The sequence below is a fragment of the Pecten maximus genome, chromosome 13 (assembly GCF_902652985.1).
Source record: "Pecten maximus chromosome 13, xPecMax1.1, whole genome shotgun sequence".
NCBI lineage: Eukaryota > Metazoa > Mollusca > Bivalvia > Pectinida > Pectinidae > Pecten > Pecten maximus.
Window position 1 is genome coordinate 14,136,230 of NC_047027.1, and position 144,179 is coordinate 14,280,408.

Here is a 144,179-nt window from a genome sequence, read left to right on the forward strand (position 1 = left end):
AAATTATAAACGACCACATATAGACATAGAACATGGAACAGAATAAATAAATAAATAAATAATATAACTTAAAGGTTTAACAAAATAACATTGCGGGTTGATTCGATGTGATGGCAGCGCGTGTTATGTCGTGAATGTTTTTGTTATTGTTTTTTTACGCGATATGTACATTTCGTCCCGCAAATCTTGCCCCAAACAGCGGGTAGCAGTTACTATATCGGGTGGCAAATCTCAAATTAAAATTAGTTCGTTGTAACGAAATTGAACAAATATTAAAATCATATAAAAGTAATTGTGTAGAAAGGTATAATTTAGGCATAAGAAACCAAACAAATGGTGGTCGAAAGATCCTATTAGCGTAACGAAAAAGGTACATGTATCAAGACGACTCGTCACAAACCGACAACATGTACTCACACAACTTATTCGGCCAATCAGCTGCTGTTTCATGTGAACCAAGTCCCTAAGGAAAGTGTGTTTGTGGGACCTGTAGGGGTTGGTCTGATTAATAAACATACATATATACGTGTATATATATTTACATTTTAATTGTTGATTCTATATATGAGCATACCAAGTGAACACAACAACCATTTGACCATGAAAACACTATGAAAACTGTATGAAAACATCGTTTCACGTGCTGATTTTCTATACATTACATCAGAAAAATATTAATACGCTTGAAAAATAGTCCCAATTTTATTTCCGTATATTATGTTTTCTTTGTCATCTATTCCCATAAAATCAATCTAATTTAACACGAATTATTGTATGAGATGTTATTTAATGTCATTTGGTTTTGAATAACAAGCAAATTAAAAAATAAATAAATAAACGACTGGAAACTGCGGAGCGGAAGGACACGGTAAACGATGGTGCATTGGCGGGATCACCGGCTGTTCCATTAATTTAGCATCTTTTCGTTTATAGTTATCAAACGGTTTTTTAAATGAATCTGTTGTTTATGTTATTCTAAATCAGCCTTATTTAAATATAGAAATTGAATGGATTTATTTCATTTTCATGGCGGCTATGAATAGCAGTAGCTACATTTATCTACATATCTTCTGAGTTGCGCTGACGAGCAGATAGTTACTGCTATTCATAGCCGCCATGACAATGAAATAAATCCATTCAATTCCGATGTAGTTGCTTAACCAAAAAGAGGCGCCCCACTAGGGAGATATAGACACAATACGTTTCAGTCAGGGTTAGGATCCTACTGTTTACTCCATACCTGGACATAATAGAATGAGGACTTTGAGGACTTTGTGGACCCTTGATTTATCTTAAACGTCTGCTCCTAAATAACGTCTCTATCCTTTACAAAACGTTTGATTGCTCCACTCTTTACACTACCAGTCCCTATTTCAAACAGAAGGAACGCCTTCTTACTCTGATGATGAAAAAGCCGAACCGCGTTATGACACATATTGATAACATCTGTGTTGAGTTTTGTGACCAGATCTACCAACAGGTCATTGGTATAGCCATGATAGCAAACAGCACCTCTCTGTTGACCTACTTGTATTTCTTTAAATACAATGCTGATTATATTCAAGACCTAATCGGAACAACTAACAGGGACCCTGAGAAGTCCTTAAATTTCACTTGTAAATATTTGACGATGTGGTATCAAAAAGCTTTTGAATATTTCTGACTACGCTAGTCTAGGTATTCTCATTGTACACTGACTACGCTAATCTAGGTATTCTCATTGTATGTTTTCAAAGTTCTCAATGAAAATCTGACTTTGTTCTCATTTTGTCCTTGTTGTATCGAGGTTGAGCTAGAATCACGGTTTCGTTATCATGTCAGTGTTCTTTGATCTTTGACGGGCTTTTGTGTTCTTTGTTACAATGTGTTAAGTAGATGACGTCTTTTCCCGCAAAGCGTTTTATGAATGACTTCTACGGATCTTCGTCAAAAAGTCAATACAGTTTATTTTACAAATGGTCAGAAGCAGCGTTATGATATACATGAATTGAAATAAGAAAGCGCAGGCCTAACAAAATAAAATCATGTCTGCTCCCTATAGTAACGATGCCTGGTCAGTATTTCGAAGGCTTATACGTTCGAAAGTCCGATAGTCCGAAGGCCCATAAGTTCGAAAGCCCGATAGTCCGAATGTCAGATAATCCGAAGGTCCATACGTTCAAAAGCCAAATATTCAAAATACCCATACATTCGAAAGCCCGATATTCTGAAGGCAAAAAAGATCGACAGCCAGATATTCCGAAGCCCCATAAGATCGAAAGCCCGATAGTCCGAAGGCCCATAAGATCGAAAGCCCGATATTCCGAAGGCCAATAAGATCGAAAGCCCTATATTCCGAAGGCCAATAAGATCGAAAGCCCGATATTCCGAAGGCCAATATGTCGAAAGCCCTATATTCCGAAGGCCAATATGTCGAAAGCCCGATATTCCGAAGGCCAGTGATATAGAAAGCCCGATATTCCGAAGGCCAATATGATGTAGAAAGACCGATAGTTCGACAACCCAGTATATAAATCAATTAGTAAATGGATAAAGAATGAAAAATTAGAGGCACGTGGACCAGGAACGGTTTACCCTGAAGTTTTAATGAAGGTATATATATGTGCCAACTTTGTTGTTTGTTGATTGTTCATATTACGATTTTTGTTGGTAGCTATAATAATAAATTCCTGATATTATTAACACAGAATACGACAATTAAAAACTTTATAAACTTTTATTTTTACACCATGCTACAATCTTCCTAAATAATATCCTCCAACAAACTCTAGAATAACCTAACATACGATGTTCCATCTAACTCATCATCACCCAAAATATCATCATCCAAATAATCATCTAATATATCATCATCTTATTCATCGTCACCTTAAAAGATCATCATCTAACTCATTATAATCCAACATGCCGTCATCTAACTATTCGTCATCTAAAATATCATCCAACTCATCACAATACAACATACCATCATCTAACTCGTCATCATCTAACATATAATCTAAACCATCACAATAGAAAATATAATACTATTGGGCCGTCGGACTATCAGACCTTTGGAATACTGGGCGGACACCGTACTAACACAGAACCAGTGATTCAGGAAATTACTATCAATTAAGGGTCATTTATGTAGCAGAATAATGTTGAACTTCAAACACGAATAAATATCGAAAGATTTGCACAGAAATAGTCAGGCAATATACCACAATGTTTGTTAGGACTTAAGATACTTACAACCACCAATAACTTGCTGTAGATACTATCAGTTTCGTATATAGAGTTACTTACTTTGCGGTAAGATGTAGCATGGAATAATTATATGTCACGCAAATAACCAAACCTGAAAAATAGCCAAGATGCTATGCTCACAAGTGTCTATAGGACAGGGTAGGAACATTTGTTTGACCGGATTTTAATTTAGGTAGGTATAGGCATTTCAATCAATAAAAATGCTCTTTTATCATTCATTTAAGACATGTAATCATGGTAAGAAGGACCTTTTAAGTCAAACTGTTAAAATGGTGAGTTTAAGTGTATTTTTGATGTTTGAAATACCTCCTTATATGTCATATTTGTAAGATAGACATTCTTTGTAATTCACGACCTCCATTTGTATTTCAAGGTCAAAATAAAAACAGTGTTTATAGATATAATAAAGTCAAACCTGGTCAAACCAATGCTCCTATTTGTGCTTTAGACACTTGTGAGCAAAACGACATGGCTATTTTGTGCAATATATGCGATACAAATGAGCTAATTATGTCCCCCTGAAACATGCATTTTCGTACGTTTTGTTGAAATTTACAAACACGTTAATAAATAACATTTCAACAACAAGTTTCACGGTTTGTAATGATACATACTAAAAGTTCATCAAGTTATTTCTGTTAAATTTTACCATAGTAGGAATTCATAGACTTGTGAAGTATCACTGTTTTGACTGGATTTGCTGTTATGCCCCTTGACAGTATCACACAAACAAGGTCATAAGATATTATCCAGATAACCTTAAAATGATAGTACACGTATATATATGACACAGAAAAGACTTTTAGACGTTTGATTGTCGATATCACAGACGAACTAAAAAACACACCATACCAAATCTGGTAGTGTACATGCCACGCTTACCAAAGGCCGCGTTCCCCAAAATAAAATAAACGGTAGTGAAGATATCGATAATTGTCGTGACAGAAACCTGGATCAATATCGATTGTATAGCGGTTGTGTTTGTTCAGATTATCCTCAAGTGTGTGTCCAGTCGATCACGTGATGGGAGCGAATTGTCGTCGGTCTTAGATGACCGTGTTAACTGTTAAATGACTTTTAACTCAAGTACTGTCAGTAAACAAGTCTGCCTCGGTTGGAAAGGCTGACATTAATATTTTGTCACTGATACGTGATATTCATTAGAATCTGACAAGCTACACACTTGAGATGTCTCGTTTTCTTTTCTTTTCTTATAATTCGTCTCCTCACGTACGTAAAGTGTAATTGATTAAATACACATATGACCGCATTTAAAATAAAACAATGATGATGACATTTTTTTCTGTGTAAAATGTATGTTCATATGCAATAGTGTTATATATACATTGTATTGTATAATTAGAATGAAATTCAGTTTAATATGTAACAGGGAGATTTAGAAATATGCATGTGTTCAGTCATAATATATTATTACATAAATAACACGTTCATCATACTGAACACGTTGGGCCCCATAACGATGTTTAACTATGTACGATAATATAGTATAAATTGTGATACTGGTATCGTGCTTAATATCAAAACAATAATGGAAATGTGTACCTTTTATAAGAGCAATTAACATTATTTGTTCTCCGTGATACAAATGTAAATGTAATACATTGTATTATGAAACAGTACTGTGTAGCGACTAGAATTATTTTGTACAAACGCTACAATAATTGTATTATCAAAGTGTAAGTATGTTTTCTCTACACGTAATGTGAAAAGAGATATAAAAATAAATTTAAATTTTTAAGTTTTTCAATGTCTATATGTATTTTGTTATTTTTAAGCTTGAGGAACATAAAATATATTCAAATTTTGAATGCGCCTTTATTAGTTTATTTTGTTCATGTTTTTGCAAGTATAGCCATCAGACTACTACTTTTATTATGGATGAGCTAATGAATTGAATAGCTTGCTGTGATTTTTTATGTGCTAATAAGTATCCTTGAGCCCGGTGACTGTTCATTTCTGTCGACAATTAAAGATTTGATTTGCGTGTGTGGTGTGGTGTGTACTTTATCCATAGGGTTCTAGCTAAAAGATTAAGTGACATATACTTAAGCCACTACTATCCTATTTTAGAATTGGAAATAGGTCAGACTGACTCAGGACTGTATGATATGTTGGGGATTAACTTGGCGGTATTGTTTTGTTTCCGGTCTATTGCCTTCTGATATTGCCGTGAAAAATAATATGAAAATTAAGGTGATCCACGAGAGAGAATGAGTCATGATAACAACAAATAACAATTTTAGGCTTCCGCTGGAGATTAATGGAATTAATATAATGAAGGCTGACGAGGTCATAACACGAATGTATGTATGTATGTATCTCACGAGTCAGAGAATTTTTTTCGCCAAGTATAACACATGCATTCTTCTTTTGTCGGTATAGCCGTATAATTTTCTTTTTGACCCGGATATGACGCATCAGGTGGCGTTACTGGTCAAGATGAAGTATGTGATTGGTCAATGTAGCGGTAAATGAAAAATGTAATAGCGTTAAAAACGAAACAAAGTTAAGATTGAATGCAAGCTGAATAAGTGGATGAATCTTTTCAAATGTCACATTAATACAATTATATTCCTGATTCAAATGCAGTCTTAATATCACAAAAAATTATTCAAACTGATATAATTTTGTTATCCGTGCTGAAACGCATTAGATCGTTAATTTTGTTCACCATATGCAGCAGTTTACATTATAATACATGTACCAGCATTAAAACTATGCCGTTTATCTTTTTTTTTAAAGATATCTCTTGTTTAAAAATATCTTGATTTATACCATCATTAATTCGATTGTACTTTTTCTGAGAGGAGAAGGTCATAGCAGTGAAAGCAGAACAAATATCTCTTAGAACTGTACGGAATCAGAACAAATATCAATACACCTAAATCATATACAAATATCAATACACCTAAATCATATACAAATCAAATGTCGGTAAACCGAACATAAAAACAAATAAAGCACATTTAACAAAACACACATATAAATCATACGCATACGTCCGCTTATAAAATGCACATGAAAAACATATACGTCCACGAACAAACGTGATACTCCTATTTCTGCTTCAAATCTAATATACTCATTATAGTATGTATGAATAAACAAACCGCGGCATTTCGAAGTCAGGGAAGGGGTATTGGTTATGTAAGGGATGGTCTTAAAAATGTATGCTGGTTAGGGTTGGTCATAAACTTATGTTGGTTAGGGGTGGTCATAAACTTATGTTGGTTAGGGGTGGTCATAACAACTTATGTTGGTTAGGGGTGGTCATAAACTTATGTTGGTTAGGGGTGGTCATAAACTTATGTTGGTTAGGGGTGGTCATAAACCTATGTTGGTTAGGGGTGGTTATAACAACTTATGTTGGTTAGGGGTGGTCATAACAACTTATGTTGGTTAGGGGTGGTCATAACAACTTATGTTGGTTAGGGGTGGTCATTAACTTATGTTGGTTAGGGGTGGTTATAACAACCTATGTTGGTTAGGGGTGGTCATAACAACTTATGTTGGTTAGGGGTGGTTATAACAACTTATGTTGGTTAGGGGTGGTCATAACAACTTATGTTGGTTAGGGGTGGTCATTAACTTATGTTGGTTAGGGGTGGTTATAACAACTTATGTTGGTTAGGGGTGGTCATAACAACTTATGTTGGTTAGGGGTGGTCATAAACTTATGTTGGTTAGGGGTGGTCATCAACTTATGTTGGTTAGGGGTGGTCATAAACCTATGTTGTTTAGGGGTGGTCATAACTTATGTTGGTTAGGGGTGGTCATAAACCTATGTTGGTTAGGGGTGGTCATAACAACTTATGTTGGTTAGGGGTTGTCTGACAACTTATGTTGGTTAGGGGTGGTCATAACAACTTTTGTTGGTTAGGGGTGGTCATAAACTTATGTTGGTTAGGGGTGGTCATTAACTTATGTTGGTTAGGGGTGGTCATAAACCTATGTTGGTTAGGGGTGGTTATAACAACTTATGTTGGTTAGGGGTGGTCATAACAACTTATGTTGGTTAGGGGTGGTCATAATAACCTATGTTGGTTAGGGGTGGCCAACAACTTATGTTGGTTAGGGGTGGTCATTAACGTATGTTGGTTAGGGGTGGTCATAACAACTTATGTTGGTTAGGGGTGGTCATAACAACTTATGTTGGTAAGGGGTGGTCATAAACCTATGTTGGTTAGGGGTGGTCATAACAACTTATGTTGGTTAGGGGTTGTCATAACAACCTATGTTGGTTAGGGGTGGTCATAACAACTTATGTTGGTTAGGGGTGATCATAACAACTGATGTTGGTTAGGGGTGATCATCAACTTATGTTGGTTAGGGGTGGTCATAACAACTTATGTTGGTAAGGAGGTTGTCATAACAACTTATGTTGGTTAGGGGTGGTCATAAACGTATGTTGGTTAGGGGTGGTCATAACAACTTATGTTGGTTAGGGGTGGTCATAACAACTTATGTTGGTTAGGGGTGGTCATAACAACCTATGTTGGTTAGGGGTGGTCATAAACTTATGTTGGTTAGGGGTGGTCATAAACTTATGTTGGTTAGGGGTGGTCATAACAACTTATGTTGGTTAGGGGTGGTCATAAACTTATGTTGGTTAGGGGTGGTCATAAACTTATGTTGGTTAGGGGTGGTCATAACAACTTATGTTGGTTAGGGGTGGTCATAAACTTATGTTGGTTAGGGGTGGTCATAACAACTTATGTTGGTTAGGGGTGGTCATTAACTTATGTTGGTTAGGGGTGGTCATAAACTTATGTTGGTTAGGGGTGGTCATAACAACTTATGTTGGTTAGGGGTGGTCATAACAACTTATGTTGGTTAGGGGTGGTGATAACAACTTATGTTGGTTAGGGGTGGTCATAAACCTATGTTGGTTAGGGTGGTCATAACAACTTATGTTGGTTAGGGGTGATCATCAACTTATGTTGGTTAGGGGTGGTCATAACAACTTATGTTGGTAAGGAGGTTGTCATAACAACTTATGTTGGTTAGGGGTGGTCATAAACGTATGTTGGTTAGGGGTGGTCATAACAACTTATGTTGGTTAGGGGTGGTCATAACAACTTATGTTGGTTAGGGGTGGTCATAACAACTTATGTTGGTTAGGGGTGGTCATAACAACTTTATCTTTGTTAGGGGTGATCATCAACTTATGTTGGTTAGGGTTGATCATAAACTTATCACACAGGTTCTGGGTGTGTGTCTCTGTGCGTGACACGTGTTTAGGAGGGTAAACAAAGATACAATGATATATCCAAAGCTATTGTAGATATCAGACAGTGTAATAAAGATACAATGATTATACAAAATACTGAAAATTAAATACATTGTAGATATCAGACAGGTAATAAAGATACAATGTTATAATCAAAATACAGAAAACTAAATACATTGTAGTTATCAGACAGGGTAATAAAGAATCAGTGAAACTTACTAAATAGAGAAAACTAAATACATTGTAGATATCTGACAAAGAAACAGAGTAAAGATACAAGGATATATCCAAAATACAGAAAACTAAATATAGTGTAGCTTATCAACAACCATAGTCGGTAGCATCTCGCTGTCGATATTAATCTGAAGATTGGTATTTAAACGTATACAGCTAATGGAGTAGAAATACGATATTGTATAGTATAGACTGTCTTGATAGACAGCTTCACCGTTAGGTTATCGATTACCTCATATGTACACCGTATACAGAACAGAGAGATGGGTAAATATAGGTAATTATATATTAAATCAACATATCTTATATATCATTGTAATTCCCATTATCATGTTGAATCGGCGTGTGTTGTATGTGTTCTATATTTAGAAATCGCCATGGATCATGTGATCCTTTAAATATTGGGGTTTTCACGAAGTACGCACCAGTATATATAAATACACTTACAAGCGTTATACTTCAACAATCACAGTCAGTGAGACAAACATGCAGGCTTTATCAAAGATCAGACATCTACAAAGGATGACAAGCTTATGTCGTGAGGGGCCGGTGGTGAGTTGATATATGTACTTAGAACTGCATTACAAAATGTCTATATAGGTTTACAAACACAGCTCTATAACTTACCACGTTCGTCTGCTGTAGACGACGAGACATACATGTATATCAGTATTTATATTATTCTCAAATATAATTTTATGTCATAAAACAATTAAAATTTAAATATTTTTTTGTGGAAATTCTGGAGGATATCAACAGGAGGATAATGTTTTGTTTATATATCTATTACTGTAGTAAACACACATATTTACAATGTTAAGATATGATCGCTATACGAGGTTTATAACGCGTGTTCTCGTGGATCTTTTAAATATAAAAAAATTTCCGTTTAAATGTAGAAATATTACCGTAGAAATTTCATTTTAAGATTTTGAGCTATCATTTTGATATTCTTACCTTCCATTGTAAGGCTTTCATCATTTTAAGGTTTTTACCTATCATCTTATATTTTTTACTTATAATTTTAAGATTTTTACATATCATTGTGAGCTTTTTACCTTCCATCGTAAGATTATTACCTATAATTTTAAGTTTTTTACCTATCATTTTAAGATTTTTCTGATCATTTTAAGTTTTTGTTATCATTTTAAGATTTTTACCTATCATCTTAAGGTTTTTACCTTTCATTGTAAGGGTTTTATATACCTGTAATTTTAATGTGTTTACCTATCATTTTAAGGTTTTTCTGATCATTTTAAGTTTTTGTTATCATTTTAAGATTTTTACCTATCATCTTAAGGTTTTTACCTTTCATTGTAAGGGTTTTATATACCTGTAATTTTAATGTGTTTACCTATCATTTTAAGGTTTTTATCCTTCGTTGTAAAATTTTTACCTATCATTATAATTTGTTTTAAAGATTTTCTCTCTCATTGTAAAATGTTCATCTATCATTTTTACATCATGTTGTAAGCCTCAACTTGAAAACGTATTTCACTTCACAAGACTGTTTCATTAGATTTTTAAAAAATCATCTATTATTCAAAATTAATATATTATTCAAAATTCAATATCAGAAAGTAACTAATTGATATTTGACAGGTTATCAACTAAATCCGGTACTACCTTCTTTGTGAGGGACATGGAAAGTAGAGACACACCAGTAGTGAAAAAACTACTAGATAATATAAATTGGCGGATGGAGAAGTCGTACCTCGACTGTGCCTTAAAGACAGACAGTCGAGGATTTGTGGTAGCGGAGACTCCCTCAAATGGAATCATTGGTGAGTAGACATATGTATATATACGTATAGTTAGGTTTTGTATTATTAAAAGAGGACGGCCTTCTCTATGTGAGGGATGCATGTTCGTGGTGTATGTGTGTACCGGGAGGGTGCTGTATGTTATAGTGTTTGTTTCCTTGTGATAGTCCGAAACTGATACCGACTTTATAGTGTTACCTCACTGAATCATACTGCTGAAGACACCCAGCATAATGACATATTGCTGTAAACAAAAACAGGAGGTATTAATGCCTGAATGCTCACATAACTAGTTGATTTAATAACATATTGTTTTCACCTAAAACACGAAAAGTTAAAACATGACAATATTTACGTATGTTGTAGTATAGATATGTCGTCAGTTAGACTTCAACCTGTCTGTAGTATCTAAATAATCACACCCATGAAGGTCGCAGAGAAATCAAATCCTTGATGCGTCATAGAGAAATCGCACCCTTATCTAAATTCGTCAGAATTGCCTCGTTTGAATACATTATAAGCCGTGTCCTGGGTCATGCACCACAAACTATCAAGTACAGAATTCGGTTTTTGTACTGAACATTTGAAGTATTCCTCTCTATAAAGCAGTGTGTGTATCATATATGACGTCATCATTTTATTATGTCCTGTTGTATTCAATCCAGTCAAGTCAGTGTTCTCTTATATTCTATTTAAATTTCATAGCTTTAGTTTATATGGATAATGTTTTTATTATCATTATTTAGGTTTTCATGGATTCGTCGCGCACGATCCGTCATTGGTCAACATGGGAATGTGGGTAGTGGACAAAGATTACCAGAATGACCAGGTTGGTCACCAAATGTTTGAACAACTCAGCTACAAATTTCCCGTTGGTTCAAACATAGGTACATTTGTGTGGCCAGACGCCGTGAACAAAATCCAGGAGCAATACGGTATACGTGTAAAAACGTCCTATAAGACATGGTACAATTATGGACGAATTAATACAGATACTTTAAAACCATGTACTGACGAAGATTTCAGGATATTGCCCGTGACAGATGTTGATAGAGCGGACCTTTTATCATACGATTCAAAAATCCACCAAATCCCACGAGAAGAATACATACAGAATTGGATTCATCATGAAAAGTCAAGGACTTGTATTGCTGTGCGGAATAGCAAAGTTTGTGGGTATGGTGTGCTTCGGTCACAAGACTCGTTCAACCAGATCGCTCCGCTATATGCTGATGATAAACACGTCGCCAAGGCAATCTTTCGATACCTAGTCAAGCAGAAACAAGGCCAGGTTATAGGGTTTTCTAGTCCGCTCCAAAATATCCCGGCCATAGAGTTCGCAGCGGCCAATAATATGCTGTCTAAGAATGGAAAGCCCTTACAGAATATTTATCTAAAAGACGCCATCAATGTCGACACGAACCGAGTTTATGCTGTAGCCTCCAATTCGTTCGGAAATTGTTGACGTAATTTGGAACAGTTGAACGATACCAATGACACGATCATATACGTCACGTGACCTTACGATCTCGCATGAGAATGAAGATGAAGATATTGGCAGGTTTGAATTTAAACTGTTGATATTTTGTACATCCGGTTAGCTTACTTACCAATGAACTACCACGTCATAGACATGGTCACTCTGACGTCATAGATGTCTTTCTCTCACGGAATCATCAAATATGGATCGTCAGGTTTGTCAGCATTGTTCCAAATCAAATTTGATTATATTCTCATTAAAAGATTGTTTTCATTAAGGATCGATTGTCAATCTCAAAAATTGATTGAACTGCAAAGGAGGGAGGGAGGGGGGGATACCGAAGTAGGATTCAGGTGACATTTCCATATAAACTAAGGTGTGATTATTAACATAGCTACCTCATTGTGATGTCACACTGGTAACTCTTGTGAACACAATATGTAAACTGAATATTTATTTTAATATGATATGTAAACTGTATATATATGATAATTTAATATGTAAACTGAATATATATGATAATATATTATTTAATCTGTATATATGTGATAATATGATATGTAATCTGTATATATATATGATAATTTAATATGTAATATGTGTATATGTGATCATATGATATGTAATATGTATATACATAATAATTTTGTATGTAATCTGTATATATATGATAATTTAATATGTAAATTGTTTATAGATGATATGTTAACTGTATATATATGATAATGTTTATATGTAAACTGTATATTTATGATAACTTAATATGTAATCTGTATATATATCTGATAGTATAATATGTAAAATGTATATATATATATGTTAATATAATTTTGTTGAAATAAAAATGACATTAATATGTTGTCCACTTGTTGATAATAAATAAAGAACTACATACTACCCAAAACATGACACGCGTTATAGTTCCCGACTGTAATATTATACAGCTATTTGTGTGGGTGTGAGGGAAATAGCACTTTTATTGTCCCTCGAGACATGAACTATTTCCCGACGCGAAGCCGAGGAAAATAATTATTGTTAAGAGAGACAATAAAAGTGCTACATTGTATTTTCAGAAATACCCAGACAACAAATGTTTTATTATACCAGCATTTAGATCATTCCAATGTTTTCTCGAACCAGTGTTCATGCTAACTGCCGTTTTTTATCACTTGTTGTGTGTTAGTGCTGTCTTTTTTTTAGAAAAAAAAATCCTTTCCATCTCTTCTTCATCCAGATTATCGAAACTTGTAGATGAAGCCATTTTCCGAAATGTCGCGTGTTGTAGTTCCTAGGTGTAATATCGTGTGATATAGTTTCCAAGTGTAATGTCGTGTGATATAGTTCCCGAGTGTAATGTCATGTGTTATAGTTCCCGAGTGTAATGTCGTGTGTTATAGTTCCCGAGTGTAATGTCGCGTGTTATAGTTCCCGAGTGTAATGTCGTGTGTTATAGTTCCGAGTCTAATGTCATGTGTATATTCCCTGAGTGTAATGTCGTGTGTTATAGTTTCCGAGTGTAATGTCATGTGTTATATTTCCCGAGTATAATGTCATGTGTTATAGTTCCCGAGTGTAATGTCGTGTGTTATAGTTTCCGGGTATAATATCATGTGTTATAGTTCCCAAGTGTAATGTCACGTGTTATAGTTCCCGGTGTAATGTCATGTGTTACAGTTCCCGAGTGTAATATCATGTGTTACAGTTCCCGAGTGTAATATCGTGTGTTATAGTTCCCGAGTGTAATGTCGCGTGTTATAGTTCCCGAGTGTAATATCATGTGTTACAGATCCCGAGTGTAATATCGTGTGTTATAGTTCCCGAGTGTAATGTCATGTGTTATAGTTCCCGAGTGTAATATCATGTGTTACAGTTCCCGAGTGTAATATCGTGTGTTATAGTTCCCGAGTGTAATGTCATGTGTTACAGTTCCCGAGTGTAATATCGTGTGTTATAGTTCCCGGGTGTAATAGTCATGTTTTACTTTCCCTGTAAACGGTGTTTTAAGCCCGGGAAGCATGTTTATACCAAGGTATTCCCTGGTTTTATTTCCCCGATGAAAGTTTTTTACCAGTCCCCGGGAAAGCGGGTTTTTTACCCGTTAATACCCTTTATGTTCCCGGGTAAGCATTTTTTAACCCGGGTAAGCTGGGGAAACCGGTGTAATTTGGGTTTATGTTCCCGAGGAAGCATGGAAATTTTCCCCTTTGCTGTGAAAATTTCCCAGAAGTATGTTTTATGTCTCCAGTGGTTTTTGGGTTTTATAGTTCCCGGATTTTAAACGGGTTACGTTTTGGGGGCAAAAGTCCGATTGTTCCTGAGGAACGGGTTTAAAAAAGAGGGGGGAATGGAAGGGGAAGGGGGGAAGACCCGGGGGGTTTAATACAAAAAGGGTTGGGGGTTTTAAGAGAATCAAAAGGGCAAATTGAAAAAAAAAAGGGTTTGGGGGGAGCCCAAAAAGGGGCCCGGGGAGGGGTCTTAAAAAAAGGGTTAAAAATGTTTTCCCGGGGTGCGGGGGAGGAATGAGGTCCGGGGGGGAAAAAAAAAATTGGGAAAAAAGAAAAAGACGGGGGAAAAGGGACCCCCGCCCCTTTTGGGGGGTTAAAATTTGGGAAAAAATTTTGGAAAAAATTTTTCCTTCCCTTTTTTTAGGAGAATTTCCGATTGATTTTCCTTTTTTTCTTTTAAAAAATTCCAAACGTCTTAAAAGACTAATAAAGACCCCAAACATTTAAAAAGGGCCTCGGAAAAACGGCTAACCTGAGGGGCCCCAGGGGGAAATTTTCGGGTTTTGGGGTAAGGTGGGAAATTTAAAACCTTTTTCCGTTTCAAAAATTTTTTAATTTTTTTGTAAAAGGAAAGTTTTTTTTAGGAAATTGAAACCCCTTTTTTTAAAAAATTTTTATTTCAAATAACAAAGGATTTCATCTTTTTAAAATTGTGCAACCCCCGGGAACCTTTTATTGGGTTTAAATTTTCCCCCAGTTTTTAAAATTTTTATTCCCGAAATTCAGTTAATTTTTTTGCCCCAAAAGGCCGGGGAATGTATTGGTTTTAACTGAAATACTTTTTGTTTTCCTGCAATTTTATTTTTCCTAAACAAAAAAATATTTAATTCATGAAATTTTCCCCCGCCCTAAACAAATTTAATGTTTTAAATAAATTAGAGGGGAAAAACCCAAAAACTTTGTTAAGTACTATTTTTTAAACAAATTAAATTAATTGATTTTTGATCAATGGTGTGTTTGGTAATGAAAAAAAAAGAATTTTAAAAGAAACCGGGAAAAGGGTTAATAGCGGCGAAATACACAAAATTAGAAATTTTGAGACAATAAGGGAAGTTTTAAAAAACTTTGTGTAGGAACCTTTTCCGTGTTTGTGACTCTCCTTTCCTTTCGCTTTTTTTATATGTCCACAACTTTAAAGGGGCACTACCGTAAGTACCAACGTGTGGTTTAAAAGCTTTTAATTTAAAGATTTTCAATAAATTTTGATGTGGGAATTTTTGAATACCCTAAAACTTTATGGAGACCTTTGATTTTTTTTTTAATTTTCGGAAAAACCCTTTTTTTGAGTCGTAAAACAGCCGCTCATTGAAAAGTACTTTTGGGAAATTCTTTTTAAATTTTTTTTACAAAAAACCCCAACGTTTTTGTAAACTTTTGTAGACATTTCAATTTTTCCTGCCTTTTATATACACCTGCAAAAATTTTTACGTTAATGTTTTTTGAGTTTCTTTTTAAAGGAACTTCTTAAAAAAAATCTTAATCGAAATTTTCTCATGCCCCTGAATAAAGTAATAGCGAAAAAATTTTTAAAAAAACCCAAAAGTAATAGACAATCAACTAATGAAATATTCTTTTTCAACTTGTTTAAAGGAAAGCCCTTTTCCTGTTTTTTCAAAAAATGTTTGGCATATCGGAAATTTAAAGCGTATAAGTTTTGAAATTTATATATATTTTTTTGGATTTTTTTAACTCCTAAAATTTCGTAGGGCATTTGGGGGTCCCGTCCCATGATTGGGGGGGAGTCTTGTTTTTTTTACCTTTCGAAAAAACTCTTGGTCCCCGGGAACTTTTTCCCCTTTATAGTTTTTTTCCAAAAAGGGCTTTTAAATTTCAAAATGACTACCCACGGTCCTTATATCAATTTCAAAGTTGAAAAATTTTTGTAGGAATTTCTGATATCAAAAAGGGTTTTAAAATTTAAAATTTGTTTTTCGAAAAAAGAGAAAATGTGGCCTGTTTGGTGGTAAAAATTTTTTTTTAAATCAGGGCATAAATTTCACCACTTTTAAAATTTTTAATCAACGCATTTTTTAAAAGGGGATTTCCCCTTTTGAAAGGGGACTTCCCCTCCAACCAAAAAATACAAGAAGAACTTTTAAGTTGGATTGGTAATTATTATAATTTTTTATTTTTAAGCTAACAAACTGGTAAATTTTAAAGTGTTACATGATTTTGGGGAATGCAGGGGTTGTCTTCATTTTTTCCCCTTAATCTCCTTTTATAGGGGAAAAATTCCCATTTTAGTTTTTCTTCCCTTTAAATTTTTCTTAAAATAAAAGAGGGGTTTGAGGATGTTTTTGCATTTTAAAATAAAAATTTTGTAATTTTTTTAAATCAAATTAAAAAATAAGTTTCAAAAAGAGAATGCGGGGGTGAAAAAGGGGGGTTTTTTTTTTAATTCCCTGATAAAACCATTTTTAAAATTATTATAATTAATATTTTTGAAATTTTTTCTTTTTGAATGGGGTTATCCCCGTCTATTTTCCCAAAAAGGATTGAACCGTTGGATTATTATTTAAACTTTGGGAAAAAAAGTGGATTTAAAGTCTAATGTCATTTTCAGGGACTGAGGGGAAAATGGAAATTTAATTACCTTTAAATTTCAGGAATTTCTCAATAGTTAAAAAAAAAGCTTTGCTTTTAAAAGGGTTATTTTAAAAATTTTTTTGAACCAAATTTATTAAATTCAAATCGTTAAATTTTATGGAAAAATTAAAAAAATTATAATTAATCTCTAAAAAAGGGGATTTGTATTTTTTTTAATGTCTTTTAACAAAAAATAGACATTTATAGAAAAGGTTTGCCCAAAAATTATTACTTTTGGTCGTGTCCAAAAATCTGATAAAAAATAAATTTAAAATAAAAAACCATTAATTTTTTTGTAAATTAAATATAGAAGCGGGAAATGGTGGTTTCCCAAAAAAGAATTTTTATTGAAAAGGTTTTGGGATGGTGCAAGAATCAAATTTAAAATTTTGCAATACATACCAAAGTTTTTTTTTTTTAAGGAAATATTCGTTAAATTGTTATTCCGAAACTAAAAACCATACCAACCTGGTATTAATTTTTAAATGTTTAAAAAAATCTGTTTTAAAAAAAGGATTGAAATCTATTTATCCTTGGGTTACAATCTAAAAAATTTAATTCAAAAATTTTAAAAGTCGTAAAATCGGAAAGAATGTACATACCCTCTTTGATGTAAAAAATTTTTTACTAATAAAAACCAAATAGGGAATCTAAACAAATCTTTTTTTAAAAACTTTTATTGCAGAATCATACAAGATCTGATCATTTAATATGTGCGACCCCTGGGAACGCTTCGATTGGGATTGTACTGTACAAACATGGACCGTACTTTCATTGAAAATTGTTACTATGGCGCGGGAAGGATGTCATAATTAAATATTTTTGCCTAGGCAGAAATCGAATTTTGCCTAGGCAAAAATAGAATATTGCCTAGGCAAAAATAATATTGCCTAGGCAAAATTCGATTTCTGCCTAGGCAGAAATAATTTTGCCTAAGCATAAATCGAATATTGCCTAAGCTGAAATACTTTTTGCCTTAGCAATCTTCTATTTTTGCCTAGGCAAAAATATTTAATTATGACATCCTTCCCGCGCCATATGTTACGACGAAATTAATGATTTAAATAAATTAGAGGAGAAATCCAATTATGCTTTGTCTAAAGCTGACTACCTTCTTAAATCGAAGATTAAACTTATATCGATGTTCTGACTCAGATGAGAATAGAATGTATATGGTAGATGAAAGAAAAGATTTTAAGAGAGAAACCAGGGAATGGTTAAAATATGACGGCGAAAATACATCAAAATTAGTAAATGTAGGAGACAATAGAGAGGTTTCTAAAGCAACATTACGTGTAGAGAGGGAATTCCCTATTTCCGTGTTTGTGACGTCATCACTTTCCGTGTTCGTGTACTTTCTATATGTCAGCACAACTTGTAAAGCGGCGACTACACGTAAGTACCAACGTGTGGATTATATAGCTTAATTTATAGATTTACTCACATGAAACTTATGATGTACGTAATTTTGAGAATACCCGTCAACACTTGATAAGTGGAGATCTTTGATTTTTTTATACATTTCAGGAAAAATATCTCTTTGAGGTCGAAGATATCACAGCTCGTCAGTCTATTCCCGAAACCAAGTAGATTTTCTACTTATGCAAGTGCAAGTGTACTTTTAACCACCGTTACTTCTTAATATAACAAAATACCACACGTTGTGTAAAACATTGTAGTAGTACACTGTTGCAATTTAAGCTTCCGTGTCGGTTTATATCACAGGGGCCTGCAAATATGTTACAGTGTATGTGTATTTTCGAGTGTATCTCGATGTAAAGAGAACTATCGTTAGACAACTAGATCTAGGCTAGATCTGCAACAATTTCTCATGTCCCCATGAACTGAACAGTAACTAGCGACGAATTCAATGTTCCACAAAACCTCTATGTCAGATAGATTTCTAATGCAACATATCATGAAATCAGCTTCTGTATTTCAACTTTGTTGCAATCAGCGAAACTGTCCCGTTAAAACCATGCATTTTTTCCAAAAAAATGTTTAGGCATATCGGAGAATTGGTAAAGCGTATATAGTTTGTGAAATATGATATACTGTATATGATAGGTTGGTTTGGTTTATTTAGTTTAACGTCCTATTAACAGCTAAGGTCATTTAAGGACGGCCTCCCGTGCGTGCGACATGCATGCGTGTGGTGAGTGCGTATGTGTGTTTTGGGAGGCTGCGGTATGTTCGTATTAAGTCTCCTTGTGATAGGCCGGAACTTTCGCCGATTTATAGTTCCTTCACAAAATAGGACTTTTAACATTGAACTAGCATGCACGATACCCGACAGGATCCGTTATATGGCATACTTTCAAAGTTTGAATAGATTTTGTGAGGATTTCTGATAAATCAACAATGTTGCAGAAATGTTAAGTTAAGTTTTTACGAAAAACGAGAAAAGTGCTGGTCCTGTTTTTGTGGTAAACGAGTTTTTTTTAAATCATGGACATAATATCTTCTTACCACATTTATATAAATTACATGTATTATTCAACGCTATTTTTAGAAAGAGGGATTTCCCCGTTTTAGAAAGGGGACTTCCCCGTCATATCCATAAAAATACAGAGAAGTAACATTATTAAGTACTGTGCAGTTGGTAAATTATTACCTAATATTTTAAATACGTTGTAGGAGGCTAACAAACTAGGCCTGATATTACAAAGTGTATACATGTATATTTAGAGACGGACATAGCACGGGCGATAATGTCTTCATTTTACACCGTCTAATCTCACATTTTATCAGTAGTAGGAAAACATTCAACTATTTGTAGCTTTTTCTTCGTGATAACTTGTGGCTTAAACTAATTAAGTTAGGGATTAGAGGTAGGGTGTTTGACATTGTTAAATAATAAATATATGCATAATTCGGTTAAAGCTCGAGTGAAAATTAAAAATGAAGTTTCATAACATTTTGAATGTACATGACGGGGGTGAAACAGGGTGAGTTTGTCCCCATGTTTATGTACCATGTATGTAACCTATCTTGAGGACGAGCTTATTATGAATTGATATGAGGGTGTTTGAAATTATTTATACTTTTGTATGCTGATGATATCACTCTGATAGCTATTTCCAAAATGGATTGAACACGTTGGATGATTATTGTAAACGGTGGAAACTGAAAAGTGGATGTTGAAAGCTCTAAGGTGATGCAATGGTGTTCAGGGACTGAGGAGGAATACTTGAGAGTTGAAGGTTACCTTGGTGAGAAGGTGGTGCAGGAGATACTCAGATACAAAAATGTAGTTTTAAAAAAGTTTTGCATTTTACGGGTTGATTTAACACCAGAATGCTCTTTTTCTGAAGCGCAATTGACTTTAAGCTGGTCAAAGTTCAAAGTCGTTATTTCAGCAGGAAAAATATCTACAAAAATTATCAATTATCTCTAAAGCATGTGTATATTGATATTGTTATAAATATAATGTTCTTTTTATACAAACAATAGACATTTATATGAAAAAGGCATTTGCACAATCACCATCATCATTAGCGTCGTCGTCGTCGTCATAAGCATCATGCATAAAGAATAATTATAATAATAAAATACTTCAGTTACATGTTTTTTGTCATAGATTAAATATAGAAGCGGGAAGATGGCATCGCCCTATTCCAATACCTCAAGTAATTCGTTATTGTAGTGTTTGTACTGAGATAGACAACGAATATCATTTAATAATGTAATGTCAATAATATACTCAGAAGTTTGGTCGTATTTTTTAAGGAAATATTACGTTAAATATGTATATATCAGAGAACTGAACCATCATCCAAAACCTGGCTATGTATATTTATAAAGGTAGTGAATTAAGAAATGGAATACTGTTTAACTAAGAGATATGTTAAATGACGTGTATAGTATCCTTGGCTAACTAAATCGTAATATTGTAATTCATATTTTAAAAGTCTGTCAGAAATACTGTGAAGAAATGTATCATACCCGTCTTTTGTCATTTTAACAATTGTTTCTACTATATTTATCATGCAAGATACCGGGAATCTAAACAAAATACAATAATTTTAAATCAGTATATTTGTTTAAATCTGGAAATTAATACACATTGTGTATTGATAACAATAACAACAGAAAGCTATTTTCAAGCTTTTGTCGGGTGTGACAGGATTGACATAAATGTAACTGACGGTGCGGCTTAACAGAAGTGAGAGTTATTTCCCCTGAGACAGATCCCGTACGGTAATACGTAGCCCGAGTTTTCTCTGGCCCTGTCACCATGTCTGGTGTAGGGCCAGAGCGCACTACTATATGAAAACGTGGAATTATCCGACACCGTTTGGTGTCGCTAAGAATTTGATGCAAAAACAATAAAATCGGGTGTGACATAACACCTACCTTACATATATGGATAAATGAGATATTTATGTACCCCAAAACACCCATTTAGTCTCATATAGGTGTTTTATTCCGTCCGTATAGACCCTCGCTTTACGCTAGTCAAAATTTCATACTTGACTCGACGCCATATTGCTAACTATGTAGGTCGCGGTCCGCCTAATTACCCTAATCTGTGCGCGATGGAGCGAAAAGAAAAAAAAATACAACATTTATTTTTATATATTTTACCGCTTATAATTTATAAATAATGATTTTTTTAATGGAATATAACATCTTTTGGGAAATAATCAACTTAGTTTTCATAATTTAAACTTTGTAAGAAGAAAAACACAATAAATCATATGTGGTCTTTTCGGTCCATTGCGTTCCGATTTGGGTGGTTAGTCGTACTGTCACTTACAAAATGGCGGGTCAACAGTATGAAATTTTGACTAGCGTAAAGCGAGGGCCTGTACGGACGGAATAAAACACCTATATGAGACTAAATGGGTGTTTTGGGGTACATAAATATCTCATTTATCCATATATGTAAGGTAGGTGTTATGTCACACCCGATTTTATTGTTTTTGCATCAAATTCTTAGCGACACCAAACGGTGTCGGATAATTCCACGTTTTCATATAGTAGTGCGCTCTGGCCCTACACCAGACATGGTGACAGGGCCAGAGAAAACTCGGGCTAGGTAATACGTTTCTGTAAATATGCATAAAAGTAGCACACAGCAAAAAGTTTAAGCATTTTACTGCAGACAAATTTCTGCCGACTGCAGACAAAATTCGCCCTCTCTTTCACAATAAATAAATAAATAAATGAATAGATAAATAAATAAATAAATAAATAAATAAATAAAAACAGGAACTGACGTTCGGCATGACTTATCATAAATCTGGCTGTTTATTGTTCAAAGCAGGAAACTGCGTCGAGTGTTTTATCCGAGATATCATTGATATCTACCCAGTACAATAGCCTGGTCCGGGATCTATTAACATCTTTTGAAGTAACCCGGGAGTTCTTGAAATTGTTAATGAAATACACAATAGATTTCAATTGTCCAAACTTAAACAGTACTTTGAATCTGATTTTCAATCTTTTATTAATCCAATAAAGCATTAATTTAGGACTCGACGGACATTAAATTAAGTGTAAATCTTTTGTATATGAAACCGTCCGTTTACCTTCAGCATCAAAGTTTTATAATTCGGGCCTAGCTTGTCCACGTGTACATGTTTATGTCACCTGAGAGAGTGGAATGTATGAGCATCAATCACCTCGATAACCTCGAAAGCGCAGCCACATGCCCTGACACGTGTACCTCAGCCCCTCACACTCTCTCTTGAAGCTAGGGGGAACGAGTTGACCAGTCCATCAGTGATCTATGTACATGTATGGCTATTATATAATAATCTAATAAACATAATTGATATTATGATTTTGATATAACAGTAGCTTTATCTATTAATATCTCAAAAGTATCCTCCCCAATGGAATTTCCTATTCATTGTAATTGTAGGCTTCTAAAGATCCTGCAATAAACATCTGGAACAGACTGAAAGCTGTCCTTTACTAAGACAGAATGCTGTCATTTACTAAGACAGAATGTGGTTCTTTACTAAGACAGAATGCTGTCATTTACTAAGATAGAATGTGGTCCTTTACTAAGACAGAATGCTGTCATTTACTAAGACAGAATGTGGTCATTTACTAAGACAGAATGCTGTCATTTACTTAGATAGAATGTGGTCCTTTACTAAGACAGAATACTGTCATTTACTAAGACAGAATGTGGTCATTTACTAAGATAGAATGTGGTCCTTTACTAAGATAGAATGTGGTCCTTTACTAAGACAGAATACTGTCATTTACTATGACAGAATGTGGTCATTAACTAAGATAGAATGTGGTCCTTTACTAAGACAGAATGCTGTCATTTACTAAGACAGAATGTGGTCCTTTACTAAGACAGAATGCTGTCCTTTACCAAGACAGAATACTGTCCTTTACTAAGACAGAATGCTGTCATTTACTAAGACAGAATGCTGTCATTTACTAAGACAGAATGCTGTCATTTACTAAGACAGAATGTGGTCATTTACTAAGATAGAATGTGGTCCTTTACTAAGACAGAATGCTGTCATTTACTAAGACAGAATGTGGTCATTTACTAAGACAGAATGCTGTCATTTACTTAGATAGAATGTGGTCCTTTACTAAGACAGAATACTGTCATTTACTAAGACAGAATGTGGTCCTTTACTAAGACAGAATACTGTCATTTACTTAGATAGAATGTGGTCCTTTACTAAGATAGAATGTGGTCCTTTACTAAGACAGAATACTGTCATTTACTAAGACAGAATGTGGTCATTTACTAAGATAGAATGTGGTCCTTTACTAAGACATAATGCTGTCATTAACTAAGACAGAATGTGGTCCTTTACTAAGATAGAATGTGGTCCTTTACCAAGATAGAATGTGGTCCTTTACTAAGACAGAATGTGGTCATTTACTAAGATAGAATGTGGTCATTTACTAAGATAGAATGTGGTCCTTTACTAAGACAGAATGCTGTCATTTACTAAGACAGCGTGTGGTCCTTTACTAAGATAGAATGTGGTCCTTTACTAAGATAGAATGTGGTCCTTTACTAAGATAGAATGTGGTCCTTTACTAAGACAGAATACTGTCATTTACTAAGACAGAATGTGGTCATTTACTAAGATAGAATGTGGTCCTTTACTAAGACAGAATGTGGTCATTTACTAAGATAGAATGTGGTCCTTTACTAAGACAGAATGCTGTCATTTACTAAGACAGAATGTGGTCCTTTATTTAGACAGAATGCTGTCCTCTACCAAGACTAAAAACTGTCCCTTACCAAGATTGAAATATGTCCTTTGCCCATACTGAAAGCTTTCCTTTACCCAGACTGAAAGCTGTCCTTTACCTACACTGATCGTAAAGGGTATACAACGCCGACCGGCGTTGTCTTCCGCTGTGATAAGTACGGCTGATGTTGATACATGTTGTTATCTCTCAGATAGGTGGTTAGTATATTCGGCTTCCGTAGGTTTGTAATCTAACTCGGACATATTTTTTGATCCTCGACCGTCTTTACCCTTGAGATAGGAGTATATACCCTCTATATATAAAATGTAACAATAACAAGACGGATACCTACCCGGGCATGTAAACGTTGACAAAGATGGTCGTCACAGCATTCTATGTATACCCTCACCTTGTGGATGATGTATCGCGAAAATATGCAGGAGAGCTTTTGTATGTTTGTCATTGGGAGATTACATGGTTTCATGTTACTGGTTTATGTAGATTAACTGGCACAAACAGTACTTATACATCCAACTGACTGGATATCATCTCATAGAGTATACCTCGGTGAGTAGGCCAGTTTGATATATTTTTCAGAAATACAAAAGTTGAAGCTCGATATATATTTATACTACATGTATATTGTACTACAATATCATAATATCTATAACTGACTTGATAGATTTTGAAAAAAACAATTAAGATTTATTTGACTTAAAAACCGTCGAAATATATAAAATCAAAAGCAAGGGAATAGTTAACTGTCACCCAGATTACATTCGTATTGGTCGAGTAATGAATACATTAAACCGGCAATCATTGAATGGCTGGTTATATATATTTATGTAAAATGTCATTTGTGATATGGTATAAAAGATATTTTATATAACCATTCATTTTGGTTTTTGTAAATTTAGTCTTGTTAAGGCTAATTTAGAAATGCAGTGATATTTTACACGACTATAAATCACTCTGGTGCCATAGACGTACCTTGATCAAATGTTAATATGTATCATGGCTAATCATTGGTTTTGCTGTTGACATGTAATTTGTTTAGTTGCCTGATTATTTCGGCATGAAGCATAAATTACGCGTAAAAATGTTTCAGGAGAACAAAGTAAGTTCATTAGGATCACAAAATAGTAATACTGCTATGCCCACAAGTGTCTATAGTAGGCATTCGGGACATTTGTTTGACTTTATAAAAAAAAACATAACCATGTTTATCTTTTGACCTTGAAATATAAATAGCAGCTATGAATTATATTGCACACATATGGCATGTAGATATAAACATTTCTGTATAAACTTTTCAGATTGGTATCTGATATACAGATGGACGAAGTTGGGGGACCTATTAACGATTGACAACGCCAGACAGGTAAGCTGACTATATATAGGTGTGTATATTATCACGGACATTGGTGATTGAGCGAGAGCCATCACCTCGTTTGGTCATTATTTTGTGATATTGACCTCACGTGCAGTTAGTAATGATTACTGTGATGTCAAATGTTCAGTTATGACACCAGTGCCAAGGCGAATCAAATAATGACGCTCTAGATGTTTGATACGTTTTTGATGACGTCAGAACTTCCACACCTCGATTGATTGACGAATCCAAAATTATACAAAACATACATTTAGAAAACGAAAATGCATGAAATGTTTCAACCAAAATTATATCAGTGCTAAAATTTATCCTTCCGTACGGTAGTATTTGTGATAGTAAGTCTATATTTCACAAACACATCTTTGTTAATATCTTAGAAGAAGATACCATCTGCCTGTCTCCGATATGACCTTTGTGGACCTCATATCTATGGTTGAACTGATATGGGAACATAAATGTGTTATCAATAGCGGATGATATAGAGGAAGACATATATTAAAGGTTCGTGTGATTTTTCAAATTGACCACACTATCGTTTTATTGTCATTTATATCAAATATATTGTTGCAATAAAATACGCGCCATTAGAGATACGAAATAAGTTAAGGTCGTCTGCGAGTGACGCTGATCTGACCTAACAGACATCTGTTTAAAACGAAATGTCATTGGAATCGCTATTGGATAATGACAGGGCTACCTCCAGTAAGAATAGCCGTATGGACATGAATCATCATCTTCTGAAAATGACGTTAGGTGCCTCCTAGATATCCGTCCTCATATGACCCTCCTCATATTACCATGGCTGTTGTTGTCTTCTTGACATCCGTCCTCATATGAACTTGGCTGTTGGTACAGTATATCTTCTTGATACTCGTCCTCAAATGACCCTGTCTGTTGGTACCTCTTGACAACCGTCCTCATATGAACTTGGCTGTTGATACCTCTTTGACAACCGTCCTCATATGACCATGACTGTTGGTACAGTGTATCTTCCTGATACTCGTCCTCAAATGACCCTGTCTGTTGGTATCACCTTGACACCCGTCCTCATATGACCCTTTTTGACACCCGTCCTCCTCAGAAATGACCAATGGACATACTTTGAATGAACCTTGCACCATTCACGAAACATTGGATTCCTTGAATGAAGGAAATGTTCATTTAAATAGAAATGGTAGTGACGTATTTATTTATGAATGTCATTAAAATCAAAGAAGAATTTATAAAGGAAAAAAACTTCAGCAAGTTTTTGTTGCTTCTGTGCTACTCGCAACACGCCCACTTACATTTTAACTTACACTTTAGAACTGGTAACTCGCTTTTATCAACTCGCAACTCACATCTCTTTGTACATTCTCATCATTTGCATTTCGTCACGTCAACAATACCATGGCGTCACGTCAACAATACCATGGCGCCACGTCAACAATACCATGGCGTCACGGCGACAATACCATGGCGTCACGGCGACAATACCATGGCGTCACGTCAACAATACCATGGCGTCACGGCGACATTTGCCTGCATTGATGTAACGTCGATATTAGATACTATACATAAGAGGGTAAACAGGTTAAGAATAAAATAATCATTCACCCCCATGGACGTTAGACAGCCAATCTCAACCCTCTGGGAAAGATACATACACTGCCAAACAATCGGTAAACCTCGTGTTTGGCAACTTAAGAATATTTCCCCTCGGGTTGAGTCTTATTCTCAAGGAGTGAAATATTCTATTAACTCTAGAAGTGAGACCCAATTTAAAAAAAAAAAAAAAACTCAGTAAATGTAGGTTGTATAAATATATCGTATATCATTACGCCAGTTCTACTTTACCAAGTCACTAACTTAAAGTGTAAACATGTCCTCATTCAGCTAATACATTAACTATAGAAATAGCCAGGTATGATATAGTTTACCTAGAGCTCAACGGAGGTGTCCAGTTTGCACTAGAAATTACGTCGAGGATGAAACCCAATTGATTTTGTTGTGTCCTGTCTACTTAGTATTCAGTTGATAGAGCCAAATACTAATTAAGTTAGTACATTAAATCCTATTATTACTGTCGTCCGTCTATTAAAAATAGAATTATTCGCTTACAAAAATGTAAAACAATTGAGAAACCTCTTTTTATACAAATATTTCATATTTTATAAATTGTTGAGAAACCTTATTAAGTATTTAATTCAGACTATTTCTAAAAGAAAGCCTATACTTAATATCTGGTTATATATTTGTTTATGTTGACCTCATTGTCATCTGGTATTTTACTCGATCTTCTCCGCAATCTTACATAAATCGTTGTAAAATTTACTTTTTATATTGTATTTCCTATACTGCTATCTGTGGCATTTGAAAATAAACAAATTGAATTAGAATTGTTAAAAATATTCGTTTTAAACGGCCATGTTCTAGTATGGAATTAATAACGGACAGCGTCCCGTTTACTGCATCATGCTTACTACATAATGTAGCTAAATACAGCGAGCAGTAAGCTGGCCGCTGTCCTGTCTACAACCACAAGGCGATATTTACATTACGTGTAATCAACATCAGGTATGGTACCCTTGATTAGCCCTACACATAATCTAGACGAGGAAGTATGATACCGATCCCTCACAGTTCATAACACGATACCTGTTTGGTGGCTGAAAGCTTAGGCTTTATCAGCATTCTGCGGAAAAACCAGATTTGAACAGGCTAAATAAAACACTCCCGATGACATCTTACGTATATGTCGATTTGTTGGAGTAGATTATATCGATATAATGTTGATTATTAGTGTTTTGAAAGTATGTACAACACGTATTTCTTACTGCCTTCAACTTACTATCATCTATTGTTATCATCGGCTAAAGCTGACCAGCCGTAGAGAAATTTTGTCCGGTCGATATCTACCTGTACTGACCTTGCAGTGGCCACTGGTCAATACCGAACGGCACTCTGTTTAACCTGGCTTTTAATCAATAATAGAGTGAGGGATTTACCTGGGGTGGTCAGATTCCGAGAGATAGCTACAGTAATAATATCAACGCTCGTGTAACCAACAGGTAATTATACAATTTAGACACGCGCTCGCACACGCACCTATATATAACTCATTCTTATAAATATACACTATGTTTATAAATGTATACATATAAACAGCTTAATATTTAAACCAGAATAGATGAACATTTGCACAAGAATTAATTACAAAAGAGGAGACATTTTGGTTACGAAAATAGATAAACCTATCAGAACTTGTTGGTTGCATATTGATAAAAAACCCTTTAACTTATCGATATTTGGGTTTGTATAATAATAGCGAGGTATATATTTGTTTCTTAGGGAAGATAAAGCAGTATTGTTGCATACAAACAAGTAATGAAATTCGTCGCCAATACTTTCCGCGCATAAATTACATAAACGATTCTCTCTAGAGATATTATACCATCTACCCGTTTCTATTGGGAATTTAACATTCGAAGTGCGCAGTTTTGTTATTTGTATTCTGGCATGTTCTGGCAGATTTAGTAAATATTTTTCTATACAAAATTCTGTTTTGAAAACAGAGTAGAATTGTCCACGAGATGAGTTAGCACAGTCGGAAAACCATCTTTGTATAAACTGATCAGTCAAACGTTGTTTCAAAACATCTTTGTAGAAATTATCAGGCATCTGTATTTTATTATCAAATATAAAAGAAAATCCAGTTTCGTTAAAAATATTTTGTAAACATTTAATCCATTTAAAGGAAAAACTAGCGTCATTTTGCAATTGTAGGGCTAATTGTAATAGAATGCTACTTAATTTATTATCATTGCTTAACAGTCTATTCCAAAAACATACCAATCTTAATTTAACATTTATTTCTAACGGCACACGACCTAGCTCACCATAAATCATAAAATTTGGGGTAGTAGACCTCACTTTCAGAATCCTTTTGCAAAACTTAAGGTGAAACTGCTCGGTCATTTTCAAATTTTCGAATCCCCATACCTCTGACCCATACAATAGGATCGGCTCTACTAAAGAATCAAAAAGTTTTAGTTGTATATCTATCGGAAGAGAAAGATTCCTGATTTTTTTATATATAGAAAATATTGACTTTTGTGCCTGATCGATCAGTCTACGTCTCGCGTTGACAAAATTGCCATTGTAATTAAACGTAATTCCTAAGTAAGTGAAATTATCTACATTTTCTAAAGTTTCATTTTGCAATAAAAATACATGATGTTGTTTGCTTTTTTTCTTACAAAATACCATAACTTTTGTTTTATTTATATTAATTTTAAGCTTCCAAGTTTCACAATAAATCTGAAATACATTTAACGCACTTTGCAAACCTTCTGGACTTTCTGAGAATAACACAGTATCATCAGCATATAAAAGCACAAAAATTTCAACAAAAATATGTAGTTCATTAAAAAGCTTATCCCGTAAAGTTTCAAGTGGATGACTACCTAAAGAGGCAAAATAACTTTCAATGTCATTAAGAAATACAGAAAAAAGAAAGGGAGATAAATTTTCCCCTTGTCTGACTCCAATTAGGCAGGGGAAGAAATCAGAACGTAGGTACCGGAATCTGTCGACTTAAGACGATGGTTATAATTACCTAGATGTATTTTAGGCTCCCCAGAACCTATAAGCATCAGATGATCAAAGGCTAAAATGACATAGGATTATGTTATTGTCTGAAATTAGTTAAGAGTACAAAATCTGCTTTCATTATTCGAGATAAACTGTATCAATTACTGAATTAATATATTAAGGTGGTATCACTTGTGTCCGTTCAGATTACATTCCTTTACAAGATGTTGGCCAGAGAGAACATGTGAATGGCATCACTTTATTAACGTATACATGTAGGCCTCTTCTGTTGTCTATACGAGTAACTTCCCTTGTGTCTTTAAATGTCTGCTTCAGAGTTGCAATTAAAACTACAGTACATACAATTTGATTTAAAAATGTATATGTATTGTTGCGGTTAAAAAACACTACTGTAGGAAATGGATTACATGTTTATGGTTATGTACTACAAGATTTGGTCAATATACTCTTACTTTATGTATATACATGCGTAACAAAAACGACTTTCTCGGTGTTTTGTTATGTTGTATTTAAGACGTAATAATCGGTTTAGCTTGATTTTGAAATTTTATTCCAGATAAATCCAAGACTTGATGGAAAGTTTTATGAAATGTCCAAAATAAGCCCGCCGTGTTCCGTCCTTACTGCTGGTAAATCATGTATACATGTCGATGTTATAGACAACACGTGTACAGTGGAGTAGACGTTATTTAGTAGGAAATATCACAACTAATATCACATTACTATATATGTCTTAGTCCGATGTCAGTATCAACTTGAACTAATGGACAGATACGTTGAAAAAATACGCTAAACAAGTCCACTAAACAGGTACGCTAAACAAACAGGCAAAGGAAGTACACTAAACATGTACGCTTAACAAATAGGCAAAGGAAGTACACTAAACAGGTACGCTTAACAAATAGGCAAAGGAAGTACACTAAACATGTACGCTTAACAAATAGGCAAAGGAAGTACACTAAACAGGAACGCTTAACAAATAGGCAAAGGAAGTACACTTAACAGGTACGCTTAACAAATAGGCAAAGGAAGTACATTAAACAGGTACGCTTAACAAATAGGCAAAGGAAGTACACTAAACAGGTACGCTTAACAAATAGGCAAAGGAAGTACACTAAACAGGTACGCTTAACAAATAGGCAAAGGAAGTACACTAAACAGGTACGCTTAACAAATAGGCAAAGGAAGTACACTAAACAGGTACGCTTAACAAATAGGCAAAGGAAGTACACTAAACATGTACGCTTAACAAAATGCAAGTACACTTAACAAGTACGCTTAAACAAGTACATTAAACAAGTTCGCTAAGGAAGTAAGGTAAACAAGTACACTAAACAAGTACACTAAACAGGTACGCAGAAACAGTACGCTCAAAAAGTACACTAAACAAGTGCGCAAAGGAAGTACACTTAACAAGTAGGCTAAACTTAAAAGTGACATAATACATAGTTTGTACAGTCGAAGATTTATTCTACAGCACGAATGGATAAAATAAATGAATTAGTAAACCACAGAAACAGACAAAATAGTCCCCAAACCTTGCATTTGGAAGTCGGTATGATGTATTTGAAGAATGAGAAAATGTAAACGAGTTATCATAGTGACGTGTCAGAAACCCACTTTGTTAAACATCACTTGAATTATTAAAAACATATATATATTATTTCAATGAAAGTTACAAAGTTACAAAGAATCATTTTCAAATAACAATATTTTGATATAGTTGCATAGAGAGTTCTAGCGCTATACATATTTATCATATTCTATTGTGATACTAACTTAGCGATAAGCACTGACAGAGTGAAAAAGGGAAGTAACTCTGACAGGTCAGAATCAACGCTTAAGGTAGTCACCGCTAAAACAAATAACAATTTCTGGTGAAATTGCACAAATTGCAAAGACATTTCAGATTCCCTATATCCCTAAATCTTACGTATCTCTGGGTTGGTAAAAATGTGTGATTGAACAAATATAGATGGAAATCCCTTACTGACCTGAATCGACAGCTGACGAGATAATATGCAAATGAGGCGGCCGTATATAATTAAGGATCCCTATCCCATAATGCAATGCGAAAGCTAATCTTCTTACCTTAACGAAAATGACTGAAGAAAAACATCATGTAAAGAATATAGCAACAGACTCCGTCACACAAACAAAAACAAACAAAAATGTAAAAAATAAATAAATAAAGATATGATCTTTGATAGAGCTGATGTGGAGATAAAATAGGATTGAATGTCCGTGTACTTATAACTAGCCCGGGACTGGTGTGCACATTTCCACCCAGACCAATGTTTACCACTCTCAAATATAATCTGCATTTTGATCTATTTATAGGGAATATATCCTGGTCAGGCTGGACACAAGACTGCCCAATAAAGTCAATTAAAGTAGGAATAGACATTTAGGGGCAAAAACTGTTCGTGTGTGAAATTTGAAAATTTTCTTATAACTTATTACAATGACTACATTGTAGGTGTATTAAAATCCCGTTATAACTTTCCGTATTCGCTTCCATGGCATACTGTTCCGGTAGTGAATACAGTTGTTTGAGCGGTGTATTGTGTTGAATAAATATAAAAACCAATTGAGTTCTGAAGATTTGAAATGGTTGAAAAATAAGGTGCCCCCGTCATGATAGAAATACAGATAAAAGGATAAGAGACGGGTGAAAAAATAGGTCTTCCCGCTATGACAGAGGCATGAATAGGGTAAATAGCCTTACGTTTACTGGAGAGTGTGAGGACAAAGCCATTTGACAGGTACGCGAAGGTTCAATCGAGTCTCACCTGTCTTAATCACTGTACCTTTAAAAATACAACTTTTATTATTATTAGTGGGTCTAACGTCCACTGTTAGGACCAAGCCCAATTTTATATATCTTATACGGTTAACCAATTGATGTAAAGATATGATTCCAATAAAGTCAAGAGGATACCGATAACGTTTACTGTCTAGTGCGACAGGGGAAGAGTGAGTGTCTCGAAGATTCTAATAGTAGACTGGATGTAAGAGTGGGTGGGCGGACTGATTTTAAAGTTTGTAATGATTTATTGCCTTTTACACGTGACAAGGAACATAGTCGAATTAAATTGAGACCTTTTGGTGAACGTGTACTTCACACAAGTAAAGGTGACAGTCCCTTTAGATAACCAGTACTTGGGTTTTTGCGACCTGTGTATGCCGGTGAGCTGTCAGGCACCCGCGATATTTGACCTTATTTGTCCTACTGAGATAAGGATTATCGCTGAAAAGTAAACCTTCGTGTGCAATTCTGGACTCGCCCATGACATTCTGAATCCAGTAACGATTTTTTTAACTGAAAACTTACTCGATGGGTCCGCGTAACAATGTCTAATCAAGGACTTTGTATGGTGGATAGACATTTTATACCTGAAGCGACTAACCATAGCAGTTTTATTCCAACTGGAATCAAAATTAAAGAGGGAACATTCTCGTATCTAACACCAAATAAACACGGTTCCATTTATGGTACCCAAGTCATACTTACGTGAATACCCCATATAGTTATATACATGTAACTTTCTGGACATCTGTACCCTTTAAAGAACACTTTCTAACATTTTTTAAAATGATTATCAGCTTTCATCTTTCTTGTGGTCAGGTTGGACACGCGAACTTGGTTTGAATACCCCCGGTCAATATATACAGAGACGTATATGTCACCTTGGTATCAGAACGAGGCACTCCGATGGATATTAGCTACTTCCGGGCGAGCGTGATATTTGGTAAGAGATAGAGACTGTTTCCTGTCTTTGTGATATAGAGGTCTCTGATATGTAGGCAACCACGGGAACTGGACGCTCGTGGGTGATAATTTTATACCAGTACTGTGTAATCATAATTTCCGTCGGAGTTGAAGTGTTAATGCGTGGGTTTTATAATGTACACAGATATTTAATACTGTTTGTCTAATACATGTACAACTTAAACGTGTTTTGACGCAATCAAGGGCACCATGACACTCGTACATACGGACAGACACCTGTAATCTCACACCTACACACTCGTACATACGGACAGACACCTTTAATATCACACATACACACTGGTACATACGGACAGACATCTGTAATCTCACACCTACACACTCCTACATACGGACAGACACCTGTAATCTCACACCTACACACTCGTACATACGGACTGACACCTGTAATATAGCACCTACCCACTCGTACATACGGACAGACACCTGTAATATAACACCTACACATTCGTACATACGGACAGACATCTGTAATCTTACACCTACACACTCGTACATACGGACAGACATCTGTAATATAACACCTACACACTCGTACATACGGACAGACACCTGTAATCTCACACCTACACACTCGTACATACGGACAGACACCTGTAATCTCACACCTACACACTCGTACATCCGGACAGACACCCTTTATCTTGACCCCCATTTCCCTGCACGTATGTACCCATAATTCATCAGCCAGTAATAATAATGGTATTACCAGCTGTCGTCTCGATGTTTCTGTAATCCCTAGTTGGCATCCTTGTATCAAATACACGTGCGCTGTAACGAATATAATCAGTAGCTATGGTAACTGAAATTGAAAATGTGAAGAGTGTCCTATGACATTTTATCACCCGTGTCGTCGATATCGTGACCGAATTAATTCAGGTAATAGTGTATGAACCTGTATATCTACATCATAATAATGTAGGTATTACGGAATGCTCAATCGTGTGGAATATTCCATCAATATTTCACCACAGATTTTGTGTGATTCGGTCAGGCGTAGTAACGGTCAGGCATTTCGGAATTAAAGGCTGATGATCATGCGAATGACAAAGGGATAAATAATGTCTGAATGTGGATTATTTCTAAAATATTTTCCAGAATGTGTCAATTAATGTATCAAATAATCTCTATATTTGAGGTCTCAGCAAAACGTGCTCCAATAATGGCACTATGTAATTCGTCATCTCAAAGCAGAAACCTACATGATTTATATGTCTCAAAAACATATCATAATTATGACTTTAATTACTTATATAGTAATATATCACAATGTGACGCGGGGGGCGGATTATCTTACAGGCACAGAGACGGGGCATTAATTACCTATTAACGAAATATATGCGTTTTGAATGTATGTCCCTGTGCCTACACGAGTTTCCCGTTTGCACAGAACCTTGGTAACACTAGGTAACTCGTGCCTGCTTCCGTGATTCGTAGAACTTTTTTCCGTTTATACTTTGGTGTACAACGATGCGGGAATCTGGACCAGGATATCGCTGAGTGTGTGTAAGGGTGAATGTGTGCATAGTATGTTTCGATATTTAGGATGTAAAATATATACACAATCATTAATATGGGGGAAACTAAATCTACACAGCTTTTCCCGACCTTTGTTCCCAGCCATCTGGAGACGGTTGTAGTCCGACAGATCGACTCTTAATTATAAGTGGACGCCTGTTGCACACGTTGCTGTTCAAATGCATCGGCTCACGACTTGGGAGTATGACACTGTTATTACTAATGATAAAGTCTAGTTTATGTATAGCCGACAGCGTAACGAAATCTTTACTGTAATTTTCTATGGTATTAATTGTATTCAGACCGCGTTGTCCACAAAGGCCGTTGTCAGTGTAAGGGTGTGTACCTATAATACGCCTACCACGCACACACAGGCCACTCGGGTATAGTCGAGAGAACTCGGGCCGATCCCTGATAAAAACAACGCCAGGTATCGTGAATTTACCATTAACGAAAGGGATACTTAGGACACCTTAATATTTTTGTGAAATTTCAAGGTAAGTTATTATGTTTTGGTTGTGGGAGACCCTGTATGTCTATAGTGATCTAGTTTATGTTTACAATGTGTTGTATACACGTGTACATTGTGTATATATAATGAGCTGGTATGACCACAGATTTATGTTCTGTATAATATGGTCATCGTGCCGGCCTGTACACGTACAAATGGCAGTCAGTTCAGTGGATCTATCCGTTACTAGTCTAAACAATTTACAGAATATGTCAAAATCCAAATAATTTATATATATAAAAACAACAACTAAAAATTAGATTGTATTGTATGAATTGTGGTTTATCAGATTGGGTACATCCCCGCATATAGGTAATAGTCCTGTATTTGAGTAATAGTCCCTTCTTGAGTAATAAGTTAACCAAATCAGGGTAGCTTGAAATAAAAATATTTGAATTTCTTTGAAACATTTGTAACGTAAATAGAAACGTTGGACCACGTTAGAAAGATGACGCCGTATTGTGTTACCAATGCGTAAAAGGAATTTATGTGTTTTCATTTTTAAAAAAACCCGCATTTGAGTAACTTACTCTAATTATTCGAAGTAGTTTATGTTACCCAAATACATGACTATTACCCATATGTGGGGATGTGTCCAACATGTTCATTATGAAATACATACAATTAATGTGATGTCTGCTAGCCGGTCTGAGACTTCAATATCGTCCTACATTAAGACCCCTGATCGGCTTAGGACTGACCTACTGTATCGAGTATTACGACCACTGTCACAGCCTTATGGACGAGTTTAGACAAGGACCATACTAAATATATGAATGGCTTGTATGTATTTCTGCTTATAGTTTCATAGGAGTGTTTATATTTCAGATTATGTATTTGTTTTGTCACGCTTAGCGTGAAACAAGAGGTCATTTTATAAACTAGATATTGGATATGGCTGACAAAGATCTGACTTTTTAATATTACATACATGTACATTGCACATGGTATAGTTATGCAGTAGGAGACAAATCCGGAATAATATTTTATGGAGATAATTAGTTATACAGATTAATACAGAAACACTTTTATACAAAAAATAACAATTAAGATTTGTTGATCATGAAATTGTTGAATGTGGGATATTAGAAGGAAAAGTGAAAATAGTTTCTGTTACCATGGAAATTGACCAAACATTATTTCTGTAATTTGGTTGTCTTTTCCAGAATATCTGACAGTAAAAGTGCCATACTATTGTAAAAGTATGACGACCCCCGCCAACCATTAAATCATTAACTTTAACCTTATACAATAATTAGATATGGTATGGTCTGTTCTGTACTGGTGTTCATTTGGTCATATGAAACAGCCTTGTCGTACAAGCCAATAACAATAAAGTTATTGTCATTTTCCTAAGCGGTCACTTTATCTGGATTTATTGTCGCGTTGATAAGCGAACGTCTATTGGAAACTTGGAAACACGCTTTGATATTAAGGTTTCGCGTTGTAGAGCAGTCCCTGTACTCGAAACTCTCAGATCTATTATCACTTTGATAGGCGGTCCTGCACTGGAATCCCTCGGATTTCTTGTAACTGGATTATGAAGCAGAAGACGCTTACACTCTTCGGAACACCTCGGTTGATTTAGTATACGTGTTTTTCTGGAGACTCAATGTAAATCTTAATCTTTGTTTATATTTTGTCGTCGTTTAGTCAATTTACAATTAGGATTTCGTTATTGAGTCGACATTCTTTGTTGTTGTTGATAAGCGGACCTGCATTAGATACCCTGAGAGTTATTGCCATACTGATAAAAAAAAACTTCTATTGTAAAGTCTCTTAAATATTCGCGTTTGAAAGCGGCACTACATTGTAACCCCCGATATGGTGTGACGTTAACAAATAGTTTGCATTATAAACTTTCAGATGTACTGATGTCACGTTTGGTAAGGGGCCTTATACCGATAAAATCGCCAGGTTGGTAAGATATAACCTGGTATCGCAATTCACGTAAACATCCGATACAAGATTGAGTGGGAGGCCGACACGAAATACTGCAAACACCGGTTTTTTTTATCTTCAAGCCACAGTTCACAAAGACTACAAGGTCATGTTAGCATTGAACTTTGACCTGATCCCGGTAAACGTCGACGTGTTCATTGCCACCCGTATCTGGGAACTGTTCCATTCTTATATTTACATTTTGATTTATTTATGGGGACCTGAAACAAAAAGGGCGTTTGAATTTGCCGCTTACCAAAACACTGACGTCAGCATGTCTGGAATAGCCCATACAATATAGTTCCCCATGTCTTTATACACATAGAAAGGATTGGACCAAACTTCAACTGTTTTACTTAATCTAGAAACGTGTTATTTTGTCGCATTCTTTTCAGTGAGAATGTTTTTTTAATCTTAGGATCTTTTTAGATAAAATTGTGATTTTTCGCGCATTGATATATAATTTAGGTCAGGTAAAGTGATTATTTTTTACCTTGTAAACTCAGTTCCCTCCCTATTTTCTACCAACGTTCCCGTACTCATATGAACCTGGCTGTTGTGATAATATTAAACCCATAAAAACAAAACAATCTACCATTGTTCTTGTTTATTTGACGATATCACGCGCTCTGATTCCATAGAATTAGATCAGACAAATTTTGAGCGTCTATCAAATGTAAACTTTTTTTTCTTAGTTTCTTCTCTACAGTTTATTGCCTTGGCTATAGCTAGTCTGTAGATATTTGGACTGCCACAGAACATAGCATCACCAATATCTAGGGACATTGTACAGGTAAACACACACAGGACTTTATTGAAAACAAAGGGCGCTAGAGATTTTAATTAAGATCACTTGAGATAAAAAAAAAATGTCTTGGATATAGAAATATATTTAACACCAAATGTTCCGACGTCATCATTGTTTTTTATTTCAAACCTTGCTACCTGTAATCTAAAACTGGACTGAGGATAGCTTTGATCTCTTTTTGCTCATTGAAACGTACCTCGTCCAAATTGATAATTTAGCCGATTACTAGGCAATTATGCAACTATTTATACGCATAACAATGATATGAACTGACATTTAACCTCGAGGTCAGAGGTACAAGGATTCCGCAAATGTCGGGCTTTTGTTTATTTGAAGTATGAAAAAACACCAAAAAGCACGTGTTACACAATCAGTTGTTTTCTGCTTATCCTGATGTAGGCAACGTAAAACGATAGTCTGAGCTAAAACTTATAACACGCGACTTATTATGATTCCCACAGTACCAAAATAGGAGAAGTTCGCCAATGTCCATTGGTGTGCTGTGAACAGGACTACGAAAACATTACGTATGTGTGTAGTCTTTCAGTTTAGTTAACCCATTACTTGTGTTTATCAGAGAGATGATATGCATGCAAACCGTTACAAATCTACAATAACGCATGCCCTCAACAGTTACAATACATAAATATTTTTTATGATACAGCATATGGTATGTGAATTCATATAATATTACATAATCAATATCCATTAACCGTGCAGTACGAGAAGAAAGACATGAGAAGTGAGCCAATATTTCATCTTATTAAATATGATAAACTGAAATGTACATACAACAATTCAGTTTTAATGTTTTAAAATAACAAAAATGTTCCTACATTATTCGTTTTGTTTGTTTGTTTAGTAGTAAGCTGAATCAATTGGAAAACACTTGGTCTTTCATAATACTATGATTTAATAAACTGGCATCTTACGTACTTCAAATAATATGCATTCGTCGTCTGAGTTACATAGGTTACATATTCTTTGTCCAATCTGAATGTTTCTATATCTCCCCTGGTCTATAATCAAATTATGTGAACTAAGTCTTAAACGAGCTATAGATTTTCTTATATAAGTTATTGATTGGTTTTCTCAAATATAATTGTAACGAAAAATTGTGTATCGGTTGTCGGTAAGAGAGACTTTTCGGAACTGTTTGAATATTTGTCAATAATTCATGTCGGTAAATATCCAAAAGTCTTCGCTCTATAATTGTGAATGTATTTTTATCAACATAAGCGACGTTCTAAAGATACGCTAAACCAAATTTATCAAGTTTAGTACGAATATCTAAAATCCAGCTAATATTAAATATTTTTCCCCTCTTAACATGATGTTAAAGTACAATTATTCTTTAATGTCAATTTAAACCAATATTTAATAATATTCAGTTTTTAACACAGACAATGGTAACCTTCCCAGCTCATAATAAACTAAATTAATACAAGTACTTTTTTTAACTTCGTGAAGGTTTTAAAAAAAAAATGCGAATCTTTTCAACATCGAGGGCTTTATAAAAGCCCCATACTTCTGTAACTTAGGACGCTATTGACGTAAGAGTAACAGTCGAATACAGAGCACTACGTCTGGATATCATAATTATGGTATTTTTAAAAATTCATTTCAAATTGCATAATCGGCCTTGTTACCTTGATCTGCCACGTGTTTTTGAGTAACGTTATATTTACCGTTGCTATTAAAGAGCATGCGAAGGTAATTTAACTTGTCAACAACTTGCAGCTCTTTACCATCATACAACCATCTTTCGTTATATTTTATGCCACCACCATTCCTAAAAAAACTACCATTTTCGTCTTATCTGTGTTCAAATATAGTGTGTACCTATTGTTGTATGATTCCAGTGTATGTTGCAACTTTTCTAGTGTTGCGGCAAATAGAACTGTGTCACAAGCGTACATTAAAAGAAAACTTCATCAAATTTATTTCAAAAGATGGACAACCTTCTTTCATAAACTTAATTTCTTTTTACTGCAATTAGTTATTTTCAAGTGAAGTAAATCCGTAAACCTGCCTTTATTATTCCCATCCAGGCAAAGCTCTTGTCGACGTTGCAGTTTGTTTACATTTTGCTTTGAATATTGCGAACAGGGAGTAAATCGGTTATCTTGTTATATTTTTTTGTCCTAGTGAAAAGGTTCTCTATCTCAACATTTTTATGTTCACTTTTAATAATGAAAAAATATCTTTCGAATGTGATAAAAAATAATAGATAAAAAAAGTATCAAGAAACATACTCGTAACAGAATATCAAAAGGGACGTTTTGGTGATTCGAACTCCGAACCATCAAGTTGTTACGCGGTGGCTCTACCATATGCAGACTTGTAGTGGAAATGCAATTTGTATTGTGTTTTTCGTAAGTCTAGTTAATGTTAGAATTAAAATAATTCATCAACTCTGTTTTTTTTCCTTATTTTTTCGATAACAGCGCATCGGATAACCATATTTTAAGAAAAGGATTTTAGTTGTCTTTCTTTCGGTACATAGAATAAAATAGGACATCGTAAAAGTTGGTCCTCCTATGAGCTGTATGTAAAAAAATGAATTAAAAAAACCAACGAATGCTCAAAACAATCCGATGATGCAATTTTTTGGTCAAATGAAAAATCCGTTGCGATTAATATACACATTTTTTTCGGAAAGAGGAATACCTTTATGTACATTTTTACAGGAGTTTTTAGCATTTATTTATTTTTGGCTCGTCTCTTCGAAGAAGAGTGAGAGCTTATGTCGTCACTCCGGCGTCGGCGTTGGTTTTCCAAATGTTAAATTTTTGGTGCAAGTGTTGAAAGGCATAGTAATTTATAGTAATATGGTCCCTGTGGGGGTCAAACTATCCCCTGCCGGAGTTAAACTTAAAATGTTTGGGGAAAAAAATGATTTTTGAAAATTTTTGGACTTAGAAAATGTTTGCGTTAATTTTTTGGTGCAAGTGTTAAGAGGTTTTAATACATCACTTTATGATTGTACTAGGGTGCTGATATTTGGTAAAAGAGTCCCTATGGAGTTTCACTATCCCTTCTTGGGGTGAAACTGAAAATAAAACAATGTGAAAATGCTCACAATAGACAATTTATACCGGTCCACATTTTTCAAGGGAGACAACTCTCATTAGGATAATATTTTGTCAAAAAATTGAAGAAATATGTCCAAAAGCAATTACATTTGTATTTAATATATTCATTTAATCTACAACAGCATAGCTTGTCTCCCGAATGTTTGTCAATAAATAATTTATATATATATAAATTGGTATGGTTTTGAAAATTGCATGAATTCACAAAACATAATCTGATCAAGTAAACAATATAAATATTATTAATGCAATTTGCGAAACCATTCCAATTGATATATTTTAATTATTTATTGACAAACATTTGCGAGACGAGCTATGCTGTTCTCCAACAGCTCTTGTTTTGTTTTTGTTTTTTTTAAATCAACATTGGATAAGATATCTGGTGGGCCGTTATTCCACTGAGATATTGATCGAGGAAATAAGTATCGAACTCTCCACATTGGTGTTATCTTTAAAAAAGAAACCGAAACAAGGCAACATAAACCCTTTGTGCTAGTTGCCATCGAGTTTACGTCTTTGAATTCATTAAATAATGCAATAAAACACTATCTTCTTTAAGTAATTTCAAATATGCTATATCCGACGGAGCAAATTCGCCTCCACCAACATGTTTTAATTTTGGCGAAAGGAATGTAAATATTTTACATACAAGACTCAGGCATCTGTGTAGCTCCTTGAAATATGATTTGTTCCGTGTTAAGATTGTTGGCAACCATTCATGTAACTGTGGCCATTCCTGTGAGGATGTTACACATTTTTTTCTTAGAATGTAAACTTTATACTATTTCAAAACACTAGGTCGTTAAATATATATTCAGTTAATCTAGACTTGTTTTTATTTGGGAATGAAAATCTGTCCGTAGGGATAAATAAAGAAGTTTTCAGACACGTGCATATTTTCATCAAATCCAGCAACAGGTTTTAAGTAAAAGGTATTGATTGTATATTATGATTTGTATGCCTTGTTAAAGGTTATCATGTAATATCAATATATGAACTGTATTAGAGGAAAAGGCGTTAATAAGTTGGAAAAACTTGTGCCTAATCCTCTGCTAAATTTTGGGGCAATAAATAAATCAAAATCAAAAAGTTGCTAACAGATCAATTCTATTTGTGTCCTATAAATATATTATTTCTATTGTTTTTATGTTTGAGATTCGAATGTTGCATCAACAATCCACGTGCTTTGTAAACCAAAGAACAGTTAAACTAGAGTATAGATGTACATGGAACAACCCACCATTTTATAAATGTACACTGTGTAAACTGTAAAAGATACCTTCCGCTCGATTACGCTCGTCTTTCTTTGAATTCTAATTGATTTTGAAAGTTAATAATTTGGATAGATTTGTACGGTGCCGTATACAAGCACTAGAATATATTTTTGTTTTGTTTTTGTTTTGTTTCTTTTTCTTTTGTTTTTATCACAAGATCAACTTTGTTGTTCAGTTTTGTAATTTTGGTGGAAATATAACCCTATGCTTTAGTAAATATACAAGAAATTCAATGTCTTGGGAAAAACACTGATTGTGGCGAATTTTCTGCATAGAGTTTGTTATTTTAGATTTATATATTTACATTTGTCTGGCATTGTCACTATATAGTCTGTTTGAGAGCTCTGGCATTGATGTACGTTTATATGCCATCCATCACGCGCTACACTTATCGGCGTATTAATACAACACAAACCGAAACTACAATATCCAGGATAATGAAGTTTAACGACTAATTGTTTTGTCTACATTATTTGTTTTAAAAAATATGCCATTTGCCCAATACGTTGATAATAAAATGATTAAAAAACTTGATTTTTTTTAAATTTTCCATGTACTATTTTGTTTGCCAAAAAGCACGCGACCATGTTCCAGCTGTTCCAACAACGGACAAAAAATCTGCTGACAGTCGATAAGGCGGGAATTATGAATTTTTGATATGAATTATAGCGTTTAAAAAAGTAAAAGGAATGTAAATATAAGCGTTGAACTGTTTTTGTATGGTATTTATTATCTATTTGAATGCCAGAGCTTTGAAAGCAAACAACATGATGTGAATTAAATACCATACAACAACAGTTCTATGCTTAAATAACAAATTTGCCAAAAATATACATGGTATATTATTACCTTGGAAAGGTAAAGAATCCAGTCTGAATGGGAAAAGTTACTAGGTTTGTTCTCTTCTGGAGAAGGATACTGAAGATTAAAAACATATCCAATTATTAATGATCGAAAGGAAGACAAACTGCACCAATGTTCAATTGCGAATCATTACAGAGGTGATCGTTGAACTGACATCTCTATGTCAGCTTTAGTCTGGTCTTCAAAATACTTCAAAATACTTCAAAATACGTGACTTGTGCGTTTTCGGACACGATATTCTAGAACGTCCTTTAAGAAATAAGTGTTAGAGAGTGTAAATAAAATACTTGATTTAGGCATGTTTTATGAGTGGCGATTGATGTCAGTAAATATTTGAGTTTTCTCCTTTATCGATTAGGAATAATAAATTGGCCAGACTGGCTTTTATTACATTAGATATGTAGTAATATGATGTCTGTAGACTTGTACGATTTTGTGTTCACACTGTTGTATTTTAATCTGTTTAATGGCAGAAAGCGGATGCGCTGCTTCTAAATGATGAAAAAATAGAAATAAAAACAAAATGTCCCAATAATAACTAGAAAGAGGGAAAGTTACAAAAAGAGACGGAGTACGGACTCATTTCTTCGGATTGCAATTATAATGGCTTATTACTTTCAAAACCAAAAGATAAAGCAAGAAGATTAAAATTTCCGAGCAAGGTAAATGCGCAAACCCGTAAAATATGTACAACGCCATGTTTTCAATCGAACATGATTACAATTTGTCAGATATTTGTCGCTTTGAACAAGCGCTTTTGTTTAAAGAGATTATCGAGGTCGAACTCTTTCAACAAATGATTTAACCAACGCACGTTGTGAGGTTTGGAAATGCTTTGAAATCCGCACTCGATTCTTCACCAACGTCTCGAAAACGGGGCGAACCTAATCCGCTCTCATGAAAACATCTATTCATATAGTTATATAACAGCATTTTGACAATTTACGACATCCAATTTCGGATAATTTTCAATGTCTCCTTTCAGCGTTCACGGGACGTTTTAATTGATGTGCATTTTCATCTTGAATTCAGGCCTGAACATGATGTGACCAGGCATTCACGACATTTGTCTTTTTAACGACATGTTCAGATATCAGATCGTCTAATGAGTTTAAGAATTCAAAGACCTTCGGTTTATATTGATATATTGACTTCCAAAACAGTAGTTATTACTAAGAAAAAATATATTATCGTCTGGAAAGGCAGAGCTGCTGTCACGTGACCACATAAAAACTATTCACCGTAGATCGGGTGTCGGACTGGGGGACTCTGATATCGTGTAACATCCATTGATGCCTTTATGATGTAAATTGTTGGTTAGACGGGGTAGAAAATCCAGCCACTAGGTATGTCGGTTAGTATGTACTGTAGTAAGAATTTGGGATCAGGTTATTTTTATTAATTTAGCTGCCACAACATGTGATTTATAATTTTTTACTGTGTTACCAAGACGGACTAGTCGGTAGATGATAATGGGCATACCCTTATTCTACCGTCACCAAGGGACTTTCAATGCAATAAATAGAAAGTGACTTTCTGATTGGTCAACAATAAGATAACCTGCTATTATCATTAATGCAATTAGATTTATTGATTTGAAACCAAAATATTTAATCAGATATTTATTTTAATTTGAATGAATAATCTAAATTATTTTGGATCTCGTAATGTAACGGAAGTGGTATCTTATGACTCAACATTTGGTCTACGTTTGATTTTAATATCTACACGCAATACTGTTGTAGAATCTGGTCTTTATTTTTTTATCCAGAATTCTTTTAAAGTTGAAAAAAATATTAATAATGACTTTTCTGATATACAGATAACTGTTCCTCGTCCTGTTCGTTATCTCAATTCTGAAATACATAAAACTATTATTCTTCCTGTTCAAAATCTCATTAATATTCTATATAGACTATCCTGGACTTCTTTTCCAAACAAACGTCATTGCCATTCAAAAATCAATCTAAATTATTTAAAACTTTTCATGATAAAACCAAAACTCGCTCTGCTGCAAACATATGATTTGTTTGTTATATATTCCTTCCATTTTGCATTTCTGTTTTCTGTTTTTCATAAAGATATGTTTTAATTTAAATATGGAGCTTTGCCATCATATGTCGACTATGTTGTATACTTTAATGATTTTGAATTGTATTTTGCCGAGAAAAATTGTAGTTTATAGATAATTGTTATCATTTCATACTGTAGATAGAGTACTCGAGCGAGATGTCCTGCTTGGTTTAATTTACATGCTAAATATTTCGCTGTAGCCGTGGCATTAGATTGAAACAAGAAAGACCAGAACACGATTTTGTAGACGGGTTATGAACGTGACAGGAAAAAGAAACCGAGACCGATCAGTTATGGACATAATGATCCGATATTATAATAGCTACATGTTCTACGTATATTCAGTGCATCCATACACGGCTCTGTATGGCCTTTCATCATAGAATGAACGAATAACAGTGGAATGAAATGCGTTCATTAATATTTACACCACTGACAATACGTCTAGCTTGGGATTAGTAGGGACAAAGAGGACACACAATGTCGGTATTACAGGTATGTGTTTGAATGTCGTTTGAATCCAATATAAAAAATTATGACATTTACTGAGTTATGTGGCTAACGCATAACCCAATTCAGATGTTGACATTTCTTTTCACCTTTTTCTTTAGTTTCCACCCCCACCCCCTATATTTACCAACGCCTTAGGCCCTTATCACTAACGAAGTAGGCGTATGATACGGCTTTATCATACATGTACCTCTCATTTTGTATCTAAGTGTGCAAATAAATTCCTACAATTATAACATCTAGTTCCGTTTTGGGAGGCGATGTTTCCATTGCATGTTGTCGACACCATTCGTAATAAACACAAATTCTACATTCGCATGAATTCTATATTTATCAACTGTGAAATTATCGACATCAACGGGTTTAGAATGTACAACCCCGGTCTCCTACAAAAATAAATTTTAACTTTAAAAATAACACATTTATTTCGACAAAAATACGCCACACCGTCAGGACTTCGGGACAAATTGTATACCATTGCCAACACACAGACAAAAAAGTGACAACTAGCAATTACAAACTTTACCGAATCGTCAACCCACAAGGACTAAATGTATACATTTCAGTGGCATTCAAATTAAATAAATAAACGAAAGATTAAACGTACAAACTACATCACAGTATCAATACATAACCTCAAACTATATCACAGTATAAATACACAACCACAAACTATATCACAGTATCAATACACAACCACAAACTATATCACAGTATCAATACACAACCACAAACTATATCACAGTATCAATACACAACCACAAACTATATCACAGTATCAATACACAGCCACAAGCTATATCGCATTGTTAAAACACAGGAACATTATACACCGCCATTTTAGGACAAAATAACCGGTAAACAGACGAGGTATTTTGATCTTCTGCTTGACGTGACAAACGCTTATTTAACGGTCGAGTTCCTACCACTGTGTTGTTTGGAATGTTGGGATTTTGAACTGTTTGAGGACCAGGTATGTCAGTCATGCACAAGGTCATCCAACAGTTAGTGCTGATCAACATATTTCGTGAATGTGTATAAGGCGTGAACGGCGTACCATTGTTCATGGTACCCGATATAACCTAGACCCTGTCCACATCCCCTGGCTATATACATGAATACCTACCACCATGGTAATTATGAGCTGTATACGAACACAAGTTTTTAGTCTGTACGAACACGATATTTCTACACAAAGTCGAGTCGCCATTATCAAGATGTTGACATAATCTTCTATTACATTATTTGCCTAATAGAAAAAAGTGTCCTGAAAGAAACTTGATCTAGTAAATTGCTAAGAATCCTTGTAATATTTTGCTGGTGAATAACCCCAAATACACATACTTCAAGATACAAAGATATGTTAAATTATGATAATATATATATGGTATGGTGTTTCCTGTGTTAAGATGTAATGATGAATTTTGTTGTAATTTTTTCACTTACATGATGTGGATGAATTTCGTATCATCTAGTGTAAAACAAAGATCTAACATTGAAGATTCTAAAACAATACCTTGAATATTAAAACAGAAGATGGGGTCTATATAAGAAGGAATTGAGATAATTGATAGCGTGTATAAACAAAATATTATCATGTAAATCTATTGTTACATACCTGTTTATCTTCCAATTTTAAAAAAGGGAAAAGACACATGGAAAGATTATATTTCCTTACTCGATAGGAATTCCGAAATGTTCTTTGCTTGTTTATATACCTAGTTTTTCGTTGTCTCCACCCTTATTCTCACTTTGAGAATGTGACTTAACTTTGATAAGAAGTAGATCTGGTGTCGTCGATAAAGCAGAAGACGGTTACTCTACCGCAACACCTGGGTTTATTCTCATCGTACTTTTTTTCAAGGATCTTTATGCATATTTTTTTTTATTTTGCCCATGTTGTACTGATTTTGAGTTGGAATTATGGTTTTGTTGTTTTATCTGTATTTTTTGTTTTTCGATAAATAAGTCAAGTTCAAGTACAAGAGAATGATATGTAAACATTTGTACATGTAAAAGGAGTATTTTGTCTTTGTCTTTTTGTCTATATATGTATCTGTATACTGAAATGGTAACATAAAATTTAGCAGTAAAATGGCAGAAAATGGCAAGCGTGCATTTTTTTATAGATAGCTTTGTCAAATTGTGATTTCTATATAGGTGATTCAGACGGAAATAAAGAATTCTTAAAAGTTAAAAAAAAAAAAATCTAAATTTAGCTTTTATGAAAAGACAGGACCTTTAGGTCAAATTTTCAAAGAGATAACCGTTGGGCACAAGTTAAATACTACACACGAAAGGAACAGATAGTGACCTGTGTCGAGGTTATTTTTTAACATCTGGCTATTGACCTCCTAGCTACCTCCTTATATACCCTAATGCCTGACTGGGCAATCATTGTCTACCCTCGTGATGAAAGTTTTCACTGCAGAGCTCTGTTACGGGAGATTAAACAGTCGCTTTTGATATCTGGATTACATTACTTGTCACTGTTTGAAGTTCGGCTTTAAACTTAACTTTACTGGTAGGTTAGTCACTTGTCAATAGAAGGTAAATGAGAGGAGAGTATTATGATGGTGTATATAAAGGGTACATTGCATTTTCAAGTGACCCCATTACCTATGGGAGAACCTTCTGATGAGACTCCTGCGGTGATGAAAAACATTACATCCATTAATTCAGAAATAAATTTAATAATGAGTAAAGTAATGTAAGTAAATAAATACACAAATAAAATAAATAAATGAATCATAGCAAAATAGTTAATTAAAAAGGGAAAGATATACCCACAGATTTCAGACCTGATATATATTTCCCGCAATTCGAAATATCTACAGAAGTAACCCCCCCACCCCCCCGGTATTTATATATTTCAAAAAAAAATATGTCATAGAAGTCTGTAGCTACTAAAAGGTTTATCCATTATGAATTCAAGCATTAATGGCAACTGATTAGCTGCTGCCTAGTATTAGATATATTCCGACTAAAATCCATTGACTGTATAGGACTGAGAAAACCCTGCCGTTGATCTTACTCTGATCCTTTGTTTCTGTGTGTTTTATCTCTGTGGACTGTTCCAGTGGTGTATCCTCCACACGCATCACCCTGCTTGTATCGGGGACGTTAAGACCCGTAAACAATATATATTCGATTGTTTAGAGGAACAAGGACGTATCTCCAACATGGAGTGCTTAGAAGTAAAGGGACGTATCTCAAATTTATCAATTTTTAGATTTTAATAAATTACAACTACGAATGAGATTTTCTTATAGAATTTGTACATTATATCAATTGAAATGGTCTAATTCTGTTAAAGTACTGGGTTTTGAAAGAATTAGACAATTTCCATTGATATAAAGAACATATTCTCTAAGAAAAGCTCACTCGTAGTTGTAATTTATCAAAATCTAAAAATACGTCCCTTTAATTACGTCTAAGCACGCCATGTTGGAGATACGTCCTTGTTCCTCTAAACAATCGCATTGTCCTCATTAAAACTTCCAAGAACCTTGTCGCTTCTCTGTGCTTTGTTTTCTAAATTGTAATAACCTTGTCCTGTTGGTGGTAATCTATCCATGAATCTCTCACGTCTAGTCAATTATAGTTTTTTTTCTTCAGTAGAATAAGAAATTGGAAGTTTTTAATATCGAGTGAAATACTACTACTACACTTTACTCGTCACAATTGTACAAGTTTCTGTATGATTTAGCAATGTTCTGTTATATTGTTTTGTATAAACACTGACGAAAATAAAGGATTTGGTTTTGTTGACGAAAAATGAATATTTGTCAAAGTTAAACACCGTCTTGCAAACATTGTGTGTTTATACAAAATTTTGGCTTGGTATTTATTTTTGCGTTTTTTTTTAATGACCGCAAATACAGCGAAATTGAAAACCACGCGAACTTTGCCAATTATACAGTATATTGAAATCATAGAACTGTTACGTCATTTCACATTTTAAAATCCGACAGTGCCTTCTACAGAAATTTCGTCTTATTATGTTTCTTTACACAACTGGACCTGGTTTCTATTAATATTACAAGTCATCATGCGATGTAACTGAATACACATAAACAACTTTCATGTACACATCTTAAGCGCGTTTTTTCATTAATCGTGTAAAACATTTCCTTTTTACCATTATGTCCATTGAATATATAATTGTTCATGGTATGGTTAACAGTGAAAGTTATATTCAAAGTAATATCCACTTGTTTCTGAACCCGACTATTTATATTAATGTTGTTATACTACTTGTTACATGTGTTGATTTATCACTGAAATACAGTTTAACCTCAAGTCGTATCAGTTATATAAGGTGTTTTAGTCACGGTTCCTTATAATCATATTTATACTTACTCTCAATAGACGGTATTTAACTGCATTTTCTAAATAATTTCATTCATGCATTCGTCTTTATAAATATTTTAACGAGTTTTCTACGAAGAGATATAACTCTTCATGCACTTAATATATGCAAATGCAGGGTTTTCCCTGGGACCCTCAAATTTAATAAATTTAGGAGTCCTGGGAATCTAATCACAATTAATATGTAGTAAAACTCTATCAATTTTGGGAGTCCTTTGGCAATTTTAGGAGTCAAAATGCAGGTTTTTGCGAGTCAGGGAAAACCTTGCAAATGTATGCGTTTTACTAGAGTTCTTTCAATGTGCTCCTTAACATGTTTACATTATTACGTTCTTCTAGAGATATTTTAATGCGTTCTCTTTATAAAGCTATATCAAAGCATTGCCTCAATAGAAGCATAGTTGCTAGAATCCGCATTCCATTAAATGTCTATTATCAAAATCATTTCATGGGTAGTTCTATTTGTTTTAAAATGATTAATATTTGTTTTTTAAGTCTTTATTGATTTGTACTCTTCAGGTTCATCATGACTAACCGGAATTATTACGGAATCCATGGAACAATGATTTCCAGTCTGAAACGTGTCCTTACACAGCTTTTGTGCCCAGACCAAGCTCGAATTTATCGGTGATCTGTATTATAACGATTTGTCCGGAGTGGAGCAAAGTGTTAACTTTATTGGAAACGTGTATCGATTAAAAACTCAACATGGCCGACTTGATTCATATGATAAAGAACGGTGGTGTGATGGTGTTTTCCAATTTACAAAGGAAGGCACGCTCTCGGCAGCTACTTGCAATAGTGTGTATTGTGAGTTTTATAATTTTCTTTATTCACGGACCAAATATTTTTCATGTAAAATATAGAAATTCTGTGGTGTACAATCATACCGAGGCCTATAAGTATCGTCACGAGCAGTGTTACAACTGTAACCCACATGATTTCAAACTTCTCATCAACAGTGACAAGATCTGTGAAGTAAGTTCTTCTTCACCGGAAGTTAACATATTGGTACTCATTTCCAGTATCCACAAAAACAGAGAACGAAGAGATATGTATCGAAAAACATGGCTGACATATACAAAAAACAACACGGCAGACATCAGGTACGCCTTCATATTCGGCGATATCAATGATACAGACGCAAATGCAGCATTATTAGAGGAGAGTAAACTCTATAACGATATTCTACAAGAAGATTTTCATGATTCATATACTAATTTGTCAATCAAAACAATGATGGCCTTTAAATGGGCATCTACACATTGTGCGCACGCGCAATATTTGATGAAGACCGATGACGACATGTACGTCAATATACCCGGTGTTAGGAAAGCTATTAGAGATAATTCCCAACAACTTCAAACATCCATCGGAGGCAAGTGTTTTCCTGAAGCAGATCCTGTACGGGACAAAACATCTAAGTGGTACGTGTCCTACCAGTATTATCCTAAAAAATATTACCCAGGATACTGTTCCGGAACAGGCTACGTCACAAGTATGAGAATGTTGAAAGACGTATATAAAGTCTCCAAACATGTTCCATTTTTCTATCTGGAGGATGTGTTTGTTTCATTATGTGTTGAAAGAATCGGTAAAAGTCTTCACTTCATTGAAGGATTCAACAGTGGGATCGTTTCTCCTATCAATAGTAAAGTATACAAAAGTGAAACTATGCGTACCTCGCATCGTGTATCACCGAAACTACTTCTTAAACTCTGGAATAACGAGTGTTACGGTGAACAAGTACTATCAGGATTTGAAGAAGGTGCAGAGAAGAATTGGGAAGATTGTTAACAATATGTCTCAATTTCTCAAATATTCAAAACATTTCCTAATCTTTGTTTATATAAAAGGCATAGCTTAGCCCGTAAGAAGTTTTCTATACTTTTATAATGTTTTATATTGAAAAGCTTTAATAGATAAATGTTTAAGCCTCGCATTGAATCCGTAGTATTTCTCACACGTCCTGTTCTAGAGGATACCCCGATTAATAAAGTATTTATACGATATAATGTTTTTCATTCAAAATTATGAACGGTGCCTAATTTTCTGTATACTTTTCAAAATGTGTAATTTTACTCTATCCCCGAAGCTTTTCTTTTTTTCTGACGCGAAAATATAACACATTTAAAGCAGTATCTTCGTAAGCGATAATCTTATTTTAGCGAAAATTTTAGTTTAGCATTGTTTTATGCAGGCCGCATTGGCTTAATCATGATTGCGCTTAATACATTGTATACACTACACTGTATTTAGATACAAAATAATGTGAATGAGCATCACGTTAATCTGTTAAAATAGGTTCATTCAAAAATTCGAAAAATTTTGTTCGCCAATACGAGTAAGTTTACGGTATTGCGTCCTCTCCTACAGAAAATATTACGTTTGGGAAGGTTTAGATATTTTAAAGATTGTTCTACAAGTCGTCATCTACGATACACTATAAGCAGATTGTTCATTTACCTTAACTAACATATGATAACTAAATAAAAGTAAAATTAAATCGCCAGTTACAACCCGGATTAATGTTTTTATTGAGTACGGATTGTTTTTCAGAATTCTCTGAAGTCACGAGACGATTTATTTTTACATATGTAGATTTGCACAAACAAATATACAATCAAATAGATCTTTCCCATCCGCCAAACAAGCTGAAATCCTGGGTAGAACAATTGATCTGACTGTCCTCGACTAGATTACAATTGGCCTGTTAGAGCATATCGTTACAAACAAAGGGTTGTTATTTGGAAACGTTAATACACTGAGCTTATCAATAATGTACGCTGACTGTTCAAACGGTCCATTGTTTGTTGTACATTCCGCGGTAACATTTCAGCTCAATTGTTAAAACAATTATATAATAGTCTACAATAGGTTGATCCAGTACTCGGAGATCAGCCTATTGATAGGGTTGAATGTTGAAGTCTGGGATATGAATGAACTGTTAGAGAGTGTACAGCTTCGTCCAGAAGTGAGGTATTCCTTAGGATATACCTATCATACGCAGATATCAACAGACCTTTCTTTTTCGCAAATCTCTAACCGAGTTTGAGGGAGAGTGATACAATAATATCAAAGGCATAGGAGCTATGAGACTTCCTCAGAAAAAGCAACAACAAAAACACACACAAAAACAACTATATAATGTGTGAATGAGAAAACGTATAAACTTCCGTCTACCTTAAAAATCACGCGTGAAATGAGTTTAGTACTAAACATGTTAAAATAAGCAGGTCATTATTATCTGTACGATACTAATTAGGTAAATCAATCGTCAATGTTTCCTTAATCACAATCATCATAGGGAAAAAATAATGTGAGGTATATCTTAAATTTATTTAAAATGGGTTTTGTTTTCCTGATTACATATCTTTTTAAGTGGATATCGTAGATCCTCTGGCTTAAAGGTAGTAGTATTTGTATAAATATTTCCCTCACAAGAGAGCTCTCACTCCCTAAATATCCAAACATAACAGTCGGTATTTATGCATTGATTAAATCGTTCAATTCCATCCAATCTTGATATGTTTATCATATATCACCGTCCGTCCATCCATCGATCCCTCCATCCATCCATTGTATCGGTAAACAATGTACTTGTTCATTACTCTAGCTTAACTACTGGTTCGTCCATTGTCAGTACAATGGGGACCGATTGAGGTGTCCTGCTGGGTGTCTTCGTAAGCATGCTTCAATTAGGTAGCACTATAAAGTCGCCATTAGTTCCACATCTCTCGCGCTGGGAAACCGCCCTCAAATGACCTGTTGGTATTGTTTTAGATAAAACAAAACAAAACCAAATTGCCAGGACTTTCATTTCCTTCAATCGTTCACATCCATTACTCTCCAAATACAAAATTGTCCATCGTCTTTCTACAGAACAGAAAGATATTCAATAAAACAGACATAGGAGGTATCCTTTCAATATACAACTTTAATCTAGGATTCAATTAATGAATTAGACAACATCATAGTCATTTGTGATAAAAAGGACCCAGTGTGTGATCCCAGAAGGAGACGAATAATGGATACACTTCATATTGGATCCATTTTTGAGATGTTGTAACCTCAAACTTATACAATACTTAAATTTTACAATACTTAAACTAAACAACACTTAAACTTATACAGTATCTAAACTGATACAATGCTTGGAAAATGCGGGGAGGAAATATACAACTATCCAATGATATGACTGGAAAAAGATGCTATATTTCTGACCAAGAGCCATCGTGCAATTATGATCGATAGAAAACACGAAATCACCTTTTGTATAGTTTGATACAAAATGTTAATACTCCGCTTTTTCCACCTTCCAAAAAAAGAGCTTATCAATCTAATTTGGAAATATAATTGTAATCCGACGAAATTCTATCGTCTTCGCCTCTATCTTTTTTATTAACTTTCGTCCTGATAGTTCCCATTTACTGGTGCTAATTAGACATATTTATATACAGAGGGTGCCATGTTTTGTGATAGGCAGACTATATATTTCTATGGTGTGGCGTTCATGCCAAACTTGTGCAATAATATCTTTAACGCTCATGAGGTTTTCTCTGTTGCAGGACTATAAATCGGCAAAAGTTCCGGCCTATCACAAGGAGACTTAACACGAACATACCGCAGCCTCCCAAAACACACATACGCACTCACCACACGCATGCATATCGCACGCACGGGAGGCCGTCCTTAAATGGCCTTGGCTGTTAATAGGACGTTAAATAAAATAAACCAAACCAAACCATCTGTGTTGCAGGAAGCAAACTGCCTCCATTGAAATCAAAACAATGAAGATGTGATTATTCTATCCTAATGCCACGTCCTTACGTCACAGTGACGTCATTATAATATTCGTCACATGATCATTTTCTTTTCAACTTTACTCTATTAACAGCTACTGTAACTTAAACACTATTAAATAACATCGAGAATAAGTAGTGACCATAGATTAGCATTAGAATTGGAATTTACTAGGAATGAATCAAAATTCTACAAATGATGGACACAAGCAAAAAAGTTGTAAACGTTTGTAAGAAAGTTTAGGACAACCATTATTTTAGCAGGTTAGTGCAATGATTATTTGGCGGACCCAAAGTACTTGCCGTAAAAACGATATATATAGATTGTAAACCAACCCGGTAACATTGGCGTTATCATGATTAAGCGGAAAGCTTCCAACTCAAAAACGGAGAAAATAAGATCATAAGATCAAATATGTAGGCCACTAGTATATAAGGAGAGACACATGAACACAATAATTTAATGATTTTTTTTTTTTTTTGTGATTTTGGAAATTTGTAAAGAACATCAAATTCACGAGTTCATTCTGAGAGACAGTATTATTTACAGTTAGTCTGTAAAAGTCAAACGACAGATTAAACTATACGGTAATCTCAAACGAATGTAATGGATGTTTGACATAATAAACAAAAACACTATCATACAGCTGTTTCGTCGTTCTGATGCCGAGAACATTTTTAAAAAAATGTTTTAAAAGTGAGAATGGGTGATAAATGTTCATGATTTGTATATTTGATTTTTAATATGATTTTGTAAAACTGTTCTGTATTGCTCACCCTAGGTGTAGTATTGTATTTTTTAACATTTTAATATTTGTTCCCGATTTAAAATCGTGTGATTTTTATTAATTATTTTGTCCTGTATACTAGTATGAAATACTATGATTGATGTTTAAAGTTTGTGTTTAGATTCAAATCTTGTGTGTTGATTTTTAAAGTAAAGCAAAAATCTGTCTTTTCATTATTAAGGTTGATATATTTGTTACTGTATATGTAAATTTGATATTGTAATTAACATTTACATCTACACTACATACTTGGGTCCCCTGACAGTTTGCAGACAAAATATTTCATGTGTATCAAATCAAATTTGAAAATCAATATTACATAAACATATGAATGATGACGTTACAATGCAATTCGAAATGTGACATTGACTTGAGTTAAAGTGCTCATTTGCAACAAGTTCCAGAATCCACAGTAAAATAATGAAAATAGAAGATTCCTGTTTCATTCTCTATGAATATTGTGTGATATACATGTAGTTACACATAAAATGTTGTAAAAAGACGAAATAACACCATAATTTTATGAACAAGAAAAATGTGATGTTTAGCTGATATGTTGGGATTAAATTTCTTGAAACTAAATAAAAATGAATGCTGTTAACTGGATTAAACCTAGATTTGTATGACGGGTGTCGCCATGACCTAGATTTGTATGACGGGTGTCGCCATGACCTAGATTTGTATGGCGGGTGTCGCCATGACCTAGATTTGTATGACGGGTGTCGCCCTGACCTAGATTTGTATGGCGGGTGTCGTCGTGACCTGGATTTGTGTGGCGGGTGTCGCCCTGACCTAGATTTGTATGACGAGTGTCGCCCTGACCTAGATTTGTATGGCGGGTGTCGTCGTGACCTAGATTTGTGTGGCGGGTGTCGCCCTGACCTAGATTTGTATGGCGGGTGTCGCCCTGACCTAGATTTGTATGGCGAGTGTCGTCGTGACCTAAATTTGTATGGTGGGTGTCGCCCTGACCTAGATTTGTATCGCGGTGTCGTCGTGACCTAGATGTGTATGTCGGAAAACCTGGTCTTATTCTCATTGGGGTTTTTTCAAGAGTCTCCAGGCATGCTTTTTTTTTATCTTTATTTTATTTTCTAATTCGTATTCTGCCCTCAATTTTTCGATTTAGAATGATAATTTTGTTATCATATCTTTAATCTTTACACTGTTTTGTTTTGAATACAATCTATATATTCTTCACGCATTATTACAATGGTTCTATATGGATAACTCTGGCAACTCTGTGGGGTAATTGGATATGCCTTTTATCCCATGATTATAATCACTTGTTATACCTGTTGTACATTCTTCACGAGTGAAAAAAAAACGTACATGGAGTATAACTGTTTCTTATTCTGTCAATATTCTTGAAATTTGCTTTAATGGAAGATTAACACTGCCTTTGATGTGATGCCTTTGGAGTCATGCATTTGGTGTCTGCCTTTGGTGTCACGTATTTGATATCATGCCTTTGGAGTCATGCCTTTGGTGTCTGCCTTTGATGTCATGTCTTTGACTCGATGCCTTTGGTGTCATGCCCTTGGAGTCATGCCTTTGGTGTCATGTATTTGATGTCATGTCTTTGATTCGATGCCTTTGGTGTCATGCCTTTGGTGAGATACAGTTGATGTCATGCTTTTGATGCCTAATGCATACCAAGGTATCAAGTTATTGACATTACAACACTACATTCGAAAATGTGACGTAGGCCTTTATTAGAGACCGATTTGTTGAGTAATGATACTGTTGATATGAACATAGACACATTTCATTAATCAATAAAACGAAAGGTCTGAACCAATAAACCACATACTGTATAGTTAGTATTATTCACGGGGGCTAAATTTTGCTTTATATACGATCATTTAACATATAACACGAAAATTGATGCCTACCAATTAATGTATAGAATGATTACATTTCGTGGTTGCCCGAAATTTTAGTCCGACTAGGACAACTGCAAAATGTTAGCCCCCTTGAAATTTTACAGTTATACAATACATTTGCAGGTTCCCTTTGTTATTGCGCAATCCGTTCACAGTGTTTGTTTTGTCGTTAAGTGATATGTTTGCTTTATGCCTCTAATTGGTTGATCATAATAGCCTAGTAACACGGTATTCCTATTTGGGATAATTTGTTTGAAGGAATATGGTGTCCCGTACCAGTGTTTGTCACGTGGTACCGCTGTATGAACGCTCATCTATAGTTCTTATCAATGATTACAAACAAAGATAAACGGTCCCTTTAAAGACAGCAATTATTGAAGAGTTATCAATTACAGTTATAGAGTAAACTGTGGTCTGACTAAGGTATCAGGTATTAAACTTCCTGGTACTTACATGTCTTTCAAGTATGTCCAATATCTATGTTAGTAATATGTCAGTCTCATTGTCCATATCGTTATCAAACATAAAAAAAATAATGTCCTTCAAATCGAACCGTGTTGTCTGGGGGAAACACATTTATCTAATTAATATAACAAATAGTTATAAGGGTGTTTAACGGCTCGTTTAAGATCAATGTCATTTCGGGCCGCACAAATCAAACCACTAAACGATAAATTATTTTGACATGCAAAAAATGAATTTATCAGAGAAATAATTAAAATGTTTTAATATATACCTGTCTGCTCTGTGTTCTGTTTTTTGTTTGTGTTTTTTTTCCCCGAACTACTGTTGTCCCACTGATATGGGTATTGATTGCAAAAATTATCTTATAACAATTGCGAAATAAGTTATATCAGCTTAGCTTGTTGGCCCGTATTAAAGTGCGCGAGAGGTCTTACTGTAGGAGTAAACCAGAGACCTCGAGGAAAATCCACGTGGCTGTATACCCAGCACCAGCAATGGCGACATTGCACAACTTTTGTGTTGACTCTGGAGCCAGAACTCACAAACCAGAAAAAAATATGCCACTGTAAAATCCAGTTGAATATGAGAGTTGTTTATTTAAAACAGTGTCAATATTTAACTTCCTTCTCCAATGCACTTCGGTAATTTTTTGTTTAATTTTTTCGGTATGAATATATAATGGATTTGCTGTGCAGACTTTTCTTTGTATTCACCGATATATCTTGAATTACTCATTTTTTTGTTAACATGACCTCCGTATTACTCTGGTAGTATTGGTATTTGTGACTAAATTTGATCATTCAAATGTTCGCTGTTTACTCAAACTCCAGTTTGAATTACATTCGAACATGCCTGAAGATCACTTTTATTTACCAAAACACTTACTAGAATGTATTGGACGCCCATCTGTATGTCAATTTACTTTGGCCCTTTTAGTGACCTTTGTAGACAGATCTGGTTGTGGAACATCACACTGTCTGAGGTTAGTAACAATATGTTACTGGTGTTATATATATACAGGGTAACACGATCTCACTGTGGAACATCACACTGTCTGGGGTTAGTAACAAAATGTTACTGGTGTTATATATATATACAGGGTGACACGATCTCACTGTGGACCATCACACTGTCTGAGGTTAGTAACAAAATGTTACTGGTGTTATATATATACAGGGTAACACGATCTCACTGTGGACCATCACACTGTCTGAGGTTAGTAACACTATGTTACCGGTTATATATATACAGGGTAACACGATCTCACTGGAACATCACACCGTCTGAGGTTAGTAACAATATGTTACTGGTGTTATATATATACAGGGTAACACGATCTAACTGTGGAACATCTCACCGTCTGAGGTTAGTAACAATATGTTACTGGTGTTATATATATACAGGGTAACACGATATCACTGTGGAACATCACACTGTCTGAGGTTAGTAACAATATGTTACTGGTGTTATATATATACAGGGTAACAGGATCTAACTGGAACATCTCACCGTCTGAGGTTAGTAACAATATGTTACTGGTGTTATATATATACAGGGTAACACGACCTCACTGGAACATCACACCGTCTGAGGTTAGTAACAATATGTTACTGGTGTTATATATATATATATATACAGGGTGACACGATCTCACTGGAACATCACACCGTCTGAGGTTAGTAACAATATGTTACTGGTGTTATATATATATATATACAGGGTGACACGATCTCACTGGAACATCACACCGTCTGAGGTTAGTAACAATATGTTACTGGTGTTATATATATATATATATACAGGGTGACACGATCTCACTGTGGAACATCACACTGTCTGAGGTTAGTAACAATATGTTACTGGTGTTATATATATATATACAGGGTAACACGATCTAACTGGAACATCACACCGTCTGAGGTTAGTAACAATATGTTACTGGTGTTATATACAAACAGGGTAACACGATCTAACTGTGGAACATCACACCGTCTGAGGTTAGTAACAATATGTTACTGGTGTTATATATATACAGGGTAACACGATCTAACTGTGGAACATCTCACCGTCTGAGGTTAGTAACAATATGTTACTGGTGTTATATATATACAGGGTGACACGATCTAACTGGAACATCTCACCGTCTGAGGTTAGTAACAATATGTTACTGGTGTTATATATATACAGGGTAACACGATCTCACTGGAACATCTCACCGTCTGAGGTTAGTAACAATATGTTACTGGTGTTATATATATACAGGGTAACACGATCTAACTGTGGAACATCACACTGTCTGAGGTTAGTAACAATATGTTACTGGTGTTATATATATACAGGGTAACACGATCTAACTGGAACATCTCACCGTCTGAGGTTAGTAACAATATGTTACTGGTGTTATATATATACAGGGTAACACGATCTAACTGTGGAACATCTCACCGTCTGAGGTTAGTAACAATATGTTACTGGTGTTATATATATACAGGGTGACACGATCTAACTGGAACATCTCACCGTCTGAGGTTAGTAACAATATGTTACTGGTGTTATATATATACAGGGTAACACGATCTAACTGTGGAACATCACACTGTCTGAGGTTAGTAACAATATGTTACTGGTGTTATATATATACAGGGTAACACGATCTAACTGGAACATCTCACCGTCTGAGGTTAGTAACAATATGTTACTGGTGTTATATATATACAGGGTAACACGATCTAACTGTGGAACATCACACTGTCTGAGGTTAGTAACAATATGTTACTGGTGTTATATATATACAGGGTAACACGATCTAACTGTGGAACATCTCACCGTCTGAGGTTAGTAACAATATGTTACTGGTGTTATATATATACAGGGTAACACGATCTAACTGTGGAACATCACACTGTCTGAGGTTAGTAACAATATGTTACTGGTGTTATATATATACAGGGTAACACGACCTCACTGGAACATCACACTGTCTGAGGTTAGTAACAAAATGTTACTGGTGTTATATATATACAGGTAAACACGATCTAACTGTGGAACATCACACTGTCTGAGGTTAGTAACAATATGTTACTGGTGTTATATATATACAGGGTAACACGATCTAACTGTGGAACATCTCACCGTCTGAGGTTAGTAACAATATGTTACTGGTGTTATATATATACAGGGTAACACGATCTAACTGTGGACCATCACACCGTCTGAGGTTAGTAACAATATGTTACTGGTGTTATATATATATACAGGGTAACACGATCTAACTGTGGAACATCTCACCGTCTGAGGTTAGTAACAATATGTTACTGGTGTTATATATATATAGGGTAACACGATCTAACTGTGGACCATATCACCGTCTGAGGTTAGTAACAATATGTTACTGGTGTTATATATATACAGGGTGACACGATCTCACTGTGGAACATCTCACCGTCTGAGGTTAGTAACAATATGTTACTGGTGTTATATATATATACAGGGTAACACGACCTCACTGGAACATCTCACCGTCTGAGGTTAGTAACACTATGTTACTGGTTTTATATATATACAGGGTAACACGATCTAACTGTGGAACATCTCACCGTCTGAGGTTAGTAACAATATGTTACTGGTGTTATATATATACAGGGTAACACGATCTCACCGTGGAACATCACACTGTCTGAGGTTAGTAACAATATGTTACCGGTTATATATATATATAGGGTAACACGATATCACTGGAACATCACACTGTCTGAGGTTAGTAACAATATGTTACTGGTGTTATATATATACAGGGTAACACGATCTAACTGTGGACCATATCACCGTCTGAGGTTAGTAACAATATGTTACTGGTGTTATATATATATATATACAGGGTGACACGATCTAACTGTGGAACATCTCACCGTCTGAGGTTAGTAACAATATGTTACTGGTTATATATATACAGGGTAACACGATATCACTGTGGAACATCTCACTGTCTGAGGTTAGTAACAATATGTTACTGGTTATATATATACAGGGTAACACGATATCACTGTGGAACATCTCACTGTCTGAGGTTAGTAACAATAAGTTACCGGTTATATATATACAGGGTAACACGATCTCACTGGAACATCACACCGTCTGAGGTTAGTAACAATATGTTACCGGTTATATATATATACAGGGTAACACGATCTAACTGTGGAACATCACACTGTCTGAGGTTAGTAACACTATGTTACTGGTGTTATATATATACAGGGTAACACGACCTCACTGGAACATCACACCGTCTGAGGTTAGTAACAATATGTCACTGGTGTTATATATATACAGGGTAACACGATCTAACTGTGGAACATCACACTGTCTGAGGTTAGTAACAATATGTTACTGGTGTTATATATATACAGGGTAACACGATCTAAGTGTGGAACATCTCACCGTCTGAGGTTAGTAACAATATGTTACTGGTGTAATATATATACAGGGTAACACGACCTCACTGGAACATCACACCGTCTGAGGTTAGTAACAATATGTTACTGGTGTTATATATATATACAGGGTAACACGATCTAACTGTGGAACATCACACTGTCTGAGGTTAGTAACAATATGTTACTGGTGTTATATATATACAGGGTAACACGACCTCACTGGAACATCACACTGTCTGAGGTTAGTAACAATATGTTACTGGTGTTATATATATACAGGGTAACACGATCTAACTGGAACATCTCACCGTCTGAGGTTAGTAACAATATGTTACTGGTTATATAGATATACAGGGTGACACGATCTCACTGGAACATCTCACCGTCTGAGGTTAGTAACAATATGTTACTGGTGTTATATATATACAGGGTAACACGATCTAACTGTGGAACATCACACTGTCTGAGGTTAGTAACACTATGTTACTGGTGTTATATATATACAGGGTAACACGATCTAACTGTGGAACATCTCACCGTCTGAGGTTAGTAACAATATGTTACTGGTGTTATATATATACAGGGTAACACGACCTCACTGGAACATCTCACCGTCTGAGGTTAGTAACAATATGTTACTGGTGTTATATATATACAGGGTAACACGATCTCACCGTGGAACATCACACTGTCTGAGGTTAGTAACAATATGTTACTGGTGTTATATATATACAGGGTAACACGATCTAACTGGAACATCTCACCGTCTGAGGTTAGTAACAATATGTTACTGGTTATATAGATATACAGGGTAACACGACCTCACTGGAACATCACACCGTCTGAGGTTAGTAACAATATGTTACTGGTGTTATATATATATACAGGGTAACACGATCTCACTGTGGAACATCACACTGTCTGAGGTTAGTAACAATATGTTACTGGTGTTATATATATACAGGGTAACACGACCTCACTGGAACATCACACTGTCTGAGGTTAGTAACAATATGTTACTGGTGTTATATATATACAGGGTAACACGATCTAACTGGAACATCTCACCGTCTGAGGTTAGTAACAATATGTTACTGGTTATATAGATATACAGGGTGACACGATCTCACTGGAACATCTCACCGTCTGAGGTTAGTAACAATATGTTACTGGTGTTATATATATACAGGGTAACACGATCTAACTGTGGAACATCACACTGTCTGAGGTTAGTAACACTATGTTACTGGTGTTATATATATACAGGGTAACACGATCTAACTGTGGAACATCTCACCGTCTGAGGTTAGTAACAATATGTTACTGGTGTTATATATATACAGGGTAACACGACCTCACTGGAACATCTCACCGTCTGAGGTTAGTAACAATATGTTACTGGTGTTATATATATACAGGGTAACACGATCTCACCGTGGAACATCACACTGTCTGAGGTTAGTAACAATATGTTACTGGTGTTATATATATACAGGGTAACACGATCTCACTGTGGAACATCACACCGTCTGAGGTTAGTAACAATATGTTACTGGTGTTATATATATACAGGGTAACACGATCTCACTGTGGACCATATCACCGTCTGAGGTTAGTAACAATATGTTACTGGTGTTATATATATACAGGGTAATACGATATCACTGTGGACCATATCACCGTCTGAGGTTAGTAACAATATGTTACTGGTGTTATATATATACAGGGTAATACGATATCACTGTGGACCATATCACCGTCTGAGGTTAGTAACAATATGTTACTGGTGTTATATATATACAGGGTAATACGATATCACTGTGGACCATATCACCGTCTGAGGTTAGTAAAGATAGGTACAGATAGCAGAGACAACTGTTGTTACTGGTGTTATCTAAGAATGAAACTGTCTCTAACGCATTAAGGTATTTATGTCTGCAAAACTCTTGCATTTAGATCGACCGTACTTGATATGTTTATGTTTTGAGTACCTCTTAAATAAACACATGGTCAGAGTCATAAAAATGCTTATTGATGATCACTTTTGCAGGATCGATAGAATACATGCCCAGTGTAAAAAAACATAAGCTGTATTTTGGCGCTTTCTTTACCCTCGCCAAAATACAGCTTATATTGCTCGCCACTTTTGCTAGTCGCTTTTGTCAGCTTATATTTGAAGACACTGACTATGTGTTCTATTTATCCTGCAAGAGTAGTTATAAATAAGCATTTTAAGAGAAACCGTATCAACAATATTCTAAATATGTTCATCTTTTAAACGTCGTTGTTATTCCATCAGGACAATGCCCCTGTTCCCAAGTCTGTCATTGCAAAGGCTGCCATTCACGATTGTGGCTATGAATTGATTGAGTATCCGCCTTATTCACCTGATCTTGCTCCATCAGACTTTCATCTATTTCCAAACCTAAAACTGAAAATAGCTATTTCAGGCACCCACTTTCAGTCCGATAATGACATCATACATGCAGTGGATGATTTTCACACCAAAGAAAAGGGGTTCTATAAAAGAGGCATTGAGGCCCTTAAACACCGCTGGCAAAATTGTATAGATACTGAAGGGGATTATATTCAAAAATAATACAATATGTCCGGCAAAATTCGAATCCTTCAATATGAGTTTCTAAACATATCAAACAGCCCTCGTATTTCCAATTGTCATCTGCGTATCATGCAGCTGTGTCGATTTTGGGATTGAATATGAAGCTTGAAACGTTTGAATTCAGTAAGAATCATAATTTGAAGTTATTTATGTGATGCGTAGAGATATGTCAACAACTGGCAGTTTATACAACAGCACGATTTGCTGATGGGGTCGGAACACAGGGGCACGTCACTATCGAATGGCTTTACATTCGCTTGAGTTGTCTGTTGTCTCTATCACTAACGCGTAGGCAAAGTCATATGATAGTGATGCACACCTGTGACATGTTCTTATTAAACTACCGAAGAGATTTGTTTTTGTTTTTTTTTGGGTTTTTGGGGTTTTTTTTTTTTTTTTTCTATTTCTGTTTTGATTTATGGGTCGCGTCTCGAAATTTCGATTAGTTAAACACTGAATGGCTGTTGTGCGTAAATAAAATTATATATCCATACGCATGGAATGAAGTCACGTTTTCGGTATCAAATATACACTGCATATCTGGTAAGTTTATAATGTGGATAGGCGCCCAAATGCTAATATTTAAATTGTATATAAATGTACAGGGTAACACGATCTGATATTTCACAATCAACACCATATCTTCAGCCGGATTGGGGTGACGAGAATGGGAAATTATTGCCAATTTGACTCAGTTTGTAACAGTGGCGTAGGAAGTCGTCAAAAAGTGGGGGGGGCAAAATTTTTTTTAACCTTAAATTTTACACACTAAACAAATCGTATGCCATCTCCGCAAAATTAGCCAATAATTATCATTTCAACATCCCATAATAGTTTTGATAATTTATGTAGTACAAAATAAGTTATTTACGCAAATCAGAATATATATATTAAATATAGCAAAACATGAATCACCAGGCCCGCCCAGGGCGGGGGGGGGGGGGGGGGGGTCCAGTAATTTAGTAATAATGCGAGCGCCGTAGGCGCGAGCCGATTTTTTTTTGCGGGGTACGAGGGGCCGCCCAGCGGGTCCAGGGCAGCACCCTGATATGGGGTCAAGGGGGTCTAAGTCCTCCGCGGAAAATGAATATAGTACATTTCCAATAATTCGGGATCAGGCGCGGATCCAGGAGTTTTCGAAAGGGGGGTCCAGTAATTAAGTGATCATGTGAGCGCCATAGGCGCGAGCCGATTTTTTTTCTTTTTTGCGAGAGGTCTGGTGGCCGCCCAGCGGGTCCCAGAGTGGCGAAGCCCCCCTGTAGATCTGCAATCGAAAGGGGGGTCAGTAATTTAGTGATAAAGCGAGCGCCGTAGGCGCGAGACGATTTTTTTTTTTTGTATTTCCTCGTACCTGTCGGTAATAAGTATCACTCTATTCACGTTAAAACCGCGCATTCTTCTTCATGTTGTGTTTCTGTCTTTTTTCTCATTATGAACTCAATTAACTTCACAAATTATCATCAACTTATTGAATCTATGTGATGAAGTTGAGCAAAATTTCTTATAAAGATATAAATATTGACTTACCAGGCTGTTGCACAGGTCTGAGGATTGATATAATAGTATAAAAGTCGGAATGTTCCGGATGTACAAGATAAAGTTTTTATCGTTGCCTTCAAGAAAACATTATCAGTTCGGAAATATACAGATATTTATCGAAATGAATATATAAATTCGCGTTTTATCCCCTTTTTTTAGATTTTGGATGTCAAAAAGTGGGGGGGCAAAAAGATATGTTTGCCCCCCCACTGAAAAAAGTGGGGGGGCAATTGCAAAGTGATAAGGCTGTTACAAGTATTACGTCGCGATTTGTATTGGCCCCAGTTTCTTAAACTTCCCTTACCTGAAGGAAATCCTTTTAGTTAAAATTTCCATAGAAACATTACTCTCTATAAAAGGAATTCTTAACTTGGAAACTTTCCTAAAATTCTGAAAAAAAAATCATACGGAAACTTTTAAGTTAATGAATTTCCGTAAGCAAAGATGTTAAGAACTTGGGCCTTCCACCATCATCAACAACAACTTGGGCCTTCCACCATCATCAACAACAAGACAGGCCTTCAACCATCAACAACAACACGGACCTTCAACCATCAACAACAACACGGGTCTTCAACCATCAACAACAACACGGGCCTTCAACCATCAACAACAACACGGGCCTTCAACCATCAACAACAACTCGGGCCTTCAACCATCAACAACAACACGGGCCTTCAACCATCAACAACAACACAGGCCTTCAACCATCAACAACAACTCGGGCCTTCAACCATCAACAACAACACGGGCCTTCAACCATTAACAACAACACGGGCATCCAACCATCAACAACAACACGGGCCTTCAACCATCAACAACAACACGGGCCTTCAACCATCAACAACACGGGCCTTCAACCATCAACAACAACACGGGCCTTCAACCATCAACAACAACTCGGGCCTTCAACCATCAACAACAACACGGGCCTTCCACCATCAACAACAACACGGGCCTTCAACCATCAACAACAACACGGGCCTTCCACCATCAACAACAACACGGGCCTTCCACCATCAACAACAACACGGGCCTTCCACCATCAACAACAACACGGGCCTTCAACCATCAACAACAACACGGGCCTTCAACCATCAACAACAACACGGGTCTTCCACCATCAACAACAACACGGGCCTTCAACCATCAACAACAACACGGGTCTTCAACCATCAACAACAACTCGGGCCTTCAACCATCAACAACAACACGGGCCTTCAACCATCAACAACAACATGGGCCTTCAACCATCAACAACAACACGGGCCTTCAACCATCAACAACAACACGGGTCTTCAACCATCAACAACAACTCGGGCCTTCAACCATCAACAACAACACGGGCCTTCAACCATCAACAATAACATGGGCCTTCCACCATCAACAACAACACGGGCCTTCAACCATCAACAACAACTCGGGCCTTCAACCATCAACAACAACACGGGCCTTCAACCATCAACAACAACACGGGCCTTCCACCATCAACAACAACACGGGCCTTCAACCATCAACAACAACTCGGGCATTCAACCATCAACAACAACTTGGGACTTCAACCATCATCAACAACAACACGGGCCTTCCACCATCAACAAGACTTATATAACATTTAGTGACCGTACACAGCAGCAATATCACTTCAGCTAGCTTTAGCTTGCGGTCATGAGCTGTAGGTCAAGAATGGTTGCATACAGTTGATGTATTTGTTCGTTCAACAAGGATGAGAGAAAAAATTTGGAGTTAAGAAGCAGATAATAAAATTTTGTCCCATTCCTGGTCTGATAAACAAATACATTTTGATATCTCTACAATCGACACTCTTTCCCCCCGAAGAATCAATACATGTACAATGACCAGGACGGATGTATATATTTCATCACGTGATTTTTGTTTAGTTGTTGTCATTGTCGTTACTGCTATGTACGGTATGCACAATTTATGCTGTGTGTCCGCGGATTGTATATGAGAAACAACTGTATAAAAGATGTCTGAATATTTAAAAAAATCTAGGAGTGTTTGCTTACGTAACCGATGCTGTATCCATGTTCAAAAAATAAATATATTCTGCACGTGCGAGGTATTGCTTAAAGGCCTTTCTACCACAATACGCTGTGCTATGTGCCGACCGTTGGATATATAGAGACTGTATGTTATAGTCCGCTATAACCTTTCGGTCTTTTCATTGGTCAAGAATTCGAACTTTTATCCGAACTACAATTGTTATTGACGTCATCAATAATCGAATGACGTCAAATCACCTGGTCCCAGCTGTCACCTTTACACCTTATTTGCATACGCTAAAAAAGACCTGGCCACGTTTCCCTTTGATTCAAGCCGATATTTTTGTGGTAGAGACAGGTCACACGACTCGTGATTGTTGGATGAGGAATATATTTCACACTCGTAAATTATTTTGTAAAGATCGTGGCTTTTGTAACCTTAAAAAAATAGCTTACTCGAGTGAAATAAATTCCATATCCAACAACCACTCGTTGTGTAACCTCTTTTTGAAATACAATGTTGTCATTTATTTAGATAAGAAAAGGGTGGAAATGTACACTTAGACATTAATCGTGACGTCACAATTATTATGACGTCATAAACGCAATACTAAATCAGTGTTTCTTAAAATAGAAATATCATGTTCATATTAGAAAATATTAACCTCCATTTCTTAGCCAATGAGAATTGTGGGAAATAGGTTAACATGAGACATGCGCTGTTATTAATTAAACCTTTGTTAGACTATTTATCTAACCGATCTGTACACAACCTCTGTAGACCGCCTAAAATGTTTTCTAATTAATTTGCAATAGGCCTTCGGCGAATGACTACCGACCGAAGGGATCATTAACACAACCATAACTATATCGTTTGTTGTTTATCTACTAAAGTTGTGCTATTGTTTCGTGTTCTTTGTTTGTATGTGATTGTTAGGATTTTTTTTCTTGAAAAGGTGGCGAATGCCTGGAAACTTCGACAATCTATGTGTCTACTCTGTTGTTATTACTACATGACATGTGAAATATCCGCAAGGAGTAGTTTTACACGTAATCGCACTAATACAGCAAAAACTCATTTTCTAAACTTATCTTCCTGTGTTTCCCTGGTTTTAATTTTGAATCACTACTGTGGTTTCAAACTGGCACATTACTGCGATCGTATCTCATATAAGTTCTGAGTTTTCCCTTTTAGATACTGGAACATCGCCTGGAAAATTCAACAATTTACTTGTCTGCACTGTCGTTATTACTACATGACCATTTGTATGACCTGTTGGAGACACCCGTGCCACGACCTCGTGATCATAGCCGCTTCATTTACAACACATTCTTGGGACAACGATTAACTGTTTTGATTCCATTAACGATCAATGTCAGAATCTCGCTCACGCGTTTATCTGGACCATTTGATATAATTTCCCAAATGGTTCAAGAACAGAGAACCACAGGTTATCGGCGATTGTTCGTTGTCATGGTAGCAAACTAATGAGGTTCTGATTGCCGGTGAAATTAGAACCTAGACAAACCAATAATGTAATGGACGAGAACAACATATTCAAGTAGATGTTTTCTTTTTATCAAATGTTATAGTTTGGAACAAATGTATCAAGCATCGTGTTAATGTTTCAAAGGCCTTTAGCGTTTTATCACAAACAGGTCATGCATTCATATTATGATTATTAAAGACACGTGCAAAATCGTGACGTCATTAGTGAACACGTCACACGGCTTGCTCTATAATGATTTGATGATTTTTTTACTTATTCCATCGTTGATATGAACTGTGTGACCAATGTAATGTTAAATTATGTAATGGGGTAATCATATTAATTCGTTAAAACAATTTGATGTGCCACTTCCTTAAAGACTCGTGATAAATCAATATTTAGTGAACTGGTTTGATTAATTTAATATTTTATCAACATTTATTTGTGATCCTGTTTATAAAAAGCAGACCCTTATCTATATCTTATAACCATTCTGTCTCCATCTTATAACTATATATACTGTCTTTACCTTATAACCATATATATTGTCTCTACCTTATAACCATACTGTCTCTACCTTATAACCATACTGTCTCTACCTTATAACCATACTGTCTCTACCTTATAACCATACTGTCTCTACCTTATAACCATATATACTGTCTCTACCTTATAACCATATATACTGTCTCTACCTTATAACCATACTGTCTCTACCTTATAACCATATATTTACATTTGGATGGCAAAGCCATGATATAAACAAACTAAACAAATTTGCAGTCTATGAGAGTATAACTGACACCCAAAGCGTGACACCATTCTATGCATAACTGACACCCAAATCGTGCATTCAGGTGTTATTCATACGCGACCGGATCCCCCGGAACTACTTGCAACCAATGTAAACAAATGGCATCTTATCATTGCTCATCATGCTATCGGATAGAGTAAGAGACCAGAAAACAAATTCTTAAAATGTAAAACGAAAATAAAGGTAAGAATGGTTAACAATCACGAAAATGGAAATAAAACAAGATTTAATAAAAGATATTTGTTCCGGGGCCAGAGTGGAAAATCATTACACACCACATTGTTTGCGCGCCACCGCCACCCAGTGTTTGAATGACAAAAATTTTGAAACCCGACACATCATGTTTATGTCAAATCATAAGAACGAGGCTTCTCTCCGGTCGTACAATAGAACAGCTTCTTCTTCACAAAAGAAAGCATCACGTGGTGCATTATCGTGTCTAACGCATCCTAAACTTGAAACAGCCATGGTACCCGTCACAAGCAACGTTGTCGCTGAAGCTCGTCTAACTCCCTCGGCCACTGTCACTTCTCTTATTGGTCGTATCCCTGACACCGGTGCTGTTGTAGCTACTATAAACTGTAATGCTGTTTCCATGCAATCAAAGAACATGTTTACACCTGATTTTTTGGCGAATTCCACTTTCTCCCACTGCATATTCAACTTTCATAGCTAAACTCTGTCAATGCTGTCAGCCGTTGCGTGCGCGTGGTGACGGGTGAAATTTCCATCCGCATAATTGTTCCGGATGGTAATTTTTTTTTTTTTAATCCGAAATCGTTAACAAACTGAATAATTCATCCGTATATTCTGAAATACTGACTACCAATATTATTGATATTGTTATTAAAATATCTGATGATGTTTTCAGTATTTTTTTAATTATTTCCACGCACTATTTTTTTATTTATTTTTTTTGCCAATCAGCACGTGAATCACAATAGGCTGTTCAATTTGATGACCTCTGACAATGGAAACGTCGGTAAAAGTAAGATTTTAAATTATAATGAAAATTAAAGTTGAAATCGAAAAGAAACTAATATAGAAAACGTAAATATAAGCATTAAACTGTCTTTTTATGGATTATATGGTCTATATAGATGCCAGAGCTTTGCAGACAATCATTTCATAATGCGCTAGCGCGCATTATGAAGATTGTCTGCAAAGCTCTGGCATCTATATAGACCATATAATCCATAAAAAGACAGTTTAATGCTTAAATATACTGTCTCTACCTCATAACCATATATACTGTCTCTACCTTATAACTATACTGTCTCTACCTTATAACTATATATACTGTCTCTACCTTATAACCATATATACTGTCTCTACCTTATAACTATATATACTGTCTCTACCTTATAACCATATATACTGTCTCTACCTTATAACTATATATACTGTCTCTACCTTATAACCATATATACTGTCTCTACCTTATAACTATACTGTCTCTACCTTATAACTATACTGTCTCTACCTTATAACCATATATACTGTCTCTACCTTATAACCATATATACTGTCTCTACCTTATAACTATATATACTGTCTCTACCTTATAACTATATATACTGTGTCTACCTTATAACCATATATACTGTCTCTACCTTATAACTATATATACTGTGTCTACCTTATAACCATATATACTGTCTCTACCTTATACCTATACTGTCTCTACCTTATAACTATACTGTCTCTACCTTATAACTATATATACTGTCTCTACCTTATAACTATATATACTGTCTCTACCTTATAACTATACTGTCTCTACCTTATAACTATATATACTGTCTCTACCTTATAACTATATATACTGTCTCTACCTTATAACCATATATACCGTCTCTACCTTATAACTATATATACTGTCTCTACCTTATAACCATATATACTGTCTCTACCTTATAACCATATATACTGTCTCTACCTTATAACTATACTGTCTCTACCTTATAACCATATATACTGTGTCTACCTTATAACTATATATACTGTCTCTACCTTATAACCATATATACTGTCTCTACCTTATAACCATATATACTGTGTCTACCTTATAACTATATATACTGTCTCTACCTTATAACCATATATACTGTCTCTACCTTATACCTATACTGTCTCTACCTTATAACTATATATACTGTCTCTACCTTATACCTATACTGTCTCTACCTTATAACCATATATACTGTGTCTACCTTATAACTATATATACTGTCTCTACCTTATAACTATATATACTGTCTCTACCTTATAACTATATATACTGTCTCTACCTCATAACCATATATACTGTCTCTACCTTATAACTATATATACTGTCTCTACCTAATAACCATATATACTGTCTCTACCTTATAACTATACTGTCTCTACCTTATAACCATATATACTGTCTCTACCTTATACCTATACTGTCTCTACCTCATAACCATATATACTGTCTCTACCTTATACCTATACTGTCTCTACCTTATAACTATATATACTGTCTCTACCTTATAACCATATATACTGTCTCTACCTTATAACTATACTGTGTCTACCTTATAACCATACAGTGTATATACTGTCTCTACCTTATAACTATATATACTGTCTCTACCTTATAACTATATATACTTTCTCTACCTTATAACCATATATACTGTCTCGACCTTATAACCATGCATACTGTCTCTACCTTATAACTATACTGTGTCTACCTTATAACCATATATACTGTCTCTACCTCATAACTATATATACTGTCTCTACCTTATAACTGTATATACTGTGTCTACCTTATAACCATATATACCGTCTCTACCTTATAACTATATATACTGTGTCTACCTTATAACTATATATACTGTCTCTACCTTATAACCATATATACCGTCTCTACCTTATAACTATATATACTGTCTCTACCTTATAACTATATATACTGTCTCTACCTTATACCTATATATACTGTCTCTACCTTATAACCATATATACTGTCTCTACCTCATAACTATATATACTGTCTCTACCTTATAACTGTATATAATGTGTCTACCTTATAACCATATATACCGTCTCTACCTTATAACTATATATACTGTGTCTACCTTATAACTATATATACTGTCTCTACCTTATAACCATATATACCGTCTCTACCTTATAACTATATATACTGTCTCTACCTTATAACTATATATACTGTCTCTACCTTATAACTATATATACTGTCTCTACCTTATAACCATATATACCGTCTCTACCTTATAACTATATATACGGTCTCTACCTTATAACTATATATACTGTCTCTACCTTATAACTATATATACTGTCTCTACATTATAACTATACTGTCTCTACCTTATAACCATATATACTGTCTCTACCTTATAACTATATATACTGTCTCTACCTTATAACTATATATACTGTCTCTACCTTATAACCATATATACCGTCTCTACCTTATAACTATATATACGGTCTCTACCTTATAACTATATATACTGTCTCTACCTTATAACCATATATACTGCGTCTACCTTATAACCATATATACCGTCTCTACCTTATAACCATATATACTGTCTCTACCTTATAACTATATATACTGTCTCTACCTTAAAAATATACTGTCTCTACCTTATAACCATACTGTCTCTACCATATAACCATATATACTGTCTCTGCCTTATAACCATACTGTCTCTACCTTATAACTATACTGTCTCTACCTTATAACCATATATACTGTCTCTACCTTATAACCATATATACTGTCTCTACCTTATAACCATACTGTGTCTACCTTATAAACATATATACTGTGTCTACCTTATAACCATATATACTGTCTCTACCTTATAACCATATATACCGTCTCTACCTTATAACCATACTGTCTCTACCTTATAACTATATATACTGTCTCTACCTTATAACCATATATACTGTCTCTACCTTATAACCATACTGTGTCTACCTTATAACCATATATACTGTCTCTACCTTATAACCATACTGTGTCTACCTTATAACCATATATACTGTCTCTACCTTATAACCATATATACTGTCTCTACCTTATAACCATACTGTCTCTACCTTATAACCATATATACTGTCTCTACCTTATAACCATATATACTGTCTCTACCTTATAACTATATATACTGTCTCTACATTATAACCATATATACTGTCTCTACCTCATAACCATATATACTGTCTCTACCTTATAACTATACTGTCTCTACCTTATAACTATATATACTGTATCTACCTTATAACCATATATACTGTCTCTACCTTATAACTATATATACTGTCTCTACCTTATAACCATATATACTGTCTCTACCTTATAACCATATATACTGTCTCTACCTTATACCTATACTGTCTCTACCTTATAACTATACTGTCTCTACCTTATAACTATACTGTCTCTACCTTATAACCATATATACTGTCTCTACCTTATAACCATATATACTGTCTCTACCTTATAACTATATATACTGTCTCTACCTTATAACCATATATACTGTCTCTACCTCATAACCATATATACTGTCTCTACCTTATAACTATACTGTCTCTACCTTATAACTATATATACTGTCTCTACCTTATAACCATATATACTGTCTCTACCTTATAACTATATATACTGTCTCTACCTTATAACCATATATACTGTCTCTACCTTATAACCATATATACTGTCTCTACCTTATACCTATACTGTCTCTACCTTATAACTATACTGTCTCTACCTTATAACTATACTGTCTCTACCTTATAACCATATATACTGTCTCTACCTTATAACCATATATACTGTCTCTACCTTATAACTATATACTGTCTCTACCTTATAACTATATATACTGTGTCTACCTTATAACCATATATACTGTCTCTACCTTATAACTATATATACTGTCTCTACCTTATAACTATATATACTGTCTCTACCTTATAACTATATATACTGTGTCTACCTTATAACCATATATACTGTGTCAACCTTATAACTATATATACTGTGTCTACCTTATAACTATATATACTGTGTCTTCCTTATAACTAAATATACTGTCTCTACCTTATAACCATATATACTGTCTCTACCTTATAACCATATATACTGTCTCTACCTTATAACCATATATACGGTCTCTGCCTTATAACTATATATACTGTCTCTACCTTATAACCATATATACTGTCTCTACCTTATAACTATACTGTCTCTACCTTATAACTATATATACTGTCTCTACCTTATAACCATATATACTGTCTCTACCTTATAACTATATATACTGTGTCTACCTTATAACCATATATACTGTCTCTACCTTATAACCATATATACTGTCTCTACCTTATAACCATATATACTGTCTCTACCTTATAACTATATAGACGGTCTCTGCCTTATAACTATATATACTGTCTCTACCTTATAACCATATATACTGTCTCTACCTTATAACTATACTGTCTCTACCTTATAACTATATATACTGTCTCTACCTTATAACTATATATACTGTGTCTACCTTATAACCATATATACTGTCTCTACCTTATAACCATATATACTGTCTCTACCTTATAACCATATATACTGTCTCTACCTTATAACCATATATACTGTCTCAACCTTATAACTATACTGTCTCTACCTTATAACTATATATACTGTGTCTACCTTATAACCATGCATACTGTCTCTACCTTATAACCCCATATACTGTCTCTACCTTATAACCATATATACTGTCTCTACCTTATAACCATATATACTGCCTCTACCTTATAACCATATATACTGTCTCTACCTTATAACCCCATATATACTGTCTCTACCTTATAACTATATATACTGTCTCTACCTTATAACCATATATACTGTCTCTACCTTATAACCACATATAGTGGGTCTACCTTATAACCATATATACTGTCTCTACCTTATAACCATATATACTGTCTCTACCTTATAACCACATATAGTGGGTCTACCTTATAACCATATATACTGCCTCTACCTTATAACCATATATACTGTCTCTACCTTATAACCCCATATATACTGTCTCTACCTTATAACTATATATACTGTCTCTACCTTATAACCATATATACTGTCTCTACCTTATAACTATATATACTGTGTCTACCTTATAACCATATATACTGTCTCTACCTTATAACTATATATACTGTCTCTACCTTAAAAATATACTGTCTCTACCTTATAACCATACTGTCTCTACCATATAACCATATATACTGTCTCTGCCTTATAACCATACTGTCTCTACCTTATAACTATACTGTCTCTACCTTATAACCATATATACTGTCTCTACCTTATAACCATATATACTGTCTCTACCTTATAACCATACTGTGTCTACCTTATAAACATATATACTGTGTCTACCTTATAACCATATATACTGTCTCTACCTTATAACCATATATACCGTCTCTACCTTATAACCATACTGTCTCTACCTTATAACTATATATACTGTCTCTACCTTATAACCATATATACTGTCTCTACCTTATAACCATACTGTGTCTACCTTATAACCATATATACTGTCTCTACCTTATAACCATACTGTGTCTACCTTATAACCATATATACTGTCTCTACCTTATAACCATATATACTGTCTCTACCTTATAACCATACTGTCTCTACCTTATAACCATATATACTGTCTCTACCTTATAACCATATATACTGTCTCTACCTTATAACTATATATACTGTCTCTACATTATAACCATATATACTGTCTCTACCTCATAACCATATATACTGTCTCTACCTTATAACTATACTGTCTCTACCTTATAACTATATATACTGTATCTACCTTATAACCATATATACTGTCTCTACCTTATAACTATATATACTGTCTCTACCTTATAACTATACTGTCTCTACCTTATAACCATATATACTGTCTCTACCTTATAACCATATATACTGTCTCTACCTTATAACTATATATACTGTCTCTACCTTATAACCATATATACTGTCTCTACCTCATAACCATATATACTGTCTCTACCTTATAACTATACTGTCTCTACCTTATAACTATATATACTGTCTCTACCTTATAACCATATATACTGTCTCTACCTTATAACTATATATACTGTCTCTACCTTATAACCATATATACTGTCTCTACCTTATAACCATATATACTGTCTCTACCTTATACCTATACTGTCTCTACCTTATAACTATACTGTCTCTACCTTATAACTATACTGTCTCTACCTTATAACCATATATACTGTCTCTACCTTATAACCATATATACTGTCTCTACCTTATAACTATATATACTGTCTCTACCTTATAACTATATATACTGTGTCTACCTTATAACCATATATACTGTCTCTACCTTATAACTATATATACTGTCTCTACCTTATAACTATATATACTGTCTCTACCTTATAACTATATATACTGTGTCTACCTTATAACCATATATACTGTGTCAACCTTATAACTATATATACTGTGTCTACCTTATAACTATATATACTGTGTCTACCTTATAACTAAATATACTGTCTCTACCTTATAACCATATATACTGTCTCTACCTTATAACCATATATACTGTCTCTACCTTATAACCATATATACGGTCTCTGCCTTATAACTATATATACTGTCTCTACCTTATAACCATATATACTGTCTCTACCTTATAACTATACTGTCTCTACCTTATAACTATATATACTGTCTCTACCTTATAACCATATATACTGTCTCTACCTTATAACTATATATACTGTGTCTACCTTATAACCATATATACTGTCTCTACCTTATAACCATATATACTGTCTCTACCTTATAACCATATATACTGTCTCTACCTTATAACTATATAGACGGTCTCTGCCTTATAACTATATATACTGTCTCTACCTTATAACCATATATACTGTCTCTACCTTATAACTATACTGTCTCTACCTTATAACTATATATACTGTCTCTACCTTATAACTATATATACTGTGTCTACCTTATAACCATATATACTGTCTCTACCTTATAACCATATATACTGTCTCTACCTTATAACCATATATACTGTCTCTACCTTATAACCATATATACTGTCTCAACCTTATAACTATACTGTCTCTACCTTATAACTATATATACTGTGTCTACCTTATAACCATGCATACTGTCTCTACCTTATAACCCCATATACTGTCTCTACCTTATAACCATATATACTGTCTCTACCTTATAACCATATATACTGCCTCTACCTTATAACCATATATACTGTCTCTACCTTATAACCCCATATATACTGTCTCTACCTTATAACTATATATACTGTCTCTACCTTATAACCATATATACTGTCTCTACCTTATAACCACATATAGTGGGTCTACCTTATAACCATATATACTGTCTCTACCTTATAACCATATATACTGTCTCTACCTTATAACCACATATAGTGGGTCTACCTTATAACCATATATACTGCCTCTACCTTATAACCATATATACTGTCTCTACCTTATAACCCCATATATACTGTCTCTACCTTATAACTATATATACTGTCTCTACCTTATAACCATATATACTGTCTCTACCTTATAACTATATATACTGTGTCTACCTTATAACCATATATACTGTCTCTACCTTATAACCATATATACTGTGTCTACCTTATAACTATATATACTGTGTCTACCTTATAACCATATATACTGTGTCTACCTTATAACTATATATATTGTCTCTACCTTATAACCATATATACTGTCTCTACCTTATAACTATATATACTGTGTCTACCTTATAACCATATATACTGTCTCTACCTTATAACCATATATACTGTGTCTACCTTATAACTATATATACCGTCTCTACCTTATAACTATATATACCGTCTCTACCTTATAACCATATATATTGTCTCTACCTTATAACCATATATACTGTCTCTACCTTATAACCATATATACTGTCTCTACCTTATAACCATATATACTGTCTCTGCCTTATAACCATATATACTGTCTCTACCTTATAACCATACTGTCTCTACCTTATAACTATATATACTGTCTCTACCTTATAACCATATATACTGTCTCTGCCTTATAACCATATATACTGTCTCTACCTTATAACTATATATACTGTCTCTACCTTATAACCATATATACTGTCTCTATCTTATAACCATATATACTGTCTCTACCTTATAACCATATATACTGTCTCTACCTCATAACCATATATACTGTCTCTACCTTATAACTATACTGTCTCTACCTTATAACCATATATACTGTCTCTACCTTATAACCATACTGTCTCTACCTTATAACTGTATTGATATGAGAATATTATAATTATAATATGCATGTGTTTCATCTTCCTATCGTGTATCTCACTTATCCTGAAATCACTCGAAGCCACCTGTCACTCAGTTTAATATTCCCACCTGTCACTCAATTAAATATTCCTTACAGTAGTAAATGATATTGACGAGGACAGATTATTCCGGGACCTGTTTATATTTGCTATATTCTAATCCTCCTCTGTCGATAAATGGTAGCAGGTGTTGTTTACCTGTAAGATAATGACTACACTGATTACTGTATAACATATTCCACAGACATCTGAGTTCTAAATCTCAACTACTATATATCCGTGCTGTTCATATCACAATGGGAACCATGGAACCGTTGTCCTATTGAAAAATGTCCAACTGTCTACTATCAAACAGTAGTTACTATGATGATAATCTAGGGTTCTATATACTGATATTTCACAACACTACAGACGTCACAAAGTGGTTCACAAATTATTATCTTTTGTTATTGGACCATTATGACTTCTTTCTCAACTCCCCGAGGAACCTACAGCCGGAGCTGCCATTTCGGTGCTAACAACTTGCAAACGACACTACTACACTACTCTACCACGTACTCATTTAAAGCTCAGTCGACTGGAACTCAACGAAGTAAAGTATCTTGTCCAAGGATACAACACAGCGCTCGTGCCAGGACTCAAACTAGCGACCCTTCAGTCACGTAGCCCTGTATCCTACCACTAGAATGGCGGTTGTGAAGCAAATATGTTAGTGACGTAAGACTTTGCTAGTAAAACAAACATTTTAATGACGTGAGACTATGTTAGGAAGAAACGTTTTAGTGACGTGAGGCGGTGTTATGAACAAACATTTAAGTGACGTGAGACTATGTTAGGAACAAGCATTTTAGTGACGTGAGACTATGTTAGGAACAAACGATTTAGTGACGTGAGACTATGTTAGGAACAAACATTTTAGTGACGTGAGACTATGTTAGGAACAAACGTTTTAGTGACGTAAGACTATGTAAGGAACAAACATTTTAGTGACGTAAGACTATGTTAGGAACAAACATTTTAGTGACATGAGACTATGTTAGGAACAAACATTTTAGTGACGTGAGACTATGTTAGGAACAAACATTTTAGTGACGTAAGACTATGTTAGGAAGAAACGTTTTAGTGACGTGAGACTATGTTAGGAACAAACGATTTAGTGACGTGAGACTATGTTAGGAACAAACATTTTAGTGACGTGAGACTATGTTAGGAACAAACGTTTAAGTGACGTGAGACTATGTTAGGAACAAACATTTTAGTGACGTAAGACTATGTTAGGAACAAACGATTTAGTGACGTGAGACTATGTTAGGAACAAACATTTTAATGACGTGAGACTATGTTAGGAACAAACATTTTAGTGACGTGAGACTATGTTAGGAACAAACATTTTAATGACGTGAGACTATGTTAGGAACAAACATTTTAGTGACGTGAGACTATGTTAGGAACAAGCAATACTGGATATAAGATAAGGATGCACAATAATATGAATGAAGGCAAAGCCTTAGAAGAGCGCAGCTATGGCAGTAATCACCCACCGTAACATGTATATACTACCACATTTTCAGATTTTAGACTTTTTTTTGGGGGGGGGGGGGGGGGGGGTAGATTATACACCCCTTTTTAAAAAATCTAAATCTAAACATGTAAACACATTGTAACATAAACTATGTATTACATCTAAACATCTATACATGAAAGTATATATGAAAATTCCTTAGACAATATGTCTACAGAAAATTGAAATCCCATAGCCCAAGTCATTTTTCCATAGACCCATTTTGTAAACATATTGTTGAAAGTAGCATAACTGTCACGCAAACGCTTGCATCATCCAGTAATAACACGCTATTATGGGTTAGAAAACCTCTATTTTAAGCTCTGGTTTCATATCATTTGTCAGAAAATATTGGAATGTTGTTTACATGAATTGTAATGTATGCCAGGACTCAAACTTTTCATAACCATTGGGGCCAACACTAAGAAATTTTATATAGACCGACCAGGTTTTCTATAGCCTCTGGCCATCGGACCACCTTTACTTTTCGAACACTGTTTAATAAAATAAGACAGAATTGTTTATTGTTTGTCCTGATCTGAATTTCACTGTCTTTACTTTGCATTGTTGGATTCCAAATGATCGTGCACTTAATAATGGCATCAGTATTCTACTGCCATATTTCTTTGCTACTAACAACGTAAAAGGGCAGACGATACAACAATATTTTCATGATATATATAACAGGAAAGCGAATTGAGTGCCTCCACAAGGGGTTAAACCCGGGACCCTCTGCTTACTGCTCCGTCGCTCTACCGACTGACTTAATGGAAATTCCTCCACCTGAAATCACTATGTACACTATTTACAATTAAAACCTGCCTCACTATTCCTCACTTTTCAAACATGTTTGCCCCGAACACACATTAACCCAGGTTTTATCCCCAACGAAGCCTCTCATTTTCATATAGCTTGCACTTGGAGTGGTCAACCGATGTAACAGAAAAGCAAGTAGTGTGCCTCCACCGTCATCGAACCGCGACCCCAGTGTTACTGGACAGCCGCTTTACAGACTGAGCTAAAGGGAACCACGCGAAGCTAGAAGGCAACCGTATCACTATATAAACTAGTTACAATAAAACTTGCGACGTATACTTGTATTCTTTTATTTTGTGCATGTGTTGGGTTTTGTTTTTGTTTTTAGGTTAAAGCATGGACATATATTAGTATGTATATCTAGTCCGTGGTTGAAGTAACAAGAAGCAAAATCACTCGCTTAGACTATTATTTGAGATATACACACACACTGTATTATAAACATGTATGTTTTTTTTAATCTGAATGTTTAGTATACTTAACGTCCTCACTGTATACTAAGACAATGAGAACTATAATGTGGAAGTTTGTAATCATTCTACTCTCGCATCCAATTTGATCAGCACCGAAACTGGGAAGGTTCCGATTTAGGTAACCAACGAAATCATGAACTCAAGCCAATCAAATTCGCCAGACAAAAGAAAAATAGAAATGGTAACTTTTAAATGAATCATGCCTTTGACATGCATGTGTGGATATTTCAAGAATTAAGTAATTTGAACTAACTTTCAGTTATTTGTTTCCACGAGAGAGAAATCATTCAGATCTCGTCGTGTAGGGAACGAGATTTCAAACATGGCTGCCTCTACTGGAGGTGCGAGACTTTTCCCGCGGGACACGATTTCAAAGTTGAAGGGGTATAGAATTGATTGGAAATATAACTTATACACGTGTTGTCTTAAAGAGAGCTTCGCTCTCACGCCCTTCGGGCGCGATGAGCTGCGCTCTTATAACACAACATACATGTATATGCCGAGGCTCTCTCTTTTCAAAAAAGCCGACGAGATGTTCTGATAACAAAGTCTAGGCCGGCAAAAAATATCTGAGAAGTTCGTATTACATATATGGTATATACGTCTCTGATCTGGGCAAGCAAAAAAATATCTGAGATGTCCCGTTTATATACGGTAGTCGAGGTCGCCAAAAAATTCACCGAAATGTTTCGAGCATTTTGTGAAATGAAAACTAGCACGAGGTTAACATCACTGACGAGTCATATTTATCTAATATATCGATCTCGGCTTTCGGCAATTACGGTACCCCTGAGGTACACGACACCACGTGACTAGTTTGATCTATATCAGTATTACAATAACAACTTGAAGCGGACGAAAGCGTATATAACTGGAGTTTAAAAAAAGGAAAACTAATATCTGAAAGTTCATATTCCTATATCGAAATCTGACCTCGTTAATCACTGGTGTACGAGTATAATTCCAAACGGCCCGAAGTAAAGCGACTACCTACAACAACCCATACACTTCGTGACTGCTATATACAGACTTTCGGTTTGGGGTATCGAGTTTCCTTTTGGGTCGTTAAGAGATAAAGGACCGCCAGACGTTTTATACTGACACTATGACTGTACTCGTACACATGATTGTCTTTTCTATAGAGCTCGGGTTTAAATTGATCGTCGCAAATCACTGCAGAAAATCCCGTCATGATTACACCTGGAAAGTAAACAGAAAATATTGATGAGAATCTAAAAATATTATTCTTACTAGTTAGACGTATGTTAACAGGTTTTATTTTTATTAGTATGGATATGAGGTTTATAGAGTTAAGTAGCCCGTGTCATCCACTGCTTTTTTCTTGTTAAATATCCCAAACGTATTTTCATATATCGAATAAATATTACCACAGGGGCCTGATGTATTTTCCTGTCATATCTTTATTAACATTATTATACACTTGTTTATTTATCAATCCCAGGGGTCTGATTCTTTAGGGTTGATTAATCAGGGTGTTAACTTCATACAAAGCCAAACATTGTATATTGTCACCAAGGCCTCATACATTTCCTGACGTTTATTTAAATAAAACACAGATATTTATTACAGGGGTCTGATAAATTCCTACTGCCTAATAAATGAATATAAGCATTTATCAAAGGGGTCATCTAAATGACAATATTGGTTTTCATTTAGACCCCATACACCTTTGCGCTGCTATCCAGGCTAGCATGAGTATCCTATTTGGGTAGATATTGTATCACATTCATTGCCACCACGATGTCCTTTTGTACGTTACGGTTGACTCAATTAGGATAAACAACCTTTAACATAGTAACATTGGATCTCGGGTAGGGTAAAGGACTTTGATATTTTTGTATAGGATGGAAGTTCACTTTTTTCAGCTGGTGTTGTAGTATTCTATATATACGTAACCTTGGCAGTCCCCATGACACTACACCGCTATAGTGATGTGACACTGGTTGAGGTGTCCCCTGATAAACAATGTACCAACCCTAGATCTGATACCGCTGTGATATTTGTAACTTACATCGTCCACAAATTAAACGTGACACATCAATTGACACGGGACATACTGAATAATCATATGACATAGAAATGATCGATTTTGTAGTTTACACGTGGTCGTGTTGCCATGGATAACCTAACGTAAATACTCACTTAGTGTTAGGGTATTTGTCCAGTACAGGTGTATTTTGATTAGATGAAGCTAAACATTATTTTGTTATATCTAAATGATTCCATTTCACTGTTTATTCAAAATTTGACGATTTTGTAGATCATTTAGAGAGTTATTTAAATAACCACCGAGGTGTGTACCCTTGTGGTCAATCACATTAGGCGGGAAGCTTTGTGTATGTGTAAAACGAGATGATTCGTCACATGCTGGAAACCCATGCGATGTAATTGTCGGCAGCAGGAGTGATACTGTAACCTCGGTATACTGTAATGATTCATTTAACATTTTATATATCACGTCTTCTTGTTACAAATATCACTGGATATATCGACAAATCTTTCCCCATGTCCTGACTTTGATAACAATGTCCTCCACAAAGGATCCAAAACGTGTTGTAAAAGTTACATATTATCAATTGTATCCAAAGTTTATCTCCTGATATGGACAATAAAATCAATCCTACTTGTATTTGGTGTTATCTACCTTGTTTGAACTTGTAACCTTTAGTTCAACTTTCGTCTTATTCTACAATTGCGAAACAAGTTGCCGTCGTTCGGGAGTCAAAACCTTCAAGGCTTGTAAGTTGCAACTACACTTTTAGTGAAAACACACCTTTGTTTGAATTGTAGTCTACACCACCTTTCAGAAGCTTGTCTATATCAGCCAATGGAAAGTTACATTTTAATCATGTGATCTATAACACGAATTTTCATTGGCCATGATATAAGTCTGATAAAAGCTTGTATCTGCACCGGAATTGACCATTTGCAGCCTTTACAAGAAATATGAGAAGCAGAATTATGGCTATTATTGTTTAATATTTCATTTCAAAACATTTATAAAAATACTTCTCTGCATTTACAAACACTGACAGAAGTAAGAGACAGTTTTTAACTATTGTGTATAAGGGGTTTTGACTCCGTTTTGCAAGTCATAGTCCAGTGTTACGGAGCCGGGAAATCGACTTACGTGGTTTTACATTCAATTACACGGAATTGCTGTAGATAAACTGCTGTGAAAACCTTGTAACTATCAGTACAGTACCACACTCTCTGGTACCTAAATTTAAGTAACAAGATGAAAACACAACATGTTTGCTATAAAATACATGACAGTTTGTTAATCTTACTTTACAGTTTCAGTTATACATTTTTTTCTTCTGAAAAGTTTGTGTTTTGCAGTTACAAGGTTTTGACTCCCAAACGACGTCATATCAACTTGATATCAATCAGTCTTGGGGTCCCGAATTGAAGCGCGAGTGCTAAAAAATAAAAATAATAATCTTGGGAAAGTTGGTGACCCCCATACCGTTTCGCCTCCTACCGGGAAATAGAAGCCCTGTCGCCTTGTTGAGAGGTGAGTGTGTTACGACTGTGCTATCTGACCACCCGTTCACCCCTTTGAGGAAGGGTCCTGTTCCCTAGCTGAGACTTGCTGCTGTCTGTTTTGATGTTCATCTTGCCCGTTGTCTGCGTTACCGAGCTCAGGTGTGTAAAGTCAGGGAGACGACACTATAAAAACATCCATCACTGACCCCAAAGTTCCTGGGCACGTCCTAAAATGACATGGTTATGCGCGTGATCATTGCAATCATACATTGGATGCGACTTTCTACACCTGAGAAACCCAGCTACGCGCCTGATAAAATATTAGTGCTTCGAAAAACACTTCGGATTGTAGATATTCTAGAATCTCACATGACGTCACATTTGAATGTTAAATCGAGAGAAGTCGTGTAGGCGTCAGATCTTGATGTGTCCGCACTATTTTCTCGTTTGTTATGTCTTAGTATAATGTTATAACGCGCGTGTTTTTGTTCTAGCTCAGAGCCACTATACCTCGTAAACACTTCAAATTACGCATAACGATTTTTTTCGCCATTTTCGGCTTTCAATAGGTTTGATTTGATACGTTTGGACAATACAGTAGGTTAATTCGATAGCGATACCTACGGACCCTTTCATTTTTTAAAGTATGCGGTGGCGAGATATAACCAGTTTTTAGTTTCTCGAGACCACGTATATTTCCCGAACCCGAGGGAGATAGGCATCAGGTCGAAGGAAAACTTGCTATATATCCCTCAATCCCATACTTGAACCCTTTTATTATGCATAAACACACCGAAAAGATATTCTCACTCGCACGTGCATTTAGATAGCAATGGAACCTACAGCCTATGGTGACATACATTTCATTGAAACAAAATCACAACCTTCACTGCCTAGGTTAGGATTTCCCTTGAAAGACTTCCTGATTTCTATCCTGGTTTTGTTTCCGACGAAAGTGCTTTTGTAACATATACCCATCTTCTTTCTGAGCGTAAACAATTCTTATAATAGCTGACCTCACTGATCAACCAGACAGTTGTCAATCTCGGAGTCGCCTTTATTTCCCCATTCGTCGGCAAATAACGTAAAAGAACTTTTTTATTCAGAAAACCGTGACAGTGCCTTAATAAAAGGTCCGTTCGACAACAACGCCTTGTTTGACACCTGACGGCGTGTTCGATAGCAACGCTTGGTTTGACATGACGGCGTGTTCGATAACAACGCTTGGTTTGACATGACGGCGTGTTCGATAACAACGCTTGGTTTGACATGACGGCGTGTTCGATAACAACGCTTGGTTTGACACATGACTGCGTGTTCGATAACAACGCTTGGTTTGACACATGACGGCGTGTTCGATAACAACGCTTGGTTTGAAACATGACGGCCTGATTGACTCTACTGAAACACTCCGAGTGCGTTTTAGTTCAGCAAGAGTGTTTTAGTTCTCAGACTAACACACAGGACTACAACACAGCTAAACGGAGTTAAGGGATATAATCAATTTAACCGGTTACTTTTTATATAGATTAAATACAGTAGAGGTATATTAATATTGTTTAACGTCCTATCAACATCTTTTCTTGTTTTAGAACGGCCTCCCCTGTGCAAGATCTATGTATATGGTGAATATGCGTGTTTTATGGGAGACTGCGGTATGTTCGTGTTTATCTGCTTGTGATAGGGTAGAACTGACACTGACTTTATAGTGCTACCTCACTGAAGCATACTGCCGAAGACACTCACCAGGACACCTCACCCGGTCATATTATACTGGCAACGGGCGAACCAGTCGTCTCACTCACAAAATGCTGAGCATCATTCTAATTCGTTATAAACTAAAATACATCTCCTATTCATCTGATACTCAAGCCTGTATATCAACATATCGTCTTTGAAACCCTATTAGGTTGTCATCATTTCATGGTCCAAACCATTAGAAATCAATTAGATTCTTAATCATAGATTTTATTACACAGGACTTAGTACACTAATAAATATTCGGTTTCTTATTTGAAGCAAAATATCGTTTAGGATATGTGGGAATTCTGGCATCACATGGGACAAGTCGGAAACAAGATAGAGTGGGTGGAGTCCAGAACGAAAGGTTTTCTTTGTACGTGTATACAGTTTAGAAAACATTCATTTCTTCCCTTGCTTAACGTCCTATCAACAGCTTTGTTTTGGAGTAGCAAGCGTGTAGTGTATGTGTGTGTGTGTGTTTAGAAACTGCGATATATTCCCAGAGAAGAAGTCGTTTGAAGATTACAGCCTATTTGACCCATGTGATCTTGAATGAAGGTCAAGGTCATTTCTTTGAACAAACTTTGTAGCCCTTCACCCCAGCATGCTACGGGTCCAATATCAAGCGTCACAAGTCTCTTGAAAGTTGTTTGCAAATCAATAATTGAGTGCCACAAATGTCTTGAAGGTTCTTTGACGATAACGAATTGAATGCCACAAATCTCTTGCAGGTTCATTGATGATACGGAATTGGGTACCACAAATCTCTTGAAGGTTCTTTGACGATAAGGAATTAAGTGAACACATGTCCTGAAAGTTCTTTGGCGATATGTAACCGAGTGGCAGATCGAGCTATCTCAAGGTTAAATGACGTTTGAGAACTGAGTGGCAGATATTGTTCTGTTACGACAAATAAGTAAGAAGAAGGTTTACGGAATACATGTTAACATTTCTCTTCGGGATAATAGGTAACTTAAACAATTAAGAATCACAAATATCAGGGAGGTTATAAGACGTTAGAAAAAGCAATCCTGGAAATTCGGGAAATGTTTAAAAGGAAGTGGAGCTCATCTTCTGAAGAGTGGGAGCTGAAGGTTAGCATAAAACACAGACTACCTAGAAATCCGGGAATGTTACAGGAAGAAGTGGAGAACTGAAGGTTAGTCTAAAACAGAGACTACCTAGAAATCCGGGAATGTTGGAGGAAGAAGTGGAGAACTGAATGTTAGTCTAAAACACAGACTACCTAGAAATCCGGAAATGTTGGAAGAAGTGGAGAACTGAATGTTAGTCTAAAACACAGACTAGCTAGAAATCCGGGAATGTTGGAGGAAGAAATGGAGAACTGAATGTTAGTCTAAAACACAGACTACCTAGAAATTCGGGAATGTAGGAGGAAGAAATGGAGAACTGGATGTTAGTCTAAAACACAGACTACCTAGAAATTCGGGAATGTTGGAGGAAGAAATGGAGAACTGAATGTTAGTCTAAAACAGAGACTACCTAGAAATTCGGGAATGTTGGAGGAGGAAATGAATCTCATCTCCTGAAGACCGTACAATAGTTCATTAAGCCGTGCAATTGTATACAGTTGTTTCATGACTTATCAGTCAACAGTCAAAAATACCCCACTTGGCCGAGGGGGAAAGTTTATTGGGTTTGTACAAACACCGAGGTGAGAGTTTTTACTGTTTCTTAAAAACAGTGAAATCTCTATATAATTCAGTAAAATCATGTGTCTTGCTAAACGGGAAATGCTCAGATTTCTTCTCAAATGAGGTCGGTTTATTTCAAGGGGAAATTTTATCACCATTACTTTTTTCCCTGTTCATTAATGATTTTGAAAACTACTTTATTGAAAACGAGGCCCCAAGTTACGATTTCGGAGAACTGAGTCTCTTTCTCCTGTTGTATGCAGATGATCTTGTACTGATTTCCGAATCAGTCGAGGGATTGCAAAGCCTTTTGGATAATTTAAGGTCTTACTCAGATAAATGGAAAATGACAGTTAATACAGATAAAACAAAAATCGTAGTTTTTCGGAAGGGCGGTAAAGTCAAACATAACGAAACATGGACATATAACGGTATAAATATCTCAGTGGTAGACCAGTTCTGTTATTTAGGATTTCTTCTTAAGTTTAATAATAAATTTAACTTTATGTCTAAGCATTTAGCCGAACAAGGTCGTAAAGCTCTTTTTGCCCTACGTTCAAAGTGTAATAATTTGAACTTAAATATAAAAACTATGTTGCATTTGTTTGATACTTATATTAGCAGTATTCTTTGCTATGCCTGTGAAGTATGGAGTACTCATAATGCTTTGGAAGTTGAAAAGGTACATTTAGAATTTTGTAAAAACTTACTGGGCGTTAAAAAATCTACCTGTAACGCTATGATTTATATCGAACTTGGGCGACTCCCACTGAGGAATATGCAACTTAATAGAATGTTAAAATTTTGGTTTAAATTGTTGAATTCTGATAATTGTATACTAAGAGAGGCTTACAACTTGCTCTACATGGAAATTGAGAAAGAGAATCCAAAACAGAATTGGCTCTTGCATGTGAAGCACAAATTATTTGAACTTGGATTTGGATATATATGGTTACGTCAGTTGCCTTCTGATTTTGTTTATATGCCTATTATAAAAGAAAGAATTAATGACCAGGCCTCTCAGACATTGTTTAACTCATTACATATGTCGAGTAAATGTGATCTATACAAACATATGGTTAATAAAGTAACACTGCAATTCTACCTCACCAAATCATTACCAAGTCAATTGAGAAAAATGATAACAAAACTGAGACTTTCAGCACACAATCTAGCTATAGAATCAGGAAGGTATAGGAATATTCCCAGGTGTCATAGGTATTGCATTAACTGTAATTCTTTAGAAGTTGAGGATGAATTTCATTTTTTACTCGTATGTCAAAAATATTCAACTCTTAGAGGAAAATATATAAAGAAATATTTTTGGAAAAAACCTTCAGTCTTCAAAGTAATAGAATTACTGAACACAAATAGTCTTAAAGAATTGAATTTGCTAGGAAGATTTATCAAAGAAGCTTTTAGTTGCAGAATTGTGTAAATATACTCGGTTTGTGTAGGTGTTGAGTTTTGATGTAACACGTTATTGCATAATAGTGTGCTTATACATTGTTGAACCTCCCGGTGTCCGTCTGTCGTGTTTACCAAATGGTATTATCTGATACTTTTTTTCCATGTCTCTCTGACTGACTGTTATAAAAGTTCTCCTAGAATCCTTATTCTGTAACAGTGTATTATAATTAGTATCAATTCTGTGATTGGGCGCAGCCCTTGTAAGATTAAGTGGTTACAATGTATTTTTTTGCTGATGTTGCCAGTAGACAATATGGTTGATTAATATTCCTCATAATATAGTACATATGTCGGTTAATCGGTTTCCGTATTTAATTATAATAAGTCAATTACGTTTTGTAATTTTATTATAATTCATGTTGTATTCAATATTATATATATATATATACATATATAAATACATGTATATTAATTTATGTACTGATGGGTCATAGACCTAAAGTCAATAAATGAATTGAATTGAATTGACTGATAAGGCATGAAATAACTGTTTTGTTACTAGAATAATCCACAAAATTTCACATATCGGCTATTGTATTAGGGGTGTGTTCCCCGAACGCCTGCATATTTAGAACAATAGGCAGAAACATGAAAGGGAGGGTAATTATAGTCTGTTTCATACATGTTCTGTATTTACGGTGTGTTCCCTGAACGCCTACATATTTAGAACAATAGGCAGAGACATCAAAGGGAGGGTAATTATAGTCTGTTTCATACATGTTCTGTATTTACCAAGATATTTTACCTGTAGAAATCATTTGACAACTAAAGAAAACCAAAACACAAGCATATCAATTTGAAAAATTCTATAATATAGTATTAATCACATTGATATAGATAAGTTATACAAAAAGTAAGAACATTAGAATTCTGCAAGTTAATATATCTTTTCATAATTTGAAAACAACATTATCAGAATCTTTATTATAAATTGAGAACTACAATTATACACGTTAATGTAAATTTACACATTTTGATAGGAATAACATCATTAGAATCTTAATTATATAGAGCACTAGAAATGTACATGTATGCTAATTTAAAGATACACAGTTTGAAATATCACTATTATAATCATAGAATATTACGTGTTAATATAATATCACATATTTTGATAGGACTATTAGAATCTTACATTATGTTTATATCATATAATGTTATACAACGGACAAAATTGAAATCAATGAATATACACAGAAAACTGTAACAGGCATGCAAATACATGTATACATGTACACAGTTGGAACAAATTTACAAATTTATTATCACAGTGTTGTAAAATACAAATAGGATAAAGCACTGTCCATGTTACATCAGTACAACCCTGTCCATGTTACATCAGAACAACCTTGTCCATGTTACATCAGTACAACCTTGTCCATGTTACATCAGTACAACCTTGTCCATGTTACATCAGTACAACCTTGTCCATGTTACATCAGTACAACCTTGTCCATGTTACATCAGTACAAACTTGTCCGTGTTACATCAGTACAACCTTGTCCATGTTACATCAGTATAACCTTGTCCATGTTACATCAGTACAACCTTGTCCATGTTACATGATGACAGCACAACCTTGTCCATGTTACATCAGTAAAACCTTGTCCATGTTACATCAGTAAAACCTTGTCCATGTTACATCAGTACAACCTTGTCCATGTTACATCAGTACAACCTTGTCCATGTTACATCAGTAAAACCTTGTCCATGTTACATCAGTAAAACCTTGTCCATGTTACATCAGTACAACCTTGTCCATGTTACATCAGTACAACCTTGTCCATGTTACATCAGTACAACCTTGTCCATGTTACATCAGTACAACCTAAGTGAAGAAATTCGGAGGCTGCGTCGGTGTAGGATATTATATGGTTCTCCAGTCTCTGTTTCTGAAGGACAAGGCGAGTGTCAATGTTTCTGTATTTCCTGGGTCGGGGTCCAGCGCAACGTTGAAGTCTAGTTATCTCATTAGTAGCCTGGCTGTATGTCCTTGAATGTCCGTATAATTGTGAAGATGTTAGGATGTGTATGGTGTACAATCTTTTTGAGTTTCCCGTGCCAGGCTTCTAAGTGGTTGGTCGTCCTTCAGGTCCGTCGTGGTCGTAGTGGTTCCCAACTGTCTCCCTCTATCCACTGGTCAACAACGTAGTCTGTGAATGGCGTAACGTCAATGTGTAGGTCAGCTTCCTGGATGTCCTCTTACGTCTTCTACTTGGTGTAGTGGTACAAGTGGCAATACAGCTGCGCGGCGAACCAGTCTCCTATAGTGTCGTCGTTGCATTGGGTGAAATGGAAAAGCATCCCTTGATGTTGGTCCCCGGGAAGACGGTGAAGAGTCTGTCCCGATGTTGATGGTGTACATCTGTCTCATAACCTATTCCTAATAAAGTTAAAGTCTAACTGAGTATTAGCCAAAGATGGTAATAACGGTATGAGTGCAAACAGTGGAATGATAAGTCCTGATGATAATTTTGAAGTTTATATAGATACATACATGTAGCTTCGGTTTTAATATCCAAGTGTCACGCCATCCGTAGCATGGGTTACATTAACACAGCTCATCATTTTTACTGATCTCAGTAAAGTGAGCGGTTTTTACTTAACAACATCATTATCTTCAGTTATCAGATATCAGGTATCAGAGAGGCGTTCAAATGAGAAAAAAGAACATTTTGATTATAACTTGTATTAAGGAAAAAAGCAAAGTATTTGATATAAGTTTTAGTTTGATGAAATTGATAGAATTATCAAAGGTATTTTATGATATCAATTTCATTGAATTATTAATTAATATTAATTTCAATGAATTATCAATTAATATCAATTTCAACGAATCATTCATAAATACTAATTTGATAATTATTGATATTTAATAATTTGATCATTATTAAATTGTTTAAATAAGTATTGACAATTATCATGTGCATAGTTAATTCCAATATATTGTATTTTTGTGCAGTATATTCATTGAATATTGGCATTTGATTTTGATGAGAAATTCAATCAAAATTACAGGTAACATACACAGGTAAAACACAGGTAACAAAAGTGACTTCACCAGAACAGACTATAATTACTGTACAAACATAGCCAGTAGGGTGTTATTTCAAAATGTTGGCGTTCAGGGAATCAGCCGTATTTACCCGATATATTTTACCTGTAGAAATCGCGCATTTGACAGCTAAAGAAAACCAAGACACTAGCATATAAAAAACAATTATATAACATAGTATCAATCACATTGATGTGGATAAATTATACAAAAAGTAAGAGCATTAGAATTCTGCAAGTTAATATATCTTTTCATGTTTGATGAAATTGATAGAATTATTAGGATTATCCAGCCAATCATGCATATTAATCCGTCCTCATCAAATATATATGACACATATAGGGTTAACGTTCTCAAGCGATGTGGAAAATTAAGCATCTGAATTGATATTACATGTATGTTATTTGAGGAAGAACGTGGATGGATAAAAAACAACACTATTAAAATCAATATCGTTTGTATAATAACTGCATACATAAATGAATAAATAAAAATAAATAAAAGTATTGGATGTAAAAAGACCTTAGTTTATGACAGCCAGTATTAAATTTGATGTGTGAAATTTTAATGACAACAGTTTATGATGTAGTGAGTTTGGTATAAATCTGTAACAATTCAATATACAAGTACTGATATGTCAGAGTATACTCGATATCAAATACAGGTTTCTAGTTAGAAAATTGATTCCTACACCAACAACATTAAGCTCTCTCCCAAGGTAGAAACTGATCGGAAGTCTGAGGTTATCAAGGGAGTACAGGATTAGGCGCAGTAACCACGTGTTGTCTAGTCAGATGCTGGGTATGAAGGTTCTTATTGGTTAAGCTCCTCAGTACAGTATAAATGTACTGATCAAGCCATATGATGCCAGGTATAGCGGGCGATTATATCTATGACAGTCGCTTGATGTCGGTATTTATTGATTTTACTTGCTAGTATTGACCAGATGACTGCTGTTGGAAGGTTACAATAATATGTAATATCGAACCAGACAAGGTCAAGTCAATGTCGATATAAACATGAACCAACAGCGTGAACCAATATTGGTTTGTATGTATCCAGGGTGGGTACTATGTGTTGGGTCGCGGTTCTGACCAGTAACGGACACTGACTGGTCCATGTGGACTTTGACCCGCGTTACCGAGAAAAAAATAAATAATTGATGCGTAAACAAATTAATTATCACGTACGCAGGATGAATTATTTAATAGAATAAGGCGATTAATCCGATATAAAAACTACATGATATATAAAGTATGGTTCGTTTTGGGTGTTTTACTTCGTATCCTTATCAGAATGAGTATAAATGAAACCTAATTTTGATTCAAAGTAGATAAAACAAAGACAAGCATCAAAATATACACGGAAAGCCCTGTAAGAATTTAACAAGAGGCACACAAGATGCCATCATTGTATCATACAACAGTTTCCTCCTCCAAGGACTCGTGTACTAAACACCCAAAGTGTTGATATCTGGGAGGTGACTAAAGTTGGTCGGAAGAAATGTCAAAATCCCAGTGGGAAAGGGCAATAGGCACAGAATTCATTAAATGTCATGATTTTTAATATTAAATTTCAAAAGAATGTCAAATTCGAGTGTACACTATGTATTATGAAATGTTCTCGTGTACTTTCTTTCATGGTTTCAAGATTACAAATCATTTCGTGAGTACAAACTTCTGTGGTTAGCTCATACTGCAATACTATAGCTTGGTTTGGTTTGTTTGTGTTTAACGTCCTATTAATAGCCATGGTCATTTCAGACGTGCCAGGTTTTGGCGATGGAGGAAAGCCGGAGTTCCCGGAGAAAAACCACCGGCCTACGGTCAATACCTGGCAACTGCCCCACGTAGGTTTCGAACTTGCAACCCAGAGGTGGAGGGCTAGTGATAAAGTATCGGGACACCTTAACCACTCGGTCACCGCGGCCCGCAATAATATAGTAATGTATACAACAATAATATAGTGATGTATACAACAATGATATAGTGATGTATACAACAATGATATAGTGATGTATACAACAATGATATAGTGATGTATACAACAATAATATAGTGATGTATACAACAATGATATAGTGATGTATACAATAATAATATAGTGATGTATACAACAATGATATAGTGATGTATACAACAATAATATAGTGATGTATACAACAATGATATAGTGATGTATACAACAATAATATAGTGATGTATACAACAATGATATAGTGATGTATATACAACAATAATATAGTGATGTATACAACAATGATATAGTGATGTATACAATAATAATATAGTGATGTATACAACAATGATATAGTGATGTATATACAACAATAATATAGTGATGTATACAACAATGATATAGTGATGTATACACCAATGATATAGTGATGTATACAACAATGATATAGTGATGTATACAATAATATTATAGTAATGTATACAACAATGATATAGTGATGTATACAACAATAATATAGTGATGTATACAACAATGATATAGTGATGTATATACAACAATAATATAGTGATGTATACAACAATGATATAGTGATGTATATACAACAATAATATAGTGATGTATACAACAATGATATAGTGATGTATACAATAATAATATAGTGATGTATACAACAATGATATAGTGATGTATATACAACAATAATATAGTGATGTATACAACAATGATATAGTGATGTATACACCAATGATATAGTGATGTATACAACAATGATATAGTGATGTATACAATAATATTATAGTAATGTATACAACAATGATATAGTGATGTATACAACAATGATATAGTGATGTATACAACAATGATATAGTGATGTATACAACAATAATATAGTGATGTATACAACAATGATATAGTAATGTATACAACAATGATATACTAGTAGTGATGTATACAATAATATTATAGTAATGTATACAACAATGATATAGTGATGTATACAACAATGATATAGTAATGTATACAACAATGATATAGTGATGTATACAATAATAATATAGTGATGTATACAACAATGATATAATAATGTATACAACAATAATTGATTTTTCTTTGTTTTCATGGTAAATACTCAAATGTGATTGGTCGAACAATTCCTTTCATTCTTCTATAATTAATTTTTCTTTGTTTTCATGGTAAATACTCAAATGTGATTGGTCGAAAAATTCTTTTCATTCTTCTATGAAAGAAATTCCGAGAATGGCGCGAAAAATGTGACGTCACAATACGACAATTGACGTTGCGTATTGCTTTGAGAAAAACAACCCCATTTAAAACCAGTAAAATTGTACATAAAACATGTTTTAAATTAGAAAATCATTTTCAAAAATTAATTATAAGCGTTGATGTCAATTATTTTTTAGTTTCATCGGGGTATGAAACAAATTTTGTTTGCAAACTTCTATAAGAATCCGCTACGCGGATTAATACAGTTTGCAAACAAAATTGTGTTTCATACCCGATGAAACTAAAAAAAAATGACATCAATGCTTAAATAATATAGTAATGTATACAACTCGTCTCCTACCAATTAAAGATGTGTGTATACAATTATTGCTTAGCCATAATTGTATACACACATGTATAGTTTTTTTTCCTGCTGGGGGAAATGAAATATTTATACCATAAAAAAATTATAACCTCCTTTGCATACACGTGACCTTGATCGCAGTGCCTTCTGGGAGAGATTTACATAAAGAAGAAAACAAATATGGTGGACTTAAGCTGGCACAAATACTGCATGTTGCCTATCATAACTACAAATTTGAAATGCCGAGATTTTAATGCAAAAAGAAAATAATAACAAAATAAACATTTCAATAGTATGCATAGCGAAATATCACGATCCTCTACATGCTGCTACACACGAACTGAAACGCTTTCTTAGCGTTACCCCCTTCAGCCCCATTTAGCTGGATTGCTTCAAATATGATTTATCAATAAGTTAAAGCTGATGAACTATAAATAGTCAACCTACAATCAATACATATCACGGGAAAAAATCTTAACCATTGATTAAATCGCATCATACGCTTACAGTTTTCAGTAAAGATTTCAGCAGGCTGCACGTTACACTAAATACTTGTGTACGTTACACACTTGTCTCTCCAACAAAAACTCTGCGATTTCCTCATGTGATTCATTCCATTGTCGTTTTTTATACAGAATTCCAACTATCTATGCAGTCTCCGATTGGAATACTTCTCTTTATTCGTTTCATAATCTGATTTACGCTCAATTCCTTTATTTTTTACAAATGTCAACACTTGTGGTCCTCCTTGCTTCTTAGTGCAATTGCCATTACTCGTTTGTGATTTTGTTTTCGGCGCATGTGCAATCAGTATTCCATTCAACATGGAGGCGGAGCGAAATTGAGTTTCTTCGGGACGCAATAAATTGGGTTTTAAAAAGATGAATAAGAAGATGACAATTTCAAAAACAAGAGAGAAAACAATTATGAAATTGACTTCCGCAGTTATCTTTAGAAGAGTTCAAGTGTTCTAATGACGTGAAGAAAGGTTCATCTGTTGTCCGTTTTGTTGACAAATAAAGGTTGTGAACTGGGCTAATATTTTCTAGGTCAAGCTGGACAATAGACCGTCCAACAAAGACAGCGAAAGGTGGAATCACATCTCTCATCCTGAGGCAAACAAAAAACATTCATGTGTGAAATTCGATAATTTTCCCATGTTATATTACGAGTGCGGTAACTATCAATAGACGACAGTCAGATCTGTGTTTAGGGTATATATACCTCTTAGTATACAATATCATAGGATGCACTAGTACTATTTGCTGTGGGTTAGGAGGAACATTTATACTATAATTACATAGATTTTTTTTTTGTATACATGCTTCCTTGTTATGCTTATCATTGCTTCTATGTACCAATCTTTGCTACTATATTATTGTATCCTTGCTGAGAGTGACTCTAATCGAGGTTTGACCACAATGTCACGTGAGATACATGTGCCCCGGGTATCTAACCTGCCTGCTTATCGATCGAAACTCACCTGGTAATCAATAACGACACATTCTGCTCTTACCAATTGACCATTGTTTTCATAAAATCAAATAAGGACTGTGACAGTTGGTTGTAACGTAAAGTGCTGAAAAATCACACACGCCTGCTAAAAGTGTGTACGTCAATGTAGAATACTTAGACGCCGTATGACAGGTGAGTAAAGATGTTTTATATTGAGGTCGGGCTGATCAAGGTGTGGTAATATTATAGTGATACCATCATTGTAATATAGCCAAGCTTCACGCCTCCTGAGACGTTATTCCAGTTAGATACATAATATGCCGAATGCTAACATAATATTATTGTCGTACTGAAATCGATATAACGGGACGTTTAATCTTTACGTTTCCAGCGATAGACATTGTTAAAAATTGAATACTTGGCGCCAGAATGTCACTGAAAAGGACAATATATTCCTTTGTTTACAATATAATAATGACGGTGCATTTATACAATTATATAAGAACATTGGTCACGTGGTCTTATTACTGATTTCAAGGTATGCACATGGCCAATGTAGTTGATAACAAGATAGTTGATTATTTAGATTCAGGCCTTGTACAAAACATTGATTGACATTGATACAAATGTAAGTCGTGTAAGAATTGTTTTCAGTTTGATGAATCAACAAACCTACCACAGAGTCTCATTTTGACGTTTGTTTCCGGGAGAATATAAAGTCTGCGGTACTTTATAACGTAGGTATATGTATGGATCGGATAAAAACATCTGTCACATGACTTTATATTCAACAGGAGATTAAGTCGTAACGATGGATCATGACGAACATTCTACGTTCATGTTTATTAAGCCAATCAGAGATTCCGTTTTAAGGCGTTCGGAGTAATAACAAAGATGGCTGGATATGATACCAGACGTGTTATCTCGAATCGATATTTTGAAAATTTACCAGAAAAAAATCATGCTCGACCAGTCAAATGACATCATGTGCTTGTATCTCATTACAATGAAAGAAAATCCACATACTACGGTTGTATGCGATACTCCTCGGTCCACATACTACGGTTTTATGCGATACTCCTCGGTGTTCTTGGTAACCAGCATGTCCAATATCTCCTGATTGCGGCTCTAATCGAGAGAACTTTCTGAAAACCAGGCAAGGAACATGATATACAATGTCTTGTAATTCATGAATTCAATAACACTGGGGCTTAGTCAAGCTTAAACATATATTTATCTTATCTTGGGAAATACAAGCCGTAATATATCGCTAGAGAGAACTTCTCGATCAGTTGAGCCTATGCCAGAGTCTCTAGCGGGTAAATTTAAATACATTTAATTAATGATGACATCTATTGATTTTTAAGGTAAAAAAGTTGTATTACTCCGGCAGTTTGACAGGATTGTCATGGCTGAGAATCCCCGGGATCAGTATCCGGAAAATCTGGTGTCCTCACGAAGGAGGCCTTCCTTTCCTCATTTCAAGTTCTTGTCATCGGTAATACTAGGGTCAAACTCGTCCATAAAGTTACTAATTAGTCTGTTGAAGGGTCAAACTGGGACATACGGTTACTAATTAGTCTGTCGAAGGGTCAAACTGGGCCATACAGTTACTAAATAGTCTGTTCAAGGGTCAAACTGGGCCATACAGTTACTAAATAGTCTGTTCAAGGGTCAAACTGGGCCATACAGTTACTAAATAGTCTGTTGAAGGGTCAAACTGGGCCATACAGTTACTAAATAGTCTGTTCAAGGGTCAAACTGGGCCATACAGTTACTAAATAGTCTGTTGAAAGGTCAAACTGGGCCATACAGTTACTAAATAGTCTGTTGAAAGGTCAAACTGGGCCATACAGTTACTAAATAATATGTTGGAGGGTCAAACTGGGCCATACAGTTACTAAATAATATGTTGAAGGGTCAAACTGGGCCATACAGTTACTAAATAGTCTGTTGAATGGTCAAACTGGGCCATACAGTTACTAAATAATATGTTGAAGGGTCAAACTGGGCCATACAGTAACTAAATAATATGTTGAAGGGTCAAACTGGGCCATACAGTTACTAAATAGTCTGTTCAAGGGTCAAACTGGGCCATACAGTTACTAAATAGTCTGTTGAAGGGTCAAACTGGGCCATACAGTTACTACATAGTCTGTTGAAGGGTCAAACTGGGCCATACAGTAATTAAATAGTCTGTTGAAGGGTCAAATTGGGCCATACATTTACTAAATAGTATGTTCAAGGGTCAAACTGGGCTATACAGTTACTAAATAGTCTGTTGAAGGGTCAAACTGGGCCATACAGTTACTAAATAGTCTGTTGAAGGGTCAAACTGGGCCATACAGTTACTAAATAGTCTGTTGAAGGGTCAAACTCCACCATACAGTTACTAAATAGTCTGTTGAAGGGTCAAACTGGGCCATACAGTTACTACATAGTCTGTTGAAGGGTGAAACTGGGCCATACAGTAATTAAATAGTCTGTTGAAGGGTCAAATTGGGCCATACATTTACTAAATAGTATGTTCAAGGGTCAAACTGGGCTATACAGTTACTAAATAGTCTGTTCAAGGGTCAAATTGGGCCATACAGTTACTAAATAGTCTGTTGAAGGGTCAAACTGGGCCATACAGTTACTAAATAGTCTGTTCAAGGGTCAAACTGGGCCATACAGTTACTAAATAGTCTGTTGAAGGTCCAACTGGGCCATGCAGTTACTAAGTAATCTGTTGAAGGGTCAAACTGGGCCATACAGTTACTAAGTAATCTGTTCAAGGGTCAAACTGGGCCATGCAGTTACTAAGTAATCTGTTGAAGGGTCAAACTGGGCCATACAGTTACTAAATAGGCTGTTGAAGGTCCAACTGGGCCGTACATTTACTAAATAGTCTGTTCAAGGGTCAAACTGAGCCGTACAGTTACTAAATAATCTGTTGAAGGGTCAACCTGGGCCATACAGTTACTAAATAGTCTGTTCAAGGGTCAAACTGGGCCATACAGTAACTGGGCCATTTCTTGTGTTATTTTTTAGAAAAAGGAGGGAGTTCATCGCCAGAAATTGTGAATCACGTGATCATAAAAAGTGAAAAGTCTCGCCGGAAACTGTGTTCAGCATGAGGAATTCCCTGGGTCACGCGAGATCTCGTCAGGTCATGTGAATGCGGTCATTACAAATGTTGATGTATGCTGAAATGTATGCCTGGATAGTCAGGTACGTTTGTATGTGGGGAAATGATTGATGTTTCGATATATATATATATATATATATATATATATGTGTGTGTGTGTGTGTTTTCTATCACAACGACGGTGTTGTATAGTTGAAGACATGATGAAAATGTTAACCCGAGGTCAGGTCGCAGGAATTCAGAAGTTAGTTGGTCCTTATCAGATTTTTAAAAGGTCGATAAAATATAAACCTTTGGATTTGGAAGGGGCTTACTTACTTGTCTCTTACGACGTGGGGTGAGATATAACAGGCGTATTCTCTCCCTGCTCCTACAAGGGTTTAGGGGTTTAGGTATTCATCAAGACCATCAAGTCAAAGGGCCACTCCTTCGTTCGGACATCAGAAACACGCAAAATTTCTATCGGTGACATATAAGTCCAAACGATGATTATATGAGTGATTTTGCCTACATGTAATGAAATAACGCCGAAATGTACAGGGAAAAGGCGTATCGTATATGTCTTTGTGGTAATGAGTGATACTTCGGGTCGAATTAAGAGTTTTCATGACTCGATACTAAAAAAACTTTTTGTAAAGATTATGACTTTCACTATTTGGAAAAAATACATATTTTCCAGTAAGTTTAATTTTGACGACCTAAACATTATTTAAACGAAGGAATGCCCCTTCAAAACATTAATGTCACTAACACTCATTGAAATTTCCGAAGCGTAATTATTATATTAACGATTCAAGCTAAACCGGAAGACAATTCACAATACCGGAACAGATTGGGTACAATGTATATCGTACACGGAAATAGAACAATACCAAGTGAGATGATAACTATAAACATTCGTCATGGTATTGTGGGGAGTATGTTTATCTATATTAATAACAAAGACGTAAATCGAGCGGATAGCATTGCTTGTACCTGTACATTGTCTCCCTACTCGGCTCAACGGAGCATGCTCCCTTGGCTCAGTTGTTAGCGTCGTGGGTTATTAGGCCGGACACCCGGAAGTGGCTCCAGTCTGGACGCCTGGCGGGAATGCCTCTCTCCAGTTCTCCCAAACACATAATGGCTGTGCTTGTCGACTCGCCTATTGTAAGTACAACCTTTCAGTACCGCCATGGTCATTATATAGTTTTCACAAATTAATGTCAAAAGATTTAATATTGTTTTCAATATGTATCACGTCTAGAATTCTATTAACGTTGAAAAATCTGACTATTTCACAAGGGAAAATGAATAGTGGCAAGTTGAAAAATCTCTCACGATTTTATTCAACCTGTACTTGAATAATCTTGTCTATTCAATGTGTCAAAATAACGCGCTAGGAGCAAATTGTGGGGAAAATTCGGGAACATCTAGATGTATGTTAAATGAAAATGTTTGTGTTGCTCAATGTGGACGTAACTCTATTCTTCGAATGTCCACAAGATTTCCAGAGACAGTTCGGTACCTTTGAAGATTGAGTTGTAGACGTCGGAAACTTAAAGTAAAACGATATATGTTGTTTTTACAAAGGGTCATTTCATAATTTTTCTACTTTAAATGAAATTGAGCTGGTTAGAACTTATCTTTAAGGGCTGTTATTTTAACGCAGAAGTTTTTATAGATACTAAGATATTAATACATGTATAAGGAGAGATAACATAGATAGGTAGACTATAATAGAAATGGTAGTAATTTGTCAGTACGATGTGTTTACGATGTGTTTGATTAAATAGTAAAAGCTATCTTAGTGTACGGTTGTGCAGTATGGGGATATGCTAATCTAGAAACTGTGAAGTATGGAGAAACGCTAATCTAAAACAGTGAAGTATGGGGATACGCTAGTCTAGAAACTGTGAAGTATGGGGATACGCTAGTCTAGAAACTGTGAAGTATGGGGATACGCTAGTCTAGAAACTGTGAAGTATGGGGATAAGCTAGTCTAGAAACTGTGAAGTATGGGGATAAGCTAGTCTAGAAACTGTGAAGTATGGGGATAAGCTAGTCTAGAAACTGTGAAGTATGGGGATAAGCTAGTCTAGAAACTGTGAAGTATGGGGATAAGCTAGTCTAGAAACTGTGAAGTATGGGGATAAGCTAGTCTAGAAACTGTGAAGTATGGGGATAAGCTAGTCTAGAAACTGTGAAGTATGGGGATAAGCTAGTCTAGAAACTGTGAAGTATGGGGATAAGCTAGTCTAGAAACTGTGAAGTATGGGGATACGCTAATCTAGAGGTTGTGAAGTATGAGATACGCTAATCTAGAATCTGTGAAGTATTGGGATACGCTAATCTAGAAACTGTGAAGTATGGGGATAAGCTAGTCTAGAAACTGTGAAGTATGGGGATAAGCTAATCTAGAAACTGTGAAGTATGGGGATAAGCTAGTCTAGAAACTGTGAAGTATGGGGATACGCTAATCTAGAGGTTGTGAAGTATGGGGATACGCTAATCTAGAAACTGTGAAGTATGGGGATACGCTAATCTAGAAACTGTGAAGTATGGGGATAAGCTAGTCTAGAAACTGTGAAGTATGGGGATACGCTAATCATGAGGTTGTGAAGTATGAGATACGCTAATCTAGAATCTGTGAAGTATGAGATACGCTAATCTAGAATCTGTGAAGTATTGGGATACGCTAATCTAGAATCTGTGAAGTATGAGATACGCTAATCTAGAATCTGTGAAGTATTGGGATACGCTAATCTAGAGGTTGTGAAGTATGAGATACGCTAATCTAGAATCTGTGAAGTATTGGGATACGCTAATCTAGAGGCTGTGAAGTATGAGATACGCTAATCTAGAATCTGTGAAGTATGAGATACGCTAATCTAGAGGTTGTGAAGTATGAGATACGCTAATCTAGAATCTGTGAAGTATTGGGATACGCTAATCTAGAGGTTGTGAAGTATGAGATACGCTAATCTAGAATCTGTGAAGTATTGGGATACGCTAATCGAGAAGCTATAAAGTATTGGGATACGCTAATCTAGAAACTGTGAAGTATGAGATACGCTAATCATGAGGCTGTGAAGTATGAGATACACTAATCTAGAATCTGTGAAGTATGAGATACGCTAATCTAGAATCTGTGAAGTATTGGGATACGCTAATCTAGAAACTGTAGAAAGTGTACATTTATAGTTTGGTATCATTTTACTTTATAAAGAAGTACACTTCGTTTTTATGGTATACGGAGAACTTGGAGTTTTTCCTCTGATTAGTTACTGGTCTTGCAAAGGAGTTTGACTATCTGTTAGAATGTATTTAGGATACAAGTAAAAGAAATTCTAATGAGATTACCTCTGTACGAGAACTAATGTAATTAAATTCCAATCCTTTATCAATACTAATGATACTGACTTTTTTTTAATATGTGTATTTATCCGATCTATATTTTCCATTGTTTGACCTCCATCAATGTATTTATGAATTTAAAATATATCTGATTCTCCAACTTTGATCACCACAATTGAATACAAGTATTTATTGCATTTTTGCCAGTGAAATATATAGAGGATATTGAATGGTTTCCCGTTAAATATAACATACATTTCACGAGTATGACAGAATATCGATATTTTCACGAGTGCGAAGCACGAGTGAAAAATATCGAAATATTCTGTCATACTCGTGAAATATATGTTATATTTAACGGGAAACCATTCAATTTTCTTTTTATTGCATTTTAGAAAGAAAATTAAAAACATTACAAATTAATAGCGTCAAAAAGTGCGGGAATCAGTAATGACGTCATCTCTTTGTGACGTTCCTCCACGTCAACTTGACGGCGCCATTTTGAAAAGACTTATCAACGCAACTTAGGCGTTTTTTGCTGTTATAGTAGAATCTGTACATGAATAGCTAACGTCAAGTGAGTATTTTGTCAAAAACTAGTCTGAAAATTTCAGAAATACAGCAAAATAACCAATTTATCTATTTCCGCTTCGGTTTGAAAAATCGGCAAGTTTCAACGAGGTGAATACAAGGGTTCGCTCTGATTGGTCAAAAACGAAAATATTTTCACTGCAAAACTTATATTTTCACTGCAAAATCTTATATTTTCACTGCTCATCGCTGCAGTGAAAATATAAGTTTTATTAGTTTGATAAATTTCTATATTTCACTGGCAAAAATGCAATAAAGAAATTTATCAAACTAATAAAAAGATTTTGCAGTGAAAATATAGGTTTTTCCGTTTTTGACCAATCAGAGCGGACCTTTGTATTCACCTCGTTGAAATTGCCAATTTTTCCAACTGAAGTGGAGATAGATAAATTGGTTATTTTGCTGTATTTCGGAAATGCTCAGACTAGTTTTTTTCACAAAATACTCACTTGACGTTAGCTTTTCATGCACATATTCTCCTATAACAGAAGAAAACGCTTAAATTGCGTTGATCAGTCCTTTCAAAATGGCGTCGTCAAGTTGACGTGGAGGAACGTCACAAAGAGATGACGTCATTACTGATTCCCGCACTTTTTGACGCTATCAAGTTTTAATGTTTTCAAATTTGTTTTTAAGTTCATGAAATGCATTGTAATATTTATTCTTAATCATTATGAAGAGAATGAAGTAAATTCTTAAGCGAACATAACCATAACGGTTATTTCTTCTTATAAACAGTGAAACGCGTTCAAGATATAGAGATGCACAAGCCTATAAAGATATCCTATGAATACATTTTTATCAGTTTAAAAACCACCGTTTACCTCGACTGATGTTTGTAAAGAATGTTACACGGAGAAACACGAAACGAGTCACGTGGTACCAAAGACGAGTCCGGAAGGCGTCGTAATAAGCATTCGTGTAGAAACTTTTAAATTGTAATTTTACTGTTCTGTACTGACCCCATGGGGTATTTACAGAACACGTTTGAGAACATTTTTAGTTTCTATAATTATGAGAAAGCCTGAATCTTATAATATATTTTGAAAATATTACGCCTGATGATATTTTCCAACAGTGGCTTTTACAGTAATAGTCGCTTTAGACTGACTCGCCAATGACGACAACACAGGTATACACGCTCCCATACTGTTAACTATAGGAAGTCCTGGGCTATTGTTATACTCAGACTTGGATACGCTTCACTGACTTTAAATGAAAAAATCGTAATGGCACTTCCAATTGCTCCGGTACTCTGGGCCGAATTGGGCCCCATGGACTTTTCTTCAGTTTTGGACAAGGGAAAACGTAACGTTATTATGTCGGAAGGACAGTACTTATATGTATACCTTCGGGGCGGCTTAATTGGAAACGACATGTTAAACAAACCGTCAATATGCGAGGTAAGGTATCATGACCGGACGTTTCGGTTACAAATCTCTGGGGAGTGTGTTTACAATGATTGTCGTTGGAATTTTCACACATATAATGATACAGTGTTGATTTGTAGTTGTTAAATGTACGATTAGGAGATATAGTGTGTTGAGATAATATTTGTTTAAAGGATAATTAAGTCAGAGCTTTGTAGGTACTATAACGCCAACTCTATAACATCTATGCAGTGTACATGAAAGAGTTTGAAAAATATTGTGTTTATTATATTACAGAATATTGATATACATAGTTAGATTACCGTCTTATTCCAGGGTAATATTGATCATCGACGAGGGGATGAGCGTAAGCTGTTACGGTCTAGTGTAGGTTTATGTTAAGTCCGGGCGCCATGTGTTAAGTTACCTACCTCCACAAAAAAAGAGCTCCAATTTTGTCTCTGTGAATTCAGAAGACACAAAGTTCAGTAACTACTGTAAATAGACAAGGTGTTACTACTGTAACTGTAGGTGGTGTTACTACTGTACGAGATGTTACTACTGTAACTGTACGAGGTGTTACTACTGTTACTGTACGTGGTGTTACTACTGTACGAGGTGTTACTACTGTACGAGGTGTTACTACTGTACGAGGTGTTACTACTGTAACTGTACGAGGTGTTACTACTGTAACTGTACGAGGTGTTACTACTGTAACTGTCCGAGATGTTACTACTGTAACTGTACGAGGTGTTACTACTGTAACTGTACGAGATGTTACTACTGTAACTGTACGAGGTGTTACTACTGTAACTGTACGAGGTGTTACTACTGTAACTGTACGAGGTGTTACTACTGTAACTGTACGTGGTGTTACTACTGTAACTGTACGAGGTGTTACTACTGTAACTGTACGAGGTGTTACTACTGTAACTGTACGTGGTGTTACTACTGTAACTGTACGAGGTGTTACTACTGTAACTGTACGTGGTGTTACTACAGTTACTGTACGAGGAGTTACTATTGTAACTGTACGAGGTGTTACTACTGTAACTGTACGTGGTGTTACTACTGTAGCTGTACGTGGTGTTACTACTGTAACTGTACGAGGTGTTACTACTGTAACTGTACGTGGTGTTACTACAGTAACTGTACGAGGAGTTATTACTGTAACTGTACGAGGTGTTACTATTGTAACTGTACGAGGTGTTACTACTGTAACTGTACGTGGTGTTACTACTGTAACTGTACGAGGTGTTACTACTGTAACTGTACGATATGTTACTACAGTAATTGTACGTGGTGTTACTACAGTAATTGTACGTGGTGTTATTACTATAACTGTACGAGGTGTTACTACTGTAACTGTACGAGGTGTTACTACTGTAAAGGTGTTACTACTGTAACTGTACGTGGTGTTACTACTGTAACTACGTGGTGTTACTACAGTAACTGTACGTGTTGTTACTACAGTAAATATACGTGGTGGTACTACTGTAACTGTACATATTGTTACTATTGTAACTGTACGTGGTGTTACTATTGTAACTGTACGTGGTGTTACTATTGTAACTGTACGAGGTGTTACTACTGTAACTGTACTTGGTGTTACTACAGTAACTGTACGTGGTGTTACTACTGTAATTGTACGTGGTGTTACTATTGTAACTGTACGTGGTGTTATTACAGTAACTGTACGAGGTGTTACTACTGTAACTGTACGTGGTATTACTACTGTAACTGTACGAGGTGTTACTACTGTAACTGTACGTGGTGTTACTACAGTAACTGTACAAGGTGTTACTACGGTAACTGTACGTGGTATTACTACTGTAACTGTACGTGGTGTTACTACTGTAACTACGTGGTGTTACTACTGTAACTGTACGAAGTGTTACTACTGTAACTGTACAAGGTGTTACTACTGTAACTGTACGTGGTATTACTACTGTAAATGTACGATGTGTTACTACTGTAACTGTACGTGGTGTTACTACTGTTACTGTACGTGGTGTTACTACTGTACGAGGTGTTACTACTGTAACTGTACGTGATGTTACTACTGTAACTGTACGAGGTGTTACTACTGTAACTGTACGAAGTGTTACTACTGTAACTGTCCGAGATGTTACTACTGTAACTGTACGAGATTTTACTACTGTAACTGTACGAGGTGTTACTACTGTAACTGTACGAGGTGTTACTACTGTAACTGTACGAGGTGTTACTACTGTAACTACGTGGTATTACTACTGTAACTGTACGAGGTGTTACTACTGTAATTGTACGTGGTGTTACTACTGTAACTGTACGAGATGTTACTACTGTAACTGTACGTGGTGTTACTACTGTAACTGTACGTGGTATTACTACTGTACAAGATGTTACTACTGTAGCTGTACGAGGTGTTACTACTCTAACTGTACGTGGTGTAACTACTCTAACTGTACGTGGTGTTACTACTCTAACTGTACGTGGTGTAACTACTCTAACTGTACGTGGTATTACTACTGTAACTGTACGTGGTGTTACTACTCTAACTGTACGTGGTATTACTACAGTAACTGTACATGGTGTTACTACTGTAACTATACGAGGTATTACTACTGTAACTGTACGTGGTGTTACTACAGTAAATGTACGTGGTATTACTACTGTACGAGGTGTTACTACTGTAACTGTACGTGGTGTTACTACTGTAACTGTACGAGGTGTTACTACTGTAACTGTACGAGGTGTTACTACTGTAACTGTACGTGGTGTTACTACTGTACGAGGTGTTACTACAGTAACTGTACGTGGTGTTACTACTGTAACTGTACGAGGTGTTACTACTTTAAATGTACGTGGTGTTACTACTGTAACTGTACGAGGTGTTACTACTGTAACTGTACGAGGTGTTACTACTTTAAATGTACGTGGTGTTACTACAGTAATTGTACGAGATGTTACTACTGTAACTCTACGAGGTGTTACTACTGTAACTGTACATGGTGTTACTACAGTAACTGTACGAGGTGTTACTACTGTAACTGTAGGAGATGTTACTTCTGTAACTGTACGTGGTGTTACTTCTGTAACTGTACGATTTGTTACTACTGTAACTGTACGTGGTGTTACTACTGTAACTGTACGAGGTGTTACTACTGTAACTGTACGTGGTGTTACTACAATAATTGTACGAGGTGTTACTACTCTAACTGTACGTGGTGTTACTACCGTAACTGTACGAGATGTTACTACTATAAATAGACGAGGTGTTACTACTGTAACTGTACGTGGTGTTACTACTGTACGAGGTGTTATAACCGTAACTGTCCGTGGTGTTACTACCGTAACTGTACGAGGGGTTACTACTGTAACTGTACGTGGTGTTACTACTGTAACTGTACGATGTGTTACTACTGTAACTGTGCGATGTGTTACTACTGTTACTGTACGATGTGTTACTACTGTAACTGTACGTGGTATTACTACTGTAACTGTACGAGGTGTTACTACTGTAACTGTACGATGTGTTACTACTGTAACTGTACGATGTGTTACTACTGTAACTGTACGTGGTGTTACTACAGTAATTGTACGTGGTGTTACTACTGTAACTGTACGAGGTGTTACTACTGTAACTGTGCGAGGTGTTACTACTGTAACTGTACGAGATGTTACTACTGTAACTGTACGTGGTGTTACTACTGTAAATGTTCGAGATGTAAAGACGGACAAAATGGCCAAGTCTTAGGAGAGAGGACAGTATTGTCAGGTGTTAGGAGAGAGGACAGTATGGTCAGGTGTTAGGAGTGAGGACAATATGGTTAGATGTTAGGAGAGAGGACAGTATGGTCAGGTGTTAGGAGTGAGGACAATATGGTTAGATGTTAGGAGAGAGGACAGAATAGTCAGGTGTTAGGAGTGAGGACAATATGGTCAGGTGTTAGGAGAGAGGACAGTATCGTCAGATGTTAGGAGAGAGGGCAGTATCGTCAGATGTTAGGAGAGAGGACAGAATAGTCAGGTGTTAGGAGTGAGGACAATATGGTCAGGTGTTGGGAGAGAGGACAGAATCGCCAGGTGTTAGGAGAGAGGGCAGTATCGTCAGATGTTAGGAGAGAGGACAGTATCGTCAGATGTTAGGAGAGAGGACATTAGTGTTAGGAGAGAGGACATTAGTGTTAGGAGAGAGGACATAAGTGTTAGGAGAGAGGACAGAATGGCCAGTTGTTAGGAGAGAGGACAGTATAGTCAGATGTTAGGAGAGAGGACAGTATGGTCAGATGTTAGGAGAGAGGACAGTATTGTCAGGTGTTAGGAGAAAGGACAGTATTGTCAGGTGTTAGGAGAGAGGACAGAATGGTCAGGTGTTACGAGAGAGGACAGAATGGTTAGATGTTAGGGGAGGACAGTATTGTCAGATGTTAGGAGAGAGGACAGAATGGTCAGGTGTTAGGAGAGAGGACAGAATAGTCAGGTGTTAGGAGAGAGGACAGAATGGTCAGGTGTTAGGAGAGAGGACAGTATTGTCAGGTGTTAGGAGAGAGGACAGTATTGTCAGGTGTTAGGAGAGAGGACAGTATGGTCAGGTGTTAGGAGAGAGGACAGAATGGTCAGGTGTTAGGAGAGAGGACAGTATTGCCAGGTGTTAGGAGAGAGGACAGAATGGTCAGGTGTTAGGAGAGAGGACAGTATTGTCAGGTGTTAGGAGAGAGGACAGTATTGTCAGGTGTTAGGAGAGAGGACAGTATTGTCAGGTGTTAGGAGAGAGGACAGAATAGTCAGGTGTTAGGAGAGAGGACAGAATGGTCAGGTGTTAGGAGAGAGGACAGCATGGTCAGATGTTAGGAGAGAGGACAGTATTGTCAGGTGTTAGGAGAGAGGACAGTATGGTAAGGTGTTAGGAGAGAGGACAGAATGGTCAGGTGTTACGAGAGAGGACAGAATGGTTAGATGTTAGGAGAGAGGACAGTTTTGTCAGTTGTTAGGAGAGAGGACAGTATGTTCAGGTGTTAGGAGAGAGGACAGAATAGTCATGTTTTAGGAGAGAGGACAGAATAGTCATGTGTTAGGAGAGAGGACAGAATGGTCAGGTGTTAGGAGAGAGGACAGTATGGTCAGTTGTTAGGAGAGAGGACAGTATAGTCAGGTGTTAGGAGAGAGGACAGAATGGTCAGGTGTTAGGAGAGAGGACAGTATTGTCAGGTGTTAGGAGAGAGGACAGTATGGTCAGGTGTTAGGAGAGAGGACAGAATGGTCAGGTGTTAGGAGAGAGGACAGAATGGTCAGGTGTTAGGAGAGAGGACAGTATTGTCAGGTGTTAGGAGAGAGGACAGAATTGTCAGGTGTTAGGAGAGAGGACAGTATGGTCAGGTGTTAGGAGAGAGGACAGTATGGTCAGGTGTTAGGAGAGAGGACAGTATTGTCAGGTGTTAGGAGAGAGGACAGTAATGGTCAGGTGTTAGGAGAGAGGACAGTATGGTCAGGTGTTAGGAGAGAGGACAGTATGGTCAGGTGTTAGGAGAGAGGACAGTATTGTCAGGTGTTAGGAGAGAGGACAGTATGGTCAGGTGTTAGGAGAGAGGACAGATTGGTCAGGTGTTAGGAGAGAGGACAGTATGGTCAGGTGTTAGGAGAGAGGACAGAATGGTCAGGTGTTAGGAGAGAGGACAGAATGGTCAGGTGTTAGGAGAGAGGACAGTATAGTCAGATGTTAGGAAAGAGGACAGTATGGTCAGATGTTAGGAGAGAGGACAGTATTGTCAGGTGTTAGGAGAAAGGACAGTATTGTCAGGTGTTAGGAGAGAGGACAGAATGGTCAGGTGTTACGAGAGAGGACAGAATGGTTAGATGTTAGGGGAGGACAGTATTGTCAGATGTTAGGAGAGAGGACAGAATGGTCAGGTGTTAGGAGAGAGGACAGAATGGTCAGGTGTTAGGAGAGAGGACAGAATGGTCAGGTGTTAGGAGAGAGGACAGTATTGTCAGGTGTTAGGAGAGAGGACAGTATTGTCAGGTGTTAGGAGAGAGGACAGTATGGTCAGGTGTTAGGAGAGAGGACAGAATGGTCAGGTGTTAGGAGAGAGGACAGTATTGTCAGGTGTTAGGAGAGAGGACAGAATGGTCAGGTGTTAGGAGAGAGGACAGTATTGTCAGGTGTTAGGAGAGAGGACAGTATTGTCAGGTGTTAGGAGAGAGGACAGTATTGTCAGGTGTTAGGAGAGAGGACAGAATGGTCAGGTGTTAGGAGAGAGGACAGAATGGTCAGGTGTTAGGAGAGAGGACAGCATGGTCAGATGTTAGGAGAGAGGACAGTATTGTCAGGTGTTAGGAGAGAGGACAGTATGGTAAGGTGTTAGGAGAGAGGACAGAATGGTCAGGTGTTACGAGAGAGGACAGAATGGTTAGATGTTAGGAGAGAGGACAGTTTTGTCAGTTGTTAGGAGAGAGGACAGTATGTTCAGGTGTTAGGAGAGAGGACAGAATAGTCATGTTTTAGGAGAGAGGACGCCAGGTGTTAGGAGAGAGGACAGAATGGTCAGGTGTTAGGAGAGAGGACAGTATGGTCAGTTGTTAGGAGAGAGGACAGTATAGTCAGGTGTTAGGAGAGAGGACAGAATGGTCAGGTGTTAGGAGAGAGGACAGTATTGTCAGGTGTTAGGAGAGAGGATAGTATGGTCAGTTGTTAGGAGAGAGGACAGTATAGTCAGGTGTTAGGAGAGAGGACAGAATGGTCAGGTGTTAGGAGAGAGGACAGTATTGTCAGGTGTTAGGAGAGAGAGGACAGAATGGTCAGATGTTAGGAGAGAGGACAGTATGGTCAGGTGTTAGGAGAGAGGACAGTATTGTCAGATGTTAGGAGAGAGGACAGTATTGTCAAGTGTTAGGAGAGAGGACAGAATGGTCAGGTGTCAGGAGAGAGGACAGTATAGTCAGGTGTTAGGAGAGAGGACAGTATTGTCAGATGGTAGGAGAGAGGACAGTATTGTCAAGTGTTAGGAGAGAGGACAGAATGGTCAGGTGTCAGGAGAGAGGACAGTATTGTCAGGTGTTAGGAGAGAGGACAGTATTGCCAGGTGTTAGGAGAGAGGACAGAATGGTCAGGTGTCAGGAGAGAGGACAGTATTGTCAAGTGTTAGGAGAGAGGACAGTATTGTCAGGTGTTAGGAGAGAGGACAGTATTGTCAGGTGTTAGGAGAGAGGACAGAATAGTCAGGTGTTAGGAGTGAGGACAATATGGTCAGGTGTTAGGAGAGAGGACAGAATCGCCAGGTGTTAGGAGAGAGGGCAGTATCGTCAGATGTTAGGAGAGAGGACAGTATCGTCAGATGTTAGGAGAGAGGACATTAGTGTTAGGAGAGAGGACATTAGTGTTAGGAGAGAGGACATAAGTGTTAGGAGAGAGGACAGAATGGCCAGTTGTTAGGAGAGAGGACAGTATAGTCAGATGTTAGGAAAGAGGACAGTATGGTCAGATGTTAGGAGAGAGGACAGTATTGTCAGGTGTTAGGAGAAAGGACAGTATTGTCAGGTGTTAGGAGAGAGGACAGAATGGTCAGGTGTTACGAGAGAGGACAGAATGGTTAGATGTTAGGGGAGGACAGTATTGTCAGATGTTAGGAGAGAGGACAGAATGGTCAGGTGTTAGGAGAGAGGACAGAATAGTCAGGTGTTAGGAGAGAGGACAGAATGGTCAGGTGTTAGGAGAGAGGACAGTATTGTCAGGTGTTAGGAGAGAGGACAGTATTGTCAGGTGTTAGGAGAGAGGACAGTATGGTCAGGTGTTAGGAGAGAGGACAGTATTGTCAGGTGTTAGGAGAGAGGACAGATATGTCATGTGTTAGGAGAGAGGACAGAATGGTCAGGTGTTAGGAGAGAGGACAGTATGGTCAGGTGTTAGGAGAGAGGACAGTATTGTCAGGTGTTAGGAGAGAGGACAGTATGGTCAGGTGTTAGGAGAGAGGACAGAATGGTCAGGTGTTAGGAGAGAGGACAGAATGGTTAGGTGTTAGGAGAGAGGACAGTATTGTTAGATGTTAGGAGAGAGGACAGTATTGTCAGGTGTTAGGAGAGAGGACAGAATGGTCAGTGTTTAGGAGAGAGGACAGAATAGTCAGGTGTTAGGAGAGAGGACAGAATGGTCAGGTGTTAGGAGAGAGGACAGTATGGTCAGGTGTTAGGAGAGAGGACAGTATAGTCAGGTGTTAGGAGAGAGGACAGAATGGTCAGGTGTTAGGAGAGAGGACAGTATTGTCAGGTGTTAGGAGAGAGGACAGTATGGTCAGATGTTAGGAGAGAGGACAGTATGGTCAGGTGTTAGGAGAGAGGACAGAATGGTCAGGTGTTAGGAGAGAGGACAGTATTGTCAGGTGTTAGGAGAGAGGACAGTATTGTCAGATGTTAGGAGAGAGGACAGTATGGTCAGGTGTTAGGAGAGAGGACAGTATTGTCAGATGTTAGGAGAGAGGACAGTATTGTCAGGTGTTAGGAGAGAGGACAGAATGGTCAGGTGTTAGGAGAGAGGACAGTATGGTCAGGTGTTAGGAGAGAGGACAGTATTGTCAGATGGTAGGAGAGAGGACAGTATTGTCAGGTGTTAGGAGAGAGGACAGAATGGTCAGGTGTTAGGAGAGAGGACAGTATTGTCAGGTGTTAGGAGAGAGGACAGTATTGCCAGGTGTTAGGAGAGAGGACAGAATGGTCAGGTGTTAGGAGAGAGGACAGTATTGTCAAGTGTTAGGAGAGAGGACAGTATTGTCAGGTGTTAGGAGAGAGGACAGTATTGTCAGGTGTTAGGAGAGAGGACAGAATAGTCAGGTGTTAGGAGTGAGGACAATATGGTCAGGTGTTAGGAGAGAGGACAGAATCGCCAGGTGTTAGGAGAGAGGGCAGTATCGTCAGATGTTAGGAGAGAGGACAGTATCGTCAGATGTTAGGAGAGAGGACATTAGTGTTAGGAGAGAGGACATTAGTGTTAGGAGAGAGGACATAAGTGTTAGGAGAGAGGACAGAATGGCCAGTTGTTAGGAGAGAGGACAGTATAGTCAGATGTTAGGAAAGAGGACAGTATGGTCAGATGTTAGGAGAGAGGACAGTATTGTCAGGTGTTAGGAGAGAGGACAGTATTGTCAGGTGTTAGGAGAGAGGACAGAATGGTCAGGTGTTACGAGAGAGGACAGAATGGTTAGATGTTAGGGGAGGACAGTATTGTCAGATGTTAGGAGAGAGGACAGAATGGTCAGGTGTTAGGAGAGAGGACAGAATGGTCAGGTGTTAGGAGAGAGGACAGAATGGTCAGGTGTTAGGAGAGAGGACAGTATTGTCAGGTGTTAGGAGAGAGGACAGTATTGTCAGGTGTTAGGAGAGAGGACAGTATGGTCAGGTGTTAGGAGAGAGGACAGAATGGTCAGGTGTTAGGAGAGAGGACAGTATTGTCAGGTGTTAGGAGAGAGGACAGAATGGTCAGGTGTTAGGAGAGAGGACAGTATTGTCAGGTGTTAGGAGAGAGGACAGTATTGTCAGGTGTTAGGAGAGAGGACAGTATTGTCAGGTGTTAGGAGAGAGGACAGAATAGTCAGGTGTTAGGAGAGAGGACAGAATGGTCAGGTGTTAGGAGAGAGGACAGCATGGTCAGATGTTAGGAGAGAGGACAGTATTGTCAGGTGTTAGGAGAGAGGACAGTATGGTAAGGTGTTAGGAGAGAGGACAGAATGGTCAGGTGTTACGAGAGAGGACAGAATGGTTAGATGTTAGGAGAGAGGACAGTTTTGTCAGTTGTTAGGAGAGAGGACAGTATGTTCAGGTGTTAGGAGAGAGGACAGAATAGTCATGTTTTAGGAGAGAGGACAGAATAGTCATGTGTTAGGAGAGAGGACAGAATGGTCAGGTGTTAGGAGAGAGGACAGTATGGTCAGTTGTTAGGAGAGAGGACAGTATAGTCAGGTGTTAGGAGAGAGGACAGAATGGTCAGGTGTTAGGAGAGAGGACAGTATTGTCAGGTGTTAGGAGAGAGGATAGTATGGTCAGTTGTTAGGAGAGAGGACAGTATAGTCAGGTGTTAGGAGAGAGGACAGAATGGTCAGGTGTTAGGAGAGAGGACAGTATTGTCAGGTGTTAGGAGAAAGGACAGAATGGTCAGATGTTAGGAGAGAGGACAGTATGGTCAGGTGTTAGGAGAGAGGACAGTATTGTCAGATGTTAGGAGAGAGGACAGTATTGTCAAGTGTTAGGAGAGAGGACAGAATGGTCAGGTGTCAGGAGAGAGGACAGTATAGTCAGGTGTTAGGAGAGAGGACAGTATTGTCAGATGGTAGGAGAGAGGACAGTATTGTCAAGTGTTAGGAGAGAGGACAGAATGGTCAGGTGTCAGGAGAGAGGACAGTATTGTCAGGTGTTAGGAGAGAGGACAGTATTGCCAGGTGTTAGGAGAGAGGACAGAATGGTCAGGTGTCAGGAGAGAGGACAGTATTGTCAAGTGTTAGGAGAGAGGACAGTATTGTCAGGTGTTAGGAGAGAGGACAGTATTGTCAGGTGTTAGGAGAGAGGACAGAATGGCCAGGTGTTAGGAGAGAGGACAGTATAGTCAGATGTTAGGAAAGAGGACAGTATGGTCAGATGTTAGGAGAGAGGACAGTATTGTCAGGTGTTAGGAGAAAGGACAGTATTGTCAGGTGTTAGGAGAGAGGACAGAATGGTCAGGTGTTACGAGAGAGGACAGAATGGTTAGATGTTAGGGGAGGACAGTATTGTCAGATGTTAGGAGAGAGGACAGAATGGTCAGGTGTTAGGAGAGAGGACAGAATAGGTCAGGTGTTAGGAGAGAGGACAGAATGGTCAGGTGTTAGGAGAGAGGACAGTATTGTCAGGTGTTAGGAGAGAGGACAGTATTGTCAGGTGTTAGGAGAGAGGACAGTATGGTCAGGTGTTAGGAGAGAGGACAGAATGGTCAGGTGTTAGGAGAGAGGACAGTATTGTCAGGTGTTAGGAGAGAGGACAGAATGGTCAGGTGTTAGGAGAGAGGACAGTATTGTCAGGTGTTAGGAGAGAGGACAGTATTGTCAGGTGTTAGGAGAGAGGACAGTATTGTCAGGTGTTAGGAGAGAGGACAGAATAGTCATGTGTTAGGAGAGAGGACAGAATGGTCAGGTGTTAGGAGAGAGGACAGCATGGTCAGATGTTAGGAGAGAGGACAGTATTGTCAGGTGTTAGGAGAGAGGACAGTATGGTCAGGTGTTAGGAGAGAGGACAGTATGGTCAGGTGTTAGGAGAGAGGACAGTATGGTTAGATGTTAGGAGAGAGGACAGTATTGTCAGGTGTTAGGAGAGAGGACAGTATTGTCAGGTGTTAGGAGAGAGGACAGAATAGTCATGTGTTAGGAGAGAGGACAGAATAGTCATGTGTTAGGAGAGAGGACAGAATGGTCAGGTGTTAGGAGAGAGGACAGAATGGTCAGGTGTTAGGAGAGAGGACAGTATAGTCAGGTGTTAGGAGAGAGGACAGAATGGTCAGGTGTTAGGAGAGAGGACAGTATTGTCAGGTGTTAGGAGAGAGGATAGTATGGTCAGTTGTTAGGAGAGAGGACAGTATAGTCAGGTGTTAGGAGAGAGGACAGAATGGTCAGGTGTTAGGAGAGAGGACAGTATTGTCAGGTGTTAGGAGAGAGGACATAATGGTCAGGTGTTAGGAGAGAGGACAGTATGGTCAGGTGTTAGGAGAGAGGACAGTATTGTCAGATGTTAGGAGAGAGGACAGTATTGTCAAGTGTTAGGAGAGAGGACAGAATGGTCAGGTGTCAGGAGAGAGGACAGTATAGTCAGGTGTTAGGAGAGAGGACAGTATTGTCAGATGGTAGGAGAGAGGACAGTATTGTCAAGTGTTAGGAGAGAGGACAGAATGGTCAGGTGTCAGGAGAGAGGACAGTATTGTCAGGTGTTAGGAGAGAGGACAGTATTGCCAGGTGTTAGGAGAGAGGACAGAATGGTCAGGTGTCAGGAGAGAGGACAGTATTGTCAAGTGTTAGGAGAGAGGACAGTATTGTCAGGTGTTAGGAGAGAGGACAGTATTGTCAGGTGTTAAGAGAGAGGACAGAATGGCCAGGTGTTAGGAGAGAGGACAGTATTGTCAGGTGTTAGGAGAGAGGACAGAATGGTCAGATGTTAGGAGAGAGGACAGTATTGTCAGGTGTTAGGAGAGAGGACAGTATTGTCAGGTGTTAGGAGAGAGGACAGTATGGTCAGGTGTTAGGAGAGAGGACAGAATGGTCAGGTGTTAGGAGAGAGGACAGTATTGTCAGGTGTTAGGAGAGAGGACAGAATGGTCAGATGTTAGGAGAGAGGACAGTATTGTCAGGTGTTAGGAGAGAGGACAGTATGGTCAGGTGTTAGGAGAGAGGACAGTATTGTCAGGTGTTAGGAGAGAGGACAGTATTGTCAGGTGTTAGGAGAGAGGACAGTATGGTCAGGTGTTAGGAGAGAGGACAGAATAGTCAGGTGTTAGGAGAAAGGACAGTATGGTCAGGTGTTAGGAGAGAGGACAGTATTGTCAGGTGTTAGGAGAGAGGACAGTATTGTCAGGTGTTGGGAGAGAGGACAGTATTGTCAGTTGTTAGGAGAGAGGACAGTATTGTCAGGTGTTAGGAGAGAGGACAGTATGGTCAGGTGTTAGGATAGAGGACAGAATGGTCAGGTGTCAGGAGAGAGGACAGAATGGTTAGATGTTAGGAGAGAGGACAGTATTGTCAGGTGTTAGGAGAGAGGACAGTATTGTCAGGTGTTAGGAGAGAGGACAGTATTGTCAGGTGTTAGGAGAGAGGACAGAATGGTCAGGTGTTAGGAGAGAGGACAGAATGGTCAGGTGTTAGGAGAGAGGACAGAATGGTCAGGTGTTAGGAGAGAGGACAGAATGGTCAGGTGTTAGGAGAGAGGACAGAATGGTCAGATGTTAGGAGAGAGGACAGTATGGTCAGGTGTTAGGAGAGAGGACAGTATGGTCAGATGTTAGGAGAGAGGACAGTATGGTCAGGTGTTAGGAGAGAGGACAGTATGGTCAGGTGTTAGGAGAGAGGACAGAATGGTCAGGTGTTAGGAGAGAGGACAGTATGGTCAGGTGTTAGGAGAGAGGACAGTATGGTCAGGTGTTAGGAGAGAGGACAGTATGGTCAGATGTTAGGAGAGAGGACAGTATGGTCAGATGTTAGGAGAGAGGACAGTATGGTCAGGTGTTAGGAGAGAGGACAGTATGGTCAGGTGTTAGGAGAGAGGACAGTATGGTCAGGTGTTAGGAGAGAGGACAGTATTGTCAGGTGTTAGGAGAGAGGACAGAATGGTTAGGTGTTAGGAGAGAGGACAGTATGGTCAGGTGTTAGGAGAGAGGACAGAATGGTCAGGTGTTAGGAGAGAGGACCGATTATTTCCCCTGGATATAGAAACGATAAATCAACTGTAAAAAAATGATACCATTTCTTTTTTATTTATTATACACTGGATATGTCAAAGATAGTAGGATGTGAATTGACACACTGGACAAAGCGTGATCTGCATTTCCCTTTTGTCATCTGAGAGGGTTTTTAAAACAATAGTCGTTATCTATTGTGTTGTTAACACCTCTTATGTTTCGTAGAAACACTTGATACTATATATAACTCTATACGTGCATTAGCTGAAATATGATATTCCGCCATGATCTGTATAAAACAGTGAAATACGGCGACATTTTGTTTTACATGTAAGCATAACACAGGCAAAATGATATCTTGCTGTTGATCCTTGTTAAAATTTCACTATAAATAAAAGATAAGAACGCAGTTTACTTGAAGGGGATTTCCTTCGTTTGGACATCAAACATAAACATTCTAGTGATGAAATCTAAGCCCGAACGGCGATGAGTATATGAGTGTTTGTGCTTTCGTGTAATGAAATTAACGTCGAAATGTAAGGGAAAAGGCGTATCGTATACAAATACCGTATGTCTTTGCGCTAATTAGTGATAATTCGGGTCGAATTAAGAATTTTCAGGACTTAATACTCGAAGAACTTTGGTTTATCTTGAGAGTAAAACTGACGTATTGATGTAAAGATTATAACTTTTTCTACTTGGAAAAAAATACATATTTTCCAGTAAGTTTAATTTTGACGACCTAAACTTTATTCAAACAAAGGAATGCCCCTTTAATGTGTTCAATATAAATATCAGTGTTTGTATATGGGTTGTTTACTACATCAATGACTAGAATTCCAATTACCATCATGAAATGCAATGTATGGTATTATAATCAAACGAGTGGCCGACATTAACTAGCAGTTTTTCTCACAGGGACCCAATTTCGTTAGTCTAGATATGCAAGTGTATAAAGCAGCTTTTCTGGCGCATGTTCCATCGTTAAAGGTCCAAATACACCTACACTAACAAATTACCTCACCCCTGTAGAGTTTTCTGGCCCTTTTCACAGTAAGGCATCACAAAACTAGCAATGTTGCCAGTCCCATTGTATATGACGTCACAGAAAAAATAATGATAAGGAAGAAGAAGAAAAAGTCGTACAAAACAAACTATCGATGCTAGCAGTTGTGTACCCTGTCGTAAAGCCTGGGGTTTCCAATCACATGTCAAATGTATGTGTTGTCTCCCCTGTAGAACTCTTGTAAACAAAATGTAGTGAAAGTTTTCGCGGAAAGGAATAAAAATGGTCTATCTACTCTCGTCGAGAAGCTTCTAAGAAAAAGACAAGTACACATGTATACACACGTGTTACTGTAACGTAAGTAGAAGATAGAACTCATCTTCATTTCAACCTGTGGCAGGGTTTGTTTGACAGAGAATTGCTTTAGGTGACTTACGCGTACATTATTTATACTAAAGTAGTCTTAATATAATAACGTGTCGAGCACCGACACAGGAACCACTGACACATAGTGTATATAAATATACAGTGTGTCTAATTACCACCATCAGATGAAAAAAAACAATAACTTCCTAATAATGATCACTTATATGCTGTAACCGATAGAATGTCTTTGGACGTGATTTGTTTTTATAAATACATAACACCGATTACAAAAGAGATGAGTGCGTCGGCTCACGTCCAGTAAAGATAAAACCTTGATGTATGTTTGTATTGTCATCAAATAACTGTAGAATTGCACGGTAAAGTAAATATTTGAACTATTCAATTTAAATTCTGAGTATAAACAAATCGAAGCTCAAACTTTTAGAGGATGGTAAACAGATAAATTTAAGTATCTGACGTTTGGTATAAAAATAAAATAGCATGCTCTTTTTTTCATTCCATCATAATAACACGTTGTCGGGAATATAGCACTTTAGATATAATTCAACTGTCGGTTTTGTCAGAATCTCCGGAAACTGACTCCGGATTTGAGTTTATACATACAATATGTATGTACACGCCGCTAACAATGCAAAATGCGTCACAATAGAATACGTCTGTATGTGTGGTTTATTGTGTGTGTTTTAAAGATAAGTATTTATCCATCCAGTAAAATCTTATTAAGAGTTTTAAGACATTGGGAGCCTTGGAGTCAGTCCCCCATATCAAAACACCAAATTAAGGGCTAACAAGTAAAAACTGATAACTGAGGAATAAACGCAACCATCATAATGATTTGAACATTTTTTGAATCGATTAGTCGCTAATAGATATTATATGATCGTTCAATACTAGGAGGAGATTTTATATAATTGTTTAAATTATCACACTGATAAACATTCAATACTCGGAGGAGATTTTATATAAATGTTTAAGTTATCACACTGATAAACATTCAATAGTAGGTATAGATGTTTCATTACCTTATAATGAAGATATTAGAGAGAAAAAATGTAAATTAGTTCAAAAAGTGGCAATGTGACGGTCCTTTTGTAAGTGGAGCAGGACCTTCTAAGACGGCTCTCTACCAAACGACAGTCGAAATGGAAAATAATCCGTAACGGTGACGTTATGATTTGATGTAGATCTATATAAAATCTGTCAGAATTCACCCCTCTGGGATAATATAAGTTATGAGGTACTTTCATGACCCACACATCCCTTTAGGGGAGACAAATACTATTGGATTTAATAATGACTTGGTGTTCAAAAATTTGTATTTCCATGAATAGCCCATTAAAACTCCACAATAACACACACACACAATTGAGAGAAAAACAAAAAATCAAAATACTAGTTCACAGATTTGTTTGGTGCTAAATGAATGGGTGGATGGATGGATGTTTCAGTAGGAACAGAACCAGAGGTAATGGTGACATTCTCGGATATTTTAATTTGATTGTGGTGTTTTAACTGACGTTTACAAAAAGACTGCGTACGTCCTAAAGAAATCAGCAGAAATTCACCTCCGTGCTGAAGAGATGTAAACTAAATCAATATATGTTACTCATTAGGAATTACATAAAACAGATCAGATGTGATTCGTAATCTTAATGTACATTTACTTCTAAAATCCAATAGCCATTTCAATTTAATTTCCTTTTTTTTCACTTTTACTATTGTGTACTCTCGTGTTAAATTTGCGATAACTAAATCAGATTTCTAAATGATTTAAATTGGGTTCCGTCTAGTTCAGATTTTATCAACATTTCTTTACACAATTTTTCTCGCCGACCTTGAAGGTTATCTGGTTGAGTGGGATATAAGTCTACAAGATATAGATGGTTTATTCTCAGATTTGTTTTATTTGTTTATACTCACGTGCCGTATATACGTACGACAATGTAAGTACATCTGAGATTTAGACAGCTCCAATAAATTAAGTGATCAAACACACACCAATGTTATAGTCGCAAAAGGAAATGTACAAACCCACCTCATTTTACATTTCCGGGGAAAAGCTTGAAACTGTCGATTCATAACCGAAAGCTCTTAAGTTTATGACGCACCGTTCTTTTTTATCGTGTGACGTGATTATTCAAGACGGATCATCATAATATTATTATAACACAGTTATCCAATGGGTAGGAGGGCGACAGTAATTTTGCTTTCAATTATTGATTTTGGTCTAGTTGATACTTAGGTCGGAGGTGTTATACTAAATGTATTCCAGAAACGTTTGAGCATTAATATAATTCTGTGCTGTTGATCATATAAACGTTCTTTTTTTTTTTTTAACTTTCAACCCCAATCGTATTATAAATGGGATTAAATGGAAAATAGAGACATGTGTATAATTTTAACAGAAACTCTGAAAGGAATGCTTTATGTATCACCGCGGTAAATTAACTACGGCTTCTGAATTATAAGTAGTCGGTCGAATTAACTGTATTGAAAATCGAAAATTGGATAGAAATTAGAAGACGTCTCGAGACAGAGTGACAGGGTCCCAAAAGGAAAATTTGCTGTAATTTTAAATTTCAAAGCAAAAAATGTCTATGCAAGTCTGCTTATGAGACAAGCAGTATAGTTTAACAATTTCAATATCTTAATATGTCAATGTTGTAACCTATTGCTCAAAGTTTTTGTATATCATATTTTATATCTAAAGCAAAATTGCAAAGTTTGATGAAAGTTAGATGACCGTAAAGGCACTTGGGCCTCTTGTTGTGACGTATGCTGTGCACTGTGACTCTGTACGGTGTTTGCGATGTAGCATTTTAAAGTATACAACGGCAACCTAATCCATAATTATGTAACTCACTATCATTAGAATTTACCAAGGTAGAGTTTCTCTTTGTTAACTTTAAAGTAAATAAAAATAATTAAATCCTAAAGAAATGTTGTTGTTCCGCCTCTATGTTTCATAAGCTATGTAGGTTTTACAAGCGATAATGTAGAAAGTTGTTATTAGATGGTAAGTTATAATTATATACCGTGGGTGCCATTTGGCGCATTTTTATGACAAGCACTGAATGATAAACGTGCCGACGTTGTAGGATCTATAAGGTGATTTGAAATGTAATTATACCAATGTCGACGCAGTCTGTCCTCACGTATAGAAGGGTTTGATGAATGAATCAGTCCGTCAACACGTGCTCGAAACTCTGTCATTATTACATTGTAACTATCTTTTTCTATAATCTTATTATGAATGATAATACCAAGATGAATTACATTGGATTTATAGATGTTTCCAGATAGACTGTCCAGCTGTTAACATCTTGGTGTCTCCATGGTAACCCTTTACATACCTGTAACGCATATCATGCATATGTCGCCAACAATATCACAGAATTTATATAAAAATGTTTAGTTATGCATGCGCGTGTAGGTCAAGTCACTACATCAACAGCTGTGGGCTACATCTTGGCTGAGACTTTTTAAACAGATTTATGTTATAAATAAATCTTAGAATCAATGTTTGAACCAATGCCATGATAGATATGTGAATTGTTTTTGTTTTGTTTTGGGTTTTTTTTGTACAGAAAAAAATTGATGTCCTTACAAGATCATTCAGTGTAAAACAGAAAACCAACTTCAATCTTACACCACTTAAACTGATCTATACACACCTGGTCCGGGAGACACTGCTGTGATCACGAGATAACAATGGTGTTTTAGTTCTGTAGCAGTATGATATAGCGAAACAGTATATATACGTTTTCATATTGAACTTTACAGAGTGTATTTTACATGCGCCTGTCATTGAGGGAAAATGCAGAAACTGTTTCGTTTGTGCACATTTCATAATCTTCTAATATGACAATGTGTTATTTTTTTAAATGTAGTTATATTACTTTTTAAGAATTGACATGTTTATATTTTCTGTGAAATGGAGATTTATCATAAAAAGAATACATTTACTCTTAAAAAAACTTGTGTTTTAACTCTACTATGAAATATATCTACAATCCACTTTTAATGACGGACTATTTTCTCTTAACAGTAACTACACCGCTGTATCAACCACTTAAAAGCAGCGTTACGAACGGCGATGGCATTTTTTACGATATGGGCTAATCACATGATTTTTTAAGCCAGTGGAAATACTTGTTACAAGCTAGAGATTCTGATTTACTGCTTTTTAATGTTAACAAAGAGGGATAACTCCAGCTTATTTCGTACACAACGTACTACATTATTGTATATCATCTTAAAATTTGGTCCAAATCAGCGGAGTTACATATGTAGATGTATATCACAGGGACTTGGCACTATTTTCCAAATGATGGTCCATATATATATGTGTGTGTATTATAGTGACACTTTAATACATAATATATGAACCATCATTTTGAAAACCGTGCCAAGAAGCCCCTGTGGTGTAGAGGTACATCCATTTGGTATGAAAACACAATCAACATATCTAAAATCTCTATAATAATGAAATATGGGGAAGAGTCACAAAATTAAGTGTTTTCAGTGCATGTATGTCAGTGTAATCCATGAATATTGCGCTGTAGGGCAGCTGTGTTTGGTTCTAAAGCATAACTTTTGCATATTATGAACGGTTTGTAATTTCTAATTCTTGTTATGTAGCTCATAACTAGCATTTTAAAATCGAAGTAGGAATCAACAATTTTCTAATATAGGTTTTTCGTTGTTTGTACGCAGAATGCTCATAACTATATGGGGGGGGGGGGGGGGGGGGGTGCGAAAAATGTGACGTTGAGTATTGATTTGTGAAAAAGAACCCCCTATAAGATCAGTTCAATTGTACATAAAACATGTTTTGTAAGAAGTATTTTTTCATACCCCAATGAAACTAAAAACAAATGTATAACTGCTTTATTTAATTATTTAAGGGTACACATTCTACAGTACATTGTTTTCAAACTAGAATTTTTCTTCATATTTTAGAGAACAAACATTTAGGATTGGTGCTAATTAGCTATTTATCAATTTGTCATTTGGTATTTTTCAGTGGTAACCACAACTGATGTTTACGGAGGGACTTCCTGTCATTTCTGTTGTTCAAAACTAGATTGTGCTGAATACAACATGGATGCTGCCATGACGTCACACTAGCTCAAACAATGCATCCTTACTTAATGTCATTACGCCAGATGTTACGTGGTATCTCTCAAACATTTCAACACGACAGCTAGTCAAGTTATACTGTGATCCCTTAAAAAACCCAGCCAAGGATGTGAGATATGGTTAAATGTAAACAATGCAAATGTTTACTCCAGGAAATCATGGTCGGCCAGAGACAATTCAACTCCCCATGATGTTCTGGTCTTTCATCTTTAGAAATCTGAACACAAAGAAGTTATTGTCCTTGTTGGGTGTACTGTGTTTACTGGTAGTGGTATTCGATTTCATCATGCTGACGAAACAAAGAGGATATTATCTATCTCGAAACTACAGGACCTTGGAAACTACTTCTCATATATTCTCAGACAAATTGAATAGCGGTTCAAAAACAGCTGTGACTCATGATAATTTAAACCGGACAAGAAATAAAAACTTAACAGAATCTACAGGACATTTGAAAAATGTAAGTGAATTGCAATCAAGGATTTCAAATATCATCACCATATTAAAACAATCCTTTCAAAAGAATCGGACTATTTCTTCTGTTCCGGTAAAGACAAATGATTCCGTCCATCTACAGAACTGCATTGATTGTCGTCCAGACAATTGCACTGATTGTTTTAAACACAACTTCAGCTTCGTACTTAATAATGCAAAAATATGCAAAACTTTGTCCGGAAATGCAAAACAGGAAGTTACCATTCTTATATTAATATTTACTTCGCATGCGCGAAGAAAACAACGTGACGCAATTCGTGAGACATGGTTAACGTATTCTAAAAATAACACATCCAACGTTAGGTATGCCTTTTTACTGGGATTAACAAACAATACAGATTTAAACCAGGCAGTGTTAGAAGAAAACAAACAGCACGCGGATCTAATACAGGAAAATTTTACAGATTCGTATTTCAATCTGACGTATAAAACAATGATGGGATTTAAATGGGCGACTTCGCATTGTGCGCACGCGCAGTTTGTTTTAAAGACCGATGATGACATGTATGTCAATGTTCCTGTTTTAGTTAATCTCACGCGCACCAACGCCGAACGTCTCCAGTCAGCCGTAGGCGGGAACTGTTACCTCTCAAACCAGAGACCAATACGGGATAAATATTCCAAGTGGTATGCATCTAATGTAAGTTACCCACAGGACTTTTATCCGGGGTTTTGTTCCGGAACTGGATACGTTACAAGTATCAAAGTTGTTCAAAAAGTATTTAATATTTCCAAAGATGTTCCATTTTTCCACTTAGAAGATATATACGTGTCGTTGTGCCTGAAGAAGCTAGGGTACACGTTGTTGCCTCTGTATGGTTTCCATAACCACAGAGTACGAATTAACTACTGTAACTATAAAAGTGCCTTTGTGGTGACGTCACATGAAGTGTCACCTGACCTGCTGAGGTCAATATGGACCAAGAACTGTAAACCATACAGACTAGGAATGAGGATACTGGGATTCGTAGTTGCAATAACATTCTTCTTTATGTTGTGTCTTTGCTCCATGGTTCAATGATTTGGCTGAAGTTATGGATATGCTACATGGTTCAATGATTTGGCTGAAGTTATGGCCATGTTGCATGGTTCAATGATTTGGCTGAAGTTATGGCTATGCTACATGGTTCAATAATTTGGCTGAAGTTATGACTATGCTACATGGTTCAATGATTTGGCTGAAGTTATGACCATGCTGCAGGGTTCAAAGATTTGGCTGAAGTTATGGCCATGCTGCAGGGTTCAAAGATTTGGCTGAAGTTATGGCCATGCTGCAGGGTTCAAAGATTTGGCTGAAGTTATGGCCATGCTGCATGGTTCAATGATTTGGCTGAAGTTATGGCCATGCTCCATGGCTCAATGTCTTGCCTGAATTTATGCCTTTGTTTTATGCGTCAATGATTTATCCGAAGTTGTGACGTGTCTCCATGGTTCAATGGCTAGCCTGACGGTATGTCTTTGTTCCAAGGTTCAATGATTTGCTTAAGGTATTACCGTGCTCCATGGTTCACTGATTTACATGAAGTTGGGATTTGTTCCATGGTTCAATGACTAGCCGCCTAAAGTTATGTCTTTATTCCAAGGTTTCCCTAAATGTATGACTTTGATCCCTGGTTTAATGTCTTGCCTGAATTTATGTCTTTGCCATATGTCTGTGCCATTGAAGGTATGCTTTTGTCCCATTGTCAACTGATTTTCCTTAAATTATGTCTTTGTTTAACGCGTCAATGATTTTTCCATAAGTTATGTCTTTATTTTACGCGCCAGTGATTTTCCTCAAATTATGTTTTTGTGCCATGGATCTATACTTTGCCAATATAGCGTGTCTTTATCGCATCGTTAAATTATTTGATATGGTAATATATCTTAATTCTAAAAGTGTATGTTTCAGTTCAATGATTAGTCATAAAACTTTCGGCAAAATAATGGATCTATGTCTTTGTTCCACGACTCAATGATTCATGTTAAATCATCAGGTATGAAGTATACATTTATAACATGTTTACCAGTGAATCGTCACTGCTTATATAATCACAGTGTTATCCCCTTTGTGACCGATCAAAACAACGCTTTCTATTCACCGCATTGACATCTGCCGATGTTTGGTTGAAATCCAATGGAAAAAAGGTTAAGTAGTTACTTTGCTGCATTTCTGCAATATACATGTATATTACAACCTTTTTTATATACAATACTTGTTTCACATCAGTTTTGTAAGCTGAACCTACCAGGTAACACCAAAAAAACATTAACGTTGATTAGCCCGTTAAAATAGCGCTGTCTTTTGAAGTATATGTTACAGATTATCTACGCAAAGCTTTGCCTCTTTTTACTTTTAAATGAAAAGAATATACCGATATTTTTCACTCGTGCTCCACACGTATGAAAGTTTTTACTACCCTCGTTATATGTTATGGTTAAGGGGTATAATACCTTTGCTCCATGGCTAGATTATTTAAAATGTAACAAGTTTCCGTAATCTAAATCTAATGTGAAACTAATTTTTTGTTTCAACCTCATCATGTAATGACGTCTAACCGTACAATGAGACTGGCAAAATGGCGATTGTGCTCAACAAGGAATTGATAGTTGTCCTGATTATTTTTATAAAACTTACCTAATCATGCAAGCTGTACTGTTGAATCTCGGATGTTTTTACCACGTGCCTACCGTGCAATTTATATTTTATCAAGTAACTGACATGCTATTTACTTTTTATCACGTGACTGATATGCTATTTATATTTTATCACGTGACTGACATGCTATGCATTGGATATAGATATGCCATACTTGAATACCATGACGACCAATAAAAAACTTTTGATATCTAAACATCGTTGGTAGTTCTTTTGTATACATAGACATATCGTATTGTATTATGAACAAAGGAATGCAAGTTTACATCAAAGATAATGAACATTATATTAAGATACCTACAAGATTAAGATTTTCTTTCCTAAAGCGTAAACGATATATGATTATTTCATGGCTTAGTGACCTCATGCAAACGGTTTCCCGGGGCTTCCCTCTACCACGGGGTGATAGTTTTGACTGTTTCCTAATTAGCAAGGAGTAATAATAATAATAAGATCTTTTATTTATACAGGGTGACATATTTAAATTAACATCTAATTTACAATATATGGCCCTGATACACAAAATATACATAGACAAATAAACAAGATACAAACATAAAAATAAAACTAGTAATATCATGGATTTGTTACACATTTCACACATTAGCTAGCTACTAGTTGAAACACATGACATTTGGAGTATCTAAAATAGTTTCTGTGGGTAAGACTTCTCAAAAGACTCTGCTTGGTAAAAATGCATTCAATTTTCTAAGTTGTTTCATAAAATATTGGCAGAGAAGCTAAAAGACCTCTTATATACAACTTGGAACGTTAGGAAACTTGATTGACATAGGTAAATGAATGACTGACAACAGGCGCAACCTTGCCATTAAGAACTTTGTACAGTAAGACACATTTTCTAAAATCATAAAACTTTGTATTGGAAGCCATTTAAGCTTCAGTAAAAGCTCAGAAGTTGGGGTAAAAACATCCGCAACTTTTAAGATAACTCTCGCGACCCTCTTTTGAAGTTTGAACATATTACTTAAATGCATTTTGTTGGATGGCTTACTCCACATCATAGAATAATAGAAAATGTAAAACAATGCTGTTGTACACTTTCTTTGCCATATCGTATATAAAAGGTCTAACACGTTTAAAAACACCAATTTTTATTGGAAATCCTTTACTTACAAAATTGATATGGTCTTTCCAAGTTAAACATTCATTAATAAAAATACCTAAAATTTGGCACTATGAACAGTTTCAATAGCATTGCCATTTACTTCAATCTTGATCCCCCTAGTACTAGCTTGTTTCTGTGATGACCCTATCAACATCATTGGGTCTGATAAGGTTCAAACTTGGTTTGTTCTTTTCCGTCCACTCTACATTACGCTTAGATCTTATGAAATACAAAATTCTACTTCTTCAACAGTATCACCTACTACATCTTTGGAGGTATCATCAGCGTACAAAGTTACTGACCTATGATAGACATGTTTTGTATAGTCATTGTGTAAAGAATAGAAAAACAACGGCCCAAGGATTGATCCCTGGGGAACACTAATAGTAATGGGTTCAAACTTAGAAATTTACCTTCAAGATTACCACATTGGGTTCTATCTTGCAGATAAGAGGTAAACAAAGAAGCTAAGGCACTTTGTACAGACTCCATAAAATGAAAGAGACTCCATAAAATGAAGTTTTATGGAGTAAAACTTTATGATTGACAGTATTAAAACCCTTGCTTAGGTCAAGGAGTATCCCAGTCAATTCACCTTCATCTTTGTTTTAAACCATCTTTCTACTACATTTATAAGTGCCAACTCTGTAGAAAGGATCAGGCGGAATCCAAACTGACTGTTACCAAGCAGCTTATTGTCAGAAAGGCAAGTATAAAAAGAGTCAGGAATGTGTCGCTCCAGTATCTTACTGACAATAGGTAGTAAAGTGATAGGTCGGTAATTATTAACGCATGAACTATCACCTGCTTTTCCATTCTTTTGGAAACGTACATGTATCAATAGAAATATTGAAAATGTAGACAAGTGGATTGACAATGGCATCGCCGGCAAGGTTTAAATAATCTAAATCTAAAACGGTAGGATTTTTTTTACCAAATACTTATTTGTGTCATTGCTGCATGTGGTGATATTAATTTGTCTGGAAGGGCAAATGGGCATAGCGTGGTGCGACGTCTGTCATCTGTCCGCATAGAGCGCACACATAAACTGAAATGGAGAGAAAACTACTAAGAATAGAAAAAAAAGTATTTTCAAACAGAAACATATTTACTTCTTAACCCATCTATGAGCATATTTAAATAAAACTGATATATTCAATAATAGATAAATATAGAAATTTACTTTTAATTTTATCAAATACATTTTTTGTTCTTCTAGTTTTTATTACTATTTTCTCTTCATTTTTTTTTTACAAAATATATCAAAAGTATTTTCAATACGCTAGTGCGTTCCAAAGCATATATCATTATCTTATATTAAAACAATATACATGTATATACCACAAACTGCAGATGGCTATACTGATTCTTGATTTCATCCTTCACAATTCATACATTTAGAGGAATAATACACTAATAACAAATCTCATTTTCCTATTCTACGCTCACGACTATTTTAAATACATATAATATAAACACTGCATAAATTATTTAGATTAATCAGGGCCCCAACACCAAAAGACAATCTCAAGTCAAAATTTCAAGTTTTGTCTTGATGCAGACCTCTTGGATTTGCAAAATGAAATGAAAAAATTAAACAATAGAATAATAGTATCTAGTGTGTGTTTGGTGGTGAAGCTGATGACGACGACGATGATGACCACAGCGACGACGACAATGATAAATAAATAATGATAAGATAAATATATAAAAAAAAATCTTTTTAATTTTTTATTAAACTGGAAACGTGCAAAATTCAAATCCTTCAATATGATCTCACAACTTATCAATCAATCCTCGCATATATATATCAACGCTGGTGCACCTTACTCTAATGATATAGCAGTACACAGTATACCTGGATTATTCACCTGGTAATCACATTATTCCACATTTGTTAAATGATGGATACATCAAATTTACAACATTTGTTAAATATCTACTGGATGGATTTGGTTTGGGGCAGATTTGATACTTGTTATTAATGTGTTTTCTTTTCTCTCTTTTATTTCTCTATCTCTTTTTTGTTTTTGTTTTTTGTTTTGTTTTTTGTTTTTGTTTTTTTTATGATATAACCATCAAAATGAAGAAACTCCTTTCAATCGGATTAAGCAATTATCAAATTATTTGCAAGAGTTGGTGTAACCCTACTTCAAAATAGATATCTATTTGCTGAAATTGGCTTTTGATCCTCATCAGTGGATGGCCAGTGTGTGATGCATATGGACTGTGTGGCCTGTATCTGTTTGGGGGATAAATTCAATATCACCAAATATTTATGCTTAACAGTATACTTATATGAATATTAATATATTTTTGCTTTCTATTATTCACTGATAAAATAATAAACTAGTATTTAAAATTAAGTACCCTTAGCCAAAAGGGTTACTCTCCTAATCAACATTGAAAAAGTCTATGAACCTCAAGGAGTTACTTCCCCTTAAGTCAATTTGCAATATCTCAATGTGTACATATACAATGTACTTTATATTTGTCTGTATTTCTTACCACCTGTTGTTTCTAATGAGAAGACTTAGATAGGCTATGCCTGATGTCTAATCCTATTGACTTTCCATCCATGTCAATAATATGTGTTAAATTGAAATTGAAACCCTCGTATATGTTTGACATATTCAAGCTCTATATTCAAGTTCTTTATTAACTTTATCAGTCTTTCGACTCATCAGTATCCTACACATACACAATTTACAAATTTACATAGCATTGACAACATTAAAAAAATTGTGCCAGAGACAATATACTCGGAGAGCGTAACTTCGTTAAAGAATTTCTATTGACATTTTCTGCTTTGATATATTTGGCCATTTTTTCTAATTCTTTGGTATTTTGTCCGTTAAATAATTGTATCAATTTAACAAATTTAAAATACATATGTAGTAACTTTTCAAATATTTTTTACGAATATCAGAATAACATGGGCATTTAAGAATAAAATGAAGTTCATCCTCGACATCATTTAAATTACATACAGAACAAATTCTCAAATGTCGCTGGATATTTTGATAACGACCTCTTTCTACATATAAATCATGAGCTGACAGTCGAATTTTAGTAATTTCTTTTCAGTACCCTTTCCCTAATGGTTTTCTCAAATAACCCTGAATACTAAATCTCATTGTTAAGACATGTATAAAAAAAATCCCTTTGAAGATGTTCTAATTTGTTCTATGCAATCCTGTCTGTTAATATCTAAAGTCTGTCTTTAATTACATTGTAAGAAATATTGTTAATATTTTCTGGGTTTTTTTTATATATAGTCTAGGCCTAATCTACATAATTCGTTCTTGATATTTAACACTCATTTATCGTAATGCTCTAACATGTCTTTATAACATGATCTTAAAATATAATTATCAGTGTTTACTATCTTTATCCAATATATAGAGGATATCTAACAGTGTCTTCAGTAATACCAAATATATTTCACGAGTGGGGCTAATATTTTGATATTTTTCACGAATGCGCAGCACGAGTGAAAAATATCAAAATATTAGCCACACGAGTGAAATATATTTGGTATTACTGGAGACACTGTTAGATATTCTGTTTATTACATTTTTTATCAACGAAAAACCTACCCGCATGCTAACTAGGCCTACAACGAAAGTTTGCATACAAAAAAAAGGAGTTCCCCCTGTCCAGGTGCTGACATATATGTCAGGCTTTCTGATTGGTCAATTATTTTGGTATTTTCTAAGCATTAATTTGATTGGTCGAATCAGCAAAAGTGATATTTTTCACTAGTGAAGAATATGATATTCTTCACTAGTGAAAAATATCACTTTTATAGAATGAATATTTTTGATATTTCACTGGTAAAAATGTAATAATTAAAGATTCCTAATTTCCTTAACAATGTCAATGGATATGTACCTAGCTCTAAATAAACCATAGCTTTACAAGTAATTTTCCGTACACCGAGTAACTGTTTACGGAATTCAGTATGTAATTTCTCAACGTCTAACGCTTTATGAAAGCCCCATATTTCTGAACCATAACTTAAAATACTGCTAACATATGTATCAAAAACTGATAATTGAGTTTCAATATTGAAATAATTTTTACGACACACATTCAAAATTGAAAATAAAGCTTTTTCCCTTGATCTGCTGCTACCTTTTGCTGTATTTTTCTAAACGTTCCATTATAATTTAGTAAAATACCCAGATAATTGAATTCGTTTACAATTTCCAAATGACATCCGTGTCCAACTTTCGTTGTTCCTCAAAATACCACCATTCCTAAATACAAGTACTTTTATTTTATTCGTATTGACTGTTATATTCCACATTTTTGTATACATTTCTACTGAATTTAACATATCTTTTAAGCCCTCTGGTGTTTCTGAAAAAAATACCATGTCATCTGCGTACATCAGTAGAAACAGATTTAAAGTTTGAATTTCTATCGATGGCCAGTTGTCAGTTAAAATTGCATTTCGTAGTCATTTACATATAATGGAAACTATAAAGGAGATGAAATTTCCTCTTGAAACACTCCGTTTTTACAATTGAAATAATTAGATAGTGAGCCATTATGCTTAACACAACATTTTACATCGTTATACAATGACCTATGAATTAACACTAACAACTTTCCATCAATTTCTCCTCTAATTAATTTCAACCACATGTTTTGTCGATTAATAAAGTCAAATGCCTTTGTATAATCAATAAAACAACAATATAATCAATTCATATTTTTAGACTCTGATTAAGTAGGGACTGTAATGCAAATATAACATCAATCGTTGATAGGTTTTTTATAAAGCCAAATTCATCTAAAATGCCATCAAGACCACATGCCTTATTTGTATTTAAGTTCTTTGCGCACAATATTTCGGCATTTGTTATGTTAACGTCTAACTCTTCAAATGTTACATTATGAGACTTACTTTCATCTTCTTGCAAAAATCATTTACATCTTCGTTTATGTTTAGGCTGGTTGCGGCAAGTTTTTGAAAATGATCGAAAAAAGTCTTTTTTTTTCCTTTTTTGGGGGTGCTTTCAAAATGCCTTAGGGTTATATTTTCTCATTTAGTTTAACATGTCACCTTGATGTCACTTGTATGCTTTTTTAAGTTTAATTTCTAATGATTTATACATTTTTTTCTTGTTAGTTAATCTAACACGATTTCCATCACTCTTACAATTATTATTATTAAACGTGTAAAGGGCTTTTTATAATCTGTATATTGAACCACGGTTTGTCATCTGTCCTTTCTATGTTTCTGACGGGGTGTCCTCTGAACGCCAACATTTTTTTAACAATAGGTAGGTGTTGTTTCAGGAAACAATGGGAAGGCAATTATATACTGCTTCATATAAGTTGTCTTTTTTACCTGTACAGTCACCTTTTTACCTGTGTTCCACACGGCATACAGAATTGTATTTCTCCCATTTTTTTGACATTGTTGCATATAACATTCTTAGTACGAGTACAAAAAGGTAAAATAAGATTATTTAAATCACATGCAAAATTATCTACACTCGTATCAATGCTACTCTTACTGAGATCATCCGCATCACAAATGTCTATCAAATTATCTATATTACTGTCAAGCACTCTCACAACTTCCTCTGTATTAGCATCCTTCCATTTCACATTCACTCCCTGAACTCTCCCATCCTGCCTCACGAAACACTCATCTGCCACGTTAGATAGCCTACATTTTTTGGCACCGAGAGTAAAAAACTGGACAGTGGTCAGAATAAATGTTAAACAAACCATATTCAAAGCTTTCAACAATTTCAAAACAAGATTCATGTGTTAATACATAATCTCTCGAACTTCTCGAGTTATAAAAACTAAAATTACCTGCAGCATTACCTACGTGCCTTCCATTTATAGTACGTAAACCGGTTGTTTTGCACAAAGATAGTAATCGCCGGCCAAATTAATTGACAGTCTTATCCATACTTATACGCTTTTTCATATCTTTATCAGGTAAGTAATTAGAAATATTAGATATAAGTGTTACAAGATATATAACCAATACGATCAGCTGTAATAAAATCATCAACTTCTCCGGTTTGACTATTAAAATCACCAAAAGCTTATTATATGTTACATGTGTTGGGATCCGAGTATATGGGAATACCTTCTTCTAATTTTCATAAAGAGGTCTTCATCATGTTTTTCATAATAGATACTATTCAGAGAAAAAAAAAAAAAATACATGTATCTCATCATCAACTGATAATACACGGTTTTTTCTTAAAGTACAATACGTTCCATTATATTTTCAACAATGTTACAGTAATTTTTAACTCATCTTTATAAAAATATAACAGTTCCTTCACCCTTTCCGTCTATTCTCGGCACAATGTGCGCCGCATAATCAGCTGTATAATGTCATCTGGCTTAACCAGCATTCCTATAAACATATGATATCATACTTGCTCAGAAGGCCATCCTCACTTAGCCTGTCCGTAAGAGATCTGCAAACCTTCGATGAGATTACTGTCACGCTCTCCCCGTTTTCCTATCTCGAGTGTCTATTATCGCGTCCTCTACCGAACCTGCCGTTGTGGCCGGGCCGCTTCCACTTCCATTTGACGGCGTCGCGGACCGTTGTCTTGGTACGGACTCATCTGGACCGCGGGCGTTCTGGCGTGTCGATGGGGTCAAATCCTCTGTTAGAAGTCGCGGTGGTCGAACGCGCCCCAATCCAGAAGGTGATTGTCGCGTCGTTGGCATATCCCTTTTCCTTGTAACAATCGGGGACTGGTCACTAGGTGAAGATGTCCTGGCACGAGCTTGTGGCCTTTCCGAACCATCTCCGTTCGGGGTCGATGCAGCAGACCTCCCGCTTTTCGTTCCGCGTAGGGTTTCTATATGTGCTAGTTACTGTAATGCCTGACTGTACGTTACCTGGTCATTATGTTCCGGATGTTGAATCATTTCATCACCTGAGAAATACTGCTCTCCGTCAATGTACAGTCTATCCCTAACCAGTTCAATTCAATTCATTCTATTTCTTTTGGCTTGACAGCCAATCAGTGGTGTACAAAACATATTACATAATATGACATATTGTACGGAATACAAAGGATAACATATGAAGATGAACATTAACATTATGATATACATATTACATAAGGTACATTATAATATTTACGATTAATCTATATATACATTTATCAATACATTTGCAACATAATTAAACACATATTACATCATTCTCTGTTTATTTGCGTGTATAATGAATTTACCTAATCTGTGTAGTTCCTTTATTTTATTTGAATTCAGTAAATTTAAAACTTTAAAGACAGATGGTTTATCCCAGTAATATTTTTGATAAATTTCTTCCTTATCTCTGAATATTTAGGACATATAAGTAAAAAGTGAAATTCATCCTCAACCTCGTTTTGAGTACAGTTTATACAAAGTCTATTTTTCCTGTCAATATTTCTACTTCAACCAACTTCTATAGCAAGATTGTGTGCAGACAAGCGTAACTTAGTTATTGCAATTCTATGTTGTTTATGTAATGACTTGGTTAAATAATATTTTAAATTGACATTGTCCACTAGATACTTATATAAGTCACACTTGCTCTATTACCCTTGGTTATAAAAAAGATATGCTAACATTAAAAAACTTGGTTATTGGATATAAAATAGAATACCCCAAATATAATGAAATAAACCACCTGTTAACAGTAATTGGATACAGTATATACAAAAGTTACTACATCAGTGAACAAAAACAAAACAAATTGATATTATTAACATTCTTAAACAAGACATACAAATGACAATTGAAGAAAACAAATACAGAAAAATCAGTTGTAAAATCTTCCAAGATGTACTTCCCCTTCTATAGAAAGACACACCAAACAGATAATCCTCTTCAAAAATACCCCTACTTCTCCAAGGATCTAGTTACTTCCTCTTCTTAAAAGGGAAATTCCTCTTCAAAATACTCCGCCCCAAAATCTATAAAACAATACACATAAATTTAACAAGACATTCAATAGACAACATCACAGAAATATACACAGATACCTGACCTCTGACCCTATACCTAGTACAGAGGGGCCCTAAAGGGGAACCTGAACCGTATATCATATTGGAGGAACATTCCTCACAATATTTTACAAGTAATAGCCACAATATTTTACAATTAATAGCAATAAACAAAGCTAAAATAATAAGTATAATTATGTATATACTATATAACCAAATATATACATTGATATATTTCTTTAAACGAAGGCATACGTAATTAGGTCGATAAATGAAACACGTGTTCTGGTCCGTGGTTGAGCAGACGAAACCACTACGCCGTAGTCTACGGTACATTAAAGGTAACGAAGTTTAACTTCTTGTTTCAAAAAAAATATATGGCATATTTATCGCAATAACAAATAAAAAACAAAATAAAATAATAATACATACCAATTCTAGCCTTCGCCATACGGCATCCTCGAGAAACACATGTGCATGGCCACGATATCACGCTGAGCAGTCGGAACACCACGGATTTCATTCTATGACAACACATCCAAGGTGTTCCGAGATAGTGAGATTAATCTACCAATTCCTTTCTTTACTGATTATTATTGTTATCTATATAGATTTCTATTTCATTAATGTTATAAAAAAAAAAAAAAAATAAACAAAATGTAAATACCCATAAAACGAGAAAAAGTGAAAATATGCTGATTGTAAGGATGACGAGTGAAAGTAGAAAAATATGAATGAATGAGTGAAAGCCCTCCTGCGGAGGACACCTGTTGTATTGTATATACATGTATTATGTGTAATATGAATAAAATGTGTTTTTATCAAAAAAAAAATAAAAAATTCCAAAGTCCCTTACCCCGTTCAAAAGTTGTGAAAGTTAGTTCTATTACTGAGTGTGAATGGTCTGATCTGTAGCCTGGTTCAATGTTTGAAGATGAAAGACTAGGTAATAAACTATCTGAAATTGAAAAAAAAAAAAAAAAAAAAAAAAGTCACACTTACTAGAAATACTTAAAGAATTAAATATCGTCTGCTTAGCCTGATCCTCTAGACGCTGTTTAATCAAAGGTAATAATCCGATGTCGGAAGGAGTATGCCTCATCCATATAAAACCCAATCCAAGTTCAAAAAGTTTCTGTTTTACAAATACTAACCAATTAGATTTTGGATAAACTTTTTCAGTTTCTAGTAACAAAAAACTTCATTCAAGATACAATTTTCATGACTTAATTACTTCAACCAATATTTTATCATCCTAAATATGTGCTCATTTGCCAGTGGCAATCGACCTAATTCAACATAAACCATAGCATTACAGGTAGATTTCTTTACACCAAGTATATTTTTACAAAATTCCAAATGAATCTTTTCTATTACTGTACAATTATACCTCCCCCATATTTCACAAGAGTAATTTAAAACACTTCCAACAAAAGTATCAAAAAGATTTAACAATGTCTTAATATTTAGTTGAAAGCGGTTGCATTTGGACCGTAAAGCAAAAAGTGCTTTACGACCCTGATCAGCCACGTGCTTAACCATATGGGTAAACTTATTATTAAATCTGAACAGGGCACCGAGATAACAAAAATTGTCTACTATATCAATGTTACAGCCATTATATTTCCAGAATTCATTGTCTTTTATACGGCCACCATTTCTGAAAACAACTATCTTGGTTTTATCCGTATTCACTTCTAGTTTCCATTTATCGGAGTATTCATATAAATTATCTAAAAGATTTTGAAGACCATCGACTGTTTCAGAGATTAATACTAAATCATCTGCATACAGTAGTAGGAATAAACTCAGTTCTCCAAAGTCGTAATTGGTGGCACCGTTTTCAATAAAACTATTTTCAAAATCATTAACAAATAAAGAAAAAAGTAACGGGGACAATATTTCGCCTTGCGTCAATCCGACATTGTTTGTGAAATAATTTGAGCATCTGCCATTAATTAATACACACGACTTTACCAAAGAATAAAGGGACTTAACTGTCTTTAGGAATTTACCTCTGATGCCCAACTTTGATAATTTATACCACAGACTTACCCTATCAACGTAATCAAATGCCTTACGAAAATCAACAAAACAACAATATAATCTCTTTTTTTCTGACAAAGTTTTTGAAATAATTGATTGCAAAGCAAAGATAGCGTCCACAGTACTAACTCCAGGACGAAATCCAAATTGAGCGTCAGTTAAAATATTTTATATAATTGCAGAGTTGCACACTATGTCCATTGGCCTTGTGGTGTTACATAATGCGATAAAGCTTTTGTGTTCTCCCCGTCTAAGAATGACAATGCACCTGACAAGATAATGACATACTCAGGGGTTTATCTCGTTCTGTGTGTTTTAGTTTTAGTTGGTTTTTTATCATTATCTATTATTTTTTTGTGCATTACATTCCAAAAACATACATCAAATAGAATTCGGAGGTTTTATATGTCGCGCAATCGTAATGTCAAATTGTTTGTCAGCGTATGAAATTGATAATCAATTATGCTACAAATGTAATAAAAATTGTTTATTTTATAATGACTTACATAAATTGTTGGTGATTGTTTAAGCAAGAAGACACACATTACATTGAACAACGAAATAACACCACAGATAATCCTACCAGGAATGTATGACCAATGTCAAATGAGCATTAGTCCTAATAGAACTGAAAATCAGTCGTGCGTAACAAACACACAAAATTGAACAGGGACAAAACAATATTTTGACATGGCTTCCTATATTTAATTACCACAAACTTAATAGAATATTCTATTATTGCATTATATGAGTGTGTACTAAACAGAACAGATACGATCTCAATATGTAGTTTCATATTTTTGCGTCAAGAACTTGGCCGTACACAATATAGTATAATCATATTAATTTCCATTTCTTGCTGATTTTGTAGCACACGCCATCATTCATGCATAGGGTTAAAGGCATGAAACAAATATATTTACTTTTAAATCCTGATACAGAAGGATATTTAAATGTTGTCAATTACTTCCTCCGTCCATTTCATATAAGGTATGATTCATTTTAACTTATACCTATGGCAGTGCACATATCAAGTTTAACACTAAATCCTTATTCCGTTACAAATAGAAAAAACTTAATCAAAATGACTTATCTTCCGATTATTCGCGGGGATAAAACGGAAAGCAGTACTT

The 144,179-nt window shown here is 35.8% G+C and overlaps 4 protein-coding genes across 9 annotated transcripts; all 4 read left to right on the plus strand.

The window, feature by feature from the left end:
* Positions 1-9,174: 9,174 nt before the first annotated feature.
* LOC117340916 (beta-1,3-galactosyltransferase 1-like) lies at positions 9,175-56,534 on the plus strand. 3 transcript variants are annotated; one of them, XM_033902700.1, is made up of 4 exons: positions 9,175-9,286; positions 10,337-10,518; positions 25,350-25,414; positions 51,297-56,534. In XM_033902700.1, exon 4 carries the CDS (start codon positions 51,486-51,488, stop codon positions 52,572-52,574), a length of 1,089 nt encoding a protein of 362 aa, XP_033758591.1. In that variant the 5' UTR covers positions 9,175-9,286; positions 10,337-10,518; positions 25,350-25,414; positions 51,297-51,485; the 3' UTR covers positions 52,575-56,534. The 3 variants fall into 3 exon arrangements, with proteins under 3 accessions (XP_033758591.1, XP_033758592.1, XP_033758590.1); XM_033902701.1 differs by lacking the exons at positions 25,350-25,414; positions 51,297-56,534 and adding an exon at positions 11,244-12,617; XM_033902699.1 differs by lacking the exons at positions 9,175-9,286; positions 10,337-10,518; positions 25,350-25,414 and adding an exon at positions 35,425-35,827.
* An 11,220-nt stretch (positions 56,535-67,754) lies between these two features.
* Positions 67,755-68,963, plus strand: LOC117340470 (putative uncharacterized protein DDB_G0285119). Its single transcript, XM_033902229.1, has one exon. The coding sequence runs from the start codon at positions 67,755-67,757 to the stop codon at positions 68,961-68,963; it is 1,209 nt and encodes a 402-aa protein (XP_033758120.1).
* Positions 68,964-90,922: 21,959 nt separating this feature from the next.
* LOC117341552 lies at positions 90,923-92,664 on the plus strand. Its single transcript, XM_033903417.1, has 2 exons — positions 90,923-92,119; positions 92,204-92,664. The coding sequence occupies exons 1-2, from the start codon at positions 91,227-91,229 to the stop codon at positions 92,316-92,318; spliced, it is 1,008 nt and encodes a 335-aa protein (XP_033759308.1). The 5' UTR covers positions 90,923-91,226; the 3' UTR covers positions 92,319-92,664.
* Positions 92,665-100,453: 7,789 nt separating this feature from the next.
* LOC117341194 (beta-1,3-galactosyltransferase 5-like) lies at positions 100,454-132,079 on the plus strand. Of its 4 annotated transcripts, none has more exons than XM_033903051.1 (2): positions 100,454-100,599; positions 128,635-132,079. In XM_033903051.1, exon 2 carries the CDS (start codon positions 128,884-128,886, stop codon positions 130,264-130,266), a length of 1,383 nt encoding a protein of 460 aa, XP_033758942.1. In that variant the 5' UTR covers positions 100,454-100,599; positions 128,635-128,883; the 3' UTR covers positions 130,267-132,079. The 4 variants fall into 4 exon arrangements, with proteins under 4 accessions (XP_033758942.1, XP_033758943.1, XP_033758944.1 ...); XM_033903052.1 differs by lacking the exon at positions 100,454-100,599 and adding an exon at positions 103,467-103,620; XM_033903053.1 differs by lacking the exon at positions 100,454-100,599 and adding an exon at positions 104,574-104,686.
* Positions 132,080-144,179: the final 12,100 nt, after the last annotated feature.

What these genes read in the sequence shown, in the direction of transcription:
- LOC117341552 (XM_033903417.1), top strand. Translation starts at nt 91,227, where the DNA reads ATGACAGTTAATACAGATAAAACAAAAATCGTAGTTTTTCGGAAGGGC. An exon ending in TATTGCATTAACTGTAATTC is followed by an intron (nt 92,120 to 92,203) that starts TTTAGAAGTTGA and finishes AAAGAAATATTT; the next exon opens with TTGGAAAAAACCTTCAGTCT.
- LOC117341194 (XM_033903051.1), top strand. Translation starts at nt 128,884, where the DNA reads ATGCAAATGTTTACTCCAGGAAATCATGGTCGGCCAGAGACAATTCAA.
- LOC117340916 (XM_033902700.1), top strand. Translation starts at nt 51,486, where the DNA reads ATGGCCGACTTGATTCATATGATAAAGAACGGTGGTGTGATGGTGTTT.
- LOC117340470 (XM_033902229.1), top strand. Translation starts at nt 67,755, where the DNA reads ATGTTAAGAACTTGGGCCTTCCACCATCATCAACAACAACTTGGGCCT.